This window comes from Myodes glareolus, chromosome 3 (assembly GCF_982192425.1).
Source record: "Myodes glareolus chromosome 3, mMyoGla1.1, whole genome shotgun sequence".
In the NCBI taxonomy this organism is placed as follows: Eukaryota; Metazoa; Chordata; class Mammalia; order Rodentia; family Cricetidae; genus Myodes; species Myodes glareolus.
In genome coordinates this window covers 83,882,736-84,025,007 of record NC_142028.1, presented here as the reverse complement: position 1 = coordinate 84,025,007, position 142,272 = coordinate 83,882,736, and the positions used below count along the sequence as shown (strand labels likewise).

At 48.3% G+C, this 142,272-nt stretch overlaps 4 protein-coding genes across 15 annotated transcripts in view; 3 read left to right on the top strand and 1 right to left on the bottom strand.

The window, feature by feature from the left end:
• Nucleotides 1–37,055: 37,055 nt before the first annotated feature.
• On the top strand, nt 37,056–105,488 carry Lrp8 (LDL receptor related protein 8). Of its 12 annotated transcripts, XM_085686368.2 has the most exons (21): nt 37,056–37,291; nt 37,996–38,115; nt 66,618–66,740; nt 74,922–75,050; nt 77,934–78,314; nt 79,101–79,226; nt 80,162–80,284; nt 82,092–82,130; nt 83,294–83,413; nt 83,486–83,611; nt 86,202–86,376; nt 88,248–88,475; nt 89,597–89,715; nt 89,941–90,080; nt 91,449–91,590; nt 92,526–92,678; nt 93,703–93,927; nt 96,347–96,415; nt 100,472–100,644; nt 101,607–101,783; nt 103,822–105,488. In XM_085686368.2, the coding sequence occupies exons 1-21, from the start codon at nt 37,183–37,185 to the stop codon at nt 103,858–103,860; spliced, it is 3,036 nt and encodes a 1,011-aa protein (XP_085542494.2). In that variant the 5' UTR covers nt 37,056–37,182; the 3' UTR covers nt 103,861–105,488. The 12 variants fall into 12 exon arrangements, with proteins under 12 accessions (XP_085542494.2, XP_085542496.2, XP_085542495.2 ...); XM_085686370.2 differs by lacking the exon at nt 80,162–80,284 and having other exon boundaries at nt 37,057–37,291; XM_085686369.2 differs by lacking the exon at nt 82,092–82,130 and having other exon boundaries at nt 37,057–37,291.
• A 5,222-nt stretch (nt 105,489–110,710) lies between these two features.
• On the top strand, nt 110,711–119,128 carry Magoh (mago homolog, exon junction complex subunit). The gene is made up of 5 exons (XM_048453309.3): nt 110,711–110,894; nt 113,998–114,056; nt 115,843–115,953; nt 117,553–117,635; nt 118,904–119,128. Exons 1-5 carry the CDS (start codon nt 110,807–110,809, stop codon nt 119,001–119,003), a joined length of 441 nt encoding a protein of 146 aa, XP_048309266.1. The 5' UTR covers nt 110,711–110,806; the 3' UTR covers nt 119,004–119,128.
• A 1,821-nt stretch (nt 119,129–120,949) lies between these two features.
• Czib (CXXC motif containing zinc binding protein) lies at nt 120,950–128,387 on the top strand. The gene is made up of 8 exons (XM_048453310.3): nt 120,950–121,072; nt 121,297–121,380; nt 122,700–122,756; nt 123,171–123,252; nt 123,419–123,450; nt 124,336–124,413; nt 126,365–126,430; nt 127,426–128,387. The coding sequence occupies exons 1-8, from the start codon at nt 121,067–121,069 to the stop codon at nt 127,501–127,503; spliced, it is 483 nt and encodes a 160-aa protein (XP_048309267.1). The 5' UTR covers nt 120,950–121,066; the 3' UTR covers nt 127,504–128,387.
• An 11,972-nt stretch (nt 128,388–140,359) lies between these two features.
• Cpt2 (carnitine palmitoyltransferase 2) overlaps nt 140,360–142,272 on the bottom strand; it is an 18,480-nt gene continuing 16,567 nt past the window's right edge. The window contains exon 5 of the mRNA XM_048453312.3: nt 140,360–140,958. Coding sequence (XP_048309269.2) covers nt 140,627–140,958 — 332 coding nt within the window. The 3' untranslated portion in view covers nt 140,360–140,626. The remainder of the gene's footprint in view (nt 140,959–142,272) is intronic.

The following is a 142,272-nucleotide window of genomic DNA, read 5'->3' as shown; positions in this document are numbered from 1 at the left end:
AACGGGGCTGTGTGGATGGCCCAAAGCTTTGCGTGTAACCCACTGACCTAGGAGTAGAAGTATTCTTATCCTAGCTCCCAAGAGGCTGATCACAGCCTGGAGTAAAGGTCCAAGCAGCTCGATCCAACATGGGAGAACAGACACACACAGGCAAGCTGCCAGACCTGCTGTTTCCCAGCCTCCCTCTGCTCCTTCTGCTTCCTCCCCACCTTCCATCTTCCCCCAGGCAGGATCTCTCATACAGACTCTCCATCCAAAGTCTGCTCCAGACAACCCCACCTGGGGCAGGCCCACTGACATTCCAGCCACACAGTCCTCCCAAGATGGTCCACATGAACAGATCCCCCTGACGTTAATACTCTGGACCCACCCCAAGGATGACAAGGCTCAACTCACAGGAAAGCAGCAGCCTGGGAGGCAAGCATGGAGGACCTTGAGAGCCAGGTGAATTGAGCACTATCACCAAAACCTCACGTCCACACCCAGGTCTCCAGAACCTAGAAACGCTATCTTCCTTGGTCTCTCGCTTATTTGACTGCTGCTGCTGCTGTTTTTGTAGTTGTTTGGTTTGCTTATTTGCCTTATACCTCAAAGCTGTTTTAAATTTCCAGAAAATTCAAGAAGGTAGTGTAGATGGTTTTCAACTTCAAATAGGCCCATGCCTTGATAAAGTCATCAATATACGGAGAACTGCTTGTGGGCCAAATCTCCTAACACATGGCCTGTGTTATGGTAGACACTGAGCGACTCCTGTAACTTAGGAAATACCAGGCTGCAGATGAATACCATACTGTACAGACACAGGGGACCCAAGTGGGTGTTTGTGGATGTGAGAAGATGCCAAAACATAGTACCCAAAAAGGGCTGGCCCCACTGCCTACCACACGGCACCAGGAGTTTCCCCTTCATCGTCTCTGGGCTGATTGTGGGGTACGGTTTTCTTTGGAGACACAGCATTAGCAGGGGTTACACTCCTGTCTCCAAAGGCAACATTGCACGATGCAGGACTTCTATCAGCTGTATTTCTGTCACCCCACTGTAAAGTGGAACAAACTGATGGAACAGCTCAGGAAGTCTGTGTCCCGCCCTCACCCTCCCGGCTTCCCTTCTCCATCTGACCTTGGCTTGGGGACATTTGCTACAACTAATGAACCAGTGTTGACACATTATTGACTGAAGTCAAAGCTTTATCCAAACTGTGTTAGTTTGTAGCCTAACGCCCTTCCTCTGGTATTCGGTCAGGGATGCTCTATGTTCTGTGGAGCCACAGCCTCTCTGGTTTTGACAACCTCTGGATCATCCCGGGTCACCTTCCCCCCACCCCCATGTCTATTGAATGTCCATTCACTGGGAAGCCACCTGCTGTCTCACGAGCAGTGTCAGGAAGGAAACCCCAGAGGCAAAGAGATTTTTAAAAAATTTATTTTTACTATTATTATTTATTTTTAGACAGGGCCTAGCTGTGTAGTCCTAGCTGACCTAAATTTCATTATCTAGACCAGGCTGGCCTCAAACTCACAGAGTTCCTCTGGCCTCTGCCCCCCGAGTGCTGGGATTAAAGGTGTGCACTGCCACACCAGGCAAGAGTCACTTGTGATAGCACTTTAGGTTTTCAGTGGTTGCCACCCTTTTGTGACAAGGGTGTCCTGTCACTATGACCTGTCACTGATCTTGATCCAGTGGTTGGGATGGCATGTGTTGAGCTTCTCTGGGGTCACGCTCTCTCCCATCTCACCCATCAAGCGGTGGGCACTTGAGGACAGGACACAATGTGGTCAACTCTTTGAACTGAAATACGCAGGGCAGGTCTTGTTTTCACCCAGTGCTAATAAGCAAGGCAGACACCCTTGTTTCCGCTGGTGGAGATGCAGAACCATATTGAGAGAAACAATCTGACACACCTGTCAGATGTTAATGCACGTGCCCTTTGACCCAGCAAGGCACTCCTGTAGAAGTGCCCACTCACAGCCTCAGGGACACCCCGGCAAGGAAGCCTTTGGTGACCCTGTGAGAAGTCTCCAGAAGTGTGAATTGACCAAACGTTGCTGTTGGTAGGACAGCAGGGTAGAAACAGTAGCAGATTCACATCACAAAGAGCTAGGGAGCCATCCCACTCCTGGGACTAAATCTGAGGGACACCAGCTTGGCATAACTCAGAGAAACCTACTCATCTGTGTTTAACGCGACACTGTCTGGTGTCAAAACCATGGAACCAGCTCAGGGGCCCACCAGTGGATGAGCAGATAAAGAAATGTGTCACACCCGTGCCCCCAGTGTGTGTGTGTGTGTGTGTGTGTGTGTGTGTGTGTGTGTGTGTGAAGACAGGGCTTCTCTATATATCTCTGGCTCTCCTGGAACTTGCTCTGTAGACCAGGCCTGCCTCTGTCTCCCACGTGCTGGGACTAAAGGCACACGGAAGAACAAATGTGATTGGAACACATTGCGTGTGGATATGAAAAGGCCATCACAGATTCCATTATTCTGTAACAATGATATATGCTAATTAGAATGGGAGACAAGCTGGGCGGTGGTGGTGCACGCCTTTAACCCTAGCACTTGGGAGGCAGAAACAGGTGAGTTCAAGGTCAGTGTGGTCTACCTAGTGAGTTCCAGAACAGTCAGGGTTACCCTGTCTTGGAAAATACAAACAGAATGAGCGACAAGGCTGTAAAAATATGTATACATGGACAGCTGAGCTTCTAAAAGTAGGGTACGAAGCGCTGATGGACTTCTTGATATGGCTGGAACATACACTCAAGTCCACATGCATGCACAGAAGGCGTGTGCCAGGACCCGCAGTAGCCATCACCCACCACGCTCTAAGATGGGAGCAGAGGAAGACAGTGATTTCCACTTTTCCCTTTACAGCTTTTGACATTTTGCACAATAAGCAAGTATTGCTTTTGTGTTGAACTGTTTTAAATATTCATGATGCCCGGAAGATCTGCATTTAAAGGCAGCTCTGTAGCTGCTGGAAAAGTGTGAGCTGGGAAACCAGAAATCCAGGTGAGACGTCAGTGTCCTGTAACAAACAGGGAATCAGGGCAGGGAGCTACTTTGGAGGTTGCATTGAAAGGGCTGGTGGCTTTTTGCCGGAAAGAAGCACGTGGCGTGGCCAATGTTGACATCGAGGAGAAGGACAAAGGAGCTGCTTACAAACACCTGACAGGCCGAGGGAAGCCAAAAAGAGACAGTCTGGCTGTGAGGCTCTCAGGCTAGTCATAACTGTCACTGTCCTAGTCCTAGAGACAGAGGTAAGTCAATTCCTGGACCCACTCAGAAGGACCAATCACCCCACATCCCAGTGGGGAAGGCCCTGGGCAGCCAATACCCACCCCCAGTGTTTCACTTCCCAAAGGTCAATCCTAGCTGGAAACCAAAGGACAGCTCATGCAGGGCAGCCTCCTGGGTGATAGGGTCTGAGGTTTGGGGGTTTGGAGAGAGACCTGCAGAGAGAGGAGCCTGTAGTTAGTGTCCAGATTTCTGGCTCCAGGGTCAGATGGGTGGAGTTTCCCTTGGTGAGGCGATCCCAAGCGGAGGAGAGAGTCTGTATGACAGCAAAGAATTCTTGAGGGTCTCCTTAAGGAAGCGGGTCACTTGCTTAACAGCCCTAAAGTCCTCTGGGAGTGGTGTCGGGACTGAGCTAGAGCTTAGAGAAGTAGTTCTCAACCTGTGGGTCGCGCCTATCCAATATTTACATTGTGATTCATAACAGCGGCAAAATTACAGTTATGAAGGAGCAATGAAATAATGATATGGTTCGGGGGTCGCAGCATTAAGAAGGTTGAGAACCACTGGCCTAGAGCCTTTGAAGAGCTTCCTTTCTGCGGGAAATCTGTGCAGGGTAAGGCACTGAGCAGGTCCTCGGCAAGATGCAGGCTCAGGACAATATGGGCAGACATGTGGAGAGGCAGCCTGACTGTACTAGCCACACTTATCATGGGATTCTACAAGCTCAGCTCCAGGGAAGCTCAGAAATCTGAGGAGGGAGGAAGAGGAACAAAGAATCAACCCCCCCCCCATGCCATCTAACTGCCCCCTTCACTGATCCAAGCGAAAACACACCCTTTGAGGGAGAAGGGACCCACCTAGGGCTACACTGTGCCAAGATAAACCTGGCTCCCTAAGCCTGCCCTGTGGGATGCTGGCTCCCCAGCCCTTGTGTGGGACCCCACCTCACCATGGACAAGTCCTGCATGATTTGCAGGAGGATTCATAGCAAAACAAAAATCACAGGATTCCTGTTTAGAACAGATTAGAAGGCTGGTAGTAGGATACCTCCCAAAGTAAAGGTGCTCACACTGAGCCCGGTCACTGAGTTCAATACCTGTGAGTCACATGATAGAAAGAAGAGAATCTACTCCCAAAAGTTATCTTCTAACCTGCATATACACACCATGGTGTGTGTCTAAATGCACACATACAAACAATCAATGCAATAAGCTAATTAGAGCTGGCGTGATGGTGCATGTCTACAGGTCTAGCTCTCGGGAAGTAGAGGCAGGAGAATCAGAGGGAGGAAGGGAGAGAAAGAGAGATAGATAGAGAGAGAGAGAAACAGAGAGCACTGACCCAGTAAAAAGAGCAATTAATGTGTAAGCTGGATGATTTGAGTTCAGATCCCAACACTCACCTGAAACACCCAGCAAGCCTGTGAATGTGTGGCACGGCTGTACATGCGTGGATGCACACATTCATGTGCCTGTCACCACAACTCTGCTGAGGGCAGAAGGTAGAAAAAAACAGGAGAGGCTCCCTGGCCAGCCAGCCTAGCTGAAAAAGCCTCAATGTTCAGTGAGAACCGCTATGTGAAGGGACCAAGGCACGAGACTGTGGAGGAAGACATCAAATGACTTCCTCTGGCCTCCACATCTGCAGCATGGGCACACACAAGCAAATAAACCACATGCCAAGAAGAGGAGGAGGAGCAGCTATCAACGTTAGGCTTCTTTTTTAAACTACAGCCCGGGTTTGTAAGATGACTCATCAGTTAAAGGGCACATGCTGCCAAGCCTGACAACCTACGTTTGATCCCCGCCATTCACATGGCAGAAGAACAGAAGAGACTCCTGAGAGATGGCCCCTGACCTCTACACACACATATGTCCTCACACAAACAAGCAAATGTAACACGAAAGGTTTTAAACCAGAGCCATAGTCGTTAGAGGCTAAGTTGTTTCTCCCGTTAGTTGAGGTCTAAGCATCTTTGCACCTAGAAGCAAAACACATCTCTTCCACCCACATTCCCTTGGCTAGAATCCTCTCATATGACTAACCAGCCTAGGACGTGTGGCCAGTCTGCATGCTGCGAGTCAAAGGCAATGAGCTGAAGCACTCTTTCTGTCGTGAGAAAACCGACAGCACTTGGCGCCCAACGTTCTCATGGAAAACATTCTCTATCCAGGGAAGGGCTGGGGAGATGCCTCAGTGGGTAACGCAAGAATGTAAGGTCGGATTCTACTACCCATGTAAATGCCTGGTGGGCACACTGACCTGTCAGCCATCCCGGTGCTTGGGGATCCTCGGGGCAATCTGTAATAACACAGCACATCACAGTCAACTGAGATTGCTTCAGAAGTACACGGTTAGCTTCACATTCAGTAATTAATGTAATTCCCTATTATAAACCATGGAGAAAACCAACGATTGCTTTCATAGATGCAGAAAAATCATCTGAGAAAATTAAAAATACATTCATGATAAAACTGTCCTGAAAGCTAGGCATCGATGGCGCCTTTCTCAGTGTAGTAGTGGACATCTGCAAATGGCCTGTAGCCGACGTTGTTCTATACAGTTCAGTAACCAGGCGAGGATGCCTGCTCTCCCCATTTCTATTGTATACGGAAATGGAAGTTCTAGTGCAATATTAGAAGACAAGAGAAATAATATAAACATAGGGGAAAAATAAGTTTAAATTCTGAAATTTACCAATGATATTCTGTTTCTGTAGAGAGCTCTGCAGAATCTACAAAGTATTCACTGGAATTAGTGAGTAAATTTAGTTACACAATATGAGGTGAGTTCATAAAAGCCCATTGTGCTTTGCTATGCTAGAAAAACAAATTTGAAAATGAAAATTTAAAATATCACACAGTTATCAGAAAACACAGAACACCTAAAATACGTCTAAGATGGTCCGTGTGTATCTAAACACTACGAAATATGGCTAGCAGGAAGTTAATGATCTATGCAATGTAGCCATACACAGCGTGTTGAAAGATGGTACCGTCGGGACTTCTTTGCCTCTCAAATGGCCTAGAGCTGCTTCAGCACAACCCCAGGCAAGCCTGAGCACCTGCACTTGGTCGCTGGAACCCCCCATGGTGGAAGGAAAGAACTCATATCCCCAGGTTGACTTCTGATGTCCGCATCCATGCCTTGGTGTGGGTCCCTACATACACACACACTAAATAAATAAATGTAAAATTAACAAGAAATCAATCCCAGCAGCCTTTTCTGAAGATGTAGACAAGAGGTAGGAGGACTGAGTTCAAGACCAGCCTGGGCTACATGAGGAGACTGTCTCAAAGACAAAAATAAAAAACCTCTACAATTTATGGGAACTTGAGAGTGTGTGGTAGCTAAAACCATCTTCTTGAAGAGCAAGAGGAACTGGCACTGACTGGCTAGACAAGGTGGTATCTAGGAAAGTGTAACAAACAAAGGCAAAGAACAGATTCTAACCAGAAAACCCACACATGGTCAGATGAATTCCCAAGACCTCTCATTGGGCGTGATTATTTTAGACATACACATTGAAACTTTTAGCTAACTAGCCCTTACCGCACTCCAAACATAGATGTTGAATTGGTAGAGATCATGAACCTAAATGAAAATCCATAATCATAAAGTGTTTATAAAATAATATGTGGTTAAAATATGTACCCACCACATATGTAGTTGGGCAGTGGTGGCACACGCCTTTAATCCTAGCACTCAGGAGGCAGAGGCAGGTGGAGCTCTGTGAGTTCGAGGCCAGCCTGGTCTAGAGAGTGAGTTCCAGGACAGGCTCTAAAGTTACAGAGTAACTCTGTCTCAAAAAACAACACAAAACAAACAAACAAACAAACAACTCTTTTCCTGGGGATGGGCATAAAAAATGTCTACCCCTCCATCTAAGGTCCCAATGACAAACTGAGGCACAAATCTACCAGAGTTCTCTCTGGGGAGCCAGTGAGACCACTGGATTTACTTCCAGAGCACAGGTAAAGGGTTACTCACAGGACTGTGGGTGTTCCTCCCCCCAAAATGGCCACACCAGAAGTCTTCACAGCAGTCGTGAGAGCTGTACCATGCTGCTTGGATACACAGATCATATCTCCCTCTAGTCTTCCTTGGCTTATATGTTCTAGCTCCCTCCCGCAGACTGTGTGCAATTAAGGCAGAGCTGTACAGTGCTAGGGACTGTCTGAAAATTCAGGTGAGGACCTTGTGACCCATTCCAATCTTTTGTGGGGTGATGTAAACAGACAGGATTATCTTCACAAGGGGTACAGCTGAACCCTCAAGATGCTGGCTGCTTGACTTAGGATAGTCACGTCCAACACAACATTTTGGGGACCTGGAGGTAAGGCTCTTTTGCACATGAAATAACCATGAAAGAGATGGCTGTCGCCTGAGATCCTCTGGTGATGGATTGGCTCCCCAGAGACACACCAATTTAAACAGCTATTCACACACCAAACAACCTTCCCAAGCCAGACGTAAAGTTTGGTCTGAGAAATTGAAGGCACTTTAGAGTTTATTGAGTTCAGCCTCCTGCTCAGAGCAGAAATGGCCAGGGTAATGACTTCGATAGTTTTCAGCTTGCTTCCGCTTCAACTCCTAAATTCTCTCGGGCATCTTGTGAGTTCCTGCCCTACCACCCCCAAAGATACAGAAAGTCATGTGATGAAGCCCAGATTGCTGATCAGATAGAAAAGATGGCCACCCTTTTCTTCCACCTGTACTGTGTGGGGGAACTTGTTTGAATTATCCAAGAATCATAGAATCTAGTAATAGAGACATCGAGTTTTGTTTGGGGGGTTAGTGGACTGTGGCAGGTGCAGAATACTGAAGGGAATGAGCGTGGTTTTCCAAATGACTGCACAACAGACCATCATAGATATTCCCAACATTTACTTAGATACTAATTTATTTGTGTGTACGTGTGTGTGTGAGTACGTGCATGCACACGTGTGTGTGTGTGTGTGTGTGTGTGTGTGTGTGTGTGTGTGCACGTGCTGGAACACATGTACCACGGTGTATGGTTCAGAGGATAACCTCAGCTGTTGGTCCTCACCTTCCACCTGAGATAGGATCTCTTTGCTTTGTGTTTGTAGGCCAGGCTGGCCAGTCGATGTCCAGAATGCTCCTCTCTGTGTCTCTCATTTCCTCAGAGGAGAATTGGGATCACAGTGACTTTTATATAAGCTCAGTCCTCATGGTAAGCATGACTACACACCGAGTCATCTCCCCAGCCCTGACAATTTTTTTTTTACTAAACCCTTTCAATATTTTAAGATTCCTTGCCTATAGATTAGAAAATGCAACCTGGGGGGCTGGAGAGATGACTCAACGGTTAGGAGCATCACCTGCTCTTCCAAAGGTCCTGAGTTCAATTTCCAACAACCACATGGTGGCTCACAACCATCTATAATGAGATCTGGTACCCTCTCTGGCCTGCAGGCATACACACACATAGAGAGAATATTGTATACATAATAAATAACTAAATAAATATTAAAAAAAAAAGAAAATGCAGCCTGTCACTGAAGGGTCATTCCCAGGAAGTGAGGGGAGGTGAGATCAAGATGCACTGTATATATATGTGTGTGAAAATTGTCAAAGAATAAAGAAAACACACCTTTTTTTTAAAGTAATTTTATTAAATTATAAAAGTTTCCATTTCCGCCCCTCTTCCCAACACCCTCCCACTCCCCCCACTCCCGAAAACACACCTTTTAAAACTGTCTCACCTGCTTCCTTTATAAAAACCATAGTCTCATGTGGCCCAGGTTGGCCTAGCAGTGTCTATGTAGCTCAGGACGACAATGAAGTGCTGATCCTCCCTCCTCCAGTCCCCAGTGCTGGGATTACAGGAGTGTGCCCCGTGCCTGGCTAACATTCGCACCTCTTCCAAGAAAAGCTGCCGGAGCAAAGCAGCAGCAGACCGCAGCAGTGACCGTTTGTGTAGGAGAAGCACTTGATAGTGCTATCTATTATTTTTATTGGCCTTATACAAATGAGAGTTAAGTTTTTTTAAATATCTCATTGAGAAAATTAACAGACAGACTCCAGATTAGTAGGAAATACTTGCAAATCATATCCATAGTATCTGAGACTTTAAGAACAATGCAATCCTACACTTTCCTAGAAAGATCATCTAACTTAAAACAGGCCACAGTTTTGAGCAGACGCTTGCCTGAGGAAGTGCACAAACGCCCAAAGAGCCGTGGAGTAGGTTCCCCACGCCTGCTGGGCCGTCATCTCGTCATCAGGAAGTCACATCCATGAGAACAATTAGAACGGACAGGACTGAAAATGCCAGCTATAGCCTGGGTGTGGTGGCATTGCCTTTGATCTCAGTGCTTGGGTGGCCAGGGCAGGAGGATCTCTTGAGTTTGAGCCTGGCCTACATAGTAAGTCCCAGGACGGTCAGAAACACTGTAGAGAGACCCTGTCTTTAGAAAAGAAAAAGAAAATACCAAATATTAGGAAGGCATATGAGCAACTGAGTTTCTTACAAAAATTTCAGAGGACTAGAAATTCATATAACTGTTTTCTGTTTTTGTTTTGTTTCGTTTTTGAGACAGGGTTTCTCTGTGTAGCCCTGGCTGTCCTGGAACTTGATTTGTGAATCAGACTGGCCTCAGATTCAGAGAGATCCGCCTCTGTCTCCCTAGGGCCGGGACTGTTTTTGTTTTTTATAGTCTAATGACTCTTGATTTTGTCTGTTTCTGGAGCATGGAATTGGACTCAGGGCCTTAGGATACATTAGTCAGGTGCTCTGCCACCGTGCTGGATCCCCAGTTTTGATAATCTCTTATCCAACTGACGTCCTCTGACCCCTAGACTAGCAATTTCACCCTTGAGAAAAGAAGAAACGAACATCTGTGGGAGGATTTGTATGTGAATGCTGCTAACTGTTTTATTCATTGCTGTGCTAAACGGAAACAGAATGTCTGCAGACAGAAGATGGGCTAGGCAAATTGTGGGCTGTGCTTACAGTGAAGCTCACAGCCATCGATAGGAATAAACTCCTGATACATGTAATGAAACGGGCAGAGCTTAATTAGAAGAGCAAAACAAGTGTACAAGGGAAAAAACCCTCAAGGCCGCTTCCTGTGGTACGGTAGAGTAGAGATGGCTGGGGAGAGGTGATGAGAAGGTTCTGTGTGCTGCATTTAGCAGCTTCAGAAACATACAATTGCCCAACTTTCTGCACCAAACACTGAGAAATATATGCATTTAGTATATACATTAATATAAATAAATAAAATAAATAGAAAAGGAATACCTAGAATGATGTCTAAAATTATGAATCCAAAATTAGACAGAAACACAGATGACAACGATTTTTATTGCAGATGATTTAATAACGATATTGAGATGGCTGACAAAGGCAAGTTGAGGACCTGTGAGTTGGCTTAGTGGGTAAAGGCGCTTGACTCCAGCCAGTGCCAATCCAACGACCTGAGTCGATTCTGAAATCTCATGGAAAGGTGGAAGGAGAAAACCAATTCCACAAAGTTGTCCTGTAGCTTCACACACACTGACACACCTATCACAAGCAAGTGTGCATGTGCACACACATGCACACATGTTTAAAAAGAATGCCACTTCTTGCACCAACATTAATTTTGGGCAGACCAAGGATTTAAAATACTAAATGAAGCTTCTCCGGTGCTGAGACAAACGTGGATAATTAATTTTGCTGCTCTAAGTTTGGGACAGAAAGGTTTTCCTCAAAATAATTTAAACCCAGCTGGCAAGATGGCTGCCAACCTGAGTGCCATCCCAGGACACAAGTAAAAGTGGAAAAAGAGAAGCAACTTGGTAAAGTTATTCTCTGGCTTCCACGTGAATGCTATGGTATGTGCATACTCCCTCACATGTGAATGCTATGGCATGTGCACGTTCCCTCACACTGTACATACACATAATCATTTTTAAAAATGATTCAAACCAGGAACCACAAAAGAAGAATATACGCACACTAAAATCAACCACATGTCATGTGTGTGAGGGGGTGGGGGCTGAATTAATAAAGGAAAGGGAACAAATTAGTATGTACAAAGACATGGCTTTTTTTTTTTCAAGATTAGTAACCCAAAGGAAGAGTGGACCCAGGATGTGGACAGATGGCTTACAGAAAAAACATGCAAATGGCTTGTAAACACACAGAAAGATGTCCATGCTCAATTACAGAAAGAAAAAGGCCAACAAGAACACGTTACTGTCCCCTGATTATATGGCTTTGATCTCAGTGCTTGGTCATCTCCCTTGCCAGGCAAGGCAGAATGCTCTCTCTCCTGCCTTGTTGATGGGAATATAAATTGATGGACTCTTGGAAGACAATCCAGCCATATCTATCAAATATAAAATTGCCCCCACCCTGTGACCCAGGCATTCAGTCTCTACGAATTAATTCAACAGATACACTTACACATGTCCAGAAAGACAAACGACAGAGGTACCCAGCATAGCCTTGTTCGAGGTGGCAGATAATGGCTGTCAAGAGGAAGCTGGTTAAATGAATGGTCCCATGTAAGAATAATGGGATTCCTCGAGATTGCCGGAAGTGCACTGAAGTGGTTCAGTGGGATCCCTGAGAACTCTCAGAACGCTCCGGAGTCAGATACCCGAGTCCTGTGCTGACTGTGGCCTTTGTGGCAGTCCTTGGCTTACTTTCTTCCATTATTACATCTCCCTAACGATACTAACAGCAAAAGCAACAGCAATAATTATAGTAATGCCACCAGCCTCGAGACTGTTGGTTTTTCAAGACAGGGTTTCTCTGTGTAGCTTTAGAGCCTATTCTGGAACTTGTTTTGTAGAGCAGGCGGGCCTCACAGATATTCACCTGCCTCTGCCTTCCTAGTGCTGGGATTAAAGGCATGCACCACCAACTGCCTGACTTAAATTTTTTTTTTTTGCAAAGTATATAGACTAGCTATTCCAAAATTTTAAAAAACACATTAGGGAAGGAAGCTCTTTGGGATGATGGAGTCATTCTGTGTCCTGATTATCATGTTAGTGACAGAAATTTAATTTTATACTTACTTGTTTGCATGTATATGTGTGCGGTATGTATGTGTGCATGCTTTCATGAGTGTGGATACATGGGTATAAGGATGTATGTATGTGCACATACATATGGAAACCAGAGATTGACACCAATCTCCACCTTATATATTTGGCAGGGTCTCTCCCTTGAACTCAGAGCTCCCTGAGTTTGTTAGTCTAGCTAATCAGCTTGATGAAGGATCTCCTGTCCCTACCTCCCATGTGCTGGGACGCAAAATGGCTGACACACGTGCTTCACATTTGCATAGGTTTCAGAGCAGCCCTAGGACAGGAGACCAGTGGGCAGGTGGCTGCAACAGGGGAAGGGAGGTATAAGAGGGGGTGCAGGAAAGGGAGGGAGGACCCAGTGAGGCATGGGGGATACAGGAGTGGGGTCCCAGAGCACAGTGGGGTGTATGTGAAGGAGGACTAGGCCTGGGGTGGAGATGCAAACATGGAGAATACTTGTGCAGCTTTCGTGTGGTGACTGTTTCCTGGCCCTGACCAGCTACTCTCGCCTCACAGCTCAGAAAATGGCAGATAGCATCACTGTGAATTTCCAAGAGAAAACAGTGGCTTGCCCGAAGTGTGTATGGTGGGACCTTTGAACAGGCCAAACCAGAGCTCCTCTGCTTCTTGGTACAAAAGACTCCTTTCCACCAACAAATTAGATCCAGAGCAGTCATGGCAGGCTGCAGAGAGCGGTGACATTTAACCAAGTGCCTCGGAGAGTTTGGGCTGCCTTCTGTCCTACACGGTTCCAAGCCGTGTCGTGTATGATGTGTGGCCTGTAACTGCAGCTCCTGCATTGTGCCCCGCAGAATCTGTGCAGCTGCGGAGAGCAGCTCCGAGTTCTTCCTGTTGCTAGAGTCTCTTCCTGGGGGAGATGTGAGCCTGAGGGCCCAACGACAAGCCAAGGCACGATTCCACCCAAGTTCACCCTGGGGAAGCAGTGAAGGTATTAGGTCTCCCCAGGGCGGTGAGAGGTTACTTACTGTGGTATGGGGACTGCGCCCCATTCAGCTGTACCTGGAAAACCACACCCAGCAGGGACAAGAGTTTTCCTGTGGCCGCACAGACAAGTGCCCTCTTTACTCTTCTCTGATTTACATAGACTCTAGCTGCTCCTGAGTTGCCAGTTGGCAGGGAGCAGTTGGAAACTGGGACTGGGGTGAGGATCGTAAAGCATCAACCAGCCTAGGTGGGATGGTCTTTTGTAAGTTGGGGGGGGGGCTGGGGACTTGACTCAGAAGGCGGTCACTCGCAATATTCACTGAGAGATGGGAAGATGGATCAGTGAAATCCCTGGTGTGCAACATTCCAAACCGCACAAGTTGATTTAACACAGTAGACACACAGGCCGGAAAGGCAGTTCTGGCCTCGGTGGGGTTTGCTCCTGCACCTGAGACAGCTGGTGAAGCCGTTGCAGAGAGATCAACCATCGTGGTTTACCTGGGACTGTCTCAGTTATTGTCCTGAAGGGCCAGTGTCCCAGGGAAGCCTTGCCTCGCGGGCAGGTGCAGAGCTGGCTGCCTTGGCCATCAAGGACAGCTGGGCTTCTCGCCACAGGGTTTCCAGCCTCCAGCAGCCTGGCCCAGGTCATTCCCAGCAGCCACACGGTGCCCCAGACTGCAGGCAGCTGCATGCGAGGCCTCTGAAGTGGGGCCTCATTCTGCATGGTCAGCCCAGATGAACGAGTAGAAATGGCCCCCTCCTGAGGAAGGGGGCTGGGGAGCCACATTGCAAGGGGCAGGCTGGGGGTGGGGGCTGGAGCCAGTTTTGTAATCCATCTGTCACCGAAGGGAAGTCTTGACTCAGCTGCAACAGACCCAGTGAGATCAGAATGCCTGCTGGCTTGTAAATGCTTATTGTCTTAAACCAACTGCCTTTATCGCACAGCAAAAGCTACAATCAGGGTGTGACAGGAAGCTCCATGTGGCTGGAGCCTGCCGGGGAGGGTGCTCTGTCATTTCTGCACTGGTGGGATGAGGAGAGGAGGTCCATGTTCCTTTACTTAGGAGAGAAAGACCTGTCACAGAGAGGCTAGGCAGGCACCCAAGGCCACACAGCCGGCCAGCATAGATTAGAGTTGGCATCAGGCATTTACTCTTGGGCTGAGGGAAGTCTTGGGAGGCAGGAGGGTCTGAAGGGCTTTTGTAGTCTCTGTCTTTGAGAACAAGAGGCATCAACTATCTGTCAAACAGTGAGAATGGGCAGGGAAGAGGTGAATGGGAGCTGAAATTATAGGACGTTGAAATGATTGGCCAGCACTTGTGCAGGGCTGTTTATTTCTTGGATTTGAATGATTGGGTTATTTTTTCCCCTCCGGTGCTCCCTTAGGGCTCCTCCTGTAGCTTAGGTAGCAAATAGATTTGCAGGTGTTTAATTAGGCTAGAAAATTAGACAAGCAGAGGCCTTGACCACGATTCTCCCGCCTCCCAGGAGGTTCCTCGGGCCTGGAAAAACAGGCCGTTTCCAGAGAAAAGGCCTCCTGCTTCATGTCCTGGCCAATTAACGTCCTCCTCGTCATTGCCACTGACCAGCCACTAAGTGGCGTGGCCTCGGACTAGTTTCTCCCCAGACCCCAGGCTCCTGTCCATTTCTTCTGACAGAGGTGGGACAGAATGGCAGGCTAAGGGGCCCAGCCCACCAGACAGAATAACTGCTTTCAGCAAACAAGTTGTGACAGGACCTAAAGGGTGCTGGGGACATCACTACCCTCCCAGTGTCTGAGTTAGGACAACAGAGTGAGGCTCCCACCCTAGGCAATAGGAGGTGGGAGTGGCTTTGCCCTCTCTTAGAAAGGGTAGAAGATAAGTTTGACCAGAAAGCTAGGGTGCTCGTCAGCCTTGCTTGATCTCTTTCGATTCTTTGTACTGAATGGAGTCAGAGGACAGATGAGGAAACTGAGACTCAAGAAGGGAGGTAGGCACTGTGCGGGGGGGGGGGGGGAGCACGTGGTTGTGTATTTTTGTGGAAGGGCCTCTGACTTCCAGGTTCTTTGCACCAATCTGCTGAGCTTCTACAGCAACCAGCTGCCCAGAGGCCTTGACCACGATTCTCCGCCTCCCTGGAGGCTCTCCTTTCATTTCCCCTGCAGACACACATGCCCTTAGGAGGGATGCAGCAGTGGGAACTGCAGAGGTTACTGGAGGCTGGAGAAGTGGGGTTATGGCATGTGGGGTTGGGGGAGGCTGTGGAGATGGTTAGGGGAAGCGATGAAGGTTATAGAAGGCTAGGGGCTAGGAAGACTAGGTGAGGCTGCGGGGGAGGCTGGAGGAGGAGGCCAGGGAGGCTGGGGTTGGGGAGCAGGAGGCCAGGGAGCCTGGGAGAGGCTGTGGAGGTTAGAGGAGGCTGCAAAGAGCTGTGGGCCTGATACCCACAATCCCTCCTCCCCTCCAGCCTGCTGAGGTGTTCTGTGAATCCCTGGTCAGCACTGGGAAGAAGCTGACCCAGCAACGCGGAATTCCCGCCCATCTGCCTGCTGGGCTCACCTCCAGAGCCAACTTTTGTGTGATACTTTCCCTTAATCAACTTGCTATTTTATAAAAGCTCCTTAAAGAAACAAAACAAAACAAAAACCCCTGGGCCTGCATTTTTAAAATAAACTTTCTACTTTAAAATTGTCTGAGGTTTACAGCAATATGATAACGACAATTCAGAGACGAACTTGCTTCTGCTTAATACGATATTTTATTGTCTTTGAGAATTTCATAGGATATATTTTGGTCATATTCACCTCCCCTCACTCCTTCCCATTTGGACTTGCTTCCTGGATTTTATCCTAAAAGGATGGCTCGTTATTTCTGCACTTGGGAAGCCATCATGATTCAGCTCAAATAGACTTTAAATGTTCTTAAAAATGAACACGGAAAACAAAGTGATGTTATTAAATGTTTTACACTGAGATAAAGAATTAACAGCTCAGTACCAGGAGTGATAAATCTGATTTACCAAAATGTGGTCAGCACAGAATAGGTTTGTGTGCTTGTGTGTGTGTGTGTGTGCGCGCGCGTGTGCGCACTCGCGTGTGTGTGTGTGTGTGTGTATGGTGTCCACATAAGTATATGTGCATAGGCAAAGGGGGAGGGAGTGAGCAGATGGCTCAGTAGCTAAAACGCTTACTGTGCAGGCACGAGGATCTAAGTTCAGATAATCAGCACCTTTGTTAAAAAGCTGGGCATAGAGCCAAGTGTGGTGACACACACCTTTAATCCCAGCACTGGGGAGGCAGAGACAGATAGATCTCTGTGTGTTCAAGGCCAGCCCGGTCTATAGTGAGTTCCAGGCCAGCCAAAGTAGTTAGTTAGACCCTATCTCAAACACCAACAAACTGCACACATCTGTAACAAGGATGTAGAGACAGGAAGATCCCTGGAATTCGCTACCCAACTGATCTTGCCAAATCGGTGAGCACCTGATTCAGCAAGAGACCCTGTCTCGAAAAATAAGGTGGAGGTTGATAAAGGAACCCATCCACTGATGGCCTCTATATGCACATGAATATGTACATGTGAACACATACAAACACATATTGAGCACACACTGATAAAGGTACACATACACCGTACACAATAATAATGATGATAACAAAAGATTTAAAAGAGGAGCCAGGAGACGGGCCCCTTCACCATGCAGGGCCACCTGCTGCTGCCCTGTGACCCTGACAGCTTTCTAAGGAAGGCACCAAACCTTAGTACAGCCATCATGCATTCAACTTCTGCCAGGGTAGCTGTCATTCCAACAACTCCTGCCCATCGCAGCCTCTGGCAGGTGAGGTAGTGAGTGCTGCTATTGTCTTCTGTTCAGAGGCAGGCATTAAGGCATGTTGAGGCAGTGGTTCAAAGCCACAGGCAGGAGCTAGAGTAAGGTAGGGGGCTCCAAAGTCTACACTCCTAGTTACTGTGCTCTCCTTCCAAGCAGAGAACAAAGGAGGGGCTGTTTTTAAAGACAGGAGTGTGGCGTGGCCCGGCAGCACGATGCTTACCAACTTGCACGAGGCCCTTCCTTCCTTCCCCCACACTGGACAATTTTATTTTCCCCAACCATGTTATGCTCTAAGTGACTTGATTATATAGAGGAGCTGACAGCCTTCTCCAATTACTGACATCGCCTATGAGTGTGAGCACGTTCAATTTCGAATTGAAGTAAACAAAGCCTTTTCCCCCAAGAGTCCTTGGCAGTAATACCAGGTTTGGTGTGCTAATAAATTCATTTTAAAATGAATATATCACCATGAAGATAAGATGCTTGTCCGCGCAAACCTTCTCAGTCCCCCCGTGCACCCCTGCTGGGTCCAGCACCCGACAGCGTGAAAGTCAGGTTCTAAGGCAGCGGTCCTCAACCTTCCTGATGCTGTGACCCCTTAACACAGTTCCTCGTGTTGTGGTGACCCCCAACCATAAAATTATTTTGTTGCTACTTCATAACTGTAGTTTTGCTACTGTTATGAATCATGATGTAAATACCTGATAGGCGGAATAGCTGATGGGAAACCCCAAAGGGGTCCCAGCCCATAGGTTAAGAATCGCTGTTCTAACACAAAGGGTGGGTATCTTCTGGTAGAGCCACAGCTGTTTTCAACAAGGCCTCAAATCACCCAGACCTATCTCAGGTGACAGGGCAGGGGCATCGAAGTAGGGAGATTCTGGGGATCAGCCTCCTAGGCGGGGCTGGAGGCTGTGGGGGCTGTTGCAGACACAGGCCTTTGCATTGGCCATTCCAAGCCTGGACGTCTTCCCTAGGAAGACAACGCTCGCCCTCACCCCCACTTCTTGCTTCATGCCCCTCAGGCCTCTGTACTGATCTCCCCTCTCAGAGGGTGCCCCCTTCTCTGCTTCAGTTTTATGCCAAGTCTTATAGTCTACATCAGTGCTTCTTGTTACCACCCACCCAGGGCCCAGAACCTGAAACCAGGGTGAGCTACATAAATGACAAAACAAGCAGGCGTCTGACTCCACGCTCAGACCTGGGCCTGCTACTAACCCCAGGGTCCTTCCCAGGGTCCTTTGCTTCATAGCCCCTGCCATAGGAAACTCAGTCGCTCCACTGCTGAGAGCTGACCACACATGAAGCTTTTTTCTTTTAATACGCAGATGTGATTTCTTAAAATGTTCCTCCTAAACTAGATACGCACTTATTTCAATCACTAATGTAACTCCCTGAGGAAACTGAGAGGTTTGGGTCCCTCGTGGGTATCTGTCAGAGACACAAGGATGACAAAGACCCTCTCTTCCCATATGCAAATTCCTAAGCAACGGGCCACTTTGACATCACATTCTGGGCCCCAGCATCTCCACGTGGGGACCAGGGAATAGGAGGCCTGCTTGTAGTCCTGGGAAGGGGTGATGCAGAGGGCTCCAGATGAGCCCTCAGCAGCTGTGTGACTAGGGGCCTCACCTTTTATACCTGCCAAATGGGGACAGTGGGCATTCATGGGCCCAGAGACAGGGAGCTATTCTGGGTCTGTAGCAGGTTTTCTTTGGGCCACTAATGAGTTCCCAAATCAGAACACTTAGATTTATTATTAGTTATGAACACTCAACTTTAGCTTATGCTTGTCTCACCAGCTCTTCTAACTTAACTGCTTCTTTTTATCTATGTTTTGCCTCGGGGCTTTTTACCTTTCTTTCATTCTGTATGTCCTACTCCATGTCTGCCTGGCGGCTGGCCTCGGGTGTGTTATGGAATATTAGTTTAAGATGTATTTGTTTATGCTGTGGAATATTTGTTTAATGGTAGAGAGATGTGTTGCATTCTTTTACGTTGCAAAGTTTACAGTTTGTTTAACTGTGAAGCTGTGATTCCTTGCCTGTCTAAAACACCTAGGTCTAATAAAGAACTGAATGGCCAATAGCTAGACAGGGGAGAATGGGTAGGCAGGGTTGGCAGACAGAAAGAATAAAAGGAGAAAGGGGAGGAGCAAGAAAAGGAGAAGATGAGGACACCAAGGGCCAGCCACCTAGCCACCCAACCCGCTACAGAGTAAAAAGTAAAGAAAGGTGTAGAGAATAGAGGTAAAAGCCCAGAGGCAAAAAGTAAACAGGATAATTTACGTTAAGAAAAGCTGGCTAGAAATAAGCTAAACTAAGTCTGGGCATTCGTAAGAAAAAATAAGTCTCCGTGTATTTATTTGGGAGTTGGGCGATGGGTCCCCAAAGAGCAAAGAGTTAAAAAAAACAAAACAAAACAAAAAAAACTACAAGTGCCTTAGGCAGGCAAGGAGAAAGAGCAACACATCTTTACATAATAATTAAATAATTAAACAAATGCAGCATAAACAAATGTAATATACCTTCACATAGTTAAAGTAATAATCCATAACATAGACAAACGTAACACAGCTTTACATAGTTAAGATAATATTCCACAACATGAATCAGACTCCCATCTTGGTGACCTGCAAGAACCAGCTGAACCATTCCATTCCCGGGGCCTCAGACAATTGGCGGTAAGAAGCGCTTCTCACATTTACCTAAGCACGATAGAAGAAACATGGTGGACCAGGCCAGGGGCTCACAACGGCCTGACCCCAGCTGTCAATGTGATGGATAGGACACATGAAATACAGAACTGGGGTCAGATGCACCGCAGAAACCTGGCTCCAGATCACATGCCTTGACGAGCGCTGGCTTGGAGTGGCTAGTGTGGGCAGCATGAATGATCCACAGCTCCCACGGCCCCCTTGGAAGGTCAGGCAATATCCTCATATTGTCAGATCCATCCATCCCCTAAGTTCTACCCATCTGTCTTTGCTTGGTCGTCTGAAGTGATCTCTCAAACTGGCTCTAGACTCAGAGACCCGGAGCCTACTGACTCAGAGAGTAAATAGTTCCTGTTCATGCTAGCTATGGTACTAGCACATGGGAGGCTGAAGAAGAAAAATCAGGAGTTTAAGGTCATCGTTAGCAATATAGCAAGTTTGAGGCTAGCCTAAGCTACCGGCGGCTCTCCTCTCCCCCAGAAAGAGCTCTTGGTGGTGAAGTACCTAGGCCAGGAGACTGGCGTCAAGGCCCAGCATGGCGGGGTAAGGCTGTCTCCTATGCACTGCTGCTTCCTGGTCTCTGATAGGTCAGGGATGATGGGATTGATGAATGGGGTTTCCAGTTTTCTTTTTCTTTTCTTTCTTTCTTTCTTTCTTTCTTTCTTTCTTTCTTTGTTTTGTTTTTTTTTTTTTTTTTTTTGAGTCAGTGTTTCTCTGTGTAACAGCCCTAGCTGTTCTGAAACTAACTCTTGTAGACAGGCTGGGTTGGTCTACAAATTCACAGAGATCCACCTATCTCTGCTTCCCAGGTGCTGGGATTAAAGGCTCGTATCACCTCTTCCTGGTCGGGTTTCCAGTTTCCATGGGGAACCCGACTGATGCTCCCACACTGTAAAGAGTAACAACCCATCAAAATCAGCCCTGGACTCAGGCCTTCACTCCGAAGCACACAAGCTTCCCAACTGTCCCAAAAGTTGGGCAAGTGGCTCATGTCTGTAATTCAGAACTTGAGAGACTGAGGCAGGAGGATCCCTCTAAGTTCAAAGCTAACCCTGCGCTACATAATAGGAACTATATAATTGAAAAAACAATAATTCTCCTTACAAGGGACTGAACCCAGGGCCCAGTACATTCAAAGGAGACTCTGCTACTGGTCCACACCTTCAGACTTACAATGGCCGCAGAACTTCCAGGCTCCATTCCCGGCTGTGTGTGAGGTCTTTAATGCCTTCTGACCCACTTTAATTTACTGATTTGTTTGTCTTCTGGTTTCCCCTCTGGAAATATTGCCTCATGAGGGGAATGCATGTTATGACTGCTTTCTTGTGTGTGTGTGTGTGTGTGTGTGTGTGTGTGTGTGTGTGTGTGTGTATGTGTGTGGGTTTGTGTGTGTGTGTGTGTGTGTGGTGTTGGGCCTTGCAGAAGTGGCCTCAGATAGCAAACACAGAAAGAAGAAAAGGAGAATATAGAGCAGGTGCAAAGGCTTTGGGGAGTGATAGAACATGGAATGAAAGACATGCAGCAAGAGCCTGGGTCTCAGTGCAGTCCTCAAGGGGGTTAAGGTTGGAGGAACACAGCAAGACCCAAACCGAGACAGGCCTAGAATGCCAAGCCAAGGCTTGGAGGATGATGGAAGCCAGGGCGTGTGTTAAAGGGGAGCAAGAAGGTGGTATCTAGGCTTAGGACACCCTGCCTGAGTGGGAGGGAAGACTTCAGGGGTCAGAGAAGAATCAGAGTGCAGCAGGTAAGTCAGGAGACAGTGTGGAAGGCAGGCATTCAGCTGCTGTCAGCATGAGCCTGGGACAGGGCCAAGGTGGACTCAGGGAGAGCAGGAGGCTGGATGGCCTCTGTCAGCAGTTTCTTCCTGAGACGCCCCGGCTGACCATCTGCTGGGAAAGCTTCACTTCAAGCAGCTGCCCTGGTCGCTTCAGGGCTGGAGGCCCAAGGCTGGCCCCATCTTACAAAGACACTGGGGTACAGGTACTCATTGTTTACGGCAGAAAGTGGGGGCAGCGTGTACCTATCACTGTCTGCCACACAAGGGTCAAAGTGCATTCATCCGATGGAGCAGTTCCCAACACCAAAGTTGGGCCTGGGAGGTTTAACCTCACAGAAGAAGGCAACTGCCACTAGTTGGCACCAACTGTATGCTACATAGACAGTGAGCTCTGTGTGTGTGTGTGTGTGTGTGTATGTGTAGGCAATTGGTCAATGTCAGGTGTCCTCTTGGTCACTCTCCGTCTTACTTTTTATACAAGGTCTCTCACTAAGCCTGGAGTTCACCAGCTTGGCCAGAATTACTGTCCAGCAGGTCTGGGAATCCTGACTCCACTTCCCAAGTGCTGAGCTAACATACTGGCCGTCCTGTCTTTTACGTAGGTACTGGGAATTGAACTCAGGACCGCAGATTTTCACAAGGACTTCACTCACCAACCCATCTTCTCAGCCCCAGCAACTGATTTATTTTATAGGCAATCAGAAAGATGAATATTTTTATCCCCAATTTCCCGGCCAAGCATAAGACACCCAGGCAGCAGAGCCACGGGAACCCAGGGGTCAGCACAAAGGGGGAGGCAAGTCGACCTACTGTCCTCCAGAGAGGCCTGACGATTCCCTGTCTTGTTCTGCAGGAAGGTCCTAACTGAGGGGCAGACTTGGGGCAGACTTGGCCCAGACCGCTTCTAGGAGCAGAACCTAGGTTTGTGTCTAGGCCTGCCACTGCAGAACCACAGGCTGCCACTTTACTCTTGAAGGGCGGGGTAACAGGTGGGTGACCATCAGCCCTGAAACACAGTTGGAAAAGCTGAGGTTCAGAGAAACAGACCAGCCCTGCCCTGGTAGCTGAAATCATCAGGCCGGTGCTGAGCACACACCCGGTGATCAGTGCTGCACAGGAAAGCAAGAATCCCTGCAGTCCCCCAAGGTGGAGCACAGGTGCGCCAGCAGGAAGTGTGGGCGGGGCACCTCATTTATGAGGCTGCTGGGGCAGAGTGAGGACCAGCTTCCTGAAGCCTAGTACCGCTGCCCGACCTTTGTAACACCTTTGAGTCTGTGTGCCTACGGAAGCAATTCCAATCCCACCGACAGCCAATGTGCCAGCTCTTGCACATCCTGGTTCTCGTGCCGTTCTCGGGAGCGGTAGCTCTGAATCCCGGCTCAGCCACTGACCAGCTTGAGCCAGGATGAGACCAACACAACAGTCAGGTTGTTTTAATCACGTTGGCTGCAGACCAACCAAAGGAAGAACCAGTCAGATTTCATACAAAAATCCAGACCGCCAACTATTTTTTTTTCAAAAACTAGATCTAATTTCATTGTTTTCCATTCCTGCCAGGGGAACATTCACCATGCAGGCTGGGTAGCCCCTGGCACCCAGTGGATTCCTTACCCACAGTCAAGCTAAGAGCCCCAGCCTCCTACTTCAGGGCCTGGGCTGAGAAGCGGATGGATGGTTGTGATAAAAATAATAAGAGTTAGTGCAAGGATCATGAGGGGGTCTTGGTGCTTTGTGAATGAACTGCAAAGGCTTATGTAGTACTTAACAGGTGGCTGGCCCTGATCTTCCCATTGTCTCATTTGTCCCTTATTATGACCCTAGGGACCTTCTCCATCTTTACCTGGCTGAGGAGGTGGTTAGCTTCGTTACAAGGGAAAGTGCGGAGGAGCCTCACACAGCAGTCGCTCAGCAGTAGGTGCTAGGTCATAGCCCTGGCAGGTGCTCCCACCCGCTGAGCTCACCTGGGGGTCAGATGGCCCCACCAGGTGTCATCTGAGAGGGACTGAGAGACAGGCCTAGGGTCACAGACACTGAGCAGAGAGCAAACACGGGCCACACTGGGGAAGCTTCAGGGAGGACTCCGATAAGGGACTGGCTCCAGGGAGAATCCCTGACCAGACTTGGTCATGGAAACGCCACTCCAATTTGCATGCCTCTGTCATTCTGCAGGCCACACACTTATTATGTCCTCTGTCCTGGGGGCCTACTCAGCAACCTTCCCAGTTCAGGGCTTTACAGGTGGGGAAGTCAGGGTGGGGGCAGGCAGCTGACGGACCCATTAGTTGGCTCTGAGACCCTGACTGAGCCTCCACTGTGCTGTCGTGAGTCATCAGTAGTCTCCGCTGGGCACAAGGAATGGGGCCAAGGGCCTTTCCACAAATTCCATCCATTCCTGACACCTTCATTTCTCAGACCTGAGATCAAACTCAGCAAGGGACAGGAATTCTCCCCAGGCCACACAGCGTGAGTGAGTGTGTCTGTCTGTGTGTGTGTGTGTGTGTGTGTGATGTGTGTGTGTGTGATGTATGTGTGTGTGTGATGTGTGTGTGTGTGTGTGTGTGTGTGTGTGTGTGTGTGAATTCAGACTCAGCCTGTAGATCCAGGTATGGGTGAGCCCAAAGCCTGTGCTCTTGAAATGGAAGCATTAAGTGAGCCACATACGGCGGCTGTGAGAATATAATTAGATAATAAACAACAAACCAGTAGCAGATGCTCTCACGGTTACTGTACCAAGTGCTGGTCTAAGCATCTTGAACATATTAGCTCACTTAATCAACACTATCAGCAGGCGCCGGTGCCACTGTTTTTGGACCCTGTTAGGAGTTGGGAAATGAGTTACAGAGAGGTGAGGGGTCTTGCCTGAAGTCTCGAACATCTGTGTGATAGAGTTTAATCCAGTCCAATCCTGGATCTGGAGTCCTTCTTCAACTACTGCCCCAGGGACACAGCACAGATGTGCTGAACCCTAAGCCCTACAGCGCAATGTCCCAGCGGTATCACACAGGGAGCAGATGAGCCATGAAGATGCGGGGCACAGGGATCCCTGTCCCAGGTGCCTTCCCAGAAAATCCCTCCTCCATATCCAACCTAGTGTCTGCTTGGGTCTGGCTAGGCACTCAGGTTGTGACCTCTGAGAGAGAGTTAGCGGCAGGACAGCACAGGAGCTGGACCATCTGTCTCCCTAGAAACAGGATGCTGAGCTGGACCAGGACATGCTGGGGGTCCTGTCTACCTCCTAGTCTCCATCCCTGCCAGAGCCTCCTTCTTACTTCCTGGGGCCTCGCAGGAGCCATAGACACATCTGCCCTCTCTTCTCACCTTCCACGTTGCCGGGCCTCATTTGGGAACATGTATGATGTGTCTGTAAGGTGCCTTTCCATCTTCCCTGTGTGTCAGGCCTTTCCCAACCCCTTGGACAAGACTTCTTTTTACTTGTTGCTCCCACCAAAACTCACACTGAAGTTTGGTTGCGGAGGAGGTAGAAGAAGACCTTTAAGAAGGATTCCTGCCTTTCTTGCAGAAGGCCGGGAGAGCAGGGCCTAGGAAACCAGGCTGCTCCCTCCCTCTGAAGAAAAGACACATGACACTCGTGTGTTAGGATCTTCCAGAGAGGGAGGGTATCCTGTGGTGATTTCGTCTCTCCCCTTGCTCCAGATTCCCTCTTACCCAGTTCCTGACCCAGGCTGTGTGACTATCATCTTTGCTCTTAGATAAGGAGACCTGCTTTCACTAGCAGGAGCCCAAGGGCCTCTGCTCACAGGCCTAATGGCCTGGACCCAGAGTCCACAGTCATCCCTCTTCGGGCTCATTATGTCATGGGACCCTCTTGGGGTCCCTCCGACAAGTAGGAATCATTCCACCTATTTTAAGGGTGGGAAAATGGAGGTCCAGAGAGATGAAAAAATTGCCTGGTGACCCGGTTGCTGAGGCAGTTGTGTTGAGAGGCGAACCTTTAAGGGGGTTTAATATTTTCCTTGCAGGCTTGGATTAGTTCCCGCAAGGATGGATTAGTGCTCACAAAAGCTGGTTGTTATAAATTGGGTCAACTCTTTTGTGCCCCCTTCCTTCCCACACCCCCAGTTACCCCTCTCACATGCACTTCGCCCTCTGTGATGCCATCCACCATGTCACGACAACGTTCCCAGTTTCAGCCACCAAATCTTGGGCTTCTCAGCCTCCAGCACTGTGATGAACAAACCTCCTTCTTTATAAACTACCCAGCCTCGGGTGTTCTGTTACAGGGTCATAAAATGGACTAACACATCAGGCAACTGACTCTGATGGAGGCGTGTGGGAGGAAGTGATGCCCAGCGTCCCAGGTCCAGCCTTCTCCACTCCCTCTAGAGTGACACTTCCCTGCCTCCCACATGACTGTTAGCCGAAGACAGTGGTCTTATAAGATGGAAGGAACTTGCACTGAGCATCGTGGGAAGCTGAGGTAGCTTCACTGCTGGTTCAGTGCCAGCTTGGGCTGTAGAAGCCCCTGACCCTGTCCCCTGCCCTCCAGGAAAAGAAGGAAATTGCGATACGCATTGACGTGCTCAGGAGACGCATTGACCTGCACTGTGTTTGTGCAAGCCAGAAACAAACCTTTCTCATCACTGCCCGGGGGCTTCAGGGTTGTTACCTTAGCAGAATTTTAACCACGGACTAATAAACTGCTCTTCTTTTCCCTCTAAGCCTTGCAGTTAGTAATGAAATCACAATATTCCAAAGTAGTTGTAGCAACTAACATTGCATTAAGAGTATGTAAGAATGTTTGGAGGGGGCTGGAGAGATGGCTGAGAGGGTAAGAGCACTGGTTGCTCTTCCAGAGGTTCTGAGCTTAATTCCCAGCAACCACATGGTGGCTCACAGCCATCTATAATGAGAGCTGGTGCCCCCTTCTGGCCTTCAGGCAGAACACTGTATACATAACAAGTCAATAAATCTTAAAGAGAAAAAAAGAATGTTTGGAGCTGGAGGAATGGCTCATCAGCAGAGAGCACTTGCTGCTCTTTGAGAGGACCCAAGTCAAGTTCCTAGCACCCATGTTGGGTGGCTCACATACCTATAACTCCAGCTCCCAGGGAATCTGACACCTTCTAGCCTCCAGGGGCACCCGAACACACGTGGCACACACTCAGACACAAAGGAAGGAGGAGGAGGAAGATGAAGATGTTGGCCAGATGTAATGGGGTACACATGTGATCTCCACCTGAGTTAGAAGGATGATAATTCTGCGGCAAGTGTGAACTAGGTGGTCAGATCCTGCCTTTAAAAGAGAAACGAGAAAGAAAAAAGAACATGTGCTGACTAACATATCAACCATGCATATCATCATCCGGCTCCTCTTTTGTAGAACTTTTTCTTTCCTTCTTTCTTTCTTTTTTTCTTTCTCCTTCTTCTTTTTTTTTTTTTTTAGACAGGGTTTGTCTTTTGTCTGTGTATCCCTAGTTGCCCTGGAACTTAAACTAGGTTTATTTTCCATTTCTATTTTGTTTGTTGTGAAATGGTTTGTTTATCTCTTCTGTTCTTTATAAATTGAGTTGATTGTCTTTGTAGTGATTTTTGGGAGGCCTTTACCTGTTCTGGGTGGTAAAGCTTTGTTCATTATTCACACCGTGATATAGTCTCCCAGGATGTGGCTGGAGTTTTCCGTAACAGAGTACACGCTAAGCGGGAAGAATCCGGGTAGGCATGGTGGGTAACACCTCGGCAGAAACAACGAAGCATTGCTAATGCATTTCTTCAGTGAAACAGGAGAAAGTATTGTATCCATGGGAAAAGAACAAGGTAATACAAAAAAGGAGCAGTCAGATCACAAAGTGCTCTTGGAAGTACAATAAAAGTGAAAATTTGATTCTGTAGAGTGTTGAGATTTTCCAAAAGAGAGAATAATTATAAACGGGTGAACAAAAGCAAGCAGCATGGGGGGTGGGGAGAGGCAATGCTTTAGTAATTAAATACCTCCAGAGAGAATAAAGTGTCTGTAGAATTAGTTCTAGAAAAAAAATCTCCAAATTAAAGCTAAAAGATCCCCAGAACAAGAGGACCCACTATGTGCCCAACACTATGATCAGAAGCAAACATGTTCCTAGACGCACTGAGTGAGAAAGAACGGGCTCTTTTGAGAGACTGGGAAACAAAATGTCGTTAGACTTTAGATTCTTTGACAGAAATGACAATGCATCAAGCCTTCAAAATCTAGAAAGAAAATGATTATTTTCAATTTAAAAGTCTGGACATGGCAAATTGCCAGGCAGGCACTTTTAGAAATGTAAGGTCCCCTGTTCTGCCCTGTTTTCTGTTGCTAATGCAGCACTGGGTAAGTTTTACTGCAAAGAAGTTTATTTTGGCTCTTGATTCTCATCCAGTACCTAAGGGCTGCACCAGGTGATGGCTTTCTTGCTGGCAGAATGCTTAGGCAACAAAGGGCATCCTGTGGTGAGTGTGCCCCTCTGGTCTCTCTCCTCATAAAACTACCAGGATTCAAGCATGGGAACCTCATCCTGGTCCCCTGTTTGAACTGTGTCACCAGCCCTGAGACCCCCACTTCCAAACAGCACAATCAGAGTGCCCTGCCCTGGCCTCACCACCAGAAATGGGTCCAGCATGCGTTTCAAAAGAGAACACAGGCCACTTTCCTCTGGAAAACTGGGGAGGTGGCCCCCCAAGAAAGATAGAACTGCACAGGAGAAGACTTTGGAAGTAGGAAATGAGGGATCACACCCAGGAGAGAAATCAGAAAAGCCGCAGATGACCTTGAAGGGAAACTCCCATGGGACATGAGAATGCAACCCCAAGACCAATCCGGGAAGGAACACAAGTGTCCAGCAGGGACTTCATGCAGGGGAGTGAGCTTCTAGCATACTTACTGTGTGTGACTGTATGGAGATTTATACAAATGAGGGATACTGGAGAGGGGTAAGGGTTGAACACAAAACTGAAATTTTTGAGCAAGAAATAAGATACTAAAGCAAAAATATCAATTATTAATTCTAAGTTAAACACAAGCTGTGTGAGAAAAATATTAATCATGGTGCACTGTGAATGTTATTTATTTGTTGTGATCACATAAAAAGCTTTGCAAAATGAAACAACAAAAGCACAGGCAACAAGAGAAAACGTAAATAAATCGGGCTACAACAAAATTTAAAAATAATGTTTAGCAAAGGACCGTCAACAGAGGGACAAAGGCCATCTTCAGAAGGGAGGAAGCATTTGCAACTGCAGACCTGACGAAGGGCTGACAGAAGAAATCCAGAAATCAGGGCTGGAGAGATGGCTTGGCGGGTAAGAAAGTGTATTTACTACACGAGCAGAGAACCTGAGTTTCATTCTGGGCACCTATGTCAGGCAACCCAGAACTGCCTGTAACTCTAGTTCCGGTAGCTCCAGGGCCCTCTTATGGATTCCAAGGGCACCTGCACTCACATGCATCTATCCCTACACAAACACCACACACACACACACACACACACACACACACACACACACACACACACACCACAAATAACCATAAAATCAGCCTTTAAGGAAAAACGAAGAAATCCAGGAATTCCCACCATAGCAGCAACCACTAAAATCACCCCATCTTGATTTAAAATTGGGCAAATGACTTGAATGTATCTAAACAAGATAAACAAATGGGCAATAAGCACATGAAATATGCTCATTATCACTGATCATTAGCAATGCAAATTCAAGCTACAATTAAAAGAATAACCTCACGCTCATTAGGATAGCTAATACATTTTCAAAACTCAACAAAACAAATAACAAAAATCCGTAAACTGGAAACTTTTGGCTGAGATGGGGAAAGCTGGAAAACTACGTACACTGAGGGCGGGAATAGGAAGCGGAAGGGCTGCTGTGGAAACAGCACAGTGGCTCCTCAGAAATGAAAACCACAGTCACAGCAAGGTTCAGCAGCCCGTGTCTGGACATATTCCAAAGCGCCGAAAGCAGGTCCGTGTGCATGTGCGCACTGCAGCATCACTTACGATGGACACACAGAACCAGTGCAAGGCCATATGGCTGGATGAATGTGGAACATACAAGGAATATCAGGAATCCTGGAACACGCTGTGACATGGATGAACCTTGAAGACACAAGATAAGTGAAACGGCCGGACCCCAAAGAAAAAATAACGTGTGCTTCTGCTTTCTCGAATAGTGGAACTGACTGAAACAGGAAATGGAGTGATGATTGCCAGGAGTTGGGGTGGGGATGGGATGGAAGCTACTGCTTGATGGGTGTGGGTGATGGTGATGGTTTCACAACCTTGTGAGCACATTTAATGCTGTTGTTCTAGTTTCGTTTCTGTTGCTGTGATAAAACTCTCTACCCTAGCATTTCTGAACCTACAGGTTGAGATGCCTTTGGGGGTCGGCTGACCCTTTCACAGAGGTCAACTAAGAAAACACAGATGTTCACATTATAATTCATAACAGTCATCAAAATTACAGTTATGTAGTAGCAATGAAAATAATGTTATGGGTGGGGGTTCCTAGCGCATGAGGAACTGTATTAAAGGGTTGTAGCATTAGAAAGATCGGGAACCACTGCTCTAAGCACCCAAAGTGACTTAGAGGAGAGAAGGGAGCTTACAATTCCACGTTACAGTTGCCACTGTGGGTGGTCAAGGCAGGAACTCAAAGCCTCGATTAACAATCAAGACGGAGAAAAATGAATGTGCCTAGGCTGCCTGTTTCCTCGCCAGGGAGATGACCTCAGTAAGGGTGTCTGCTGCCAAGCCTGACACCATGAGACTCACATGGTGGAAGAAGACAACCAGCTCCCACAAGCTGGCCTATGGAATCCACACGCACACCTTGGCACACATGTGTATGCACACACACACACACACACACACACACACACACACACTAAATAAATATGGAATTGAAAATAAAACGACAGAAAGAGTTGTACTATTTAATGATGTAGATACCTACCAAAGATACCTTCGATTCAGCCCAAAGTTAATATAGCAGTTGCCAATAGGAAGGAAGTGGGAACCCAGTGACTTAAGTTTTTCACAAACTGCATGCAAATACAACTTGGATTAAGGGCTGGAGAGATGGCTCAGAGGTTTTGAGCTCTGGCTGCTCTTTCAGAGAACCCGAATTTAGTTCCCAGCATCCATGTTAAGTGACTTAGAGTTGCCTGTAACTCCAGTTCCATGGGATCCTATGTCTTCTTCTGACCTCCACAGGCATCAGGCACGTCCATAGTACACAGACACACATGCAGGAGAAGCACTTATACACCTCAAAATAAACTAAATTTAAAACGTTGTTTAAAAGGTAATTAAGTAAACAGCAATCTGAATCAAAAACAAGCAAAAAATGGCCGACTGCTCCTCCAGAAGGCCCTGGGACATAGGTCATGGGTGCTGAGGACCTGGGCCACTTCCAAGATGCCTTGAGAAGCACCCTCTATGTGGGCAGAGTGGTCAGGCCTCTGATGCTCCACCCCCTTTTCTCAGAGCAAACGGAGTGCCTCAAAGCAACCGTGGACAAGGCGCTGTCATTTACTGCCATAGCCACACATTTCATGTTAATGGGTTTTGGAAATGCAATCTGCATATCAAACCTGTGATTTCATGGAGATTATTGCTTAGGATGAAGCCAAGTTTACTAAGTGAGATGAGTTAAGGAAGATACAGTGGGTGCTTCGTATGCATGAGTTTCAGTCCTCGGAGTCAACTGACTATGGACAGCAAAACACTGTATAAAAACAGTGTATCTACTGAACACATACAGATATTCCCCTTGTTGGTGTTCCTGAACAATACAACGGAACACCTACAGAGCGTTCACACTGTGTTAGATGTTCTAAACATGCTGCAGGTGGCTTAGCCGAGTGCTCCAGAAGATGTACTTAGGTTGTATGCAAACGTGGAGTCATTTTACGTATTTGTCTTTTTTTCTTTTGAGACAGGGTCTCTGTGTGTACTCCGGGCTGGCCTAGAACTCACTCTTCTCTGGCCCAGTTTCCCTGGTGCTGGGATTGTGCCACTTTGCCTGGCTATCCATTGACTTTGGTACTCCTGGGAAGAGTGTTCCTGGACCAACACACCCAGATCCTGAGAGATGACCTAGAAGGAAGATAGTTGAGGAGACTCCTGGAAACGGGAAATTTCATTTAATTGGGAAGGGTATGACAGAAGACACAGGAAACGCTCACCTAATCCAACTGCTAGGGCCCGGGACTGCAAGTCTGGAGAAAGAGAGGGATCTCCCCAGTATTGACAGAAGGCAATGGTGGAGGAGTGGTGTCCCCAGCTGTCTCCGCAGCGCTTGGCTGAGGAGCAAAAGATGGAAGCTAGGTTTGTCCTCCTCTTCTGCAGCTCTTGAACCACGGTCACCTCTCAGCTGCCGAGTGTCTTTCTTTCTACAAAAGGTCCTGCAGTCAAGGGCGATTGTGTACAAGGTGGTTGCTCAGGGTCCTTCTGAGCTGCATACTCTCTGTGTGGCAGGAGCAGTGACCACAGCAGTAATGAGAGCAATCACTCACGCCCTGTGTGCGTGGGCTAAAGTCCTCTGTGGAGCTTCAGCTATGTTAACCTGAGCTCACAAACCCTAGGAGCCTGCCTGCAAGACATTCCCTGGGCTCTTTGCCTCCTGGTGGCCAAATGCCTGTGCTCCCTCCCACATGAATAGGCTGACCTGGGTGTCGCAGCAATGATGGTGTGACGTCCACACTGAGGTCGGAAAAGACGCCGTGTTTGTGAGCACAGTTTTGTCTTCCACTCATCCGTGCAGGTATCTCGGCCGTGGGTAGAGTCGTGTTATGTGCACGAGCGTTATAAAGTTAAGCCAGGATAGATCTAGTCGTCTAGTTCTTTGGGAACTCTGCACACAGATCTCCATTCTCACCAGCAGTAAGGGCTCCTTTTCCCCAGACCCTCATCAGCTTGGTTGTTGTTTGTTTTCTTGTTGATTGCCATTCTGATGACGGTGAGAACCTCAAAGTAGTTTTAGTTCACATTTCCCTGGTGGCTCAAAATGTTGAATGTGCCTTAAAATATTGATTGAATATTTATACTTCTTCCTTTGAAAACTATCTGTTCAGTTCAGTGGCTCATTTATTGATTGATAGTTTGAAAATATGACAGATATACACATGGAATTTTATTCAGCTGCATAGGAAAGTGAAATCATGGGTCTGGGCAACTAGTTCAGTTGATAAAGTGCTTGCCTTGCAAACACAAGGCCCGAGTTTGCTCCCCAGAACCCATACACAAGCAGTCAGGTATGGTGTCGTGTGCTTGTATTCCCATGTGCTTGAGTCAGCTGAAATCTGAAATGGAGGATCTCTAGGGCTCGCTGGCCAGTCGGCCTAATTAGCAAGTTCCTAGCCGGGAAGAGACCCGTGTCAATATACATGGCATCTGAAGAACGTCTGTGGGAGGAGTCCTCTGGCCTCCACATGCATCTGCACACATGTGCGTGTGCATACACACACACACACTAGGAAAATGAAATTATGATTTTGCTGGGAGAAGAATGAGGCTGGGAGGCATTAAGTGAGGTACCCCAGAAAGACGGACGCCTCCTGCGCTCTCACACGTGGATCCTGGCTTCTGATCTGGACATATGTGCACATGTGCGCACACAAGTGTGGGCTCAGGTCAGGACCCAGAAAGGGGCCCATGAAGGGAAAGAGGGGAAGTTAAGGAAGTGGGTGAAAAAATATCAGAACACATATGATATGAAAGTGAAAGGGGGGTTGGTTGCTGGAGTTTAAATGGTACAAGTGGGGCCCAGACCACGGAGATGGGGAGACCAGCAAAGGGTGGGCAGGATAGACCAAAAATAAGCATGTGGGAAAATACCAGAATGAAGCCTGTTACTTTGTGTGCTAATTCAAGAGTAAATTGAATTTAGTTTAAAGAATACCGTGTCCCGGGATCTCAAGTGGATCAGTTGCCCTGGGAAGCCGACTGACATGTCATGAGGACATTCAAGCATTCCCAGGGAGACAAGTGTGAAAAACTGAATCTTCTAGCTGACCAGCAGCATGACCTCACCAGCCACACAGGAAGCCATCCTCCTGCCGCCAGCCCAGGGAAGCCTCAGAGGACCACGTAGCTTCCAACTAAGCTGCTCCCCAATCCCACCTCCAAACCCATATTGTCTTTTTGTTTTTTGACACAGGGTCTCTTTACATAGCCATTGGCTGTCCTAGAACTCACTCTGTAGACCAGGCTGGCCTCAAACTCACAGAGATCCGCCTGCCTCTGCTTCCCAAGTGCTGGGATTAAAGGTGTGTACCACCGCTGCCCAGCTAGTAGTAGTTCCTTTTTCACTTTTATTTTGATATAGGATCTTCCTATATCCCAGACTAGCCTCAGACTTGTGGTGACCCTCCTGCTTTGGCCTCCCAAGTGCTGAGAATTTAGGCATAAACCACATGACTGGCTCCATTCCTACTTTTACTTACTACTTAACTTATTTATCAAAATGTTCATTACTGTGTGTGTGTGTGTGTGTGTGTGTGTGTGTGTGTGTGTGTACCCACGTTGTTCCATGGCAAACATGTGGAAGTCAAAGGACAAGTCGAGGGAGCCATTTCTCTTGTTCGACCATGAGCCCCAGGAGTGAAAGGCAGGTGATGAGGCTGTGTCGAGCACCTGTACCCACTGAGCCACCTCCCACATGAGAACGTTAACACAGAGAGAGTTCCAGTAGCTTCCCTGAGCTCTCACAGAAACCGAATGATCTAACCTACGCGTTAACATGAATTAGAGCATTTCGTTTACAAGCCACTGGCAAGGAGAGGGCAGCAGGCTCACAGCACAGCAAGGGAGAATGGGCTACACGTCTCTAAAGCGAAGGAAAGGAACGGAGCAGCGGGAGAGCTCCATGCTCTGCAGCTCAACTGGCCCCTGGTCTCCAGCCTGGGTTGCGTGAGTGACATAGGACTGAGAAGTGGGGGTGGGAACTTGATGTCCACCAACAGCCTGCTCTATGGGGCACTTATCCTCTTGTGACATTGCTGTCTTTCCCTAGCTGTCTTGGTCCTTAGACCAGAGAGCCTCAGGGAAGGAATGGAGTCTTATCAGCTACGTCCTTCCCACTCTCCAGCCCAGAGCCAACCAGGACAGCAGGCTTTCTGGTCCTGAGGCAGACATCTGGGGCCACACCACCCTTGAATAAGCCACCAGGGCTGGCAAAGCAGGCATTGGGAATCCCTTCTGACCTGAGGTCTCTGGACAGAGTGAATCCAATGGCAGTTCAGAGCGGGGCAGCTCAGGAAGAGCAGAGAGAGAACAAACGCTTCCCCAGAGAAGGCTATGAGAGCAGAGGTCTGAGCATGGACAGTACCGGCAAAGGTGAATGTTTCAGGCAGAGGGTACAAAGTGGAAAAGGCCTGAAGCTGAGCTCTCGGGGGCAGAGTGAGGAACAGGAAGGTATGTAGAGCAGGAATCCGGCCTCTCAGGAGGTCTGCTGTGGAGGCATCTAGGACTGGCCCTGAACTCTGTACCCAGATAGGCCTTGAACTTGTGTTTCTCCTGCCTCAGCCTCCCAAGTGGCTCAAATTATAGGCTCCTACCAACTTAGCTATAGCTTCAGGCTGGGTCATTTATATTCTTTGAGGCTTGGGGAGCAATCAGAGGTGTTTGAGAAAGATGCTTGAAAATTCGTAGCACTGTCTAAAGTGCATTTGGCATCTGCTGTGTTCTGGGCGTGGCTCTTGCACAACCACATCTAATGGAAACCTCACTGCACCCTGTGCGGTGGGTCCTGCCCCTGCCCCATCTTGTACGTGAGGAGCCTGAACCACAGACATGGAGGCGCCTAAGTTCATATGGTCAGGGAGGGTCAGGGAGGAAAGGGGCAGGCTCAGGCCCAGCAGTCAGACCCAAGGCCAGTGCTCTTAGCCCTTTTACCTGCTGCCTCTCACCTTCATCTCGCGCAACAATCTCAGCAGCTTCCTGTCCTCTCACCCATGAGACTGAGCCCAATGATGGGACCGACTTTCCCAAGTGCAGGGTAAAAGGGAGGCTAGGCTGGGGGTGGGTGGATCTGGGCTGCAGGAGGGGCTCCATCCTAACTTCCAGGGGTGTCACAGATGGTTATCATTGTGCTTGGGACAAAATCCAAACTCGGCCAAAGCCACTCTGTGACTGGGCCTTGCTGACTCCCCCAAAGCCTCTCCTGCTGCACTCGCCTCTCCAGCTTAGCGGGACATTGCTCCATTGCTCTTCTCTCTGCCAAGAATGGCCTTCTGCTTGGCCTTCTTGTGGTCAGGCTCCTTGCTGTCAGTGAGATGTCACTTCCTCTGAAGTGACTGCCTTCTCTAAATTACCTCTGTGTTCTCACTGCTTATATTTTCACAGCAATTGTGCTGATCCGAAATAACCCGTTTTTGCCTCTGTATTTCTCTCTTATCTTCTGTTGATGAAGTCAACAGAAGGAACCTTATTGTGGCCAGAACTTCCAGATCCAGAATGGGGGCTGGACATGATCAAGGATGATGGCAGGAGCACTTTATGGTCTCCCAAGGTCTCTGTTCTTTTCTGGTGGGGTGGCCATAGCCATTGTCATGGGCTACCCTTTGTGGGAAAGACATAAAACTAAGAAGTCTGCTGACTCCGAGCCTTCCTGGCCTAGGCATCGCAGCTTCTACCCTTTTCTTCAAAAGAGGGGGCCGATTTAATACTGGGCCTTGACACCTCAGTGGTTTATCGCTAATGCCCAAGAATCTCACTCTCTGAAGGTTGGGCCAGGCTCACCAGCAGGTGGCTGAAATCTAGTCTATGCATTGCTCTGTAGGGGAGGTGGGGCTGTAGAACCTTCTTTGTGCAGAGGCTTGTGGGGCCCAAGCAGAGGACCTAGATGTTGTGCGGCCTCTGGTGGCAGGGATGACACAGCCTCTGGGGCTCCACAGCGTTACCTCGCCATGCCAGCAAGGCCCCTGACCTGCTTCTATGCCTGGGCCCGTGGAGAAGGCTGATTGTGGATAACAGTCTGGGCGTCAGACCCAAGACATCTGCCCAGGATCACACAGTGTGTTACAGTCACGGATGCACATGGCCAGAAAAAGCAACCGCTCGTCAGATCTGAAACCATGACAGGTCCTGCTTGGCACCCCTAGCTTCTCCCTGCCAATGCTTTTAGTCTTCCCCCGCTCTGTGGGTTCACTCCACTGGCCTGTGCGTCTGAAACATCATCTTTCCTGGAGCCCCAGCTCTCCTTCACATCCCTACTTCTCTCACCCTCTTGCCACCTCCGCGGGGAAACCAGGGGGCCAGGGCCTAGCCTGGCTCGTCCTGTGTCTGCAGCGCCCAACAGGAGCGCACCTAGAGCAGGGTCGTGGGGCTCTCGCCTAGAGAGGTGGAGACCAAGGACAGGCGTGGGGGGGGGGGAGGAAAAGAGGCGGCGGCAGGCGGAGCGTGGGGCGGAGAAGACGGCGAGAGGGAGCGCGCGCGCCGGCGGCGGCCGCCCAGGGCCGGGGCCGCGCGCCCAGCCTGAGCCCGCCCCGCCGCCAAGCGTCACCGAACCTGCTTGAAATGCAGCCGGGGAGCCGGGGCGGGCGGCAGCGGTGGTGGTGGCGGCGAAGGCAGCGGCAGCTCCGGCGCCGCGGCAAGCACTTGGCGGGCTGAGGCGCGGCGGCGGCGCGGGGGTCGCGGGGCACAGCGGCCGGAGCCCCGGGCCCGCCATGGGCCGCCCAGAGCTGGGCGCGCTCCGGCCGCTGGCGCTGTGGCTGCTGCTGCTGCTGCTGCAGCTCCAGCATCTCTCCGCAGCGGATCCACTGCCCGGCGACCAAGGTGCGTACGGCTCTTCCTGGCCGACTCTGAGCCGCCAACAAAGCGCTGCCGGGGGGAGGGGGCGCTGTGCGGCGAGGCCCGGCGAGAGAGACTCCGGGGGCTCCAGCTCCCTGGATTTGCCCTGAACCTCCGCTGGCCGCTCTGGGTACGGAAGCTCTGCCTCCGTTCCGAGCATCCTCTTGGGGGGATGGGCTCTAGGGTCCCCCTTGCCCGTGAACTTTGCGGGGGGTAGTCGTTCAGCGTCTCGGGTAAGCGGTTTGGTTTATTTGACACGCGCACTCCTCCACGATGATGAGCGAAGCAACCACAGCCTTTCCTTACAATGCCTTTTCAGGGACCCCTGCGGGCCGAGAAGAGTGACAGGTTGCTAGGGGACTGATCCCGTGCCCGGTGCGTGTGTAGCCAGTGTGCGGGGCTCCTCATAAGCTGGGTCTGCGTGAATCTGACTTGCGCTATGTGTGAGGATGAGTGTGTCTGAATGCAGAGTATATCCACGGGCTGTAAGCTTGGGTCGAGTCTCGCTGTGCCATCGGTCGGCCCTACAGCGGAGGAACCCGTGGCATCCTGTCCTCCCTCCGGATTAAGGTGCTTGGAGCCTCGGAGTTCACCGGTGTCTCCGTTTCCTATACCTGCTGGACTTGTCGGCCACCGGGGCTGCGCGGTGGGAAGCGGATGATCTGGCTCACAACCCCCTCCCCCCACAGGGCCGGTCAAGGAGTGCGAAGAGGACCAGTTTCGGTGTCGGAATGAGCGCTGCATCCCCTCGGTGTGGAGATGCGATGAAGACAACGACTGTTCAGACAACAGCGACGAGGACGACTGTCGTGAGTCGCGGCGATCCGGGAGGGGGAACCGTGGGGGCCGCCATGCTCCGCTGCGCACGTGGCTGCATCCGTCACGGGGCCACCTGCCCCAGCTTCACGGCCTTGTTGTGGGCCGGATGGTTCTTAGTTGTCGGCGGGAGCCGGGTGGCAGGCGTGTCCTGCTTAGGGTGGAGCCCAGCGCCGCGTGCTGGGGTTACGGGCCCGGTACTGTGGGCGGGGACGCGGCAGCGCAGCCCCTGCACACCGCTATCCTCTGGATCGGAACCTCAACCTGGGTCCAACTGGGCGCGCTCATTTCAAAGTTCCACGCAGTTCGGGTCGCGAGGGGCTCCTTCCCTGCTCGGTTTTATGAATGAATGGGCTCCCCGGGGCCCCTGATTGGCTGCGAAAGGACCACCCCATAGGCCTGTGGCCGGAACGGCCAATCGTGGGGCCGGCGGTGTGCTGTACGGGGCTCGGCTCTAGGCCCTGCTCTGGCCGCACCCCCGCGCGCGCACCCTCCTCGTGGTAGGCTCCGGTCCTGGTCACAACCCGCTGCCTTTCTGTCGAGTCACCCTTCAGACAGCGTTCTCTTGCCAGCCCAGGCTGGCTGTGAGTCATGGGGCCACCAGCTAGGAGGGGCCCAGGAGGAAGAGTGTGTTTCCTGGAAGCGACCTGAGCAACGGCAGGGTAGGCTGGCCCTGCGCGAGCCCCGCTGCTTTTGCTGAGTGTGGCCAGTGCACACCCTGAGCAACTGATGGAAGTTCCTTCTTGCGTGGGCGTGTATTCAGGTGGCTGTGGGGCCGCAACCGAATTAGCAGGCATTTGCTGCGGTAAAGGAATGGAGTTCCTGGTACTGAGAACCCAGACTCTTCTAGCCACATATACCAAAGAGGTCTTTCAGTTGACATTACTGAGTCCTGCTGTGTGCCTGCCTGTGTTGGGCATACGGGATCAGGTCAGGCCCCCCTCCGCCCTTCCCCCCCACACCGTAGGAGCATCCACAGTGTCAGAGCGGGGACGCCACCAGGTGTCACATGCCCAGCACTCAGGAAAGCTAGGCTGACTGACACTCCCACTTGGAAGCAGTCTGTTGAGGCCTTGAGGTGTTTTCTTATTTAACATTTTTGGGGGGATGGGTTGCATGCATAAAAGCATGTATGTGAAGATAAGAGTATAGCTTGTGGGAGTCGATGATCTCTTACTTTGTGGGTTCCCTGCCTCAGATTCAACCTCCTCAGGCTGCTAGCGAATGCCTTCACCTGCCTAGTCATATATATTACTGGCCTCTCTTGGAGTTCTTTTGATTGCCAGTCTGCCTGACAGCCTGCTCTGGACTAACCAATGACTTGGGCGTATTGAAACCCCAATACGACTGCCTCAGTTTCTCATATGACCTGTAACTGCTGCCTTGGTGAAGTCTTAGGACCGTTTTGAGGACTAGTACCAGCAATGCCACTGACATCAATGAGACCCCCAAGTGCTGCAGCCCGTGGGGTGCTAATACTTCACAGTGGTTTATGTTACAGATGAACACGGGTTCCTGGGGTTGAGTTACCTGCTCTATGGCTACTGAGTTGCCAAGCAGAACCCTAAATTCAAGCATCTTTTACTAGAGTTCTTAGCCTAAAAATGTTAGAGGGGCTCTCATGCCTGGGAGTTGTTCTGGTTTTCTTAGCAGGGCGCACAGAGGACAGGGCACAGAAATGGAAAACTTGTATCTTGTCCCCTTGGCTCTTTAAATCACTACACTCCTGAGTGTGGCTGTGGAGTTTTCCTGGTCATCTCATTTTACAGACAGAGATACTGGCTCAGAGACATGGAGTGATCTGCCCAAGGTCACACAGCACAGTGTGGCAGAATTTGATCGAGCTCTCTGCCTGCTCCGTCTGTTGGCTCAGGGTCTGAGTTGCTGTGGTCGAGAGTATGATGTGGACAGTGGGGCCTGTTACTTCTCACAAGGATGTGGGCATGATGAACAGGGGCGGCTGGTAATCTGAGACGGGACAAGAGAGCTCTGACGCCGGCTGGAAGCTGCTTTGGTTTGAGATGGGTGACGTGGAGTCCATGACGCCAGTGGTGCGGACTGGAAAGTGTGGTGGCTTCTAGTAGCAGCAGATATTGGTGGCACACAGCTTGACTTTACCGAGCTTGCTTTCTCGTGTGCCCACCAGAAAACCTCTCTCTCCGTCCTACGTTAGAACATGGGGAGTCTCATGGGGCTGGCAAGAAGGGGAGAGGAAGGTATTTAGAAATTCTTCGCCACAGAGCTGGAGAAACCGTCTAGCAGTAAGATACTTAGTGATTTTGCAGAGGACCAGAGTTCATTCCTAGCATCTACACCTGTCTCAACAACTCCAGCTCCAGGACACACACACACCAACAACTCCAGCTCCAGGACACACACACACACACACACACACACCAACAACTCCAGCTCCAGGACACACACACACCAACAACTCCAGCTCCAGGACACACACACACACACACACACCAACAACTCCAGCTCCAGGACACACACACACCAACAACTCCAGCTCCAGGACACACACACATACACACACACACACACACACACACACACCAACAACTCCAGCTTCAGGACACACACACACACACACACACACCAACAACTCCAGCTCCAGGACTCTGTCTCTGTCTCCGTCTCCGTCTCTCTCTCTCTCTCTCTCTCTCTCTCTCTCTCTCTCTCTCTCACACACACACACACACACACACACACACACACACACACACACACTGAGGATACCCTATTCCAGGACACCGGCCCAGACTCACTCCATCCTTGATACCTCCCTCTCTGCCCTATCTATCCACAAGGACCCTGGTTGCTCAGCCTCCAGTACCCTTCTAGGCTTCAAAATAGGGTGAGGGTAGTGGTTGTCATTTGTAAACATGGTCAGTGTAGGCACAGTGAGTCCAAACTTCTGGTATAGCTCATAGTACCAGGGGCTGAAGGGAAGGAGGGTGCAGAGACAAGTTTCCTTTAGAAGGCTACTTCTGAGCTCAGCTCTAGAAGAGTCCCTTGTCTCTTAAAATAAGCAGCACAGGGCTGGCTGGTCATGGTGGTTCATGCTTTTAGTCCCATCACTTGGGAGGCAGAGGCAGATTTCCATGAGTTCAAGACCAGTCTGGTCTACGTCGTGAGATCCAGTCTCAACAAACAAACACACATAAAAGGTGGCACAGATCCCATGCATGCTATAGAGGTCACCTATGCTTAAAGAGGTGACCTGACTCTTAAGTCATGCAGCTTGTCCTTGGCTCTGGAAATCACACTGAAGTCTTCTAAGTCTTGATGCTTATCTCCTGGGAAGGCTCTTGGCCCACAGCTGGTGGGCCAGGGAAGGGAAGCTTGCTGGGGCTTCAGTTCCCAAAGTGCCTTCAAAGCAGAGGAAAGGTCTGCCGCCCTAGGGCTCCAGCCAGGGGAAATTGGGTGGGACTCGTGACTGCGGACTCACGTAGGTCTAGGTTTCCTGTTGCTTCCTGGTGTCTGGGAGTAGAGGTGGAGATTCTGATCTCTGGCCAGGCCTTTGCTCCCAGACCTTCAAACACAGCACCTATTCATACTTGCCAAGAATTTGCCACCGAGGCCGTGTGCATCTTCTGGTGCTCCTCCAGTCTGTGAGATGCTTGACCCTGGGAGGCTTCTGAGTCATCCCTACCTTGTAGACGCTCGGAGGGGTAAGGAATGCTTGTGTTTAGGTGAAATTGCTTTGCCGTATGTTTAGGCATGCAACCATGGAGCCCGCCCAGCCTGCACGGCCTCCCCAAGCCTCCATTTCTCATCCTGACTGTCCGAGCTCCTGGAAGAGTGGGCTGCTTTATGGGAGATTGGGATGCACCCTTTCCGTACCCACCTGCCTTCCCCTTGTTCTAGCTAGCTGCCATTATCCATAGTCGGTGAAGAGCAGGTCCAGTCCAGCCTCCCAGGCTTCAGCCCACTAATTGGTCTGGGCCAGGCTTCAGGAATCCCAGAGCTTGCTTGGCGGTGGTCTCAGGAACGATGACAGCTTGGCTACAGGTCTTGGCTTGTAATGAAGTCCACATAGGGCCTGCAGGGTGCAGCCAAGATGAGACACCAGGCCCCACTTCACTCCGCCTTTGGATGGATGATCTTTATTGACAGAAATCTGTTCTTATCTGAACCTTGGTTTCCTCATCTGACCAAGCTGTTCTCCCACTCAGCACCCTGAGGATGAAGCTAGCACAGTGGCCTCTTTGTTGGCCTTCCTTGTCAGGCCCTGTGCCCACTGCCCTCCAGCCTCTTCCTGCCTCTTCCTCTGAACCTGGCCACCATCGCAGCTCAGTCACCTTCCTTCTGCTTCTCACCTTCAGGCCTCTGTGTGTGCTGTTTGCCCTCCAGGACCCTGTTCCCTTATATGTTCTATGCTTTTTGTTATCTCAGACAGTTCGGGGAAAGGGTCACCTCCTTGACGAAGCCTTCTCTGCCAGTCACTCAGGCTGAGATAAGGGATTTTGTGCGGGGGGTGGGACTGAAATCCCAAGTCTGTGTCACCCTGGATCATATAGCCTTAACCCCAGCTGTCCCCTCCTGGTTGAATGGCCCTGGTGACAATAGTCCCTCTTTTCCAGAGAGGTGGGGTTCAGTGAGATAATGTGTTTGGTGAGCAGGAGGCGGTTGAGAAGTGGCAGTGGGCAGCACGGTGGGAGAAACTGCAGAGAACCTCAAAGCCTGCTCACAGCAGGCCACCCAAGCCCTGCTCCAGGGCACAAAATTCTGAAGTCTACAGCAGAGGGTATGGGCTTCCGGCAGTGGGTGTGACTTCAGGCAGGAGATGTCCAGCCACAGGGGAGGTGGCTCCAAGATGACCTGGAGGTGGCAGAAAGTATCTAGAGAGGAGCTAGGGCAGAAATGAATCCGACAGACTGGGCTGCTCTCTGAATGTAGTCTGGGACTGGGAAGGGCAGTCCTAGGTGACCAGCCTCCTGTCTCTTTTCCTCCTAGCTGTGTCTGCTACCACTGCTGGAACTGCCAGCAAGCCCCAAGCCTGCCCTGCTGTACGCCCAGGTCTGGGCCACTAGACTGTCCCAGCAGGCCAAGGGAGTGCTGCTCAAGGCTCTCTCTTGGACCTTCGATGGGTCCACCTGGTTAGAGTCCCCTCAGTTTCTGAGGCTGCAGCTGGCCCATGACCGGTGGCTTCTTCCTCCCTCGCTGCCTACAGGCGGCTGACTTGACAGCTTTCCTCCTTGGGGAATGAGATCGCAGGTGAAGCCATGGAACCCCAGGGATTGAGGAAGAGAGACCCAGAGTGGAACAACCACCCTGCAGGGTGTTGTCAGGTGCACTCTCCTGGCCCAGGGCGAATGGTCCTGTCCCTAAGGCCCTCGGTGTTTCAGAAAGTCAGACTAGGCCCACACTTCTCCCAGGGGACCTTTCTTTACCCTATACACCTTTAGTCTCAGTTTCTGCCTCACTCTGCCAGGGTCTTGTTGGGCCCCAGGGACTCCAGAATAGATACTTCCCTTCGGAGAGCTCCGACAACAGAAACTGGCTAATAGCTCCAGGCTCAAGACCGTGTTGAACAGCTTATTTTCTTCAGCTCTTTTGGTCTGTTTTCTTCTTACCCCCATTTTAAAAGGACACAGAGGCTCAGATAGAAAAGGCGTGGCCTGTGCGCTGCAGGGACTGATGCTTCTGGATTGGAGCTCTGCCATCTAAAAGCTATGGCCTTGGCTCCTCCTTCTCCGCTCTCCCTCCCTCCCCCTTCTAGTCCTCCTTTTTATATTTTCCTCCCTTGAGACACGGTCTCACTCTGTAGACAAGGCTTATTTGGAACTCACAGTAATCCTCCTGCCTCAACCTCCTGGGCACTGTGACTACAAGTGCAAACCAGTCTCTGCCTCTGCTCTGTCCACCCTGATGGGGTCAAAGGGTACATTTCCCAGCAGTGTCTCCCTAGGATACAAGTTTTTGATCTGGGAAGTGGGACTGGGAGGAACCTTTTCTGGCGACCCCATGGAGACACAGCACAGGCCCCCTCCCCCAGCCTCATGGGCTTCTGTTAGCTGTGCTATTGAGAAAGGAGGACCTGAGTGCTCTGTTGATGGTGACCGAAGGGAATGTCAGACCACTGTCACTGCTTTACCTACACTCCTGGCTTGCAGACCCTGGTGTCATTAGGGGTCCATTCCTAGAAATATGGTGCTCAGCTCCTGAGTGGGACTCGGGGAAGAACACACATGCCCCCCCCCACTCTTACACACCCACCTGCCACACCTGTCTGTCTCTGCTGAGCTGGGAAAAGGCTGAGGGGCAGACACATGGCTGCTATACCTCAGAGCTTTGGGTTCTGGTACTGGGGACTGCAGGGATACGCTGTCCTGGCTGGGCCCTGCCAGGCCTCTCAGGACATCTGGCAAGCGTAGTAAAGTGATCGTTCTGTGTGCATGGTTTTCTGAGTGCTCTCTCTGTGGGGTCTTACTTAAGACTTCTAGCCAAGTCCTGACTGTGTGATGATTGTGCATCATAGAAGAAAAAGCCAAAGCCAGGCGGTGATGGTGCACGCCTTTAATCCCAGCACTCGGGAGGCAGAGGCAGGTGAATCTCTGTGAGTTTGAGGCCAGCCTGGTCTACAAGAGCTAGTTCCAGGACAGGCTCCAAAGCTACAGTGGAACCCTGTCTCAAAAAATAAAACAAAACAAAACAAAACAAAAAAACCACAAATGAACAAACGAAAGAAAGAAGGAAGGAAGGAAGGAAGGAAGGAAGGAAGGAAGGAAGGAAGGAAGAAAGAAAGAAAGAAAGAAAGAAAGAAAGAAAGAAAAGAAAAGAAAGAAAAGAAAGAAAAGGCCAAGATCCAAAGTCGCTTGCCCTAAGCCACCTGACTGGTCAGGGCTACGACTTGCTCGCGGCTGCAGGGTCTGTTGCAGCTGAAAGGAAGAGAGAGTTCTGTTCACACACATCAGCCACTCAGTGTGTCTGACTTACCGGTGTGCCACAGCCTCCCTTTCTGAGCAGTCTCCACATCTCTGCCAGTCATTCTCATAGTCTGTGCTGACTCCCTCCTGAGCACACTAGCCCTGGGATGCCCTTGGCTGTTAGCCACGCCCCCTGGTAGCACCTGTTTTAATCACCAGCCCCTAAGCTCTCCCTCCTGGTGCAAGCTGCTTTGGCATCCACTCTGGGACTGGAATGACCCAAGAAATTTGAGGGCTTCAGGGAAAACCTGCTAAGCACCGACTCCATGCTTCTCACCACCATACTGGTCTGGTCTCTGTTCATTGGGGGCCAGTCCAGGACTCACAGCTGGGAGATCTAGGCCCAGGCACCTTGGGAGTAGGGATTCTGGGGTCCGATCAGGCTTCTTGAATGTTCTGATGACTTAGTCACCCAGCACCATTCACCCAGTTCCCATGACCCAACTGCCTTTACCTACAACCTTCTGGATTTATTTTACATGTATGATTTGTTGCGTGTGTGTGTGTGTGTGTGTGTGTGTGTGTGTGTGTGTGTGTACCATGTGTGTATGTCTGGTATGGAGTCAGAAGAGGGTGTCATATCCCTTGGAATTGGAGTTATGAATGGTTGTGAGCCATCCATCATGTGGGCTCTGGAAATCAAACCTGGGTTCTTTGCAAGAATAACACTTTCTCTTAACTGCTGAGCCATCTCTCTAGCCCCAGACACTGCCTTCTAGAACACAGCAGGACAAGCAGGCCAGAGCCTTCCTGGCACAGTGCATCTGTGAAAGCCTCGGTAGTGGTCCTGTGGCACTACCCTACCAGGGGCACTGGCCTCCATCCCCAATGCTCTGTCAGTCTCTGGCCACCGGCTCGTCACACCCACTGTGGCCCCACAGACGTGCACCTGGGAGGCAGACGATGGCAGTAAATAAGCCCCAATGTCCTGAAGAGAGATTTCAGACACGGGGGCCCCTCAGGACTTGATCTGTTACTGTAAATTCTGGAAGTAAAACTTAAGTTGGTTCTATTTATATATTTATCTTTCCTCATGGAAATAACTTTTTCTGACTATATGAAAGTAATTTTCTAAAACAAAAATGAGGTCCTATTATTCAGGTTGTTTTTCTCCTTATAGCATAGAGTCTTCCATGCCAGTAGCATAGATGTGCATTGCTTTAAAGGACTGGATTGTATTATATTGTGAGGGTGGTCCATAATGTGGTGACCTGTTCTTCTGTGGATGGTGGTGTCTGTAACCCCAGCACTTGGGAGGCTGAGGCAAGAGGATCTTTTTTCAGGTCAGTCTGGTCTTTATAGCTAGACTCTAACTAAAGACAAAAAACAAAACAAGATACATGAAACTGAAACAAAGAAGATGAAGTCTTGGGAAGGACTTGGCTAGCAGGAGCATTTTTTATCATGTACCTTCCCATCTTAGCAACACCCATGCATGCCCTAATGGCCCAGGGTCCAGCCCGGAGGACCTCTCTATACCCTAAACACAGGGCCACTGTGTCCCAGTTTTGTGACACAGACAAAGTAGCCATATCTAGGCTACGCAGAGCAGAAATAAAGGACAACTATGCTCTGGCCCAAGGACACTTACCCATCAAAAAACCCACAACGGAACCAAACTATCGCTTCGTTTTTCTTGACGCATTAGCATTGCGGTGATTATTCTGCCTCTGTCCCAAATTCTGGCTGTGTGACTTGGGCAGGCAGCTTCCCTGTTGGAACTTCTTTTCCCTCTTCACTCACTGGTTCTTGCTTTATTTGCACTGCTGGGTCCTCTGAGCATCAAGCTCCTGCCTGGGTCTGGGCTCAGGGCTGGAGCTGTCTTGGGGAATGGGAGACTACCCTGAACAATATTTTGGCCTGAGCCTGTAGAGACAGCAGCTGAGCAGAGGATCTAAAACTCAGTCCAAAGGTCCAGGTTCCTTAGACTGTGTCCCATCCTGCGTAAGATCCTGGTTGGGTTGGATAAAGTACGGTTGTGGAGGGAAGAAAACAGATGAGACTCAGCAGCCCCTCAAACCATCCTGAAGCAGCCACAGCATGGAGGTGTGAAGACCAGCAGGTGAACATTCCCAGCCCCTCCCTAGGCATGACTCCCACATGCACGCACGTACGCATGCACGCACGTGGGAACTCACTATCACTATCAGGACTGTCCTCCGCCAAGGGCACAGCAGGAGGGCAGCTGCTGGGAGAGCGGCAGGAGAGGCAGAGGTCATCTGCCAGGAGGGAAGGAGCTGCCTGGACTACGTCAGTGCCTCCCCATCCTGACTGCAGTGGGGCCCAGGGCAGCTGCTTCTAGGTGTACCCAGGAACTGGCTCACCAGGAGCCTTGGTTCCCAGTGGGTCCCCAGTGACATGAGGGACATGGCAGCTGATAAGAGGCAGGAAGGTCCCACCAGGCCCAGGTTAAGCCGCCTGGCTAAATAGCTGGAGGCAGCGTGGGCTTTCCTGATGGCCTGAATCCAAAGGCATTCAAGCCAGCCCTCCTCCATCCCCTTCCTAGACCTCGATCTGCCATCTGCTGCCCATCACCCCTAAAGCCCAGTTTTGTTTCTTGAGAGAGAGAGAGAGAGAGAGAGAGAGAGAGAGAGAGAGAGAGAGAGAACATGAAGTTGGGTAAGTAGGGAGTCGAGGAGGATCTGGGAGGATTTGGGGGAGGGGAAAGAATATGATCAAAATATAGTGTATAAAATTTAATTTAAAAAAAAAGTCCCTTCTTCTTTTGGCCATGGCCTACGGTGTGTGCCTGAGGGCAGGAGTAATCAAGAGGGAAGTGACCATTCAGGACAAACCAAGGTGATACTCTTCTTCCTACCTCTGCCACGGTGGCTCAAACCAAGAAACCCTCTCCAGGCTGTTGTGGCTGGGATTTCTTTGTCACTGGAGAGGTGCCAGCAGTCTCTGTTCCCAGCCTGTGATGTGCTGTCCGGCTCTCCCTGAGGACTGAGGCAGTTATCAATAGCTGGGGGCAAGGCTACAGGCCCATCTTGCCAAGTGGCCATTTGGCGGATCATTGAACCTCTTGCAGGGTGTGGGTATCTCTACTCTTTGGAAGTGGGGACCTCTAGGCTCTTCTCAGCCCGAATCCTCTAGGATTCTGTTGTTTCCCCCCTGAAATTCAGCGTGTTCATAGAAGCTGGAGTTCATCGTGGTTAGGTCCTGAGTGTGAGGGCTCCAAGGAGATTCAGGAGGCCCAAGCCCAGAGGCTGAAGCAGGAGCTGTGAGGGCCAACAGTATGGGCCCTAACCCTGAGGGACATGGTCTGAACTGTACACAAAAAGAGGAAATCATCTTCAAAAGTGTAGCGTGTGTGTGTGTGGTGGGTATGTGCATGTGTATATGTGTTGTGTGTGTATGTGTGACAGGTGGGAGTGGAGCTGGGGGGTGTTCATGCAGAGGTCAAAGGTGGATATTGGTTGTCTTCCTCTGTTGCTCTTCTTGCCTTGAGCCTGGTTCTCTCAGTGAACCTGATATTCACTGTTTCAGTGAGGCTGGCTGGCTAGCTCCTGGATCTGTCTGTCTCTGCCCCTAAGGCTGGGTTTCCAGGAATGTGCTGCCTGGCCAGCTTTTACAAGGGCGTTGGGTTCCAACCAGGTCTTCTTGCTGGCACAGGAAATGGTCTTACCTACTAAGCCATCTCCTCCATCGTACTTGGAGCTTTTTATGCCTGTTTACTTTTGCTGAGTTGCTGTGGGTGGCTTTTTAGTGCTTGTGAGCTAGCCAGAGCAGACTTTATATTGGCCGCCTGGGAAAGGCTGTGTGTCTCCTCCTGCCGCCTGCCTCGCCTGCGTTCTCCCCTGGTAGGGACTGTGCAAACGGGTACTAGTGACATCGTCCCTTGTACAGTTTCAGCTAGTCCCAGCCTCAGCCTGGGGTAAGTCCCTTCAACACGAACCCTAGACTGTCCAGTAATAGGATTAAGTAATTTCCCTCTCATGGAAAGCACCAGAAACAGTGTGTACTGTAAGTCAGTCTTATTTCTATACCATCGGTGGAGGACTTGCCTTTCCTTCCCTCTCCCTGGCCTGGGGTCTTTCCTGCCCCCACAGTTCTGTGCTGAGCATGCTCTCTTTCTTGCTCCCTACCCCCTGCACCCTCTTCCCCCAGAAAGCCACACTTTGTTGTGACTTTTTGCAGGACCTGGGCAAAGCTGTGGCTTTACCCAGGGGAGGGTTTTGTAGAGCAGTATTTGAGCCACTGTGGGCAGCATTTGAACTTCAGCCTCAGCTCCTTCCCAGGCCTGCCTAGCCATCTCTGCTAAGCTCATGGCTAGTTGGGAGCCCAGATGTGAAAATCCTCCTGAGGGCTTCACCTCACCAGCGAGGCCAAGTCCAACCCTCAACAGCTGAGCAACTCTGGGCAGGTTACCTGACCTCTCTGTGTACTAAGCCATCACAAGCTACCTCCAGGTGACAGTGGGGTTTTACAGAAGCAGTAGGGACAGGAATGATCCTTAACATCCTCTAACCCTGTCTTCAACCTGTCCCTGACTGTCGAATGGGGTGGGAGGAGCCAGGGAGCCCCCAGAACGATTCTTCAGTGCACCTCATCCTGTGGCCCCAGGATGGAACTTACTGGCCCAGTTTAATTAGAGTCCTTCCAGGAACCTTGTCAAGAAATGAGCGCAGAGCCTCAGGGACCGGTGGGGTGGTGTGCAGAGGAGCTTACATATCTGGTCCTGCCCCTAGATGTGCCCAGGAAGGGAAGGACACTGGGCCCTTTAGAGAGGACACAGTCCTGTGTCAGATAGGGCTGAAGAGCTGCCTCAACTCCATCCTCTGTCCCCTGCCATGCCCAAGTAGTCTACCTTTGGGGATGGGGAAGGCTGAAGGGAGAGGCTTAAATTGTTCTCTTCTGTGCACCACTGGAGACCTCTGTGTCTGCCTTTATAGAGATGTCCCATGAAAGTCCCAAGGCGCTGCATGAGCAAGCTGCCCTTGGGTAGTGAAGTAGCCTCTGGTCAACGTGTATAGGGATCTCTCAGCTGCCAGCATCTAACACCTGGGACAGGGGGCTCCCGACTGCCCACTACTCTCTGTGTCAAGACAGAGTTTTGTATGATACCTCCTCAGGAGGTCCAGCTGGCCTGCCTTCTGGTTCCAGCTGGTTTAGAAACCTCTGCTTACAGAGGCTGTTCCGACCTCACTCGGGGCTGCTCTGGATTCCTTCCTCTGCCATGGCCCCAGTACAGAGAGGCCCATCCTCCTTGGGGGTCTCTGTCTCTCTGACATCAGTGTGGGGACCACAGGCTGCACATTCTCAGGGAAAGGTAGGAACTGGAGGGTGACCCTGGGCCTGGTGTGCCGTCTACCTCTCGCAGCATGCCAGCTCCCTTGGCGCCTGCGGTGGGATTTCTGAGAGTCCCAGGGGAGCATGGAGGAGACTGGAGCCCTGGATTCCTCCCTCCAATGACCCCCTAGGTTGGTTATGTGCCCTGGGCCCTACCACGGGATCACTGGCCCATTTCTGTGTTTTCAATGAGTCTTAACTTCTGCCACTATGAAGGGGGGGGGGGGAAGAACTATGACACTCCACCTGTATGTTGTGGCTGGGGTCAAACCAGAGCTCCCCCTACACAGGGACTTTCACAGGTGATACCCGCAGGGGGCTTGCTTTTCCAGTGACAGTTCTGTTTCCTTATTGACTGTCACTGCCAAATGCCACCCTGCATGAGGATGACTCAACTTGTTCTGGTCTGCTCAGAGTCGTCCCAGGGTTAAAAGTAAAAGTCTCACATCTCAGGAACCCTTCGTTCCCCTGGACCCTGCACCAGCCTTTCTGTACCCCACAAGCCCAGACTGCTGCTCCCCACCCCCTGCAGCAGGACCTCCCCAGATACTTGGGGAGCCAGCGGGACATGGCTTCCCTTGGAAACAAAAATGCTGGGTCTCTACTCCACATTTCAGAGAATGCAGAGAGAACCAGAGCCAGGGCTGAGCATCCCGGGTGCTCTGAGGAGCACAGGGCACTGGCCACTGATCTGCCTCCAGCACAGCATCCCAGGTGCTCTGAGGAGCACAGGACACTGGCCACGGATCTGCCTCCAGCACAGTATATGATAGCTTTTTGGTTTCCCACCCTCGCCCTGCTCACCTCTCACAATTATGGGTCCTCTGTGATCCTGTTTCTATTGGTACTCTGCAGGACATTTATCCATCTAAGTCCTGCTGTGACTTCATATCTCCCTGAGGAAGGCACTGAAACCCTAGAAAATGTCAAAGACACTGGCCATCTATCTCCTGTGAGGCTTCACCAGACCAAGGCTTTCCATGTGGTCTTGAAGCTCATGGTAGCCCTTGGGAGGTGGTCTGGAAAGAAATTACTATACCCATCACACAGATGGGAACACTGAGCTCTCAATCCCATCATCCCTTGATGGGTGGGGAGAAAGGAAGATGTCATGGTGGCTGTAAGAGGTGTTTCTGGGTAACCTGTCCTCATCCTCTCTGTATGCCCACTCTGTCAATGTCCTCATCTGTAGGAACCATGGAGACAGATGGAGGAAGAGGGGGGACACATGGGAGGGGTAGAGAGGGTACAGGAGTATTAGGAAGGCAGGGCGAGGGGAGGGGGTCCATGCAGCATTGCTACTTCCTCTTTGGTTCTCACAGTTTGTCTGCACTGATTCCTGACAGATGGAGGGAGGGGAGAGTTGGTGCCAAGAGGCTGTCACCGCAGGCGGGCAGAGCTGGGGGAGGGTGCTTTGTGTCCATGGTTTGTGTAGGGAGGGAAGCAGCTGGTGGTCTGGCTGCCTGGCCTCCTCGGAGCCTATTCCCCAGAAACTTGGGGGTGGGTTCCACGTGGATGTTGTGGGGCAGGAAAGCGGGCAAGGGGTGAGCCTGCCACCTGCCTGGCTGGCTGTGCCCTGGCCCCTACACACCAAGGACAGATGCTGCTCCCTTTCACTGGGTGTTGGCGGTGGGCAGGGACTCTGGGGGCTGGGACTGAGCTGTGGTCAAGGAAGGAGCTGGGGATCACAGAGAGCATTGAGGGCTCAAGCAGGGTGCCTTCTGGGCCAGAGCTTAACACCAGTGTGCACTGTGGTGGGTTTGCTTGATCTGCCTTCATGGCTGGAGGCCCCTTGCATTTCTTATAGACCCCAGCAAAGAGTGGACCGTCCTGACCTAGAATTGATCTGATCCCTTTGGAGTATCTTGTTTCTTTAGGCTGGTTTCAGCAGGCAAGAATGGCTCTCCCCTCTCTCCCAACCCCCAGTGGCCACACAAGGTCCAGAGTACACTTACTGGTTGGATGTGTAGGTGGGTGGGTGGATGGATAGATGGATGGATTCTTGGCTTGCATAGCTCCTGAAATAATAATGCAATTCTCCGCTCTCAGAAAGTTCCTCCTGTTTGTCCTGAGGCCTCAGGGGTCCCAGCTTTTCACAGGGTCCACGGGGGCCTTTGACTGATCTTGTTTACTTAGAGCATTTCCGTGAATCTAGAGACTCCCTCGAGCCGGCCCAGTTTCTTAGTGACCCGTGGAAGGGTTGGGTCCCCAGTTTGTTGGATCCCCAGTTGCTGGCAGAGATCTCTACTGCGCCCTCACCCTGCGTTCTGTCCTCACGTGTGCCTTGTGGAGCATGCTCTGCCTTTACTCCTTCTTCACAGAGGTGATGCGTGAGGTGAGAAGTGATGAGTGGCTTCCTGGGGTGTGCATGGAGAGGGGGGGTCGCTCCCCAGCAGGGTGAGGTGCGCTGGGGCTTGTTGAGGGCCTCTGGCCTAACAAGGGCTCCCGGTGCTCTTGTGGAGGTAGAATCTGTTCAAGCCCCAGCCCGTTCCCAGGCAGATGTTTGGCATCAAGTTCTGGCTGGGTAGTTCCTCACTGAGAACTGAAGACCTTAGGGCCCAGGGCTCCTCCTGTCTCTGGAGCCAAAGTGGAGTCCAACTTGGGGGTCCAACTTGAACATAAGGCCCTTAAACTACAAAGTAACCCAAGATGTGTGCAGGGCTAAGGCCCTGGGCCTCTTTCGTGGGCATGGACATCTTCTCATTAATATTAATAATGAGTCATTAATGATAAATTACAGTGTGTCTCCCTCATGCCAGGTATCTGCTGGCGTCCTGAGGACAACCAGAAGGAATGGAAGATGGTGTCAGTCTTGAGAGCAAGGGATTCCCACCACTGCGGTCCCTTCCCCAGAGCCCGACTCTGGTTGGGTACCTGGGATGGTGAGACAGCCTAGTTAAGCCTCAGTGGCTGGAAGACAGGCTCCTGGACCACTCTGGTTGGATACCCCCACTCACTGTCAAGAGCTCCTTCTCCCTTCGCATGTCATTTACAGAGTCGCCCCACAGACACTGTGGCCAGGCCCAGGCTCAACCCAGGGTAGCCCAGGGCCTAACTTTTCCCCACAATCTTCGGCTCTTTGGATTCCTCAAGGGGCTCTTTTCAGTGAATGTAATGGATGGCAGGGATCCCTCCCTCCACCCACACTGTGACCCACTCTACTACAGCCATGGGGCACAGGAGCTGGGCGGGTCACCTTCCCTTGTAGTGTCAAGGTGTCCTGTCTGCACAGTAGGGCCTTGGTGGTCCCCACTTCAGAGAACTGATGGGCACAGTGGACCGTGGTTACTTAGTGGCCTTACTCTGTGAGGCAAAAGAAAGGGTGGGGAAACTTACCAAGGCATATGCCATGATGAGTTGGGGGATTCTGAGCCTGGGGTCTGGCTCTCAGAGGGCAGTGTGAGCACTCTATTGGAAATGGATATTTGAGGCTTCTGGCATCCTAAACCCCTTTCTGTCTCTTCAAGACCCCAACCCATCCCCCTCCCCAATCTTGTGTTAGGGATAGTCCCCATTTTGTCCCTCAGGATCCCCGAGAGCCCATTCTGAGTCTCTCACCTCCCACATGAGCAGGAGTGTGCAGGCAGGGGCTTGGGTACAGGATATGGGGGGTTTCCCCACTCAGGTTGAGATGTGTCACAACATTAACGTTAATTAAGGCTTGTTAATTCAGCCCCGCGCTTACGCAGAGCTCCTGACGGCAGATTACTCATAAGTGAGGCGGTAAATTTACTAAGCGTTTTTCCAAAATGCTCAGAAGCAAAAACCATATTGGGAAAGGCCTGGAGGGCGAAGGATGCTCAGTTCTTCCTTGCCTGCACCCGTCCCCATCCTCATGGCCTGGGCAGTGGTGTGGGTACAGGGTGAGGGGTAGCCCCTTGGAAGATCTAGGTTAGTAGACTGCTTCCAGTCAGCTGCCACACTGGAGTATATAGCAGCTCAGGGCAGGGGGCTTAGCGGTCCCTCAGCTTTGCCTCAGTCCTGTCCACAGCAGACTACTGAGACGCGAAGACATTCCCGTCAGTGTCTTCTACACAAGTGGTCGCAGCAAAGACAGCTTTGAATCTGTCTGTAAGCTTCCAGTTCACCTTAGTGTTGGCAAACACCTTCACATTGTAGTGCAGTCTGAGGGTCCTGCCCCCCCCACCACGCACCTACTCCTGCAAAAAAAGGAATGCCATGTATGGGGATATCACAATGGAGTCCTTCCCTGTCCTGAGTTGTAGGGGCAGATGGCCCCTGCCCTCTTATTAGCAAGGTGAGGGGTGGGGCCTCTGCTAGGTACAGTGTGCCCCCTCCCCCTAAGCCCTGCTATCTTCCTTGGCCTCTGGCTGGGCCATGCCTGAGACATTTGGAACAAATCCAGGCCTTGGATACCTAGATTTTTTTTTAATTAATTAGAGCATTAAATGGTAGCCCAGTGGGAGAATCCTACCATCTGGCTGTCACAGGAGAGGCAGGCAAATCTCGGCGTATTTTCTGCAGTGTGTGAGCATCATAGGAAGCCACCTGTGTGTGTGTGTGTGTGTGTGGGTATGTGGGTATGTGGCCTGTGTGCTGCAGCATGTGCCCAGTGTGGCATGTGTGTCTCTGTATGTTTGGTATTTGGGGTACATGAGTACACATGTGGCTGAGTATCTCTGTACATTCATGTTTGTGTGCTATGTGCCATGCCTGAGGACCTGCATGTCCATTTTAACATACCTCCCTGTGTGTGGTCTAGCCTCAGGCCTGGCTTGTGGACAGAGTGAAACAGGCCAGGCTATTTGCCTAGTGGGCCGCTTGGGCCTTCCTGGCAGAGGTGGTGGTCACAGACTGTTTGGGCAGAAGGCAGGATGGAGATAGGGTTGGCAGGTATACACTGGCATCGGGAAGGGGGCAGGAATCCTTGTGCTTTGTTTGACAGATGGGGCAAGTCAGGCCTGTCCATGCGCAGAGCCAGGGCAGAGGAACAGGACTTCCCTGGGCTCCCTGTGTGGTGCTTTTTCCGCTCTAATAGGCTATTGCCCTGGCCAGAAATGTGTGCCTTAGGCATCTTTTATGCTGTCAGATTTTCATGGTGGCTCGGAGAGATTCCTGAAAGAGTACCACTCTTACTTCTCAGGACTGACCAGGGTCACGTTCAGAACTCCCACTGCAGCTCCTGTGTTCTTATTCCATAAAGGGGGCACCTTGAACTGCTGGAGAACACCGGACCTAGTAGGTCCATTCATTCGCTGTGTGATAGTTGTAAGAATTAAGTAAGGACTGGCAAGGTGGCCCAGTCAGAAAAGTGTTGCCTAGTGCACACAAGGCCCAGGGTCCAATCCCCAGCATTGCATAAGCCTGTCATAATGGAGGTAGGAGGATTGGAAGTTCAAGATAATTCTTGGCTACATTAAGTTAAGGCCAGCCTGAGCAACAAAGTGACCTATAACCCTGTCTCCAAAATAATTAAATAATAAATAAATAATGTCACTCAGTGGTAGAGTACTTACCTAGCATGCAAGAGGCTTTAGGTTCGATTCTCAGCACCAAACTAAGTGAGGAACTGTATGTAATAGGCTCTGTACACCTTAAGGAGCAATGAGGTAGCCATCACTCCATAGTCAGGACCAAGTCTCAGCCCATGTTCCTCATCTAATTCACATATACCAGGCCAAGTGACCTGCCAGAGGTCGCACAGCCAGTAAGGGACAGAGACAGGATTTAAGCCCTGCGTCCTTTAACTTGCTCCTGGCAGGAGGTTAACCACAGCAGGCAATAGACTAGACTCTCAGACTTCTGTGCCAGGAGGAACTGAAGGGCAAGACCAAGGGGAATGAACTTGCTCTGAAGCAGACAATGCTTGCAGGATAGGCGTCTTCACTTCCATGCGAGATACAACGGGCTATTTTCCTGGGGAATATGCTGGCCCGAGGCAGTTGGTATCTTTACCTTTCATAAGGAGCACAGAGAAAGGGTAGCATAGCCGATGTGTGGGCCAAAGGTCTGTGAGTAGGGAGACTGTGCTGGACATCTGGCTCTATTCCGAGCCTGTGTCTTGCTCGGCGCTTGCTGAGCCCTGTGCTATAGCAGCCCCTGCTCCCTAACTTTACCTCTGCTGCTTGCCCTCTGGCTGGACCAGTGCTCTGAGACAGACGCCCCACCCCAGTCTTCCCTAACTGTGGGGTTCATCAGTACCTGGCCGATGCCTGACTCATAGTAAGTGTCCCTCCTCCCCTCCAGATTCTTTGACTTCCAGCTGTAGAGATCTGTGACTCTCCTGTTGACCCAGGATTTGAATGAAGCTGGCCCTCCCGGATGCTTCACCTGGGAAAGTGAGTACCATAGAGGAGAGGACAAAGGGAGGCCATGGCAGTCTCTGCACCCAGCTCTCCTGGAGGGAACCTGGGGATTCCTTCTGTCATTAGCACTTGTCAGGCAGACCAGTGGCTGCACATGGGCCTGCCTTCCCCCCTATCCTGTTTTGGCAAAACGGTCTCCCAGGTAACGGGGAATTTTCCCTCATTCCCATCATTAGGGTTCCAGGGCAAACAAACAGCCTAATCCAGATGAGCCTTGGGCCACAATCACACTCGTTTGGGGTTTTCTTTTTATTCCTAACAAATTTGAGACGCTTGAAGTAATTGGTATTCCACACAGGTTAACAGAGCCACTGCCTCCTCAGTATTATGCCTTAATTTTCTTTATCGCATAGCAAGTTGGAATGAATCGCCCGCTCCTGCCTTTTTCCCACCGAAACCTATTACCGGCCTGTCTGCTGGTTAAAGTCATTTCGTGGCAGCTCTTGGCTCCTTGCCACTTCCCTGAGAATCTTTCTGACCAGAGCCAAAGAACAAGGAGGGTGAAGAATCCATTTGTACAAAGTGGGGGTCTCCTGTTGAGAACTTATTCCCTCCCTGTTCAGGAGGGACAGCATTCAGCCTCTGGCCTGCACAGATTGGCCATATGTCAGTGGTGGGATTCCTGTGCCTGTGGTGGGGGAGGGGCGGCTATGCCTGCTGCTCCTGGCACCTGTGTTAGATCCCATGACAGGAGTTTCTGGGGTTTTGCAGTTTGTCAGTGAGTGTCTCTGATGGCTACACTGGAAACTTTCTGTGACCAGTGCCCATTTTCTGGCTCAGTGGGTCCGAGTAGTGTAATTTTGTGTGTTTTGTAGTACTGTTGTGTCTTGGGATATGGAGAGCTGGATCTGTGGTTATGTGACTCGTATGTGTGTGTGTGTGTGTGAGAGAGAGAGAGACAAAGAGAGAGAGAGAGACGATAGAGGCAGAGGGAGTGTGCAGGTGCAGTGCAAAGCATCTCTCACCTGATGGCACTGAACCCAGAGTTCACTATTTGACTAGACTGGCTGGCCAGTGAGCTCTGGGATTCTACCCGTCTCTCCTCACCCTCTCCCAGAGTTCTGACTTTGTTTTAAATATGGGTGCTCGGGGGTACAAAGTCAAGTCCTCACGCTTGCACGCAGGAGCTTTATCAGCTGAGTCCTCTCCCACACTCGCCCCTCCCTCTTCAGCTGCAGTTACTTCTGTCCTGTCAGGGCTTGTGAAAGAGAAATTGCTTTGCTAAGTTTGTGCTGGGGGTGTCACCTGAGTGTCACCTCAGGCTGGTCCCAGCGTCTCTGGCATCATTTTCATGTTTACAAAGTTGAGAATTGAGCCAGGTAGCCTCCAAGGCCCAAGTTCCGCTAGAGTGTCTCATGTGGCCTGGTCTCCACCTAGCACCTCATAGGACCTGGGCATCTCCATCTAGCACCTCATAGGACCTAAGCTGCGTGTGTGTCTGTCCATCTGAGCCTTCAGCCTCCGAACAGTCCCTTGACCATCTTCTGAGGAAGATAAGAGTTGGCAGGACAGGGAAAGAAAGTCTTTCTGATTAGGAGGAACCTTGACCTTGGTTTCTACATGTCTCCCAACATTTTGAGCCAAAGCAGTGCAGACAGTGAGGCCCTGGGTACCAAGCCATGGTTTCTTCTCTCTGCCTGCCTTGCCCTGGGCCTGGCAATGGGGAACACTGCATCTAAAAGTTAAGGAGTGTGAAGCTTGTTTTGTCCAGTCCATCACACCACTGACGGGGAGATCAAGGCACGGAGACAGCCAAGGCTCCAGAGCACAGCCAGCATCCTGCAGGCTGGGGCTAGAGATACCCAAGGTTAATTTAACCCTATCCTCAGTAGAATATAAGCCAGTAGGAACCAGCAAGAAAACTCAGGGAGAGTACTTTGCCATCTAGCCTAATGATCTGAGTTCAATCCCCAGGACCCATAGGGTACATGGAAAGAATGGACTCGTGTAAGTTGTCCTCAGATCTCCATACATGTCTGGTGACATGAACACACACACCCACTAAGCCTGCAGGCATCCCTGCCACAGGGCCCAACAATTTCTCAGAGCCGTACCTTAAACTGGACGCACAGATGAACAGAGGTCCCTTACATGGCTAGTGTGATCAGGGGTTGACAGGCTCCTGGATCCTGTCTGCTCCACGCTTGCTAACAAGAATGAGAACCCAGCATAGAGGTACACTCACAGAGGCAGCAGGCCCAGCACGAGGAAGCAGATTCCCCAGGAACACATGTTGCTGTTGAATGGTCCTCTGGGCTCACAGGAATGCTTCACCTACCGGCCTAATGGGTGAAGAGTGTATCTTCTACACGGCCAGAGCCTCTTCCCAGCAGGAGCAGCCACTACCTAGGGGTGACCTCCTGTGGGAAGAGGTTAGTCACTCCTTTCCATTGGGGATCTTTGGGCTCCTGTAGCCTGGCTTCCTTGGCACTGGCTGCCGAGTTCTGCTCTGGGATCTCTGGACTTTCCCTTGGCAGCTGGTAGGGCCTTGATCCTAAAGAAGCCTGCTCAAGGGTCCCTCAGCAGATTGACAGATTGGCAGAGTAAGGCTAGAATGCAATCTAGAACCTCTGAACTGCAGAAGAGCTACCCCTCCTCCTACCAGGAGGCCTATGGCTGGAAGAATAGGTACCCAAATGAAAGGGACCTTGTGTGTGTGTGTGTGTGTGTGTCTTAGAGAGGCTTCAGGTGGCTTATCTAGGCTTAGGTAGAAAGGTTCCTGGCCAGAAGAGGTTGAGATAAGTCAGGTATCCTCTGTCCCAGTGAGGATGGTGCAGTTGGAGCCAGGCAAGACCCTGGTCTAAAAGGATTTCCCAACCTTGCCTCCTGTTCTCTGGAAGCTTCTACTTCGAGGATGCCTTGAGTTTTCTTCTGTTTCCCTGGGACCTAGAATCCTAGTGCCAAGTCCACATTCAAGGATGAGGCTGTATCTGCTCCTTAGGAGATGGTGTTCCTGAGGTGTACACCTGTGCCTCCAAGCAGGATGCAGACATTGGGTTTGGGTCCTTGGCAGGCATCAGCCCAAGACCCCTGCTGATCCCAGCCTATCCACTTCTCTCCTGCAAACCCTTCCCCCACCCCCAGCTGTCACTGGCCCAGTGCTGCCCGCTTCTACAAATCACTGGGACAGGAAGATGCCTTTGTTGTCTATCCCTCAGCGCTGCTCATCTTTCCTGTGGCGACTGGGAGTCCCACATACTCCAGAGAGAGCTTGAACCTCCCTTGGTGACAGCCAGACCGAGTGTCCGAGAGCAGCGGGGATGTGGTGGATCTGAAAGGAGGAGCTGGCTGTGGGAAGCTCTGGGTGACCCTTTGGAGGACCTCGGTGCACACCAAAGATCACGACCTCTATTTGTCTTGAAGTCACCCCTAAAGGCTGATCCAGATGAGGACACTAAGACCCAGAGTGGAAGAGCCACCTTGCTAGTTAGGGATGTGGGGCTAGAGAGTCTCTGAGGGAGTTCCTAGGCTGAGGATACTAAGGAGAGAGCCTGTATCAAGGAGAGAGGTATGGGCTTATGTTTTGACTCAAACCCTGCTGTGATGTTTTGTTCAAGTCTTTCTCTAGAACTCTCTCCTGCCTCCTGTGATGGATGGTTCCTTCCTCTAAGGTCCCCAGCAAAAGATGGCAGGAAGATCTATTTCTTCATTGGGAGACAGTGGTACCAGATGCTCACGCAGTAACATTGATGTCTGCCACAGTCATGGATCACCAGGTGATCCTGACATTCCAGGCCCGATTCCACTACTTCCACGAGAGTATCTCTGCAGGTATCTCCTACATGATCTCTCCTTCTGGCCTCCTGGCCCCTCCCTCCCTCATTTTATTGCCTCTGTGTTGGGGACATTGTGTTTGACTCCTGTTGTGCTCTGGAGAGAATGTGTAACCTGTAGTGAGCTGGGCAGGAGAGGAGACAACTGGAAAGACTCGGGACACTCTTACCAACTTAACAGCAAAGAGGACTTCACGTAAGTGATCCCCACCATGAGAGGATCTCTGTACTTGTCTCTGGCTTCCTCAGCAACTCTGGGGTCTTCCTCATTCTCCCCAGGTGGGAGGAGAAAGGACCCAGATGTCTTGAATGTCACCTGCTGATGGACAGTGGTGGCCTAAGTCTTGTAGCCAGCTTGGCAGCATAGAGCAGGGGCTTGAGCCTACATGCCACGCTTGATGTGTGTCAGGCCTCTAGGAAGTCTGCAGTACCACTGAGAGCCTGGAGTTGTGGGCTGTCAGAATGTGGCTGCCTGGACCCAGGGAAACAGGGATGTAGGTGATGCCATCCGCTGTTTGCTCATGTCTCTGACGGGCAGTGACTGTTAGTCCTAGGAGCTTAGGGTAGGAAGCATGAAGACTAGGAATCCTTAGAGAGTTAGAGCCTGAGACACAGGGAAGCTGTTTTAAATGTCAGACCCAGGGGACCCAGGGCTTATGGGAACATCCCGTGCCTGGGGAGGGGTAAGAGTCTGAACCACAAAGCAGCTCCCCAGCCCAGAGTTTCCGGAAGGTTCCTGCAGAACTGCTGCGGAAACAGCAGGTGGGGTTCCTCACTTCCTGCCCTGTTTCCACATGGCAGCTCCATATTCATCGATTTTCTGTGTTGGAGTTTCACTTGGGAAAAGGGTTTTTCTGCTTAAGTGTGAAGAATAACATTTGCCAGGGCTTGCACTGTGTGGCAGCTCCATGCCAGGACCCACCCTAGCCCGAGAGGTTGTTTCTGGCAGTGGGTGGACAAGCCTGCAGGCCAGGGCCTCCTGGAAGGGGGTGCAGGCTGCTCCAGGCCACTGTCTCCTCCCCCTCTCGCCCCTGCTGTGTTGTTGCCCCATCCAGAGAACACTCTTAGTCTGTCGTCCTGTTGACTGGGGTGACAGTTTAATAGTAGCTTCCTGGGCTGTCATTTAAATCTGCCTGCCAGGTTAGTAGGCCAGGGGCGGGCTGGCACGCCCCCTGCCCCCACCCCGGATCTTCATTCTGCTGGCAGCAGTCGCCTTGGCAACCCCAGGGCCTGGCAAGCTCTGCAGAAGGGTAACTGTGTGGGGAGCAGCCCTTTCATCTCCCCGAACAGGGTACAAGTGGCCCAGCTGCCTTAGGGCTGGCTGCAGGCAGAGCCAGGCCACCCGGTGCTGGCCTGGGCCTGAGAGAGGAAGTGGAAGCAGCTGAGACCCTCTGGGCAGGCTCTGAGGTGAAAGCTTTAAGTCTTTGGCTTCTTCTTCCTTCCATGGGTAGGGACCCATCCCAGGTCACTCCCCTGAGTGCTGAGCTAGACTCCACCTTTCTTACTGGGCTCTGCTCTGCCTCTCTCTGAAGCTCAGGAGACCAGAGGGAAGACAGAATCTGCAGCCCTGATGTCTCCCGCCTCCCTGGTCCAGGTGGCTGGACTCAGTCCCTGATTTGAGGACTTATGTTCCCCCAGTGAGAACCCTTGAGCTCATCTGGGCTGCTCTTTGAACATCTGTTATCCATGGTCTAATAGGAGAGGCCCACAGTGAGGTGACTGAGTACTGTTCTCTCTTGGTGCAGAGATCAAGAGCTTGGATCACATAGTGTTTCCCAGATACGGCTCACTAGACTTACTTTTCTTGGCACATTAATAGACGTAGCATCCAGAAAGGGGAAATCTCTTCATTAAACAAAATGAGAAGTACTGGAAGAAACAGCCCATCGGGTATCTGCTGCAGACTTTTGTGGGGGCTTCTCCGTGGGGAAGACATGGGCATGGCTGCCAGGCTCTTTGCCTGTATCCTGACTCTCTTCCTCTGCTAGGGGCCATTGGTCCATGTCGCATAGCCTTACTGAATGGCAAAGCAGACAGAGCCATGGGTCTCCCTGGCTGCCGAATAAGCAGTTCTGTGCTTAACCAGACCCTGAGTGGGTCCCTGGGTGAGCTCAAGGAAAGCAAGGTCAAACTGAGCCTCCAAAGGGCAGTTTTGATGCCAGGCAGAGCAAGCTGGCTGCTAGCACGGTAGAACTCGCAGGCTTCATGATACTTGCTGTCCACCCAGTCCCCTACAGACTGTGCTGTTTCCTCCAGTCCAGGCCTATTAGACCTTCCCAGAACACCCTTCACCACCAGCCCCATCCTCAATAGGCACCTCCTTCCTTGGGCACAGTCTTCCTCCAGTGGCCTAGGAAGGTCTCTCAGGCTTCCTGGCTGCACAGTTGGTCCAGCTCAAGTGTAGCCTCCCACAGGTACATGCTGTGATCTTGAGCTGTCACTCATCTGGGAACTCTGGCTTGGTAGGACATTCCCTTGGCCGTGATGAGCAGTTGGAGTATCGGAAGTTACATCTCTGCGCAGGAGTGCGTGGCTGGGATCCTCAGTTTGAGGCTATGCGTTGTCTGGGGAAGGATGCCTCTGGGGGTGGTAAGTGGGAGTGGTGAGAGATCATAATACTTGGCAAGATCACCCAGGGGCTGAGAGCTGCTGAAGGACCAATCAGCACCACGCCTCCGTCTCCTGAGGAGGAGCACACCCACATGTGTTGACTGACAACCAGCGTCACAGACCGTTTAGCTGGGGCCGGGGCTGTGACTGTACCCTCCTCAACCATGTCTCCTTTTGTGTCTCAGTTCACAGATCCCCAGCGCCACCCCATCCCATTTGTCCCTCATAGCAACCCTGTGTTTTGTGGGGCTCAGAGAAGTAGTATATCTTGAATAAGGTCACACAGCCACAGAGGGCAGAAGAGTCCCTTTGACCGTGAACTGTCTGATGCTTTCTTTTGCTCGTGTTATTATAAATAGCAGTGGCTCTCACTTCCTTTGTCCTGAATTTCCCACTGTCCTCTGTTCTTCCCTGGGGTAGGCCCCTCCTCGCCACCCTGTGGAATCCCAAGTCCTTTGTAGCAGTCCATCTGTTGCCATGGCGCCAGATTATGATGTCGCAGACCCTGGATGACTGTGTATCACTCCTGCAGTGTGGAGTACAGGGACTCACAGAGGTGGGCATTGTACAAGGGGCAGACTGGCACAGAGGGACATAAATCCCTGGAAACAGGGAACCACAGCCTGGAGCCCAGCTGGGGAATTGCCCTGGGAACCAAAGCCAAGGCCAGGAGAGTAGGGTCTGGCATGGCTTGCAATGATGGCCCTGACCGACTGCTTGGCCTCTTCTGTGGCAGGCCTGAACTAGCCTGGTTACACTGGAGAGACCTGAGGATGCCGAGCTTATTCTTTGAGCTCTTTTGCCTTTTGTCCTGGGGCAGTACTACACAAGATAGCCACCTCCCTACTGACTTAGAGACAGAAGGGACTTGCTGTTGGTCACCTAGGGAAGAGGCGGACATGCCAGAATTCATCTTAAGCTCCTATGCCAGATCTTCCTATGTGATTTCAGAGGTCCAAAAGAGCGCCTCTCACACCTGAAAGTGACCGTGCTGCCTCCATTTCTCCAGGGTAGTACATTACCCAAGCCCAGGTCACCGTAGGCCAGGTTTCTGCTATACACTTTTGGGCACATGGCAAGGGTATATATACCTTTGGGGAAAGAGCCTCTGTGCTGCTTGGTTGCCTTGCCACAAGGTCCCCGAGGTTTGAGGGGCATCTGTCTCAGGAATCTTTGCTGTTTACCTGCCAATACCCTGATGACTGCAAGTCTTAGTGGAAAGGGATTTACTTGCCTTTGGTAGCTGTCACACAGACCCCTTGCAGTCCTCCTACCGCCGCCTACCCACTCACCTCTGAGCCTCAGTTTCCTCTGTGAAAGGATTAATTGCAGCCACCAGGGTAGCTGTGAGGGGTTCCTAGGATTTGGAGTGAAAATGACCCAAGATACTGGAACACTCTGTTCCTAAGTCTGCCATGGGCTGGTCGGCCCTGAAACTGTCATTTCTAACACTTGACTGCTATGGCTTCCATGCCCAATGTCTGTCACGTCTTAGCATACAGGGAAAGACTAAGCTCTCCGCTGCATTCCCAGAATGCTCAGAAAGAATGCTGTTGGGATGTTATCTGGCTGGCTGAGTCCCTGCATCGCCTCGTGCGAGCTGTCTCGTTCCTTGGCAAGCAAAGTCCCAGGCAAGCCCCCTTATTTGAGCATCTTGGACTTGGTGTCCAGTTCTCTGTATTCCCAGGGCAGAGGCTTATTGGATACTGGGTCTGTCACTGACTCCTCAACTTATTTGGGGGCTTTTCTGACACATGTGCCACCGTTTAGGGATTGTGCTGGTTGAAAGAGCAGGTTTTTGACTTGACAGGTTCAGATCTGCTCTCACGTAACATGTCATCTTGGGCATATAACTTAACAGCTTTGCCTGGGACTTTGCTTATGTCAAGTGGGGAAAATATCAGGCTGCTTGTCCTAGGGTTTCCTGAGTAAAACATCCAACAGAGACTGAGGGAACTGGAAAAATAAAAAAGAGGCATCTATCTTAGGAAGACATGAAGAAAATTCTTCAGAATACAGATGCACCATAAGGATGCCACGGAAAAGCAAAGCAGACATGGAGTGGAGCCAGAGAAGCCAGTCAGTTCCCCCAAAACCCTGCTATGTAACTGGAGGATCACAAGATGGAAAAACCAAAACCAAAACAAAACAAAAAATCCTTAGGTCATGGAATGTGCTTCCCAAGGGGAAGGAGCCCTGCCCTGGATGTGTAAGAGTAGAGAGGCCAGACATGGGCTTGGTGTCCTCCTAGGGTCTGCCCTGGGTCCTCTGTGGAATCTGACATGGTACCTGTTGTGGAGGGACAGGAAAAAAGCAAGCCACCCCAGACCATAGAATCAGCGAGGACACAGAGCAGAGGGCATCAGATTTAAGGGCACAGGCCAAAACCAGCCTGTGGTTAGACTTTGAAAACAAAATTGTATGGAAACACAGCCCTGTTCACCCACCTCTTTCTGCTGGGGCTCTGCTCACAATAGCAAAACTGAGGTGCAGGACAGAGCCTGTGCAGCCTAGAGCCCCAAACAGCTACCATCTGTACCAAGCTTACCAGGCTATAGAGGACCACTTAGAGAGAGGGTTTTCATATGACAGCCTGGGCGGAATGCGATGGTATTCATAGTGTGTAGGGACCCAGGGTGATGCCAATTGAGAAGTTGGAGAGGGAAGAAAAAGGAGGAAGACTTACTAGCCCCTAGAAAGGGGCAGTGTCCAGATGGCCCTAACATCATATTTAGTGCCTCTGTCATTCAGGGAGAGGACTCCCAGGCTCCATAAGGACACTATCCCTGCCAGTTCTAGGACCTCTTGACCTGTGACTACTTACTATGTGCAAAAGATTGTGTCTTGAGGGCTGGAGAGATGGCTCAGCAGCTAAGAGCAGTAGCTGCTCTTCCAGAGGACCCAAGTACAATTCCCAGCACCCACATGGCAGTTCACAACTGTCTGTAACTCCAGTTCCAGGGGATCTGACACCCTCACACAGACATACATGGAAGCAAAACACCAGTGCATGTAAAAGTTAAATAAATAAATAAATAAAGATTGTGTCTTAACCAAATCCCCTTCCCTTTCCTTACAAAGAAGCCAAAGGCGGAGAAGGGAAAGTATCTTACTTGAGAGTACTTGGCAAAGCAGAACAGCCAAGACACAAACTCAGGCCTGCTGGCCCCTGTGCAGAGCGCTCCTTTCCTGACACCACTCCTGGACCCCCAACCCAAGCCTGGGCAGAGCTCCTAGAAGCTGAATGCAGGCTATGTTGACAAGTCTGACTTTTAGGGTTCGTGATCATGAGCTGCCTGGCGCTTTTCCAAGGGGCCTGGTTATGTGGTGGGCTAGGCAGATGAACTGCCTGCAGGGAGGAGTTGAGAAGTCGGGTGGTGGGAAGCGGTGGTGCCAGCCTTGCTGGACTTGAGCTCCCTACTTACGGACCCTGTGGGAGGTTTGGGGTGTCCCTTTTAGGCTGAGCACAGCCAGTTACCCATCTGCCTCCTGATACTGTCTTAGAGAAGCATTCTATGCTCAGCAGACCCTTACGCTGTCTCGTGTCCTTGTCCCACAGCCAAGAGGACCTGTGCAGACAGCGACTTTACCTGTGACAACGGCCACTGCATCCCGGAGCGCTGGAAGTGTGATGGCGAAGAGGAATGTCCTGACGGGTCTGACGAATCGAAGGCCACTTGTTGTGAGTCTTGCCCTGGACCTCAGTTTCCTCACCAGCATTCTCGTGCTGGCAAGTTGTTGGGCTCACATGAGATGGTCAGAGGATACTCTGTGCCGGGCCCTCTGGGGAGTGGGAGGCTCCTGGTAAGCAGTCATTTAGTAGATCACCAGTCGCCTGTGTCCGGGCTTTCTTCTCAGCACGCTTAGGAGTTAGAATCAGCCCCCAAATGCTGCTCAGAAGCAGCCGTGGCTCATCTTCCCGGCCCCCTGCTCTCCTCCTTGAGGATCTCAATTGTAATTCCAGTGGCACTAAGGGCAGCTGGTGCTTGTTAATCATTTACTGTGTGCCACACCTCGCTAAGCCCTTTGTACGCCGTAGTCCCTTTATCTTCAGAGCAGCCTCTAGAGACAGGAGCTACTACTTTCTGCATTTTCAAAAGGGGCACGCTGAAGCTCAGAGAGTTGGCCTGATTTGTCCATGGCCACCCAGCCAGGACTTGAGGGCCCAGCTCTTCCCTCTGTGTTGGGTGAGCTGAGTACAGGAGGCCTGTTCTTCATGGCTAGCTAGATGGTGACAGGAGGAACCAGGGCTGAGGTGGCATAGCTGGTGCTCCAGGACTGCCTTCCACACTCAGAGCTTTGTCTCTCCGGGATTTCTTTTCTAGGCTCTAATCCTCAAAGCAAACTTAGACCTGGCAGGTCATTCCCTGACATTTGTTAAATTAAAAAGGAGATGAGGAGGGGGAGGGGGAGGACCCAGCGGTCCAGAGGCAGAGCGTCTGTAGCGCCAGCCTGAGACAAAAGGCAGGGGGGGGGGGGGAAGCACGTGGAGATGGTGGGACTAGGGGGGATCCAGGAGCCCCTCTCTGGGGCTAACATTTGCCCCAGAGGTAAAGACAGGGACAATGGAGGCCAGAGTCCCATCTAAGGCTGCCGCTAATGATAGCTGGGTTTCCTTGTCTCCTAGCAACAGGGCTACCAGTTTCCAAGACAGAAAGAGAAAGGGAGAGCAAGAGAGACCCCCAACCCCAGACAAAGGGCCCCTCATTTCCTAGGCAGCTGCCAAGCCCTCCCCAGTTTTACTGCAGGCCCCATCCTTTCCTTACCATACCAAATGCCACTCCATGCTGTTGTGGAGGCGTGCGGGCAGAGGGAAGCCCACCGCTTTCTCCTGCCCTTCCAAAGGAACAAAGCCTCACCACACTTGCCTGTGACTGTCATCCTCATGCCAGCCTAGAGAGAGGGTGGTGGATTCCCCATAGGGAAAGAAACTGAGACTGGACCAGGTGTGGCCAGTTGGCCATGACTGCTCAGCTGAGAAGGGACAGAGTCGTGTGCCTCTTCGAGAGTTTCTGGGGGTGGTTTGCAGCTCCCTACCCTAACGGTCAGCCTGTTCTGCCTCCATCCAGGGTGTGGGTAGGGGCTTTGCGGACATTATTGGGGGACGAGGGCTGTCTTGCTCTCCTTCTCTCCACATCTCTGTCTCGTGATAGTGCTTCCTCCTTGCCCTCTTGGGGCCTGCTCACCTATCCCCCTCCCTCTCGTGAGCTCCCTCCCTTCCTGTTCATGCTTCCTGCCTGCAGCCTCCCTCCTGCTACCCCTCTCTCCCATCCTGCCTATTTCTCTGTCTTTCTTCCTCAAAACGCCAGTGCTCACTGCCTTCCTACCTCACCGTCTGTGCTGGACCCACACTGCCCACTCCTCCTGACTCCTAGGCCTCCTGATATTTAACAGCGGAACAGCTAGAGCCTGAAAACTTGACAGACCTACCTCACAAACACACAAACAGCCTGTTTGTGGCAAGCACCTCTCCAGTGACAAAAGACAGGATTTTCAGGCTTTCTGAGATTCATGGGAGCAGCAGCTGGGATTGAAGAGGCCTCGCTCCCTGTGGATTACTCAGGCAGTTGCTGTGAGAACCTGTCTCCACTGCATGCCCCCCAGTATGGGTCCCAACCTAGAATCCCATAGATGTTCCCGTTTTCAGATTCCTAAATTTTTAGTAGTCCAAGCCCCACTTTCTGCCCTTGTCCAGGGGGGTACGACGTCTGGGATCCCTACTCCCTGAACCATTGCATTGGTCAGAAGCAATGGCCACAGGTTCTGTCACTAGGGAGGGCTGCCTGGAAGAATCAGCCAGAGAAGACCTTGAAGACCAGGCAGAATCTGGGGCGGCAGGACTGGTAGCAGGCTTACTCACAGCTTCCCAACTGAATGAAAACCCAGCAGCCAACCCGTTGTCCATTTAATTGGTGTTGCCATAGCAACCTCCATAGCCTACCAGGTTTCTGGGACTGTGCCAGCTCCCAGGATAGAGCCTTACTCCTCACCCCTAACAGAAAAGATTATAGATAGAAGAGTGTAGTAGGTTTGGGATCTGATTCAGTTGGGTCAGGTCTTTGCCTTGAAACCTCATATAAGTTGTCCAGTCTTCCTGAGCCTCAGTTTCTCCTTTTGTAAAATGATATGGTGATATTTACCTTATAATGGGTGTATGGCTCCGCTGAGAAAATACAAGAATTGGAGTAAGTGCCAGTGCTGTTTATTATTGTTCATGGACCGCAGCATCTCTGCCCCCAACATTACAGTTTATTAGGATATTGGGACACTAGCTTTGTACTATTAAAATACTATCGGCTGGGGGTGTGAGAAGCAGAGGGACCTGGGATAGGTACTCATCAGATACAGCCAGAGTCACAATGGGAAAGCCCAGAACATTTGCCTAATGAAAGTATCATTTGGGCTCTAATTATAGCTCTCTTGATTGGAGCAGTCTCTGACCCACCTTGAGGCGTCTGTGGGGAGGGTGCAGGCAGGCAGGGAGAAAAGAGAGTGGTTCAAGGGGATGAGCTACAGATCTGGGTGCTACCTGCTGCATGCGAATTTTCCCCTTGCATCTTAGCAGCTAGAAGGGGCCCTGACTGCTCACTCCTGCTCACCTGCTTCTTATAGATGAAGGAGTATAGGCCTGGAGATCTGAGATCACCTATTTTGCCTGCTGCTGGGTGAGGGAACCTAGTGTAACTCTGCTCCTTCAGGATGACAGGGTGCTTCCTAATGCAGGGGCCCAGTCCAGTGACACTGGTGGTTGCTATGGTCCAAGTCTCCAGTCCACTTGGAGCAAGTAATCCCCATTTGTCCCTAAAACTCAAGTCTCTAAAACTACAGACCAGTGAGTAGCCACTCGGTACTATCAACAAGCATTTTCCTTGTTTCTTTATGTATTAACTTGTGAGTTGGCAAAAGTACCTGTGGGTTTGGATTTCTGGGACAGGATTCTCAGGAAATTAATAAATGCCTTCAGTTGCTTCAGGGTGGAGTTTTAAGCCCCCTTACCAGTGTTGTGAGGGGGCAGTGCAGTGATGATTATTGCTTCTGCCTGGGACACTTGGACAGCAAGCCAAAAGTGTCCCTTGGGAGCATCTGTCCCAGGGAGAAAGGCTGTACTGGGATGGGAACCACAGCGTGATGAGACACAGGAGCTCCTGCGCACTCCCATGGGGTGATACCGGCCTCCCCACCAGTCATTTACCTTTTCATCGCATGAGATAAGAGCAATTGTGTCCTGAGCTCCAGTGTATTCCAGGCTTTTGAGAACAGGCATTTCCACACTGCCTCGTACAAACCCCTTACCAACCCCATTGGCAGCAGAGGAGACCCAGGAAGCACAGACGTTAAATGCCTTGCCTAAGAACTTTAGTGTTAGTAAATGAGATCTAGACCTAAGTTTATTGACTTTAAAACCCAGGTTCCTTCACCTATACCAACTTGCCTATGGTCCTGGGAGTAGCCATCAGATGGCCATGTCGCTCAGCCTAGCTGAGCAAAGAAAGGCTAGCTGAGCACCTCACTGACCTCTCCAGCTGTGCTGGGAAAGCAGCGGTGTCCTCCTGTGCAGTGGCTGTACATGAGGGCGGGGATGGAGGTCCAGCTCGTCTCTCTCCGTAAGATTATCAGCCTGCAACTTCCACTCTCCAGGCTTTCCTCTCTGCCTGGGAGATGCCCATCAGCAGTTCCTGCAGCTGCGCAGTGAAGAGGCCTGACCTGGAGCCTGGAGCCCCAGCTTTGGGGAAGAGCTGTACCACAAGAGAGGCACAGTGTGGTTTCAGGAGAGACAGGCATTTGACACACCTACCTCTCTCTGGGCCCTGGAATACCACTCCAGGAGACGCCTGTCAACTTGGTCTTCTTGGCCTCTTTTGTCCTGGCATTCTAAGAGCTTTGGCTCTTTAGGGGTGAAGGAACCAGTAGTAGGCACTGCTGGGTCCTTGAGAGCCTGTAATTAGAACTGTCTATTTAGGGACACAGCAAATGCCTTATTAATTATAAAGAAAGGAAGCAGACAGATTGTTTAATCATTGTCCTTGTTGAAAGGTTATGCTGTTAACTGTATAAATATTCATTAAAAGTTCAATCGGCTGCCTGCTGCAGGACCAGGCCTCCGGAGGTGGCGCATCTGGCCAAAGGCTGTTTCAGTCACCTAGGCATGGGGAAAGAGAATTTGGGGCTGTGTCTCTGCCATGCATGGTTTGATGGAAGGACAGGGCTTTTGTCAGAGGCACCCAGATTCTTTCTTTAATGTGCTGTGCACGTTTGGGTGAGCTACTTGATGTCTCTGAACCTTAGGACCACTACCCTGCCCAGTCTAGGAAACACTGCTGCCACAGTCCCTTTGAGAGTGGTGCCCCTGGAATCTGTACTCACAGCCTTCTTCCTTCCAGGGTTAGGGTGAGGGGCATGCTGGGTATTTTGGTTGGTTCTGGTTAAATGCCACAGACTGGCCTGGGTAAACTGTACATAACAGAAATCTAGTGCATGCAGTTCCATTACATGTACAGGGCACCAACAGACTGACTGGTGTCTGGTGAGGTCCACTCCTCACAGAACTGCCTTCTCACCCAGATCTTCACAACAGAGGGCATGGAGGCTACCTCGAGCATTTATATTATATATAATTTTCATTGTGTATATTCATGTACATGGTACTGTGTTCCATAAGGACACTTTCATACAAATACATATCGTGATAAGCATATCCTTCTTCCCTCCCCTCTCCTGTTAGCTCCTTCATTCCTCTAGATAATTTTGTTTCTATTTTAATGTCGTATACACACACTTAATTTTATATATTCATATAAAATTAGAACCACAAATGAGAGAAGACATGCAATATTTGTCTTTCTGAGTCTAGCTTAATTTGCTTAATGTGATTATCTCCAATTGCATTCACTTTGGCGTAACTTTGTTCTTTATGGCTAAAAAAAAAATCTCATTGTGTATATATACCACATTTTATTGGTATCCATTCCTTCTATAAGAGGGCACTGACCCCACTGGTGAGGGTGCTGCTCTTATGACTTAATTGTCTCCTAAAGGTGAAGTGGAGTAGGGAACCAACTCCTCGGCCTGGAGCAGTCTGACCCACTTAGGTGCTTGTAACCGTGGCCCTTTCAACTCCCTGTGAGGCCTAGTTCTCCGAGCACTCCCTCTGGGTTAGTGCTTAGTGGTTGCCTTGTCCTTCCACTCTGCTGCTCTCTCAGGGCTTGCAAACATTTGGACACCTGAATCACTGCTAGGGAGCCATGGTATTACAGAGAGATGCGGTGTGCCGTATGTTTTCTGTGTGCAGATTTTTAACTCGGGCTCTCACCTAGAAGTGCTTACGTTGAGAGAACTTACTAAATGCAGGTTTCAGGGTCTGGAACGTGGCTCAGCCATTAAGAGTGCTCTCTGCTTTTCCAGAAGGCCTGGGTTTGGGTCCCAGCACCCAGGTATCTTTTCTTCCTCCTACCAGCACCTCCACACACATAGCAGATAAACATTCACACAAAGAAAAATATAAAAAATTTAAAAATGCAAATTCCTTGGCTTTCGACATCTAGATTCAGCCAATATGACTTGAGGCCCAGTCACTCGAGCTTCTGCCTCTTGGTTAGAGTACGTTCTGGGAGTCAGCTGGTCAGCTCCAGCTGCTTCATGGTCTAAAGCATCAAGAAGTGTTCAGGGTTCTCCAGTGTTGGTGACAGAAGAGCCATCTCCAGATGCCCATCCCCCTTCATCACTCCAGATGATACCCAAAGTGACTTTTTTGTGGGGGGGGGGGCGTTTGGAGACAGGGATTTTCTCTGTGTAGTCCTGGCTGTGTTAGAACTGGCTCTGTAGACCAAGCTGACCTCCAACTCAGAGAGCCACCTACCTCTGCCTCCCAAGTGCCGGGACTGAAGGTGTGCTCCACCACCTCCCAGCAAAAGTGACCATTTCATGTATGTATGTATGTATGTATGTATGAGTCCTCAGTCTGCGTTTCTGCAGGGCGGAAGAAGGCATCAGATCCTACTATAGATGGTTGTGAGCCACCATGTGGTTGCTGGGAATTGAACTCAGGACCTCTGGAGGAGCAGCCAGTGCTTTTAACCACTGAGCCATCTCTCCAGCCCCCACTCCCCACACTGCCAAGTGGAATTTTAAGAGCTCACTGAATGTCGGTGCTTTCCAGAGCCCCACCCGAGAGCTACTTCATGTAGAGTGAATATATGAATTCCATGTTCCCAATTGGCTGCCCTATTCATGACAAGTGTTCCAGACCTGTCCACATTTGTGGTCTACGTGGGACTGAAGGTACTCTTCCTCAATCCATAGTATGTATCTTCTGGGGACCTTGATTTAGACACCTGCCCCAACCCACTTTCCCGTGCCTTTTCTTGTCTCGGCCCATTTTTATTCATCTCTGTGGCCTCTCACCACCAGCCACAGAAATGAGATGAGAGGACACAGATCAGAGTGAGACATGAGTTACCATTCCTCTGAACGTACGAAACTGTTCCCAGCTCTGATATCAGACACATCTGCCATATCTTCATGTCACTCTGTGTGTGTGTGTGTGTGTGAGAGAGAGAGAGAGAGAGACAGAGACAGAGACAGAGACAGACAGAGGGAGCAATGCTCAATCTTACCCACTGAATGGATAAACAAGACTGAGTCTCACCCAGTGTATGTGGATGATAATAATGGGGAACTAGGATGGATGCACTTCTAAACATTTTTACAGACATTAATCTGGTCATTACAACCATCCTATGCAGTGGCTCATAGCGTCATCTACACTTGGTTGAAACAAAGAGAAATATTTTAGGCCGAGGTCACGTGACCAGTGAATGACTGAGCTCTGATTCAAACCGAGGCAGCCAGCCTTCAGAGCCCACATCCTCACTTTTCATGCTGGAAGCCAAAGCATAATCCTCCCCCTGCTGGGTTATTATGAAGATGAAATGGAAATGCCTAGCACTGTGCCTGGCCCAATCCAGACGTGAAGCCGGGACTCCTGCACCCTGGAGAAGGCAGCGGGGAGCCAACCAGAAAGGTCGCATATTCGTCTGCCCCAGCTGTCATGTGGAGTAGGGAGAGCTCAGAGTAAGAGCTGCCCCCGGTCCTGAATAGGATTCTTATTCTTCCAAATTGAGAATCAACCCTGGGGCTCTAGGCCCCTGATTGAGTCAGCCTCTGATTGCGGCTGCAGTAATTATAGCTGTGCAGTCCCGCTGGGCCCTGCACGTGGAGGTTGCTCTCAGCGGTGGGCTCGGCACCATCTCACAGAGACTTAAGATTGTTGCTGCTAGGGTTCTGGTGAGTCCTCCAAACCACGGGTTCAAATCATGGAGCTGCTGGTCTGGAAGGTAAACTGAGGTCTGTTAGCATACCTTACCCAAAGGCACACAGTGGGAACACAGCAAGGGTGTGGCAGCTCCATATTGTGAAATCTTAAAGGGAAGATGTGTAGGGCCCTTGGATCAAGAAACACTTGAAGCTGGGTACTGGTGGTACACACCTTTAACCCCAGCACTTGGGAGGCAGAAGCAGATGGATCTCTGTGAGTTCGAGGCCAGCCTGGTCTACAGAGTGAGTTCCAGGACAGCCAGAGCTGTTACACAGAGAAACCCTATCTTGAAAAACCAAAAGAGTAAAAAGAAAAAAGGAAAAGACTTGAATGTCTTGGGCTAGGAGAGCATGAGAGAGTGTTAGGTGAGGCAGTGTGGGGTGGGGTCAGAATTAGGACTTAGGACGCCTTTAGAGAAGATTGGCTTCCAATGAAAAGACACGGAGCAGGACAGCCCTAGTGGACTGCTAGGGACTTACGCCAAGCAGCAGGACTGGTTGGTGCTGTGTTCCTTAGCTAAGCCATGAACACCGGATGTCTGTCTTGCAGCCAGGGAAGAGTGTCCCGATGAGAAGCTGAGCTGTGGACCCAGCAGCCACAAGTGTGTGCCTGCCTCGTGGCGTTGCGACGGAGAGAAGGACTGTGAGGGCGGAGCGGACGAAGCCGGCTGTCCTACCTGTGAGTCCAGAACCCCATTGTCTGCCAAGCAGTTGGGCACCCTCAGCAGTGGGGACCCTTCTTGAAAGGGCCCTGTTTCTCTGTGGGGCCTGGTAGGAGGGGAGGGAGGATAATGACGAGAATGTTAGAAACGGCTGGGCCCCTAGACATGTTCCTCTTTCATCCTCACGACCACCTCATGAAGAGCCATTACCATCCCCATTTCACGGGTGAGGAAACTGAGGCTCAGACAGGGAGGAAACGTGCCCAAGACTGAGAGTTGGAACTGAGATTCAAAGTCAGGTCTAACACACAGCTTTCTGCCATGTCTGACATCTGCTCATCCATTCTACAAGTCAACTGATCTCCAAGCAAGAGCAGGGGAACGAAAGGCTGGGCTGTGTGAAGGTGGAGTCTGGTGCAAGGGCTCTGGAGGCACTGGGAATGGGGCGTGTGCTGACAGATGCCTAGGGTGTGAAGGATGGCTGCTGCTCACGGCTCAGACTGGGGCACGCATCCCACACAGAGAAGATACCCCCGTCAGCCTCAGCAGGGACAGATGGACGTGGTCATTGGGACAGTTCCACATGGCTGAACTTCAAACACAGGATTATCTCCTTCTCAGAGAGCAGGCCAGCAAGGTTGGGGCGGGGGGGGGGAATGGTCTGGCTTGTGTTGCTTCCCTGGTTATCCTGGGTACCTGCTATGTGCCAGGTCTGGAGTAAGGTTCTGAAGGGGGCGATTAGGCGATTCTATAATCTTCCCCTGGGGACTACAGACTGGCCTGGGCTGAAATTCAGGAGTGTTCATGTCAGGCACTTGTCCACCACTGCCTCTCAGAGGATCTCCTCACCCCACCCAGTCTCTCCTGGCCATCCCTCCTGGTCCAGGAGCAAGGCCATCTCCTCCTGAGGCTTCTGAGATTCCAAATGTGAGGGCTGAGGGGTCTGAAGAAATGTATGGATGGGGCAGGGGTCCTGGCGAGTGTCTGCACTCTGAAGCCTCAGTGCTGGCACTGGCTTCATCTGTGATAGTTTTATGAGAACTTCCCGCCCATGCCAGTCACCCTTTCCTCTCACCACCCCAGCCTTATAATCAAATGATGCTTCCAGTATAAAACTAGCAGCCACCATTGCAAGGAGTGGTGGGGGGCCACCTGACCAGGGCATGTTGGGACAGGGACATCTCCTGTTAATTACAGGAGCCAAAGGTATTAGAAAGGATTATCAGGCTCTCTGTAGCCTGGGCAGAAAAGGAACCTTCCCTTCTTCCCTTCTCTGAGCCCCTTCTATTTGTGAATGTGGAGAGTGAGGTCCCTGGGCCTTAGTAGTGGGATCTTCCTGTGACTGTCGGCTTCAGAACCTTGTTGAGAATCCAGTGTTATGAAGCACTTCCTGTCAGGACTCTCAGGAGACAGACTATTCTCTCCCTGGGTATGTAAAGTGTCTGTCTAGACAGGCAGGAGAATGTCAGCAGCAGCATCTTGGGGAATGTGGCACCAGAGAACGCATGCTTTTTCCCTCTGATAGCCCCACATCCCCAAAACCCAGAAGGGGGAAAATGCAGCTGTCAGAAACTTAGTAGAGCTGTCAGGAGAACATGACAAGGTCTGCCTACATTGTAACACCAAAGACATCACTTTATTTTATGTTCAGTAAATGAAAATTGACATCTTGGCACCGGAAAATAGAAACATGGACCCTGGGCGCCCCCATATGGAGAGATATGGAACTGCCACCACGATGTTTGTGGATATAGCCACAGCATTTCTGACCCATATGAGTCTCGAGGCCAAAGGCTGAAGACATGAAAGAGGGGAGAAGGCTTGATGGAGGAGGGAATGGATGCTTAAAAGCAGCTGACACTCCAGAAAGTGAGGGAAAACAAACAACAGGAAAGCTGAAAGAGGTCAGAGTAGGAAGGAAATACCCCAAACCTGAGTTCTGGGTCTTTTGTTACAATGTGACCCTGAGCAAGGTGCTCCCCTCTCTGAGCCTCAGTTTTCTTACCTGTAAACTAGCACCTGGGCTGGCTGGGCTCTAAGGCCTTTTCTGTGGACTCCAGACCAGCCTACCAGAGAGAGGAAGCCCAGAACCCAGATAGGGCAGGACCTGTTCTTTAATGACTTCATCCACGCCCACATCCTGCAGGGGGCTCTGCCAGTCCTTAGAATAATGGGGTGTGAAGGACCTGGAACCCAGACGTGGGGTGACTGAAAGGCACTAGACAGGCTGGGGCAGGAGATTTCCTAAGCAAGGAAACAAGCAGCCTGGGTTGGATGAAGGTGGAATTTGGACCCGGGCACAGGAAGAAGGCTGACTGAGAACTAAAAGGAACAGTGGGTAGCAGTGGGTTCCCAGGAGATGCCGCAACTTGAACAAAACCTTGGAGGGGAACTGTATGCTCTGGGCCTAGTAAATCATCAAGGTGTCCATAGCTGGGTGTGTTCAGGAGTGAAGTGTGGGGACCAGGGTAGTAGATGCCAGGCTGGAGACTTTGTAGTCTCGGCAAGCTATATATACAACTCTGCCACAGTGGGCAAACCCTTGCCCTCTCATCTGGTGTCAGTCATGTTACAGATGATTTCCTATCCTGCACAACGGTAGGGCTCTGCTGCATTACAGCCTCTCGCAGTCCCACCACGCTGCTGGTTACAGGGCAGAAATTCTGTATATTTGCTGAAGCTCAGGGAAGGCAAGTGTGGTTCAAGGTCAGTTAGCAATGACTGAGGCCCCTGCTTTCAAGTGGCGGTCTCTCATACCGTGCTCCCCCTTCAAGTCCCCAGCAGGACCTACTCCAGCCTATAGGCCAGGGTCAGAACACCCTGTCACCCCTGTAGCAGGAGCTGGGCTGGGTAATGGGGAATGGGATCTGGCCGGCCGACCGGCTCTCTGTCCTGCGCAGTGTGCGCCCCGCATGAGTTCCAGTGCAGCAACCGTTCCTGCCTGGCCTCTGTGTTCGTGTGTGATGGCGATGATGACTGCGGTGATGGCAGTGATGAGCGCGGCTGCTCGGACCCGGCCTGCCCGCCCCGCGAGTTCCGATGTGGAGGAGGTGGTACCTGCATCCCTGAGCGCTGGGTCTGCGATGGCCAGTTTGACTGCGAGGACCGCTCGGATGAGGCTGCCGAGCTTTGCGGGCGAGCGGGCCAGGAGACCACAGTCACGCCTGCAGCCTGCGCCCCCACGGCCCAGTTCACCTGCCGCAGTGGCGAGTGCATACACCTGGGCTGGCGCTGCGATGGCGACCGCGACTGCAAGGACAAGTCTGACGAGGCCAACTGCTGTAAGCCCCCTCCACGCTCCCAGTCCCACCCAGAGCCTGCTGATATGGCCCTCCTACCGGGAGTACATACCCTGCTTTAACAGAGACTTACACTGGGAGAATGAAGTGACTTGCGGGAGGTCACATGGCTGCTAAGGAATGGAGCTCAGATCTGACCCCAGAAGCCAGGCACCTGTTGTCTCTGCTATGAGCACCTGTTGCTGCCCGTCCCTGTTATAGGGAGTCTGGCACTGGTCCCCTGCCCAGAGACCTCTGTCCTAGGAGTGCCTACATGCTGGGCCGGTCAGATTCTGACTGTCCCAGCTGAGTGGGTCCGTTGCAGGACTTTGGCAGACCCTGCTGCCCTCTCCTACAGGCACAACTCACTGTGGTATTTTCTTCTGTGCATTTCTCACCTCTGCACCTGAGCTTCCAGAAAGTGGCTCTTAGTCTCCGGGCTCCCCACCAACACCCAGCACAGTGCCAGGTTCAGGAAAGGTTGACTGAGTGGACCAAATCACTAAGTCATGAGCGCCAGGACTCAATGGAAAACCACACGTCTGTGCTGAGGTGGTGGTGGACAGGGAAACAGGAAACTGCAATGCTGTGTGACCTTTGGCAAGGCCTTCCCCCTCTCTGAGCTTCAGTCTCCCCATGTGTACACTAGAGATGCTTTGGCTAAGTGTCCTCCGGGGCCTCCTGAGCTCGGTCGCTGTTCCATTCTTTCTGGGGTGGATATGGCATGAGGCTGTGGGGACAGCTTTCCCAGCACCACCCTGGTCCTGACCTGCTCTTGCCCTGTTTCAGCACCACCGGGACCCTGCAATGAGAATGAGTTCCAGTGTGGGGATGGGACGTGTGTCCTTGCGATCAAGCGCTGCAACCAGGAACACGACTGCCCAGACGGGAGTGATGAAGCTGGCTGCCTGCAGGGTGCGTTGCTCAAGAAGGTTGGCACCCTCTTGAGGATGGAAGCTCAGCCTGAGGAAAGGCCCTGTGGCCCTCCCTGGCCTGGAGAGAGCAGGAATGGGGGCGTTCTTTCCTTGGTCTCTGAGATGTATTTACCCTTTCAGCGTCAGTTACTTGCCCATTATCACTATAATTCCTTCCCATGGGGTTCTGGGGCACAAGAACTGGACTTTTTTTTTTTAAGATTTATTCTATATATGAGTGCTCTATTGTCACATAAACCTTTATGCCAGAAGAGGGCATCAGATACTACTATAGATGGTTGTGAGCCACAATGTGGTTGCTGGGAATTGAACTCAGGACCTCTGGAAGAGCAGCCAGTGCTCTTAACTGCTGAGCCATCGCCAGCCCAAGAAGTGGACTTTTAATTAAGGACTTTGTAAAAGCTGAAAGAGGGCTAAGGGGACATGAGAATGCACTGCAGGGAATTTAGCCTCCCCGCTGTTTGTCTGCACCCAAGGCTTTCCTTACTAGCTCTCAGACTGAGCGGATGCTGAATCCTGTCCTCCAAAGAGTCCCACTTGTCCTACCGAAATAGAGGCCCTACCCACTAGCCATGGGGAGTTAATTAGAGAGGGCAGCGAGGCAATGTGGGCAAACGCTCCCCCTGAGAGATGGTCAGCCCAGACTCAGTCCTTCTAGAGCTGCTGCACGGTCTTCCCAGGAGCCTAATACTCCCAGAACAGACAAAGACCCCTGTGTGGGTGAATGAGGCTCTGTCCTGTGGGAAGAGCCCCTATAGGCCCTGGTTCCACTGTCTGTCCTAAGGTCCCCTAAGAGAGTTAGGGCTGGCGCTTGAACTCTGTTCATTTTCTGTAGGCCTTGGCTGACCCTGCCCGGCCCTGCCCTCCCACCCACTGTCTCACAGGCACTGTCCACTCTCTTGTCTGGCCCGACAGAGTCAACCTGTGAGGGTCCCCGCAGATTTCAGTGTAAGAGTGGCGAGTGCGTGGACGGCGGGAAAGTGTGTGATGGTCAGAGGGACTGCCGGGACTGGTCGGATGAGCCTCAGAAAGAGTGTGGTATGCTACCTATCTACACCTAACAGCTGGACTAATGTGCTCACTGTGTTCCCTCCTGGCGTCCAGGATAGAGGCCCTAATACCTCTTCTGACCCTCTAGACCAAGTGCAATCTGTCCTGTAGCCTCGCATCAGGCCATTTGCCACGAGGATCTCTAGCTGCAAAGCTCTAAGGGGCTTTCCCTTGAAGTCTAGATGCTCAAAGGTTAGGCTGCTTCTCATAAAATTGACCTCTTCGCTTCTGTCATTCACAGACCATATAAACTGAGTGTGTGCCCTCTGCAAGTTTCTCTCTTTCTCTATGTCCCTGCCCTGATGATCTAGCCATGGCCTTGGTCCTTGAGCTCTTCCAGCCCTTGGTAGGACGCCTTGCAAAGTCAAAGGTTGGAAGAAGCAAGGAAGCCCGTTAGAAGTGTATCCCAGCCAGCATCACTGCCAGGCCAGGCCTGAATGGGAGCAGGGTCCTCCCAGCAGCAGGCAGTGTTACCATTCTGAACTCTGAGAGGCTGGAACCTGGGCGAGGGCGAGGGCTGATGTGCAGTTTAAGCTAGAGGGAAGCAGGGAGGGCCGGCTAGCCTGTGACTAGCAAGCGCAGAAGAGATGTGAGTCATCTCTGCTTATGTCAGGACAGAATTCCAGAGAACTGGACAAAGGAGGCCCCTGAAAACAGAGTCTAGGCTGGCCCCTCCTTGTCCTCTCTCCAGGAAGACTGCCCAACACCTCCCCTACTGGGTACTCAGAGGAACATCATGTCCCAGAGCTCCCCAGGAGCAGCCTCTTTGCTCTCCTTCTGAAGATTTCAAATGAAACCAGACTGACTGAAAGGAAGAGCAGCTAAGGAAAGCTTGCTGAGCCTCCACCTGGGCTTGCAGGAGACCCACACTCTATCCAGAAGGGTCTCGTGGAAAGGGAGGCAGGGAAACAGGAGCAGCTAGCTGAACCGAGCTTCCCTACACTCGGAGCTGCCGTTACCCAGGGACTACTAACCTACCAAACTCTCTTCTGCATGACATGCTCATCAGAAATATGTGCTCGTTTGTGTCTGTGTGTTCTTTTTGTCCGTGCTGGTGAAGAGACCAGCGTCTGTATCCAAGTTTCTGAACTATTGCATTCATGCATCTCTGCCTGCATTTCCATGTCTGCAGAGCCTGCAGACCTGTCTATGCCTCTGCATAAGCTAGTATGGGTATGTGTGTGTGCGCATGAAGGTGTGTGCATGCAAGTGTGTACTGTGCTGGGGAAAGTGACGTCAAATGCTATTCAGGCCTCTAGACCACTCTACCTCTTCCTTCCTCTCCCAGCTCTGCCTACAGGTTACACAGAATTGGGGAGGAACAGAGCCTCTCTTCAGGCCTTCTAAAGAAGGTGGTCAGGGATATTGGGGCCTCCTAGCTTTTCTCCCCTCTCAACCTTTGTTAGCCTTGGGGTACTCTGTACCTTCTTTCATCAAAAAGCCACAGTCATTTCGAGCTCTTCCTGAGCAGCACCACCCTATAGATTCCATTTGGCTAAGTGTCCAGTAAGCACAACTGTGGAGTTGCTACCACCTACAGAAAGAGCGGAAGGAAGTGGGTGGGTGCTTTACTGAGGCAGCGCGTGAATGGGAGAACAAACGGATGGATGGAGCTCAAGACAGGTGACAGGGTGTGCACGACAGAATAATTCCCAGCGGGAGATCTCCCAGCGACTACTCTGAAGCTCCTGTGGCTCAGACACCTCCAGAAGCCTGGGGCTTCCCAGGGATGGGCCCGACAGAGCCACTTCCAGTCCCCCAAAGTCATGGGATTGCTGTGGTCTTGTTCTTTCAGTTGCACCAACATTCCAGGGAAACAGGAGGAGGCCCAGGGGTAATGGGGACATTCCCTAAGCATGGCTCCAGCTGGAGGCGGGGACACCCACAGCTGTGCATGGCCTGGGGTGGGCAGCTCAAACCAGCTGTATGCATGGCCACAGCTGGCTCCACTCAGCGCTGCTTCGCTTGGCTGGAGTGCAGTTCAGTGCATGAACCTGGTGGGCGGAAGGGCAGTGTGGCACTTTCACCTGGCTTGTGGAATTAACTTTCTGTGATTCTAAGCCCAGGAGATGCTGTGAGAACTTGCTAAACCTTGGTTTTGGCCTCCCCTAGAACCCTCCAGAAGTTGGTGAGGGAGTGGAGAATGAGGGAACCAGATCCAGGTGACTTCTTGACATCCCTTCACTCTATGCAGCACGTGGTAATTCTGGTCTAGGCTTGTGGCGAGGTAGATGAATGGTCAGGTCAAAGAGGAGTGGACATTGTGTAAATTCTGGTAGGAGAATCCTGATTTGTCCACAGGCACGTGTGAAAGAGAGTCTGGCCTAAGACTCAGCTGTAGCAAGTAAGGGTATTCTGCATTATTCCTCCTGACCGACAGACTAACTCTGGGCTATGCACATGGTAGGAGACCAGCAGTAAGCACTTGGCAGAGAGCTGAGGGAGCCCCTGCACGGCAGCCAGCCCCATGGTGCACAGATGGGAGGAGGAGAGAGTTACAGAAGGCAGCTCCTGTGAGGAAAAGGTTTCTAAGGGCAGCACCATTCCAGAGTGGCATCACCTGCCTTGGAGTGAAGCAGGCTCCTTAAGCTGAGGATGGATGTACAGAAGCCTTCAGAAAGCATTCCTGAGGTCTTTCGAGGGGCGAACATTACACATGCAAGCTTTAAGCTTAAAGGTTAGAAGGAACTGTTTTTAAAAAGTGTTTGTAAAAGACCCCAGAGCTCCAGGAAAGGCCTAGCTACCTCTAGTCTGGCAGTGGATGGAGCTCTGGCTAGGAGGACAAGACCTGTGTGCTCCTTGTCCACTGGCCCGTCTTTTCTAATCAGGGGCCTGCCATCTGATCCTCCTCCTTCCCATTCACCTGGCTAAAGAGGTAAAGGTTCAGCGCAGCTTCCTGTTTTCCTGGTTCTATGGGAGTCTGCTGCCCCAAGGCTTTGCTTTGCTCTGTGCCATTTCCCTGCCTGTCAGAGTTCAGCAGCTTGTGTCCCTTCCCAGGGCTGAACGAGTGTCTGCACAATAATGGCGGTTGTTCCCATATCTGCACTGACCTCAAGATTGGCTTTGAGTGCACATGCCCAACAGGCTTCCAGCTCTTGGACCAGAAGACCTGTGGCGGTGAGCCTTCCCCAATCTGCCCAAGCAGATACAGATCCTCCTGCCGGTTCTGACTTCTGGTCTTTCCCACAGACATTGATGAATGCCAGGACCCAGATGCCTGCAGCCAAATCTGTGTGAATTACAAGGGCTACTTTAAGTGTGAATGCCACCCTGGCTATGAGATGGATACACTGACCAAGAACTGCAAAGCTGTAGGTATGGACTTCCTAAGGAAAAGGGAACAACTCTGGAGGGTCTATGAAGCACCCGACTGCCACATATGTGAGGAGTGGTTAAACACACACTCCCACAGTGCTCAAAATACAAGTGAACATCACATGCACAGTGCACTGCACGCTAACACCCACAGGCATGGTTAGAGCCATCCATGATAGCCTGGGGACTCCATTTGTTCAGCACAACGTATAGGCACAGGTGTGGACCACACAACCGGCATAGACAGCTCACATGAAGTGCATGACTTGTGTAGATCTATATATTGATCTATTCAGTCAACTGAATTATTAATTCTTTATATTAAGTGCAATAACATCGCTGTAGGCACTAGAGATTCAGTCAGCACAAGACACCTTGTTAATGAGTAAGACAGACAAAACATATGATGGATAAATAAAATACAGTGTATGGCAGGTGGCAAGTAAGGGGAAATAAAGTAGGAAGTGATGGAAAAGTCTTGGAGAGAGGTGGGTTATGGTTTTAAACAATAGTCAGGGAAGCCCTCACTAAATAAAAAGGGCATTTGCGTGAGGACCTAAAACAGGAGGTGAAAGGATGAGCCCAACAGTTATCTACAGGAATGGCATTCCAGGCTGAAGGGAAAGAAAGTGCCAAAGCCTGGGGAAAGGAGTGTGACTGAATGTTGAAGATGCAACCAGGAAGAAGGTGAAAGGTGAAGTCAGAGGTGACGTGGCATTCCCCAAAGCCTTCCAGACGGTTGTAAAGACTCCTGAATCTGAGGGAAGCCCTCAGAGGGTTCTGAGTGGAAAGGAAATGTAACGTGGAAACTCCTCTGGCTTCACGCTGAGAACAGCCTGCAGAAGGCCGGAGGGAGACCACATGTTATCGCAGTGCTCCAGAGAAAGGCATGGAGCAGGATGGCTGCTGCGGTAATAGCAAGAAGGGAACAGATGTGTGTATATTTTGAAGGCCAGCTAGCTGGATTTGCTTATAAATTACAGTGGGATCCTAGAGAAAAATGAGCCAGAAGATTTCAGGAACAAATAATTTAAAAAATGAATTACTATTTCAGCATATGAGAAAGGGTGAAAGGCATGTTTGGGAAGAATGTAGACTGTGTTGGACATGTTGAGTATAAGGTAGCTCTCCACATGGGCACATTACACAAACAGTTCAGTAGAAGTCTGGAGTTTCACATAAATACTTCATAGAACACATGGATTATAACACAGTAGCTACAATTCTTGACATCAGATCCATAAATCCTAAAATATACCACCCACACCACACATTATATAATGCACATACATACATCACATGTAACCTGTCTGATCTTCTGTATGGGACATGATGAATAATGTGGTCCATATATGTGCAGTAGAAATAACGTACTAGATATACATACTAGATCCATACATGTGAATATCTAAGGTGCAGTTATAAAAAAGACCCTCAGATCATAAACACACAGGTCCCTGTTGCTGACACAGTTCTCATTACAATTCACAAGCCGCCTCTAACCCAGCTGGTCACTTCAGAGGGGTAAAGTCGTGACTGTTATTTGGAGCGAGAGAAGTTCTGGTTCATTGGGGACAGAGTAGGCCTAGAACCTAGCTTTCCATCTGATACTTCCTGTACTTTTAGCCCCATTTCCCCTGCCATCTGTATCATCACTTTCCTCGTGCCCCTCTGCCTTGAAATAGTTTCCATCCTCACACTGTATGTTTGTGTGTACACGGTACAGCCCCAATTACTACATGGCTCTATACTGGGCCCATCCTGTCCCCATAAACCTGGCACAAATGCACAGACAGGGACCAGGTGGCTGACAAATGTGTAGTGGGAACCATGGGAACTGCTCCTGAGAATTGCCTGATACATCTCAAAGCCACCTGAGGTGGGCAGTGCAAGGTCCTTAAAGACCTCTGGGACAGCAACCTTCCAGTTGAAAGTCACAAATATCTAGGTCCCACGTGATCTTCTAAGTCTAACTCTAGAATCTAAATATAAGCTTGATATATACGTGACCAGTTGTATGTTCTGTACAGTGCATGTGTGTGATCTTGTCAGATGCCACATATATCCTGTCTCTGTAGATGGCTCAACAAACTTAACCCAGCCTGCTGGGCTATCTTTCTAGGACCTTTATTTGGTCATGCGGGTCATTCTTGCAGGATGACAGGTGGATCCCCAAGCAGAAACAGTAGTGATTGCTGCCAAGAACACACTCTGGACAAGGGAGAGACTTGAAAAGGGCCTGGGGCAGTGAAAGGGCTGGGGAAAAACAGAATGCAGGTAGCTGTGCTGGAATCCAGGATGGGAAAAAAAAGCTGATAAGCTAGACAGACAGCAGGGCTATACTGCACAAGGCCTCTGTGCAGACCTGAGGACGTTAGGAGTCGTGGACTTGGGAGCTTGGATCTAGTGGAGAAGAGAGCGTCTGCTGTGTGCTGGTACTCATTATTTCATCTGCCCTTCTAGCCTGTGAGGTAGGACCATCATCCCTACTTCATAGGAAAACGAGGCCTCCTCCAGCAAACTAGTGGCAGAAACTTGGTCTCTATGGACTCCCTGCTTCCTCCATTGACACTGCTTCCTTGCATGGCAGTTGGCAAGAGCCCATCCCTAATCTTCACCAACCGACACGAGGTACGAAGAATAGACCTGGTGAAGCGGGACTACTCGCGTCTCATCCCCACGCTCAAGAATGTCGTGTCACTGGACGTGGAAGTAGCTACCAATCGAATATACTGGTGTGACCTTTCCTACCGCAAGATCTACAGGTAAGTGGCCTGCCCCCTGCAGCTAAGCCCTGAGACTTGAGGGAGGGGCTATTTACTCGGAAGAGGAAGCATGGCCCCAAGAGGAGTTGGGCTTGAGAAGGGATACAGAATCACAGTGGCAGTAGAAGTACCAGGACTTTGAGCCCACATCCTAGACTGTGTCTGACCCCTGGTGGCCTAACAGTGAAGTACAGGACAGAGGAAAAGGGAAAATGCTCTCCATGGAGAACTACAAATCTGGCTTAGATCTATATTCTGGATCCCGAGGATTCAAGATGACTAAGATCTGATCTCTGCCGGGAGGATCCCACATATAACTAGTGAGCCACCTTTTTGCAGTCATGAGATGAAGGTAGAAAGAAGACCTTGACCCAATTTGGTAGTTGGGAAAACTTCCTGGGTGGTAGTACCTCATTTGTCACTGGGGTACTCCGATCACTGGCTGTGACTTCAGGAGTGGACTCTGGCACTTGGGAAAAATCACCGGACACTTGAGAAAGTTCTCTCTTAGATCTGTCTCAGATGCCATATCTCCTTGCATATCTTGGCCCCTTTTCACAGTTTATGTCCTTATTTTACCTTTGAGATCTACTTGGCAAGACTGATGATAACCAGGCATTGGGTAGACACCGAGTCATCGTAGAAAGAAAGATAGGATGGGTGGGTGGGTAGATGAGAAGACAAAAACAAACTGCCGAGTGTGACGTACTGACAACTAGATTCCTGCCTCCCACAGCGCACATACACATACTGAGTTCACGCCTTACATACATACAAGCAGCTAGAGCCTATCCAACAAATGTGACTGGCAAGCAGGATTTGATGAGAGACTGGGTCTGGGGCTGAATGAGGCATTACCCAGACTAACTCATGGGTTAATTTGGGGAGTCTCAGGAATCTGGCTTGGGGTTTTTATCAGCTGTGCTGCTCTTTTATTGGGGGACACACGGGAGATCAGAGATTGGGGGTTGGGCAGTCTGTGGTTGAGGGACAGGAATGAGGATGAGCAGTTTGGAACGCATTGCGTAAAGGTGTCTCTGGGCTATCTAAGGGTGCTTCTCGGTCTGATATGAAGAGAATGTCAGAATTATGGATGGCAGTGATAACATGGAGAGAAATGTCGGGGGTGAGGGAGGGAACGACCTGTAGGCACAGCATTTGGGAAGCAAAGTCCGGTTACTGATGCCCGTGTGTTTATGCAGTCGGTTCTCTGCACCACACAACTTATCTCACCTCTGCATGTCATAACCTCCCCCCATCTCTTTCCCTTCCTTCATTCTTTTCCTTTCAAACCTGCCCATTGCACGGGTGCCACAGAGATCTGACATTCCTAGCTATACCACTCTTGCTCCAGTATAAACTCTAATTAGCAGCACACTCACCTATGAGGATGTGGTTCTTGCCTGCACTTACTTTCAGTTTTACATCCCATAAGCCAGCTCCACCACACCAAACACTGCGTCGTTCCAGAACGTGCTTGCTTCTAGACTTGTATACACTGGTCCCTTTGTGTCCGGCTTTATCTTTTGCGCCCCTGGTAATCTAGTCCTTCAGAACTCAACCACAAGGCTTCTCCCACTCTGCAGGAAGATGCAGTCTCCATTCCCTGCTGCTGTAGCTTCCACACTGCATTGTATCTGCCTGCACACTTCTTCCCCCACTAACTGAGCTCCACCAGGCTAGAAACTGGCTGATTCGGCCTGTGCCCCTTTCCTGGTTCAAGGGATGTGTTGTGTGGAGCTTAGTCAAGTTCCTCTAAAACCCACTGCCATGGCGCAGAGAAAAGACAAAATGGGGAGGGTTGCAAAGGCAGCTCCACATGGGCCCATGGGTGGAGCATCTGCCCATGGCCAGCCCTGCTTTCTCCTAAGTGCCCCCATGGACAAGGCCAGTATCCTGGACGAGCAGGTGGTCCTCATTGATGAGCAGCTGCACTCTCCAGAGGGCTTGGCGGTGGACTGGGTCCATAAGCACATCTACTGGACAGACTCAGGAAACAAGACCATCTCAGTGGCCACACTTGATGGCCGCCGCCGATGTACTCTCTTCAGTCGTGAACTCAGTGAGCCCCGAGCCATTGCCGTTGACCCCCTGCGAGGGTGAGTATCCTCACTCAGACTTTCCATTTCACCAGCACACGTGTTGTTCTCATGTGTCTAAGAACTGTCAAGGGTTCAAGAAGCCTGTGGCTCAGTCAGAGACACAGGGAAAGAAATCCAAATGGCCCTCATCCCACTTGTCTCCAGCTCAGGCATTGGCCACTAGTCACAGACAGCTCCCTGGACTCTTGGCTCATTCACTGAAATGGCACATCTTGGAGCACTGCAGTACTAGAGATTCTTGAGAGTAGCTCTTGGGGTAGTGGCCCTGCAGGCTTTTGTTGGTGGGTATCTGGCAGCTGCTTAACCTTCTTCAGGGACAGAGAACTCATTACTCTTCATGAAGTCTATTTCATTGTGAGACACCACCTACCCATTATACAGTGGAGTTTTTCCTTGTAATCCTGAATCTCTCCCTATGGCTTTTCCCAGTGGGAGTTACATAAAACCATGCATTCAGCACAATCAATGTGATTTGAAGATTAAGGTCACTGGGGTTGATCTGTTCCTAACTCCTCACCTCTCTCCACCCTTGTTGCTCAATATGTGGGCTCCTTACCACCTATGCTGCTTTATTCTGTCCACACCTGGGTGGGGGCTTAGGAATCATGAACAAAACAATACCTTGTTCCTTCCTCAGTGGAAGTGTTCCTTCTTCCTTGTCTTCGGTTGTTAAGAAGGAATAAGAAACCCTCTTAAATTGAGGTCAGCTACTGAAAGCATTCTCATGAAAGCGTAAATCTGTACCAGTAGGCTACTATGGTCTCCAGTAGGAACGAGGGTCTAGGAGCAGGGACCTGAGTTAGGATGGTCATTTAACCTCTTCTCTGTAAATCAGGAGAGGTTTGCAGGGACGCTTTCCACACAGGTGCTCTAGGGCTGGGCTTACAGGCTATGCAGCTGAGACTGGGTAGTTTAGAGGTGAGCCGAGCTTCCCCAGGCTCTCACTAGATGAAGGTTAAAGTACCTGTCAGTTCTGACAGAGATAGTTCCAAAGGATTTCGGAGGTTTCCCATTAAATATAACCCCCAACTATTCAGTGGATCCCCTATCCTTTGTGACTCAGACCACCCCAACTGTCCCAAACAAGAAGCTAAATGTGGGCTCTTCTTGTCTTTCAGGTTCATGTACTGGTCTGACTGGGGATTCCAAGCAAAGATTGAGAAATCTGGGCTCAATGGTGCATACCGGCAAACACTGGTTTCAGACAATATTGAATGGCCCAATGGAATCACTCTGGGTGAGCCCTGCCTATTTACCTGAGTTGGGAGCCTGTACTAGAACTGATCCTGATAACTGTTAGGGGTCCCATTAGTCTTCTTTCTGTCCCCTCATGGAGGCCAGGTGTCTTTGTTCCCTCAGGCTAAGTTCAGTGTAAGGCCTGGGAATGTGGGTGGAGAAGAGTTCAGTGGGGCAGAGATGCAGCTGTAGTAACTGGTGTCTGACCTGATCCCTCCTCCCCAAGACTTGCTGAGCCAGCGTTTGTACTGGGTGGACTCCAAGCTGCACCAGCTGTCCAGCATTGACTTCAATGGAGGCAACAGAAAGATGCTGATTTTCTCCCCTGACTTCCTGAGTCACCCTTTTGGGATAGCTGTATTTGAGGTAAGCCCTAAGAGGGTGGGTATGACCCTTCTGGGAATATGAAACCTAGAAAGGGCTTGTTCAAATACGATGCTTCCCTGAGACTTGTCCAAAGGGAAACAAAAGAATAGGGAAGCCAACTGACATGTTTGTATATATTCTGAGAGCCACCTATACAGAGGCTTTGCAGCCCAGCCTGCCTGACAGTCTTTCCTGTGTTCTCTCTCCCCAAGAGCCTCGTTCAGAGAATGTCACAGATAAATTACTCAGCACAGACGCTTCTTCTCCATGTCCTTAGCACCTAGCACTATATCTCATATGAAGAAGGCTCCTAACAAAAGGAGGAAGGGGAAAGGAATATGTGTTTCCTTAGAATCATTTCATATAGGTCATGTCCTGAGAGATGCTATGCAGGTCAGCTCATTTCTGTGCTGACCTTTGTTGAATCATGGGGTCACAGAAGTAAATCAGACACCATCCAAGCTTTCAAAAAGAGAGGATCAAGAAGCCCTGACCCTGACTTCCTTTCTTCTTGGGAAATAAGGAAGCCAGAAGCTACCAGAATTTCTTATACTCTCCCAGCTCTTCCCAAAACTAACCCTGCCATCAAGGGAAGGCATAATTAGGAGGCAATGGCAGTATTTTCTTAGAGCAGCTCCATTCAGTACTGATTGAACTCGTAGGCAAAAGTATCTCCTCCAAATGCAGCCCTGCTTCAGTTCAAGTGTACTGGACATGCATGTGTACTTGAGCATCTCCCTGACACACGTAAAGAATGTGTATGTGCATGTATGTACATAAATGCACCAAAGTAAAAGTGTATGTTCCTGTGTGTGTAGTTTTATGTGTATGCATACTAACAGAGGAACTTCATGAGTGTGTCTTTGTGAGGACAGATGGACCTGTGGGGTATATCTGGATCTGTAGACAAGATGCATGGTTGCACCTGTAATTGTGAATTTGCCTACAGATGCATATCCAAGCTTCTATGGAATAACCATATAAACTTGTGTGTATCCTCCCAGGAGGCCCGATAGCAGCTGGCCCTCAGGAACTCACGCATTCCTTCTGACTTAGTTCCAAGCCACAGGAATGGTACTAGCTATAGAGATCCAACCTTGGTTTTCTGTTGGCTCCAGGAAGTAAGCCTAGCTCAGCTATAGAGTAGGTTTGGTCCTCTGGTCAAATGTCCTCTAAGACAGAAGGAAGTTAGGTGAGTTTGCATCATCATCAGAGGCAAAGAATCCTCTGAGAACCTGTGGGCAGGGTAGGTCGCTCTGGAAAGCTGTCAGGTCAGTTCTTCCCATCACTGATTTGGGGCTAGGTCCTAAGACTGGGATCATGAGTTAGGATCCTGGGCTCCCTACCCTTTACATCTGTATTCCACAGGACAGGGTATTCTGGACAGATCTGGAGAATGAGGCCATTTTCAGTGCAAATCGGCTCAATGGCTTAGAAATCTCCATCCTGGCTGAGAACCTCAATAACCCTCATGACATTGTAATCTTCCATGAGCTGAAGCAGCCAACGGGTAAGTAAACCTTTCCTGGCCCTTGGGTGCCTGCCTGTGTCCTCTCCTGCCATTTGGCAGGCTGCTTCCTCCCATTCATGCCATGACTCAGCATCTCCAGGAATACAATAATTCCTCTTGTAAAGCATGTTGCCATATTTTGTCTCATTTTGCTTCAGCCTCTGTGTGAAGCAAGGCTAGGAAGAAATGAACACATAAGTTTCCTAGTTTTACTAATACTGTAACAGGTGCTTATTATTTTTCCTCATTCAATTATCGAAGAAACTGAAGCTTAGAGAGATAAAACAATGTTAGCAGGTAGAAGAACAAAAATATACATTCAGATCCACCTGATGGCAAAGTTCCTTCTGTTGGGACACATAGCTTCTTGTTCACTTCTCACACCCATTTTGCAGCAATATAAAATAATGTGTCTTGAGGCCTTACAGCAAGGCAGGTGGCTCAGTGGGAACAGATCTAGTCATCTTACTGCTAGGTTGTCTCCTCCTCAATCACCACTAACTGTAACAGGTACTGGCTGCCGGAGTGAGAGGAACAGCAAAGAAGAGCAAGGAGATAACTGTGGTGCCTGATTCTAGTTCTAGGAATTTAAAGAAGAAAGATATGACATGAGACTTAGAGGAGGAAAAATCAAGACAAAAGCCGTAAGGGTGGGGTAGGTTTAGTTTGGGAATCAGTATACTGCAATTTAAAGTCTGCCTCTAAAATTCCTTGAGTTGTAATTTGTACATTTGTTCTCTGAGCATGGGCCCATCTGTCAGAACTGTAAGAACTGAATGAGAGTAGGAATAAAGTACCAAGTACTGTGCTGGTGGGTGCCCAGATAAAAGGAGAGCAAGTCCAGTGGTGGGATCTCATTATTGGAAGACAAGAGGACCTGGCATGGCCTGTCAGTGGCCCAACATTTTGTCTGTCTGCCCCTCCCCTGCCATCAGCTGCAGATGCCTGTGAACTGAGCGCCCAGCCCAATGGTGGGTGTGAATACCTGTGCCTTCCTGCTCCTCAGATCTCCAGCCACTCCCCCAAGTACACATGTGCCTGTCCTGACACAATGTGGCTGGGCCCAGACATGAAGAGATGCTACCGAGGTTAGTGACATTGCCCTTGGCTTCTAGGACACAGTGTGCTCCTGGTTCTCCTCTGTCTGCCCTGTTTGCTTGTCACATTTGCATATTCCTCTTTTTTAACCTTCCTTGAATGCATGCGCCCCTGGGGGTCTCCTACGGCTCTCCCATCTCCCAGAAAAATGCACATATACATAAAGTATTTTAAATTCAACTTTCAGGAAGTTTCTGGACTCCCTTGAAAACATCAAGTTAATGAGGCTGGAGATGGCTCAGTGGTTGCAAGCCCTTGTTGCTCTTGCAGAGGACCGGGGTTCAGTTCCTAGCATCCATATGGTGGCTTATGTCCATCCTTAACTCCAGTTTCAGGGGATCCAATCCTGATGCCTTCTTCTGACCTCTTAGGGCACCAGGCCAGCACATGGTGCACAAGCAAAATACCCATAAATATAAACTAAAACCTTGAGTTAAGAGCCTTCAATCTCCCCATCTCCACTGACTGTTTCTATAAGACGACTGTGCTTGCCTGTTTCTTAGCGAGACCAGCACATCGCACAGAAGCCCTTGCAGTACAATTGTAACTAATGGTGGGGTACCACTTCATCCTCATAAACAGGGTTGATTCCCATCTGCATGTACATCCAAGGCCTTTGGCTTGAACATTAAGTCTGTTGCATCATTTATAATGTTCAGGTTCAATTGTTTAAGGTGAAGAATTAACGTTAACGATCTAACTATATATTGGATAAAATGCTTGTAGAGTTGTATGATTTCTGCTCCCTCTAGTCTTTTGCAGAGGCCTCTTCCACACTTACTTCTGCAGCACTGTTTCACTGACTCATCAAATCAAAGTGAAGTGCTAGGATTCAGGATTCAGCTAAAGAGAAGATGATGGCCCATTCAGGGGGATGAGGGAAAGTTTCACAAAAGTGGTATCTGAGCTAAACCCAGAGGATGAGTCCCTCCATATAACATACAGCAGCAATAATTTGGGCACTAAAGCAACAAACTGCTCTGTCTAAGTGACCTCCTGGTCTTTCCCCTCCAGCACCTCAGACTACCTCAACTACAACGTTAGCCTCTGCCATGACAAGGACAGTACCCACCACTACCAGAGCCCCTGGGACAACCATCCAAGACCCTACCTACCAGAACCACAGTACGGAGACACCAAGCCGGACAACTGCTGTCCCAAACTCAGTTAGTGTTCCCAGGGCTCCCAGCATCAGCCTGTCTACCCTAAGCCCTGCAACCAGCAACCACTCCCAGCACTGTAAGGAAATTACCTCTCTGTTTTTTTCATGACTTGGGGGAGTCCTATGGAAGCCAAGATGAAGGTTGGGGGTGGCTGGGAAGGGAGCTCTTCCCAGAACTAACTAATGACTGCCTCTTAGAAGGAAGCAATGATGGGAAAGGGCCATTTTGGGACTGAGGAAACTTGGGTATCCGTAACTTTTCAAGGGCCTGGAGGCAGACTATTAATTCCATCTCTTAGCCTCAGAGTCTTCCCCTAAAAGGAGCAAATAATAAGCTACCCCCCACTCGCTTCTCAAGATGGTCAGAAAAGGCAAAGGAGCCTGGTATGGTGGTACGTATCTTTAATTTCATTACACAGGAGGCAGAGGCAGATACATCTCTGTGAATTTTAGGCCAGCCTGCTCTACATAGAGAGTTGCAGGCCAGCCAAGGCTGGGGCAAAAGAGGCATTACCAATGGAAGTGCCTGCTGCCTAGGTGTATGTCAGTTTTTGTGAGTTCCTGAGGTGAGAGTCATCAAGTTTGGAAAGCTCTAATCTGAGCTCCCAGTAGCCATGGTGAGCTGCCTAGACAGTAACATCCATAACTGTGATCTGCTTGTGCCTGTTTCCAAACACTGGGATAAAATAATTAAGCTCACCACTCCTTAAATCATTGGAAGCAATTATTGTCTCTGTTGGAACTGCTCTATCTCATTAACCAGAAAATACCTTTGTAATTACTAGGGGGAGTTCATTTTAACGGCTAAAGCATCCCTCACATTTTTTTTTCCCATACATGGCTGGCCCAGAAACCAGGCAACCTGGTGACACCCTCCAGATCAGGTGTGTTTTGCCAGCAGAAGCTGGATTCTAAGAATAGAGTACTCATCCTGGAGTTTGCAGAGGAGATGGAATTCCATTTCCTCTCATCTGGGGCAGAGCTCTAAGCAGTCCTCATGGGCCCCAGGAAGTTCTAGCACATCACAGCAAGAGGTCAGCAGCGCTTTCAGTCAGCTTCTTCCCACCCCACCCGTGTGTGCATGAGTGGTCCATGTAGAGGCCATAGGTCAACCTCGAGAGTCTTCTCAATAGTTCTCCATCTTCATTCTTGAGGCAGTCAACCTGGAGCTCACTGGCTGAGCCAAACTGGCTGGCAGCAAGCTTCAGGTTTCTTCCCGTCTCTGCCTTCTCAGTGCTGGCACCGTGGGCACATGCTGCCATGCCTGGCTTTCCACGTACTGGGGAGCAGAATCCAGATCTTCCTTCTCACATGGCAAGCACCTAACAAGTGAGCCGTCTCTGCAGCCCTCCACTTAGTGTGCCAGCAGCACAGCCCTCTGATCAGTCAGATTTGCCGGAGGTGACTTGGAGAAATAGATTGAGGGGATGAGTCTGGGGACATTGCCAGGGAGCACTCACACCTGATGTGGAGAAAATGTGGCTAGATGTTCCTCTTCACACCTCAGAGGGCTCTCATGGGACCCCAGGGCCAATGCGGTACAGATGTCACAGGGAAGATGGCTGTGAGTTAGCAAAGGAAATGTATTTAAAATATAGTATATATTCCAAGCACTCTTCGGTTTAAGAATGTGCTTTTACGTGCCTTTAACAGCAATAACAACAAGAACCGCCCCCCCCCCCCGAGAGAGGGGGTCTCACTATGTAGCCCAGGCTAGTCTGAACGTGAGGTCTTCTTTCCTCACCATCCTGGGTGGTGGGTTATATGCATGTACCACCATGCCTGGCTAGCATACCTTTTAACAACTCCTACCTCTCACTACCCTCTTGAATTAGGCAAGGCCAGCTAGATTGTGTTAAGTATCTTACATAAATTATCTCATTTAATCCTTACATGCATTATGTATTTTAACATAAAGAAATATAATGCATTATGTGTCTAATATTAACTTTCACAGTGTCACACAGGTAATGAGTAAGAGACATAGAATCTGCACCCAGGAAGCCTGACCCAGAATCCTATGCTTCTGATTACACTCTACTACACTCTAGTGTATCTTATTTTAACCTCTTAGGAAAACAAGCTGGTAACCCATATAACAGGCAGACCACCAAAAAGAGTGGAGACAATATATTGGATTTTGTTTGAAAAAGACAGCTGATCCTGTCATCAACAAGGAGATCTAAGCAATCACCTGCCATGCACAGCTCCCAGCCTTCTACTGTCCTGAGACTATGGAAAGAGTATAGGGCGTGGGGTGTGCGTCCCGAGTTCAAGTCCTACTCTGCATTTATCAAAATTTAGTTTGCCATTATATGAAATGGAAATAACCTCTGTTGAGGAATTTTGATGAAATTTAGTAAGACTGGATTATTACATACTCATCATTTTAGAGTGAGAACAAGAAGAGGCTGGATGGTTCTTACAGCTTGAGGCTAGTAAGGGCTGGGACTCACAGTGATAGAGCATCATTCTTTAAATGCTGGTGTTTTACAGATGGGAATGAAGGCAGCCAGATGGGCTCAACAGTCACTGCTGCTGTCATTGGGATCATCGTGCCCATAGGTGAGTGTGGCCCCAGTCAGTGGCGGTAAAAGGATTCTTCCCAAACTTTGGGAAAGACACAGGAGGGATAAAGAACGTTGCATGCTGCCTGGTTCAGTTTGGGTTATTGCATGGCACACAGTGCTCTCCAGCTTCTGGCCCTATGTGAACATCCAGGTGCCATCTCCCTGCCCACCCCCTTCACACTCGCACCGTGTGAAGACCTAATGAATACTCCCTGGGACCGAAGCTGGTGTCTCTTGCTCACCACTCTCCCAAGCTCCTAGCAATGGCTGGTGTAGTGAGGAAAGCAGTGGGCTGTGTCCCGCCATCTGGCTAGCTTAGCCCCAAAATAATTACATGGAAATTGTATTAATTAAATTACTGCCTGGCCCACTAGCTCTAGCCTCTTATTGGCTAACTCTCATATCTTGATTCAACCCATTTCTAATAATCTGTATGTCACCACGAGGTTGTGGCTTACAGGGAAAGATTCAGCATGTCTGACTCAGGCGACTCCATGGCGGTTCTCCCTGCCTGCCTTCTTTCTCCCAGTATCCAGTTCTGTCTTTCCTGCCTACCTAAGTTTCTGCTCTATCAAAAGACCAAGGCAGTCTCTTTATTCAACCAATGAAAGCAACACATCCTACACAAGCTGGTACATGACAGGGAATTATATGTCTGCTAAAGATAAGCCAAACTGCTTGTCATTTCATAAATAAATAATCCTGTCTTGTTTTCTTTCTCTTTGATTTTCAACAAACATTTATCAAGCAGCTACTATGTGCAAACTCTACTAAGGAAAGGCAAAGCAGTGAAAGGACATTAGGACATGGCCCTGCCCTGTGAGTCAGTGGGGAAAGCTCTTGCCACCAAAGCTGACTTCCCGGGTTCTATCCCTGGAAGTCACATGGCGGAAGAAGTTGGTTCCTGAAGTTTGTTCTCTGATCTCCACATACCCTTCCTTGTAGCATGCACTGCCCACCCCACCCCCAAATAGATAAGTGTAATATTAAAAGCAGCATTCTTATCCAAGGGACACAAATCGCTAAGAGTAAAGCTATGTTACTGAGTTGGGTGGGAATGCCAAGGAATCACTTGGTCTCAAAGGGAAGAGAACAGGCAAGGTTTCCCACTAGAAATAGCCCTTGAGCTGGGTTGGCCAAATGAAGAATCAAGAGCAGCCCAGGCAGTACAGACAGCATGAGCAAAGCCAGGAGTGGGCAAGGCATGGAGAGAGTTAGGGTTCAACACAGAAGATGGTGGAGAGACTACTATTCTAGCTTGTTTTGAGTGACCCTGTTCCTGCCATCTATGTGTGCTTTCTGGTTGCTATAACCCTCCTGAAAGAATCAATATTTAAATGTTTACTAATTTAAATATTGGGAAAGCAATATTTAATTCAAAATATTGAAGGGGAAAGATGAGTATTATTTCTACAAGAAGGTTCCCATAAGCTTCCTGGCCATTTATTTGCATTTTACTCTGTACAAATTGCCCACTCAGCCTCATTATTTTTGTTATCTTATTTGTAGAAATACATAATAAATATTAAAAACATAATGATGTATAAACAAATATTTTCTCCCAGTCTGATACTTGATTTTAAATTAGCTCATAGTATCTTTTATCATTCATAAATTTACATTTTTAAAATGTCAGATCTGTTAATCTTTTGTTTTGTGAGTTCTGGATTTTCTGTCTTGCTTAGAAAGACCCACTTAATTCTGAATTTTTAAAATGTCTCCTGTATTTTCTTTCTCTAATTTAAATTCTTTTCAGAAATTGGATATTTATTATTTTAAAATATGGCATGATGTAGAGATTTAACTCTGTTTTCTTTTCTAATTGATATACCAGTTCTAATTCATAACTATTTTTTTAATATATGTGTATAGAGTCTCCAAAACCATTGTATTTAGGGATCCATCATTTCCTTCTGATGTAGTGATCATCTTTATTGTAAACTCATGCCTATATGTGCTAGCCTGTGTAATCTCTTCACTTACTATCTGTCTAGTTCCGTAGACTAGAAATACTTTATGAAATATGATTCTTGTAAACATTTTCTTAAATGTTTTTATCTGGCTTCTCTTCTAAATTATTCTTTAAAATAATTGTGCCATTTTGTAAAATTTATGATAGATTTTCATTGAACATGCTTTGGATATATACATTTATATAAGGATAATTTACATTTTTTCTGTATCAAATTTTTCCATCTAGGACCTGACATCTCTATTTAAGCCTTCACTTATGTCCTTTAGCAGAACTTGATAGATCATATCACATTTGCTTACTTCTTGTTAGGTGATTTCAGGTATTTTGTAAATTTTACTGGGCCATTACGAATGTACTTATTATTTCATGACATTTGGGGTTTTTTTGTTTTTTGCTTGTTTTTTTTTTTTTTTTTTTTTTTTTTTGAGACAGGGTTTCTCTGTGTAGTCCTGACTGTCCTGGAATTCACTCTGCAGACCAGGCTGGCCTCAAATTCACTAAGATCCACTTGCTCCTGCCTCCCAAGTGTTGGGATTAAAGGCGTGTGCCACCACTGTACAGCTTTTTCATGACTTTAACTAGTTATTTATTTCGGGGAATTTTGTTTGTTTGGGTGGGTGGGTGGGTGGGTGTTTTTTTGTGGCAGAGTTGCAAACACTCTGTAAGGCAGACTTCCCTGAGCTCACTATGTAGTCCAGACTGTCCTCAAATTCATGATAATTTTCCTGCCTCAGTCTTCCGAGTGCTAGAATTACAGATGTGAGCTACCACCCTTGGCATTCTAATGTGTTACTGTTTATTAAAAAGAAAACTATTGATTTTTAAATATTGACTCTTGATTAGGTACATTATTTCTAATAGTCTTTTTGCCAGCTTCTCTAACATTCTAAATTTTCCTCATTGCTATCTTTAATTATGGTATTCTTTCTCAAACAGAAGCTCCTCTACAACACCCTAAATAGTTTCCACTGATATGCTCAGGACCACTACTTACTTTGGTGGGCACAGTCTTGGAAGCTCCCTTCCTGTAGGCCACCCTGGGTTACCTCTGCAGTTCCCACATGGCCATTGAGTTCTTGCTCATTCCCATCATCTTGATCTAACTCTTTGATTGCACTCCCACCAGTTCTAGAAGGACCTGTCCCTCAAGCTGGAATAGAGCATGGGTTCCTTCCTAGGCCTTGGCCCAGAGCTTCTAGGATGCCTTTTCCCTTCTTTATTCTCTATGGTGATGGGACTTGACTTCCCCATCTGTCCAACAAGGACTTAATGCTTAGTATTTTTACCTAGCTCTAAAGCCTTCAACTCAAACCTATGCTGGCCTTCTTCATCCCCTTCTAGAGACACTCTTCGTCTGATGGAGCCTTAGCTTTGGGAAGACATGTAGTTTTTGAGGGACAGTGACTTTCTTAAGAGTTCCAGAGAAGCGGCAGCATTAGGGTACAGGTCTGAGCAAACATTTCTCAGCCATTTAGCGTGTGTCACTGAGAACCTTTTCAGTGCTAGACATGGTACAGAGAGAGATAAAAAAGCACAGCCTAGGCTGGAGAGATGGCTCAGTGTTAGGAGTGTTCACTGCTCTTGTAAAAGAGTGGAGTTTATTTCCTACCATCCATGTCATATAGCTCACAACCAACTGTAACACCAGTTCCAGGAGATCAGAAGTCTTTTCCTGGTCTTCACAGGTACCTGCACACACATGTGCACATGTATACACTCTCACAGACACACAGAAATAAAATGATTTAAAAAATAATTTTTTTAAGTTAGCCCAGCCCTCAAAGACTCATTCCAGTTGGGAGAACAGATGTTTAAAAATAAGAATATACCTAAGAGAACAGCAGAGTCTTTCCAGAGAGCAGTTGGGAAAGACTTCACATTTGAGCTGGATCTCAAAAGATGAAGAATTAACGAAGGAAAACATTGGTTCTCGAGAGGACTTTCAAGCAGGAGAAAATGAGCATAAAGAAACAGTGCTGGGGAGCAAAAGGCAGCAAAGTTGGATAGATGGCAAAATCTGTTTTGATGCTGGGCCAGAGATCCCAGTTGTTTAATGTGATATGTCCTTCCTTCCAGTGGTGATAGCCTTGCTGTGTACCAGTGGGTACCTGATCTGGAGAAACTGGAAGCGGAAGAACACCAAGAGCATGAACTTTGACAACCCAGTGTACAGAAAGACAACAGAAGAAGAAGATGAAGATGAGCTTCACATAGGGAGGACTGCTCAGATTGGCCATGTCTACCCTGCAGTAAGTACTCCTCAGGAGGAGAGCTCCTTCCCTCCCTTCTGTCCTCTCACCCTGTCCCTCCCTCCTTGCCTGCCTGCCTGCCTGCCTTCCTTCCTTCCTTCCCTCCTTCCTTCCTTCCTTCCTCCTTCCTTTAACCTTATCAAAAACCTGCCACATATCAGCACCATTCTGGCTCTGGGAGAACACAGACATACTAAAGCAGGTGATGGGGGTATGAGAATATCAGGACCACCTTTCACCTAGAGGCTCTTCATGGCAGTTAAGAAGCCAAATATCTTTCTGCAGAAAGGTAACTGGCTATTTATCTATACATATATGAATTCCAACAAACTCTGAATGCCAGTTAAATGCCAAACACCACATTAGACATCAAATATTCAGAATTAATAAAGAACTGCATTACTTCCCAAGTAGCTGGTGGGGGAGTTAGAGATGCTAAGTGTCATGGGTGGAAGTTGAAAGAGCTACCCTTCTAGGAAGCCTTCCTAGGCTTGCTTTTTTCCTACACTCTCCTGACTGGGCCTCTCCATCCACAATCCACTTAGCTTTTGCTTAGTGGTTAACCTCCTAGACCCTGAGGTCTCTGAGGGCAGGTCTGATGTGGTCAGTCTCTTTTCCTGAGCTTAGCATAGTCCAGATGGCTTTTAACAAATACTGAATGAATGGATGGTATGGAAGCACAGACAGGGAGCTACTAATTCTGTCTGGGGAACAGGGATACATAATGACTCACAGTAACAGATGAACTATCTTTAAAAATAGTAGTTTTTAGGTAAGGAAGAATGGAAAGAATGGAAATGACATTCTAGACAGAAACATGTGCAAAGGCTTAGAGGCACAAAAGAGCATGGTCTTTTGGGAAACAAGGATTATGGAGTGGTTAGAACAGGTGTCATTGTTATACAGCAGAGTCAGGGGGCTGAGTATGACCTCAAAGGTCATCCAGTCCATCCCCCTGTCAGGCAATCAGCAGCTTTGATCGCCCACTGTGGGCAGAGCCCTGTCTTGGGGAGACCAGAGACCTGGAAGACCCAGCCCCTGCCCTCAAGGAGCTTTTTGTCTTGCCGGGGGAACCAAGGTCACAGCTGCACCAACTCCCGAAGAACCCTCTTTCCGAGCTGCCTGGCGTCAAGTGCAAGGTAGGGCAGTGCCACTCTGAGCCTAAGGGGCTGGTGAGTGAGGGCCTTAAACCTAGGCAGACAGAGCCAATCCTGGAAGGCTTTTTGGTTTTGAAAGGCTACAACTGTGAGCTTGATATGGGGCAGAGGAAGAATGGGCTTGCCCTAGACAGAAGAAATGGCATGTGGAATGTACTGAATGTGTGGTAGACAAACTGCTGTTGGAGCAAACTGTTGGTAAAGGAGAGATGTATGAAACAGAGCTGATCAGTGCTGTGAGGGTTGGCAGGTGACCTTAAGGCTCCTATACTGAGAACAGTGCAGACCAACAGGTTTTTAGAGCTCGGAGAAGGCACAGAGACGATGAGTCTCAGTCCCACTGTTTCATAGCCCTGGGTCTTGTCTACTTATCTTTACTAATGTAATAATGAGAGGGACAATCCGCTCTCTCTGCCTCCTGAGACTAAAAAGTTAAAAGCACTTTGTAAATTATAATCAGCCTACACTAAATTTCCAGCCATAGAGAAACAGAGAAATGGAGTAAGCAAAGTGGGATTGAGCAAGCATCTCCTAAGTGTCATACACTGCTCTCAGTGTTTCACACATCTTTTTCTCATTTAATCTTCAGTTACCTTTGGAGGTGATATTATTAGCTTCATTTACAGTTGAGAAAACTGAGAAACATAGAATTTTAATAACTTCCCTGAGATCATGGTCAGAAAGTGGCAGAACCAAGATTAAATTCCAGGCAGTGTGCACAGAGGCCCATGTTCTTTCCACTCTGTCATTGGCTACATGTCCTTGAAGCTCTGAAAATAAGAATTCTCCAACACCTGTCTTCTTCCCTTTTCTCCTATATCTCTGCCATCACTATCAGGGCTGTCTTTGGCCTAGAGATAGGGTGGGCGAGAATCAAGAGGGTGGCTTGACAATATCACTGTTAGTTAAAGCATGACCAAGTATACATGGAGAAATTAAATAGAACCAAAAATTAACTTGAAAGGCAATGGGGGTTTTTTTTTCTTTTTTTCATATGTGGTGTATCCATGGAAAATGGAAAATGCTTATTTTACTCTGGTTAGGTTTGACTAGACTACTTCAGATGTCATACTTGCTAGGTAGCATGTAAAAACCCTAAAAATGTTATCTCATTTGGTTTCTCACCAGTCCTATGAAGTAGATCCTAACCTCACAAACAGTTGATAAAACTAAGGCTTAGATAAGTGAAGGAAGGCTATCCCCAAATAGCTTGAGAAAAGTAATGAAACTGGGATCTATCCAAGGAGGTGCCCAGGAAATGAGAAAAGTGGCAGTCAAGGTTCTGTGAGTATGTTACAGAATGTTAGATGTATATCCTAGAAAAGAAAGCAGAAAGAGAGAAAAGGGATTCACTTACTCAAAAATAATTTTAGGAACTTTCCTGTCCAGAACTCTGAGACTATATAGAACTGTAATCATTGGAAGATATAAATCAACAGCTTTTACATTAGTATAGGAAAGAATTTTAACCCTGAAGGGAACAGAGCCATTGGTCAGCCATTTGAGGCAGAAGAAAACTGAACATCCAATGGGAACTAGATATAATTACTTACATTGCTTTCCAATGCTCTTTTATCACTTAAGAGGGGTGCAACATGGTACCCACTTCATTGTGATTTGTATTCTGGAGACAGGTGGCTAACTGGCCAATATTTAACATTTGACAGTTAACCCTCTTAAGTTCACTCAATTTAAAATATTATAAGGAACCTAAGTTTAGATCTTTGCTACCCTTCTTTCTGGAAGGAGAGAACAAATGATGGGAAGAAGCTACACTTCTAGTTCTGCACAAACATGCGATCAAACTTTAGTTCAGCCATTTTCTGTGTGATTCAGAGTGGTATAATTGAGCCTCAGTTTTCTCATCTCTGAAATAAGTGTGATAAATCTTGTCACTGGCAGTTTGAAGATTATGTGAGCTAATCTCTATAAAGTAATACTGTGTCTGATACTTTTGTTGATATTCAGTAAAGATTACCTCTTATAGATCTAATGATGATTTCTTGCTCTATTTCCCCAGCGAGTGGCATTAAGTATTGAAGATGATGGACTGCCCTGAGGATGGGACCACCCACTTCGTGCCTCATGGAATTCAGTCCTATGCACTACTCTCTTTGGATGGATGGTGTGTGACTGGATGAATGTCATTTCTATATATGGGTCTGTGTGAGTGTGTATGAATGTGTGCGTGTAACTTTTTTTAAATTTATGTTGCAAAAAGGTAACCACAAAGTTATGATGAACTGCAAACATCCAAAGGATGTGAAAGTTTTTATATGTATAATGTTTTATACACTTTTTAACTGGTTGCACTACCCATGAGGAATTCATGGGACAGCTACTGCTGAGTGACTAACATGATGTATATAACCAAACGGGGGCCAATGGTACAAACTTTACTCATCATTTGAATACTATATTTACAGAGGATGTTTGATTTGAGGGCTTTTTTAGGTTTGAGGGACTTGGGTTTTTTTTGTAAATAAAATTATGCTTTGTGGCTATCCATCAACATAAGTATAAAAAGAACACTTCAACTCCCTTCCTCATTTAGATTATTTATTAACATATTTCAAAAGTAAGGTTAGCTCTATAAATAATTTAGAGACGTGAAAGTATTTATTTTTGGTATGACTGGCCCACTGCACAGACTCTGTGTTTATGTGTGTATGTTTGTATGAGCGGAAGAAAAAGATCTGTAGAGAAGAGGCACACTTATGACTATTGTTCAAATACATAAAAACAAAGTTGTTTTAAAACAGTCCACGAGAGGGGTATCTAGTTTTCAGAGACACCGTCAGAAACTTCATTCAGAAAATAGATGCCACAGTTCACACAGACATGTGGCAGGAAAGGTAGATCTTTTCACCTCTGGCTACTCCTGAGGCCTTGGTGAGCCAGTAAGAAGCTTTTCAGCTCGTCCATGGCTGCCATGACACCCACCTAGGCTTTCTGATATACATGCCACTGATACACAGTGCCAGAAGCCCTCATGAGCTCAAAATAGCAGAACTCAGCGAGTCCTCTTAAAGTTCAGCTCTCAGTGAGGACTCAGGCTGACTTTCCTCTGAAGCTCCTGAAGGCTGAGCCTCTAGAGCAGCAGTTCTCAACCCATGGGTCACGACCCCTTTATGGGTCAAATGGCCCTTTCACAGGGTCACCTAAGACTACTGAAAAACACAGATATTTACATTACGATTTATAACAGTAGCAAAATTACAGGTATGAAGTAACAACAAAAATAATTTTATAGTTGGGGGTCACCACTACATGAGGAACTGTATTCAAGGATCGCAGCATTAGGAAGATTGAGAAGCACTGCTCTAGAGCTAAGGGAAAACATTTCTAGGATTCCAAAGTTGACTGTAAGAACTGGCTCAGGCACTGAACCTATGACTTGCTGTGGATGAGGACAAAGATTTTGGAATAGGTTTGATTACATCTCTATTTCTCCATCCCCTTGCTTTCTACCATTTTCTTAAGTAGGGGAAATATTTTAAAATAATAAACATGTTTCTTACCGTCAAATGTTCACATGGATAAAACTAAGTCCAAAAATGTGACCACATCCAAAGTTATATTTGGGGGGAGGAAATACCATGGGAGATATTATAGCATATTGGGCATGTGTCCACACAAGGATTTGTTTTACTGCTTTATAAATAAAAGGAAAACTCTGGGTATTTATATAGATCTTTCTTCATTGTGAACACCACCTTTACTTTTTATGAGCCTTGGGGGTGGGGTGGAGAGAAATGCCATTTTCTGTACGTGGGATCTACTGTTGAAAACATAAGCCCATAATCCCAAAAGAAATTCAGTCCCCACTAGCTTTCCCTTCCAAAGTATGGTCTTTCCGTGATGTTGTTGTTCTGCCAATTCACTCCAGCTAAATGACCAGATCAAGTGCAACATGGAAGTATTTGGCTTAGGTGGGAGCAGAGAATATGTATCTACCTTTGACATGCCTGGAACTTGACAGTTAAAATGTCTCCTGTTCTCACCCTCCGGCTTCCCCCAAACCAGTGAAGCTTGAATGTCTCCCGAACTTGACAGCCTCTGAATTTCAGGCAGATCATCTGAAGTCCTGCCATCCTGTTCCTAGGAGCTTACTTTATGTCACTCGTATATTTTCTAACCTTTAAAAAAAATGCTGTGTTCTAAGTATGGCTGTTATGTCTGATGACGTCTTTCTGGTATACACGTGCTGATGGTCCTGAGACAGTCATTGGATAAATGCAGTTGACTTCGGAACCACTGCAAACAGTCTCACAAGCAGGTGACCAACTCCTATGGAGCTTACTCACTATATTCATTCAAGGATGGAAAGGAAAGTCAATTTTAACCGAAGAAAAATGGTGAAAGGGAAAGCATCAAAATTTTACATACAATAAGCAGCTCTTTTAAAAATCTGCTTCCAAAGAAACTGAAATAACTAACAGTAGTTAATACATAGTTTTCTAACTTTCAGTCAGACCCTTGACTTTAAAATAAGGTTGAAACACACCGTCTAGGACCTCCAAAAGATGATTAAATTCACAACTCGTAAATGCCATCTTCCCTGAATACGCTTCAACCACAGTCTGAAAACAGAGGCTATAGACACAACCTACAACAAACAGACAAGTACATGGATAGCAGCAGATCAGAAGCAGTCTGAGGAGATCCACTTCCTCCTATCATTGAAGACTTTCTGAGCCTCCTTCTGAGGTATTTTTCAAATTCTATGTTGCCTTTTGCCACTGTGCATCTGTGGCCACAGCCAACAACATCCAGAAGGATGCTTAGTGATGAATCAAAAGGGCAGAAAACTCAACAAACCACTTATTAAAAAGAAGCCAGGCAAGTCCTTTTGTTCTCCCTTCTCCAGAAGACAACTCTGGGCTGCCTGAACAAGCTATCAAACCTGCTCCCTCTCCCATGACTATCTGTCCAATGGACTGAGAAAGGTCTACCAGAAATGGCCTTTCTGCAACAAGAAACTAAAACTTGGCTTACTCTTCAGAATGTGTGTATGTGTACACAGAGGGAGACTGAAATGGTTTCTGACTTCAAGGAATAAAAACAATGAGATGGGATTTAAATTGATGGCAGTTAATACTGTTAAGCCCTTCAGTTAATCTTATGTATTCACAACCTACTTATCTCTAAAACTACCCACTAGGTGCTGTGTGTGCTAGGCCTTGCAAACATCAAAGGTCAATTAAATGTCTTTCACCCTTTCAGAGCTCACTGCAGTGGAAGATACATATGGATACAAAAAAAAAGAAGTAGACTTCACTTAGAATACTGCCATGGCACAACAAAAAAGATGGGTCATTTTATCTGAAAAGATGAAAACCTGGGTCTTCACAGATGTGGCCCAAAGCCAAGTCTTAATTAAAGAGCGGTGTTGAGGCTGCTTCTGGTGGCAGAGACAGCTAAGACTGAGGCAGGGGTCGGCAGCGGGGCTTTAGGGACAGCTTGTGGTCCATTATACCTGGAACACAGAGCTCCAGGAGAGGTGACAAGAAGTGGAACTGCTTGGAAAGACAAGTTCAGCATGAGCACTTTATCAAGTAATTTCTGATTAAATGAAGCAGACCTTTCTTTCGTTGTTTACCGTGTACAAGGGATCATGGGAAACTTTGAAGCGTGACATTTTTCCACCTCAGGCTTTTCAGTGGCCACAGGGAATGCTGGCTGCTTTTTATTTATTTGAGTCAGAGATTCTTGAAATGGTCAGTGAAAACTAATGTCTTAACAGTGGGATTTTCAACAGAAGCATGCCATGTTGTCGAGCACCTTCTAGATTTTTCTGAGCTGTGAGAAAGAAGACAAGATGATAGAGATACAGAATCTGGAGAGAATATCGCCCAGTCACAGTAGTGAGGTGCTACTGGGTGCAGGAGAAAAGAGATCTAATCCCACAGGAATGCAAAGACCACTCCCATCCCACCACACACTCCCCATTTCACAGAACATCATTAGCAGCTTCTAAATACGTAGTTTTCTTCTCCATAAATGCATGAAGATAGTGTCAGAGTCTCCTTACACGGTATTTTTAGGGTATTTGGGAGTTTTCAGGCTATGAAGAATTTAGAAGGTGGAGGAAATTAAAGTTCCAGAGTTTCGGTTAAAGGACGCTTCACTCAGACTGTGCACCATGTGTACAGTCTTAAGAACTTCATTTGCAAACATTTTGTGCTGTCAAAACTAATTTTAAAAAAGCTACCTGTATACCTATATATACATATATATTTAAAGACAAGGGTTTTGATACTTTTTTTTTTTACAAAAACTACAAGAGAAGACTGTACAAACCACCAACTTTTAAAATGACATTTTGTTCTATACAAACTGTGAACGTGAGGGGTAGAGTACCAGTTTGCAAACTCACACCCTCCATATCACCACATTTGGTATGATAGTAGGCATGTAAAACGCTGGGTCGCACTAACCATTTCTGCTCTTGTGTCATTCTGAGTTCCACTAGCTTCTGTACGCAGACCCTTGGCAGTCCAGCTTCATCTAGAGGCCGAGGGACTGAAGGAGGTGTGCTCCATTTCACTAGCTGTACTGACATCGTCTTGGTGAACTGAAAACCAAATGTGGACATTTGTAAAATCAGCACATTGTTTCTAGAGAGATTAAATTCATTTTTAAAAAATCTGTTTTGTTTCATCGTGGTGCTTTAATGGGGGGGAGGTGTGAGCTATCACTTAATGTATACTAACTGGTTTGCACAAATCACCTCAATCTTAGCGATGATCCTGTAAAATAGTATCTTCAGTATTATCCACTCCTATTTTATAAAGAAATGGGTAAAGTACAGGGCTTTTTAGTAGTCCTAGAACAATAGCAGGTGTAGCGGGCTCTGCCTAGGATCTCCTACTCCTTATTAAGTACTAAAATAGGTTTCTCCCCTCCAGGAAGCAGCCTCACATCAGTCGGGATAGATAACTCCACATCTCCATTATTATTTTTTCCTACCTGCTGCCCAATATTTCTGAGCTGCCACGTATTCTCCTGCCATTGAGGTGACCTTCTCAGGGCCTCCCTTATTTGAAATCTTGTAGACACCTCCAGTCCTTTTCTCCTCCTTGACCTAGGAGTGGTATTTAACACGAGGCCACGCTTCTTGGAATACTCTTATTTTAGTGTAAACACCACCCTATTTCCGGTTTTCTCCTAACAGCTTTGGACACAACTTAGTCCCCTTGGCCTACCCTTTGCATTACGTTATTTCATTTCAAATCCACTCACTTTTTAATCTGCATTGTTATTACCTGAACGGGGGTCATCATTGCATTACTACTACCCTCATGGATACTTTAACAACTACCTATCGTAAAGGTATTATACTTCCCGGCTTTCGATTTTCCAGTCTAGCGTACATGACAGCCAAAGGGGTCTTTCTAAAATGCAGTAGGAGCTACACATAGCGATGGCACATGCCTCTAATACCAGTACTCCAGAGGCAAAGGTGGGTGAATATCTGTGCTCAAGCCCAGTCTTGCCTACACAGTGACTTCCAGGCCAGCTAGGGCTATACAGTGAGACTCTGTCTCAACCAAACAAAACAATGGTAGGTGAGGGAATGGTGAAATAGTCTGTTTGGTAAAGATGTGTGTCAGTCTTCTATAATTAGAGTTTTTATTATTTTTGACCTATTCAACTTAAAATTCTCAGTCTGAAAACTTTCACTGAGGTCAACTTTGACTCTTAAAAATGACCTCTTGGTTAGTGGTTCCCATGTTTGACTCACCTACTTTTTTTGTTTTGTTTTATGAGAGAGTTTCACTTTGTAGTCCTGGCTGGCTTGGAACTACTATGCAGACCAGGCTGGGTTTAAACTCACAGAGATCTGCCCCACTCTGCCTCTGAAGTCCTGGGACTAAAGGCGTGGGCCACCATGCCTAATCCTGGCCTGGGTATTTTTGGAGGCGTCAATGTGGGATTCCATCAGTACGCAGCCAGGGCTGAGGATCACTGCTGGGTAAGGCTACTAAGAGCGGGAATCCGACATCCATTTTAACATCCACCCACAACACCTATCCTAGACGTTAGCCTGGAAGACAGAAGAGATGAAAGGCAACTTGTGAAACTTGTGCGTGAGTGGTGACACTCTGGAAGATAAGGTAGCAGGGTTACAAGTCTCAGGTCAGTCTGGACCATGTAGCAGTACCCTGCCTACATGTAAAATAAATGACAGAAAGGAACGTTGGCAGTGCAGGCAATTAGGTGCAGGCAACGTTGTGGATTCGGGAAGGAGTCATTGAAAACTTTTCTTAAGACAGTTAAGTAAGTCAAGCGGTGGTGACACAAGTCTTTAATCTCAGCACTTGGGAGGCAGAGCAAGCGGATCTGTGTGCGTTCAAGTTCAGCCTGATCTACAGAGCGAGTTCCAGGACAGCCAGAGCTGTAAAACAGAGAAACCCTGTCTCAAAAAACAATTAACAAAAACAAAAGTAAAACGAACTTTTTCTAAACAGGGTCTTAGCAAGCAGATTCTAGCCTCAAACTCGTGCCCCTCTGTATTAAGCTTTTGAGCACTAGACCATCGCTATTCGCTACTACATTCGCCCTCAAAGCCCACTCCTGACTCAGACACTGGGGGCGGGGAAGGGCGCAGCGAGCTCAAAGGGCGGGGAACCATTTTGTCCCTTTTTACGGAGGTTCAGAGTGTGACTAGCCCCGTCTTTAAATTGCGGTTGAAGCAGGCTGGACCCGAGCGCGCAGGGTTGGGTCTAAACCCTAAAGGTAAAAGTCTCCTGACGCACTTGTGAAGGAACACGCCCTCACGGAAGCCCAGCCCCTAGCAGAACACTGGACTTCCGGCCAGGGGAAGCGGTAATCTTGATCTCGCCTCTGGACGAGGGGGCGTGGCGATCTCGTTCCCGCCTCTCGGAGCAAAAAACTGTTCGCGTCGCGGTGGTTTAACGTCATTTCCGAGCGCCAGCAGGGCGCCGATCGTAGTAGTGTGATCTGTTCCTAAAGTTCGGTCTTGATTTCCCTTGTGAACTATGGAGAGTGACTTTTACCTGCGTTACTACGTGGGTCATAAAGGCAAGTTCGGTCATGAGTTCCTGGAGTTTGAATTCCGACCTGACGGTAAGAGCGACCCCGCGCCTGCCAGGAGAGGGACCAGACCTGGGGGAGGGCGGAGAAGCGGGGCTCCGGAATGTGGCGAAGTGAAGGAAGGGGCTGAGACCGGTGCTGTTGGGTTATGAAAGGCGCATTCTTTTTTCGGCTTCACTGGTTCTTTCTGTCCATACACTGGGGCTTCTCCTTAGTAACTTTTTAAAAAGCCGGTTTGCTTACATTTCAACCAAGATTGATTGAATGTCCATCTTACACTGGGCTGTGTTCCACACTGGGGATAGAGCAACGAAGATAAATTTCCCCTTTCGTGGAAAATGTGTTTTAGTACTGGGAGAAACTATAAACAGTTATTTCCTATAGTGAGAAGTGATCAGAAAATAGGGTCGAGCCGGGCAGTGGTGGCTCACGCCTTAATCCCAGCACTTGGGACACAGGCAGGCGGATCTCTGTGAGTTCGAGGCCAGCCTGGTCTACAAGAGCCAGTTTCAGCTAGGACCTGTCTCGAAACCCTGTCTCGGAAAAACAAAAGAAAGAACGAAAGGAAGAGAAGAGAAAAGAAAGGAAAAAAGTTAGGGTCTCTTTTAGAGAGCACTCTGAAGAGTGGGTATTTGAATTGAACCGTAATTGAAAGGGATCAGTTCGTGACTCTCATGAAAAAAAGCATTCTCTAGGAGTATCAAGTGAAAAGGTCATAGGGCAGCAAAGAACCAGGCATGTTTTAGGGGGCCATTGTGATGACTGAAGGATAATAGCGAGTTCTAGGGAGAATAGTAGGATTTAGTGGCATTTCATTTGTATTTTAATAAAGATTGAAGATCAGAGAGTACAACAGTCCCACTTACAGATCGGGCAATGGTAACACCTTTAATTCCAGTAGCCACCCTAGTTGCCATAGAAACCGGCGGTGCTTCCCTTTAATCCCAGCCCTAGAAAGGATTATAAAACAGGAGGAAGCCAGGCAGTGGTGGCGCTCGCCTTTAATCTCAGCACTCAGGAGGCAGAGGTAGGCGGATCTCTGTGAGTTCGAGGCCAGCCCAGTCTACAGAGCAAGTTCCAGGACAGGCTCCATAGCTACTAAGGATCCCTGTCTCAAAAAAAGTGGGGGGCGGGGCGCAGAGACTGCTTTCAGTCTCTTCTGAGATTCTTGAAGGCAGGATCACCTGAGGTAGAGGAAAGAGCCAGTGGTTTGCTGTTTTGCTTTTCTGACCTTTGGGTTGAACCCTAGTTTCTCTCTATGAGTTTTTATTGTTCGTGCATCAGCAGGAGACAGTGTTAGGTAGGAGCCTTACTATGTAGGTGCTTAAAGGCCATGGCAGGAAACAACTTGAAACTCTTAAGAGAAAAGGTGTGATCTGTTCTTCAAAAAGGATCCTAGCTCTTGGACACAGAGTAGGCAAGAGTGATGGTGGTTGTCGGGTCATGAGAGATGATGGTCAGAACTAGGACAACTAGGGCTATAGATGTGAAGAAGATTTAGGATACTGTTGGCAACAATTAGAATGTATCTGTTTGGTAACATTTGGGAAGGTTGCAATGTGGTGAAGCAGCAAGGACAATTCTGTTCAAATCTTTTCCTTTTCATTCTCTATAAGATGGACAAGAAAATGTAGCGGCAGGCCTGTGTAATTAGATTATTGTAGGTCTCGGATACTATCAATAGCTGCTCTCTTCCTTCCTGATAAATTCAAAGCCCTTACCATGGCATACAGACACACACACTGAGTTCCTGCCTGCTTACCAGCCTCAGCCCTACAAATACTCATCCCACACTACTTCGTTTCTGTCTGCAACATCCCAAGCACTTTTTAATTTTCAGTCTCTTTGATGTGAATTCTGTTCAGGACATCATCTTGTCTTTTCTTGGTCCCTTAACCCACACCTACGCCTTACTGTACATTCTTCCCACATCCCACCCACCCGAAGTCATTTTATGCCTGAAACCTGTTCAGACCTTCAGCCTAAACTGGATGCTTCTTCTCTCCAAAGTTTCCTGGTTTTGGTTTTTGTTTTTTTTTCCTGCTACAATACATATGGTTCTTTTGCTTTTGTTTTGTTTTTTTGAGATAGGGTCTTACTGTGTAGCCTTGTCTGTTCCAAAATTTCCACGCAAACCAGATTAGTCTCAAATTCACAGAGATTCACCAGCCTCTGCCTCCTGAGTGCTGGGATTAAAGGTGTATGCTCAGGTGATTTTGCAATTTTTAATCTTCTTTATCTCCACTATATGCCCAAATTGGCCTGATGGTTGTACACATGCAGAAAAGGCCTTAGGAACCATATGTGCTCAGTTTAAAAGTATGCAGAAATTGGTCAGCATCACGAAACCGCATGGGTGCGTATGTGTGTGTATTCGTGTATCCGGCTTCCTACAGTTTTCAAAATGCTTCACAGCCCAGTTGTGCCTCCCCATGTTCTCTGTATGGGTAAGTTAGCAATTACAATTCCTGTTTACAGCTGAGGTCATTTTTTTAAAATATTTATTTATTTATTATGTATACAATATTCTGTCTGTGTGTATGCCTGCAGGCCAGAAGAGGGCACCAGACCCCATTACAGATGATTGTGAGCCACCATGTGGTTGCTGGGAATTGAACTCAGGACCTTTGGAAGAGCAGGCAATGCTCTTAACCTCTGAGCCACCTCTCCAGCCCCCAGCTGAGGTCATTGACCTGCAAAAAGCTATTTGCCAGAGTAGTTAAAGAACCTGCCTGTGGGGGGCTGGAGAGATGGCTCAGTAGTTAAGAGCTCTGCCTGTTCTTTCAAAGGTCCTGAGTTCAATATAGTGGTGCACAGCCATCTGTAATGAGTCTTGGTACCCTCTTCTGGCCTGCACTGTATACATAATCAATAAATAAATATTTTTTTTTTAAAAAAAAAGAACCTGCCTGTGTTCTTTTGCCACGTCGTAGTAGCTTTTGCCTGAACTCTAGTTCAATGTCAGGTGCATCTTCAGTGGGTTGGTAGTTTCCAGTGGAATACTGAAAAGATAGCTGTGAAGCGGGTTGAACTTGGGTATAATTTAGGCAAAGTTAATATTGTTAGTAGGCTTCTGGTGCTTTCTTTGGTTGTGTTTTGTTGTACATTGCATTCATTTTTTTTTTTGCCCCCACAGGAAAACTGCGATATGCCAACAACAGCAATTACAAAAATGATGTCATGATCAGAAAGGAGGTATGATACTTCCCTTCACTGCAAGAGCCTTTTGTTGTACAGTGTGTGTGCTCTCTCTGGTAATGATGAAAAATGAAGAGTAGGGAAACAAGTACTTAGTTCTTTTTTTCTTTTCTCTTTTGTTTGCTGTTGTCTGGTTCTCTTTTTTGTTTTGGGTTTTTTTTATTACTATTCTGTTTTGGTTTTTTTTTTTATTACTATTCTGTTTTGGGTATTTGTTTGTTTTTAGATAGAGTTTCTCTGTGTAGCCCTGACTGCCCTGGAACTCCCTCTATAGACCAAGCTAGCCTCAAACTCAGATATTCACCTGCCTCTGCCTCCCCTGGAAATAAGACATACGCATACTACCTGGCATACCTGAATGTTCTTTTTTTTAAGATTTATTTATTTATTATGTATACAGTATTCTGTCTACATGTATGCCTGCACACCAGAAGAGGACCCCGAATCTCATTACAGATGGCTGTGAGCCACCATGTGGGTACTGGGAATTGAACTCAGGACCTCTGGAAGAGCAGTCAGTGCTCTTAACCTCTGAGCCATCTCCAGCCCATACATGAATGTTCTTTAAGCCCTGATCGTAAATGCCCATGTGACTGTGTAGTCTTCCATATTTATATACAGGAAATTAAAAGCCCAGATACTATATCTGAGGCTTGTTCTAAGTTATTCTTGATGTAGATGGGCTTTCTGTCTATGTGTTATTTTCATTGGTTGATAAAGAGACTGCCTTGGCCCTTGGTAGTACAGAAAATTAGGTAGGCAGAGTAAACAGAACAGAATGCTGGGAAGAGGGCTATGAGGCAGATGCCATGGAGCCAGCCACCAGGTCAGACATGCTGAATCTTTCCCGGTAAGCCACCAACTCGTGGTGCTACACAGATTATTAGAAATGGGTTAATCAAGATGTGAGAGTTAGCCAGTAACTAACTCTCTAGAGATAATGGGCCAGGCAGTGTTTAAACGAATACAATTTGTGTGTTGTTATTTCCAGGGCTAGGCTAGCTGTGTGGGAGCCGGGCGGGATGAAAAGCAGGCCTGCCTGCAGCTCCTCACTACATATTCTTGCTTGTAAGAGATAATGGCCAAAATTTAGGTACACTCATCTCTCAGTAAGCTCATGTGTTCCGTTCTGCAGTGAGTTCTACCGTAACATTAAGGCTGCTTCAAAACTGCCGTTTCCTTTAACCACTCTGTCACACGTGAAAATAGAAGTCAGGAAATCATCGTAACATTTAGCGTTAATTTTATGCCAAGTCAGCATCATATCTTTTCTGTTTTTCTGCATGAGCTAGTAAACTGAGTAAAGATGTCTCTCTTAAAACACACCTTCTCTAATTAAGAATGGCTAGGATAGAGCTGAGGATGGAGCTCAGCTGGTAGACTGCTGGGTTTCATGAGGCCCTGGGTTTGGTCCTTAGTACCACAGGAACTGGTCATGGTGGTCCATGTCTGTAATCAGGCTATTGAAGAATTGTTGCCAGGAATGAAGATACGTGTTTGCAATCCCAGGGCTTCGTGGGTGAGGCAGGAGCATTAGAATTTCAAGTTCATATCAAGTTTGAAACCAGGCTGAGCTAAATAAGATCCTGTCTCAAAAACAAAGAAGAGATTGTTTAGCTCATCATTCTGGAAGTTCAAAATCCAAACACTGTGCAGTAGTAGGAGGGTGTGTGTGGCCATGCAGTGACCTCTCAAAACAGAGCAGTGAAGAAGAGGCAGACATTGGGACCCAAAGTCTCTGATGATGTGCTGCAGTGCTCATGCATCTTAACCCTGCTTTTAGGCTTATGTACATAAAAGTGTGATGGAGGAACTGAAGAGAATCATTGACGACAGTGAGATCACCAAGGAAGACGATGCTCTGTGGCCCCCTCCTGACCGAGTAGGCCGGCAGGTGAGTGCTCTGCTGACTGCTTGTACTTCTTACCAAGAAGATGCAGACCACTGCTCTGTGGGACACTGGGGCAGGAGGGAGAATCGGTAGTCCCATGTGGTTGCTGGGAATGGAGCCCAGGTGCTCTGGAAGAGCAACTAGTGCTCTTAACCACCGAGCCAGATTTCCAGCCCCATGTTACTGTTTTAATAACTAAAAAATAAAAGATAATTCTACCCCGACTGCTACTACTATACTCCATTCTCCTGCCTTGTATGGCCCCGTGTTTCTACCCTACAGCCAGGGGGTTCTTTGACAACGTAAATTGTGCTGAGCATGTTGGCACATGCCTCTAGTCTCAGCATGTGGGAAACAGGCTGGCAGGCCTCTGTGAGTTCTAGACCAGCCAAAGGTACATAGTGAGACCCATCTCAAAAAACAAAGACAGCTTTCTCTTCCTTGAAGGAAAAGATTTGTAAATTTTAAACTTAAAACTTGTTTTACAGAAGACATCTAAATAAAGTTGAAAAGAGCCACAGACTGGATGAAGATACTTAGAAAATATATCTAACAAGGAGTGTCCCTACAGAATATATAAAGAACTATAAAGCAATAAAAAGATAACCCGAGGCGGGGGCCAAAAATGTTAACAACGGTTATAAATAGACAGTCTATAGACTCAAATAGTAGCCAGTAAACATTGAACAGATTTACAAGTGCATCTTTAACATGCAAAAATTAGGACATCACATTTTCTAAAGCTTCACCCAGGTCTTCAAAAGAATAGAAAGAATTCATACACTGATGGCAGAAAAAAAAAAAAGTACCAGTGTGGCCATATTAGGAAGCCATTTGGATAGGAGCTGGCAGAGCAGAAAATACTTAGTTTTGGTGGAGCTGGGGGCCCAACTCCAGGACTAGCACAGATGTTTACTGTGACCTCAGCCCCAAGATAGAAAATGTTCTTGTCACGTCATGTCTAGTAACACAAGTTGGGAACTTAAGTCTGCTTCAGTAAGGAAATGGAATGTTCAGCTCATTTAAATTGTTGAGTAGCTCAACATGGATAAATCTTAGAAAAAACATGGAATGAAAAAAAATGTGTGTGTGTATCGAGTATGGCCATTTATTTTAAAAGCACGCTGCTAAATCTGGAAAAGCATGTAGCAGGAATATACACCAGTTTTAGGGTATGCCAAGGAATAGAGTGGGATCCAGGTATAACTTGTGCTTCTTTTAATAAAGTGGGGAGTATCATGATGGACCAGTGGATAAAGGCTCTTGTTTTGTTGCCACACCTGGCAGCGTGAGTTCATTCTCCATGACCCACATAAAGGTGTAAGGAGAGAATGCCCATAAGCTGTCCTCTAACCTCCAGAATGTGCCCTGAGATTTGTGCCTACATGCATACATCACACACACACACACACACACACACACACACACACACACACATACACACACACATACACCAATAAGTAAATAATTTAAAAGAAGAAAAGGACCAGAGAGATGGCTTGGTAGATGCAAGCATGAAGATCAGAGTTTGGATGAGCCTTGTCCTGTGTGCTTGATTAATGACCCAGTGCTGTCTTTTTTTTTTTTTTTTAATGTTTCTAGGAGCTTGAAATCGTCATTGGCGATGAACACATTTCTTTTACAACATCAAAAATTGGTTCCCTTATTGATGTCAACCAGTCCAAGTAAGTATATATGACATTTATATCCAGTAGTATGTGTTGTTAGAGAGTAAAAAGAAAGTGTCAGCTGGGTGGTGGTGGCACACGCCTTAATTCCAGCACTTGGGAGGCAGAGACAGGTGGATCTCTCTGAGTTTGAGACCAGCCTGGTCTACAAGATAGCTCCAGGACAGGCTCCAAAGCTACAGAGAAACCCTGTCTCAAAAAACAAAAATAGGACAGAAAGAAAGAAAATGTCAGTCAAATGGGGCCAGCATAGAGAGATGTGGTGCAGATACAAGACAAAATCAGCATGGTCCTCCTCATTCTTAGGGCTCGGGTTACAGTTGTCTTTCAGTATCGTGGAGGGGTTGGTTCCAGGAATTTTGGTACCAGAATCTTTGAATGCTCAATTCCTTTAGTTAAAATAATGTCATATTTTCACAGAACCTGTGTACTTCCCATATACTTTAAATCATCTTTATAAAGCCAAATTCTGTGTAAATATCACACAGAATTTGTATCATTCTAAATTGCATCATTTAGGAAATAACAGCAATGAAAACCATCTGAACATGTATATGATAGTTGGGAACTTCATGAACATGTCTTCATTCATGGCTGACCCAAAAATGCACAGCTTATGGATTCAGGCCAATTGTGTTTTCAAAGGCTGCTTCTTTTACTTGTGGTGGTTCATTCAGTTACTGCTTCTCCATGACACTGAGGAATGCATAGTAGCAACCAGAAGAGAAAATTTAGGCCAAACAAATGTTGGTCACCGAGTGAGCGTTTTCTCAGTGTTGACTGTTTAGTCTCGCCCATCTTAGTCTTGGTGGAGTTTGAAATCTCGTATCTAAATTTTAAGATTCATGTTGCCAGTGGTGTGAATTACAACATGGAATGGGAATCTATTTTTTACAAAAAAAATCTGGGGATGGGGGCTGTTTGTTTGTTTGCGGTACTGGGAATTGAACATGGTTAGAGCCTTGCATGTTAGGCAAGCGCTCCACCACTGACCTAGATTTCAAACTTTTTTAAAAAGCATAAGACAGAATCTGTTTTAGAAATCATGGTTTCCCCCTTGGTTTTATGATTTTCACAGTAAAAACAGCACGCTTTACTCCATTTTAATAAGTGACCCTTTTATTCTTAATGGACATGTGCTTCCTCGGGGTTTTATTACTGTAAATACCTTCATAAGGAACATTTTTGTGGTAATCAGAGTTATTAATTTTATTTGCCATTTTTTCTCTGCTTCTTAAACATTTTTATGTTCTTTTGTATTTTAGGGATCCAGAAGGCTTACGAGTATTTTATTATCTTGTCCAGGACCTGAAGTGTTTAGTCTTCAGCCTTATTGGATTACATTTCAAGATTAAACCAATCTAGATTGGATATTGTGGACATGAGGGGGTGGGAATTTTTAGTTACCGTAATTAGGAATTTTTTTCTGTATATTGGGGCAATTTTTATAAACAATAAATGATGGTCTTTAATAAATGTGATAACATCTACTTTTTGTTATTTTTTCTAAACACCTAATGTGTGAATTATTTCTCATGTAAAATACAAACATTCAATGAGGCCAGGGAGATGGTTCTACCTTAGCTGCATAAGCCTGCATAAGCTTTAGCTGCATAAGCCTGACATGACAACCACCATCTACATCCCTGAGACCTGCATGGGCCAGCCAGCCTGGACTAAGCACCCAGCAGCAGCAGAAACAGGGACCCTGCTTCAACAAGGTGGAAGGCAAGAAATGACGAAATTTTTATACCTGTATGTAAAATTTATACATAAATTTTTATGTAGCATGGGCACATGCTGGTGCACACACATATACTAAATAATTTTTTTTAATATAACAAGAGCAACAAGAGTTGGGAATCTCAGCAATATTGAAAGGAGATTCCTGGACAAGTTTGTTTTAACAGAGAGCCTCCCTTTGTTTTGCTGCCCAGGATAGCTTAGAACTTGGGATCAGTCTCCCAAGTACTGGGGTTGCAGGCAGGTGCCATCACACCCAGTTCAGTTTGGATTCTTAAATTCCATGGGAAAAGGAACCTAGATATTTACCAGACAAATCAACTACTGTAAGTGCACTAGGTAAGTGCCTGCATAGCATTCCTGAGGTCTTGGATTTTATCTCCACCAAGGCAGACAAAATAATACAATGTTTGACCCTAACTGGGTCATGATGAAAATAAAAAACAAAAAAAACTAAAGTTGACACCATTAAAGAAATTATGTGAATATTGGCTGTTGGGTTTACATACAGTGTGTGTAAGACTGGATTTTGTACATACTAAGCAAGTGTTCCACCACTAAGCTACACTTCACAGCCAGGTAGTGTTAGCTTCTTGGGCATGACACTGCATTGTAGTCAGGCTTCATTTCTTTTACAGATCCTCTATTTCAGTGTGGAGGGAAACTTCAGCGGGTGGATTGATAGTTTTCTCTTGCTGTTACATAAATTTCATGGCTTTAGGCAAGTAGCTGGGTAGATTGCACGAGGAGAGATGGGACTTGTAGGTTTTGTGTGTCTGAAGGGACATACATGATGGGCTTAAACACACATTCATCCTTAGAAACATTCCAGCCATAGACAAGGTCCCACGAGCGTCCTCAGACTTAATGATTCACTCTGCCTGCTGTTTCAAGTTAGGGATATCATTTATGTCTGACAAGGCAGGATGCCAGACTATTGAGATGAAAAAGACTTTTTTTTTTTAAATGACACAAGTGGGGAGATGGCTCAACGGTTTAGAGTATTTATTGCTCTTGCAGAGTACCCCAATCCAGTTCCTAGCATTCATAAGGTTAACCGTTACTGGGGGATCCGGTGCCCTCTTCTGGCCTCGGCGGGAGCCGCATGCATATGTGGTGCACACATAAGCAAAAAACACGCAAACACATAAAAATTAAAACAAAGACGAGGTTATAAAAGTTTTCGAATGTTGACGCCAACGGGCTCCTGCAGTGTGGGTAAAGATATGACAGAGTAAGACCGTAGGGGTGAACCAGCTGACCACGAGGACGTGGACACAGTGTAGCCCTGTGGGAAAGATCACAGCATCAGGTCCAGCAGGTAGACCGAGTGAGTACAGCGGAAGGCCACTACGCCAAGGCTGCAACCTAAGACGACTCAGGACCACAGGATAGTAAGGAGGCAGAAAGAAAACCGAGGGGCTAGAGCGGTCTAGCAGAGGTTTCGAGCCAGAATGCCCTGCCTGCTTGGTGACGGCACAAACTGAGAAGCAGGAACTGCCTCTGGCATTAGCCAGCGCTAATGGGTCCCAGCGTACCCACCGAGAAAAGCTCTCGCCGGCGGATTACACGGCTCGCCAACGCCTGATTCCCGCCCACCCGCACTGAGGCTGCGCGGCGGTGCCAGCCTTTTACGACGGGCCGGAAAGCAGAGGTCGCAGCGGCATAACGTGGACCAGGCAGCTATGGGGGTAAGGGGAGGGGATTCGCCACCGGAGCGTCCGGTAGCCGAGTCAGAGGTGGGGTGAAGGCAGCGAGGACCCAACAGTCAAGAGCTCTACCAAAAGGGGATGAAGGGAGTGAGATCGCGTTGAGGCCCGGGAGGCCGGGTTTGAGCTGGGAGGGGCGAGGCGGGGCGGGGCACGCGGCTGCGCAAGCGCGACCGTGCATTTAGCCTGGCCCGCCCTCTTCTCAGAAAATCGCGCTGCAGCTCAAAGCCACGCTGGAGAACGTCACCAACCTTCGGCCAGTGGGTGAGGACTTCCGGTGGTATCTGAAGGTGCGGCGGAAAGCGGATCCCTCCTGGGAAAGGGAGGAGCATCGGGAGGCAGTGGGCGTTTTAGGGCTCAGTTCAAGCCGTGATCTCAGTATTGAACTGGGAACGTTTCTGTCCAGCTGGGTCCCGAGGTAGTTAGCCAGGCATATAAGTGGGTTTTTCAGGCTGGAATTTTAGATTTTATTTTTATTGATTATATTAGTCTCATGTACTATAGGCTAGCCTTGAACTCTTTATATAGCGGAGGATAACTGATTTTGGCTTTCCCTTCCGTGTACTGGGATTACAGATGGGCGTCCTCTTCCCACAGTGGGGCTTGGTCTTTTTTTTCCCCCTCTGCAGTCCTGGGCATATATTCGAATCTAGGGCCGCACATTAGCATTCTCCGACTGTGTAATCTCCCCGGCTCTTGATGTGTAAACAGACACTGAACAAAATGTTATTTGCGGGGACCTTGTGATTACTTAAAAAGGTGAATAAAACACACCTTGTTTTATTTTCTGGCTTATCTTATCGTGGAAGTTGACCACCCTTCGTCCCTACACAGTACTAGCAAACCCAGTAGAACCCAGTAGGTGCCCTGTCTGATTGCTCTATAGAGCTCCAAACAGTGAGGCTCATAACGTTCCAGATTCTGCGTTATTTTCCTAGTCTATCTCAGCGACTCACATACACATCCAAAGCCTTGCCTTTCAGGAAGTCATAACTGATACCTTTTATTCCCATTTAACCCCCTTGGTACTAGACAAATGCTCTACCTCTGCATCCACAGCTCCTGTTTCCAAGTGTTTTAGAGCATGAGTTCCAGGGCTCAGTTGCAAAATGAACTTCTTTAACTTGAAGGAATAATAGAATTAAAAAGGAGGCAGAAAAGGGTAACAAAAGGATGAGAACTTAACCCCAGCAGTCTTAGGACTCTAAAGGCAAAGCTCCTAGCTAGGCACGGTTGCTGTGACTTGGATTTCCCAGCCAAATGATAGGTATTTTAGAAGAGGGTAAGGATGACGGTGTCAGAAACAACTTGTTCCTTGACTGGAGATAAGTCTGCTCGTTCCTCCTTGGGGTTGGTTGTAGGATGTGGTAAGAATCGCCTAGAAAATAGGCTGTATTAGACATAGTGGCACTCACTTGGAATCCCAGTACTCCGAAAACAGAGGCAGGAAGATCTCGGGGTCAAAAACAGTTGGGGCTACATAGCGAGAGCCTAGGTAGAAGGCTGTGGTAGGTTAGGAGCCTACTTTACACCATACTATCCTTACCCTTCCCGTGGTGTCTTTGTAACTAAGCCAGCTGCTCAACTAATATTCTTTTTCTACCCCAAGATGAAATGTGGCAACTGTGGTGAGATTTCAGAGAAGTGGCAATATATCCGACTGATGGTAATAGTCCCTATCGCACATACCCCTGGGCAAAGTTGGGGTTGGTTGGTTGGTTGGTTGGTTGGATTGGTTTGGTGACTTCCAAGAGCAAGCACCAATGTGGTCAGCATGGGAACAACAGGCATCTTTGGAATATGAGGCAAAGTTCAAAATCAAGGGGGACCTTTTTTCTCAATCACAGAAAGACTCCTTAGGGTGCTGCCCCACCCCAGGTGTGCTGAGGGATTGAATCCAGGGCTCTGTGCATCCTAAACAGGCTCTACCACTGAGCTACCCCAACCCTCTTTGTCATCTGTCAGCAAGCGACTCACTTCTGTGGGTCTTGGTCTCTTCCACTGGAAAACAGGGATGCAATTTCTGGGACCATTGCATCTAGCTGGTACATAACTAGAAGTTATGTTTGTTTCTTGTCAGGACAGTGTGGCGTTGAAAGGTGGCCGTGGCAGTGCCTCCATGGTCCAGAAGTGCAAACTGTGTGCACGGGAAAACTCCATTGGTAGGTCAGGCGACGATAGCCAGGTTCTTCCAGGCTTACTAGAAGCAGACTTGTGTTGTCCGGGGTAGACACGGGGCTGAAGTGCTAAAACCTGGACAGCTCGCTCCTTTTCCTTGACTGGAGCGTGGGTATAGATTCAAGTCAACTTTTCCTTTCTGTATTTCAGAAATTTTGAGCAGCACCATCAAGTCTTACAATGTAAGTCCCCTGCTGTAGCAACAGGGGTGGTGGGATTAAATCTGAACTGATAGTTAGGAGGAGTAGGTTCAAGAGCAGCTGCATCCGAGTGACCAACCGCTGGTCATTGTCCCATGTACTTAACTCTTTTGTTGTTGTTTGAGACTAGGTCTCACTAGGTAGTTCAGGCTTGGCTCAACCTCAGTCTACTCCTGTTTCAGCCTCCTGAATGCTGAGATGACAGGCACTTGTCACCATGCCTTCTTGCAGGGAGCATGCTCTTTAATGTACTTAGTTGTTCATTGGCTCAGTCCATCTTTTGTTCACCATACACTGGGTGGTATTCCTGAAAGTACAGTGGGTTGAAAATTTGGGCATGGTCTTGGGTAGTAGTCACTGAGCCCATGGGTGAAGTAGGCAAGGGTGTCTTGGTCACCCACCTCCTAAGAGGTGCCCTCTTCAGTCGCCCAGCCCTTGTCTGCATGGCATAATAGATGGTTAGCAAAAGGCCATGGTATGCCTATTGCACCATACGGATGGTCTGGAGCCTTTGGAACATGACATTCTTGTTTGTCTTCTGGGTGCTGATCATTTACCATTCACGGAACTGTGATCGGCTCTTCCTATGTGGTTCAGATCTCACAATAAACATGTAGGTTTTCCTCAGCTCTGTAGACATGCAGGAAGGCTGTCCCAAGGACCCTTACTCTTCTACAGAAACTGTACCTACAGAAGGTCCTCCTGGGAGCGGTGCCCAAGTCAGGCTTCTTTTAAAAAGGGCTAAGTTGTTCTGGGTCCTATTCTGGGCTCATGGGTCCAGTAAGGATCCACATAGCAGAAAGGACAGGGGGCATGGGTCTCCTGGGGACCCATTGGGCCTGCCTCCTCAATATGCTTCCTTTCTAGGCTGAAGACAATGAGAAGTTCAAGACAATAGTAGAGTTTGAGTGTCGTGGCCTTGAACCTATTGACTTCCAGCCCCAGGTATGTATTTTTAAGAGGACTCTTGAGAGAGGGAATATAGTAACAGAACTTTGCTTCTTACAGAAACTGTAAAATAGGAGTTCTCCATCTTGCTCTTCTCTTCAATGTTCTAGCACTAAGCTATAACACAAACCAGGAATTCTATGAATAGTAATTTTCAGTTATTAAATGCCTGCTGTATGCTGTGCTCCATGCCTGTTTCCTTTCCATGTTACTTCATTTCATCCTTACTGTAACCCTGGGGAGTCATTCATCTTAATTTCATACAAAGGAATGTCAGAGATTGTGCATGTCTTAGGATTTTATTGCTGGGAAGAGACACTATGGCCACAGCAGCCCTTATAAAGGATAACATTTCATTGGGGCTGGTTTAGGGTTTCAGAGGTTTAGTCTATTGTCTTCATGGTGGGGAACATGGTGACACGCAGGCAGATGTGCTAGAGGATCTGAGAGCCCTACATTTTGCAGGCACAGGAAGTCTAACTGACACACTGTGTGGTATCCTAAACATAAGAAACCTCAAAATCTGTCCCCACAGTGACACTCTTCCTCTAGCAAGGCCATACTCACTCCAACAAAGCCACACCTAATAGTGCCATTCCCCATGATATTCTGGGGGCCAAATACATTCAAACTACCACAGTGCAGATTGCCAGGGTCCTACAGTTAGTAGGCAGGGGGCTGTAAATGGAACCCAGATCTGTCTGACTCTTGCAGTCAGTCCTCATCCACAGTAACTCTGGAGTAAGTTAGAAAAGATGACGGGGCAGTGGAGGCGCACACCTTTAATTCCAGCACTCAGGAGGCAGAGGCAGGTGGATCTGTGTGAGTTCAAGGCCAGCCTGGCTCCAAAGCTACACAGAGAAATCCTGTCTCAAAAAACCAAAAAGAAAAGATGATATTGGCATCCCCGTTTCATAAACAAAAACAAGCAAACAAAATCCTCAGCCACACAGCAAGTTTAAGGCCAGCCCAGGATCCATGAGACCGTGTCTCACAAACAAACAAAAACTTAAGTTCAGAACCAGTTATAGTGGTGCCCACCTTTAATCCCAGCACTCAGGAGACTGAGGCAGGTGGATCTCTGTGAGTTTGACAATAACCTGGTCTACATAGGGAGTTCTAGAACAGCCAGAGCTGTGTAGAGAGACCCCATCTCAGAAAAATAAAACAAGACAAAAACCAAAAACTAAGGTTCAGTCAGAGAAGAGTGGAGTGTGTACCCAGGTCCTTCAACAGACAAGGGTGATGGAGAATTTACCCCACTTCTGCCTTTTTTTTCTGGGCTAGTTTTTATTAACATAAATCAGAATCACCAGAGTAGGGAGCCTCAACTGAAGAACTGTCCTGATTGCCAGTTGAGGTGAGCCCGGGATATATAAGGAAGATAGCTGAGGCTAGGCGCGGCCACACGTCTTTAGTCCCAGCACTTGAAGGGCAGAGGCAGATGGATCTTTGTGAGCTCAAAACCAGCCTTGTTTTCACAGTAAGTTCCAGGTCAACCAGAGCTCCATGGTGAGACCAGTCTCAAAAAAGAATGAATGAAGGGAAAGGAAGGAGAAAAGGGGGGGGAAAGAGAAGAGAAAGGAAAGTAGGCAAGCAGGCCAGAAGCAGTCTTCCTAGATGGCCTCTGCTGGTTCCTGTCTCCAGGGTCCTGCCTCGGCTTCCCTGGGCCATGGACTACAGTAGTAAACCCTTCCTCCCCAAGCTGCCTTTGGATCATGGTGCTTATTGCAGCAATAGAAGGAAGCCATGCAGTTTTCTAGGCCAGGGCTGTAACTTAGATACACCGCGGCAGTGCCGAGTCACCGGGAGCTCAGGTTTGTCAGGAGCAGCTGTTTACGCTGCGGTTGCTTTCATCGTGAAGGCTTTGCTAGCAAGCCCAGCCCTGAGCTGGGCTTCACAGGCGCTGTCTTTCCCCAACCTCACTCTGTTTTCCTGGCCCCTGCAGGCCGGGTTTGCCGCCGAAGGTGTGGAGTCAGGGACAGTCTTCAGTGACATCAATCTGCAAGAGAAGGTGAGACTTGGGGATCCAGCAAGGTGCTGTAAGGTACCTGGTGGGAATTATTTTTTTGGTGAACAGGGCTTATCACTGGAGAGCTAGCTCTGAATTCGGGTGCTTTTTGTTAGTGAAGCTGCTCTTTAAATGGCTCTATGTACAGTGCTGGAGTGCAGTCCCGTGTGTGTACATGCAGGAAGGCTGAACGTGCCTGATACGGAAAGTTCACAGTAGATAAGCTTCATTCAGGCCTGAGTTACAGTGCTGGTGGCCGTGAGCTATGTAGGAAATATGCTGCTCTTAAATACATAAAACAGGGGAATTTACTTTACCCGTTGGTGAAAACCTGGGACAGATGCTCATGGGAGGCTAACCTGTCTCCCCTGGGAGCAGTAGTTGAAATACTTGTGGTGATCACCTATAGTATTGTTTCAACCCTACAGATAGATAAGTCTTTGTCCCAGCTGTGAAGGAAGGACACCAGTTCTATTAGCATGGCTCCTTGTAACTGCAGAAGGTAGCATTCTGTGGCCCCCGCCCCATGCTGGTTTCTGTGCTAAGCGTCTTTCTGTGTTTTATTTCATTCTTTCAGCATTCACTCTCAAGTCTCTTTTCTCCCTTTTTAAATAAAGGGCAGAACTCAAAAGCCTGGTGCTGGTAACACAAGCCTTTAATCCAGGCACTTGGGAGGCAGAGGCAGGTGGATCTCTGAGTTGAGGCCAGCCTGGTCTATGGAGCAAGTTCCAGGACAGCCAGGGATACACAGGGAAACCTTGCTTGAAAAGCCAATCAATCCATCAAGGGCTAAACTTAGGTTTGGGGAAGTGACATGAAAACTTGCCTGGCTATAGGACTGGGAGACAGAGTTCAGGCCTGAGTTGTCTGTTCTGTCAAGAGTTTCCTGTGTTCGTGACCTGCTGAGTCAGAGCCTGCATTGGGCTTTGGCATCCTGGTTCTTCACTGTCCACACTGTCTGTTCTGCCTTGAGAGGCTAATGCTGCCTTATTTCACAGGACTGGACAGACTATGACGAGAAGGCTCAGGAGTCTGTGGGGATCTTCGAGGTCAGTCATCAGTTTGTGAAGTGCTGAACTGTGTTCCTACAAACTTGCCCGAAAGAACTGAGAGGAGGAAAAGGGCCCTGAGCAGCAAATCCCATGGAGGTTTCTCATCGCGATCTCCTAACACCTGTACCAGCCCTCACAGTCTGCATGCTGGGCTTTGTCACGGTTCTGAGTCCCACCAATAAAGCCCCACTGGTGTGTGAGGGTAGTGTGTGCAATACTCCCTCCACAAATAAGAGTGAACTCTGGATGTCTCTGCTTTCTCATGCCTACTCTGCACCTGAGCCAGTTTGCAAAATACACAGGAGCACACAGCTCTTGGGAAATAGGCAGGTCCACCTACAAGATTAAAGGCTTGAAGGCCAAGTGGCACCAAGGGCAGAGAAGCCTATGGAATGATGCTGTGAGCCCAGCAGCTCCAAACTAAAACACGCCCTGATCATCATGGCTCTCAAGTAAACCCAGGCATCTGTTAGCTGCTCACTTCACCCCAGACCTCACTCCTGGCATGTATCCTTCCACTCCACATTCCTGGCTGATGGCTAGCCTGCCTCTTCATTTGCTGTGATAGAGCCCTTCCTGTCAGAGTCAACCTGGAAGTTCTTCCTCGTGTGGAATCAGCCTCTGTGATCCCTGAAGCACCTCTCGCTGGTCCTGGCTTATCCCTGTGGCCCATAACTGTATGTTCTGCTTCCAGACAACTCTTTGGAATGAAGACAGCATCATGGCCTGCTGAGTCTCTTGGAACCAGAGATTCCCCACACAGCAGAGTTGGTCAGTGTAGTACTAGGCCATGAGGATACTGTGCCTTCATACGTGGGAACCCACCATTTGGAAAACCTGTTACACAGACTATATTTCTCCAATAGTCTACTGGAGCAGAAACAAAGATTTTACTTTTTAATTTTGTATACTTGTTTGTATTTATGTGTAGGTGTGTGGGTTTGAGTACAGATGCTTTCAGAGACCAGAAGAGGGTATCGTATCCCCTGTGCTGGAGTTATAGGCTATTGTGACCCACCCAGTGTGGGTTCTAGGCACCAAACTAAGGTCTTCTGCAAGAGCGGCGTGTGCTCTTAACTGCTGAGCCATCTCATCTCTCTAGTCCGTGTTCTTCCACTTCTGAGAGTAGAAAAAGGCATGCCATCCCCAGGCTGGTTGAGAGGGTCTAACCAAGGGAGCTGGCAAAACTGGCCATATCTGAGCATGGTAGGGAGTTGCTGACCCTGCTTCCTTTCAAGTCTGGCAACTATCTTGTGTTTACTAAGCCCCTGTGTTTTTTTTTTTTTTTTTTTTTGAGCACTTCTGCACCTGACAGAGCAGGGCTTCCATCCTCCCCCAAGTCATAGTCTACCCTAGAAGCAAGCTGTAGCCCTGTACTGGGAAAAACCTTTCTTGTTTGTCGTCTCTATATTAAGTTCATACATTAAATATTAAAGGGATCTCTTGGTTCTAGAAGGTGAGGAAACCTAAGTAGTCATTAAGAAGTAAAGGAAAAATAAAACAGATGGTGTCAAACAGGTAACATTCAATACCCATTTAACAGAAACAGCAACAAAGAAACCCTTAACTAACTAAAACTCAGGAGAACACCAAGAGCAAGTGTTGTATTTAGTAAGTGCTGAGATGCTCAAGTGCTCCCCTCGGGGTCAGGGTGGAGTGAGGACTCCCCCATCACTGCTTCTGTTCCCACCAGGTGTGCTGGCGTGCTGGGCCCCACCAGGGTAATGAAAGAGCAAAGAACTTAGTACAAAGTCCAAAAGAGTTGACGGGTGCTAGATTTAAGATCTATGCAGAAATCAATGGCGTTTCCATACATTAATAAGCAAAACATAATTCAAGAAAAGATGCCTTTTCTAATAGCAGCCTAGGGTAGGCTGTCTTTGGGGACTGAGTACTTGCACAGTATGCATGAATCCCTGGGTGCACTCTCCAGTACCACAAAGAAATAGCAAGTAATAGCAAGAAAATACATTCCTTCCTCAGAGTCATTAGGATTTAATCTTAAAGGAATTTACAACAATGGAGAATAGCATTAAGTGTCACTGAAAGACATTAAAGACCTATGTTATGATGACAAATAGGAAGACTTGATGTTCAGACACTCGATTTTAAAAAAATTATAAATTTAAATAAAATTGCAATTATTGTTTAGTGGAACAAAACTTGAGTCAATTCTGAAATCCCTGAGTTACTGACTATGTACCACATGGCACAGTGTACAGAGCAGTGGCAGTTAAGCCAGTATGGTATTAGCTCTGTGGTAGCCAAATAGATCAATAAACAGGTTAAACAGATCCATTGATGTGAAAAAGAAGTTGGCAGATGGTGTTGCAAATGAACATGTTAATTATTAGCTCAGTGTGTGCAGGGACAAATGTTCAGTGAGGTGAGGTTGGAGCCCTGCTTCACTTCCCCTGCAGAGATACTCCTCCCGAGGCTTGTCAGCTATGGTGTCTGATGCCAAGGGGTGTGGGAGGAGTGGATCACTGGCTTCAGCATCGGCTTCACTGCAGATCCTGAGCAAGTGCCTCCTGTCTTGGGACCTTATTTTCTTCATATGAAAAATGAGGACAGTTTCAACTGTGGATTGTGTTACTGATGAGATTAGCCCAAAGGGCGTGTCTGAGTCCCGCGTGTTACCAGGCCTGCACACTGTGCTAGCTGTAATAAAAGGCAGTTTCCTGAGTCTGAGGCGATGAAGGTGCGGGCAGACTGGAGGTCAGAGAACACTTCGCAGGAGTTGCTCTCTGGTTCCACTGTGGGTTCCAGCGATCCAGTTCAGGTCATCATTTTTAAAGTCCAGTTCAGGTCCATTTTTAAAGTCTGTATATGGGAGGGGACACGTGTACCATGATGCATGTATAGAGAACAAAAGATGTTTGTAATTGTGTGTTTTCTTTCTCCCATGTGGGCTCCTGGGAGTCAAAATCAGGTTAGTGACAAGCACATTTATTCACTGAGCTATCTCGCTGCTCCCCACTACTGGCTTTTGTTTGGACATTAAGTAAAAGTGCTCGGTCTGCCCTTAAATTACCCCTGAGCAGCTCTTTAAGTACCATCTTTAAACGTAGTTTTTTGTGACTGACAGTGTGAAGGTTGTGGTATGCTGGGCTGCCTGCTTTGTGTACAGCGGCCTCTGCTGCTTCTCTGTGTGAGGAGAAACACCCGGGGCTGTGCTTGGCCGACTGTGGCAATCATACACAGTCTGAGTTCTTCAATAAGCCAGGCGTCAGTGGGCGAGCCCTAGGATGGGTCCAGGTGGTGTCCTTGTGGGTCCCTGGGGATGAAGGAAGGAGGGTGGCTCTCAATCCAGCCCTCCAGAAAGCTGCAGGGCTCTTGGCACTGGATTGTTGTTGTTTGTTTGTTTGTTTCCTGGCACCTTTTGTGCATCTACACATTCCCTTGGCATTGTTCCCCAAGGGCTTCTCTAAATGCTTAGAATGGATGTTACACTGGAGCTCACACATTTGGGAACAAAGTGTGTGGGGGGAGCATAAGCCATTAGCTGCAGTGCCTCTTCAAGCAGTCTTCCCCACTGAGAAAATTGCTGAAAACACAAGTTTCCCGGCTTCACTGCATGCCCAGCAGACGTGCCTCTCCCGGGTTAGAGCCTGAGATTGCCTAGCAGAAGCATTCCCAGAGGAATGGGCTGCATCGTCACAGCAGGAGGTGCTGTGGGGCTGCCACAAGGAGGGACCCGATGCTGACCATATGATCAGCATGGGGTCAGCCTCAGTACACGGAAGCAACAGGAAACAGCAGTGATATAATCAGTGTGCTGCCTGGCGGTAGGGCTCATGCCTGTAATCCCAGCACTCGGGAAGCACACACAGGTGGATCTCTGAGTTCAAGGCCAGCCTGGTCTACAGAGTGAGTTCCAGGACAGCCAGAGCTACACAGAGAAAGTCTGTCTTAAAATACAAAACAAACAAAAAAGGATGAGGAGGAGGAGGGGAAGAGGAGAAGAAGAAGAAAGCAAACAGGCTACACTATTCTCTAGTGACCCAGTACCTACTTGGAACCAGCCCAGAGCCCCAGCTGTCAGTGCCCTGCAGTCTCCAAATGGAGCCAGGCTGACTCAGACCTGTCAGCCCTCCTTGGCATCAAGTCCAAACTTATGCCTGCCACCAGCTGCTTCTGACATGCTAGAAGAATCTGGCTGTTTTCAGATGTAAAGATAAAACCTTTTCCTAGCAGTTGCCTCTTGTTACTCCCTAAAGTGGGAAACAACAGAAAAGGAACTTGGCCTGTGTTCCTTAGAGAAAGGTTGCAAGAGCAGATTCTGGGCCCACTACCTTCCAGTTAGGGAAAAATTGTTTGGAACAGAAAGAAAATCTAACACAAGGAGAAAGCCATAGATGCGGATTAAATTTAGAGCCAGTTAGGAATGATTCACAACATTTCATTTAGGAAAGATCCGCGGCCTCCAGTGAATCAAAGTGCCTGGGAATCAGAAGTGATCTCAGGCCACAATAAAAAACAACAGTGACAAGACCAGGGAGTTCTTTTAGTTACTTTTCTGTTGCTGTGCTAAAACACCATGACCAAGGCAACTTACGGAAGACTTTATGACGGCTTATGGTTCCAGAGGGATAAGAGTCCAACAGGGCAGGAAGCATAGCACTGAGTGGCAAAAACTGGATACTGAGAACTCACATCTTGGACTGTAAGCATGGAGCAAAGAGAAAACTAGAAGTATGCAGAAACTTTTCCCTCAAAGCTGGTCCTCAGAAAGACCATACCTCCTAAATGTCCATGAACATTGCTACCAATTGGATACTGACAGCAGCCGGTACTAGGGACTGGGTTATTGCTGTGATAGGCCTATGTGTTTGTTTGGAGGAATTTAGACTTTGGTACTTTGGATTTGGAAAGCAGTGGAATGCTTTAAGCACTGTTTAAAGGGCCATACTAGTAGGAGCATGGAAGTCAGCGGTGCTAAGAGTTATTTGAACTATGTAGGGCTCAAGAGGTTTCAGAGGGAAAGAATTTTAGTATGTTGCCTGGAGGTCATTAATGTGATATTCTGGTAAAGTTTGCCCTTTTCCAAAGAGTTTGCCTGAGGCTAAAGTGAAGAGTTTTGGATTAATATGTTGGCAGAAGAAATCTCAAAACAGCCTCGTATAGACTCTGTCATGTGGATATTAGTGGTAACGCTAATGAAGGTTTATAATGAAAAGGAGAAAGCTGAGCAGGGTAATTACAAAAAGTAAATTTTGAGGAGAAAAAGAGCACCAGGAAGTGGAATGGAGCTAAATCCTATGTCCAAGGAGATAAACAGATTAATAAATGGAGTAAAAGGGAGTGGTGACTTAAGGGCAAGATCCCACCCAGCTAAATTTCCAACGTATAGAAAGAAACTAAAGAAAAACTTAGATCCAAGTGGGGAGGGACATGCTTTTAATCCCAGCACTTGAGAGGCAGAGGCTGGTGGATCTCTGAGTTTGAGGCCAGCCTGGTCTACAGAGCGAGTCCAAGGACAGCCAAGCTTAGTTAGTGAAAGACAAAAAGCTGGTGAAGATGTAATTGCATTGGGGGAGGGGGGCAGGGTACGTTCCAACTCCAGCAAGCAGCAGAATTTAGCTTTGGCCACGTGATTCTGGGTTTAGAGTTAAGGGTAGAAGAGAGGAGCTATGGAATAAGGCTGCTGAGGCCAGGCATGTGTCAGGGGTGTTCCTGAATGGAGGTCTAGTAGAGAGGCCATGTGTGAAGCTGTGAAGTTGAAGCCTGGATTGCCTTGGAGATCACAAATGTTAGAGATGCCAGAGTCCTGGGATACCTGCCAAGGAGAGCTGCTAATAGGGAGTGGAACCATAACAAGAGAAAGAAGTGTGCTGCAGTCAGCAAAGCTGAATGGAGCTGGAGATCTGAATAGCGTTTTGACATCAGACATGGAGATGCAGTTTGGAGTTTGCCCAGATGGTTTTTGGTCTTGCTTTGGTCCAGTATTTCCTTGCTATGCTCCTGTCCCTACATTTTGGAATGGTAATGTAAACCCTGTACTATTATATGTTGAAAGTGTGTGATCTGCTTTTTGACTTTGATTTTTACAGGAGATTACAATTAAAGAGATTGCATGAATCTCAGAAGTGACTTTGAACTTTAGAACAGTGTTCAGCTTGTGATAGACTTTTGGGACTTTTGAAGTTGGACTAAATGAATTTTGCATTATGATATTGTTATAAACTTATGGGGGCCAGAGAGTGGATGTTTTAGTTTTAATGTAATGGACCCCATAATCTCATAGGGAACCACATTATTAGATGTGGCTTTGTTGGAGTAGGTATGGCCTTTTGGAGGAAGTGTGTCACTGTGGGGGCAGGCTTTGAGGTTTCATATGCTTAGGAACCACCCAGTGTTATCAGTTGACTTCCTGCTGCTTTCTGGTCAAGATGTAGCACTCTCAGCTCCAGCACCACATCTGCCTGCACACCGCCATGCTCCCTGTCATGATGATAATGGACGGAACCTCTGAGACTGTAAGCAGGCCACCCCATTTAAAAGTTTTCTTTATAAGAATTGCCATGGTCATAGTATCTCTTCACAGAAATAGTAGCCCTAACTAGGACAGGAACCAAATATTCAAATGCCAGAGACTAAAGGGGGATATTTTCCATTCAAACCAGAGTGGGAACAGACTAGGTAATGTGTGCTGTGTGTAAAAGGCCGTGATGCCAAGTACTCTAATGAAGTTCGACACAACACTCACTAGGGTCTGGAGATCACCCTGTAAGATGCAGTTGTGCAAAAAGTAGGGATTTAACCAGGGGAGAGACACTAGGGAGGTGAGGAAAAGGGGCAGGCATGATCACCTTTATAGAGCAGAGGAGACAGCCCAACTCCATCTAAATCAGCACATCCATGCTGGGTACAGTAGCATAGATAGGCGACACTAAGCTTTTCATAACCCTTAGTCATTCTCTCTGAATCGCTCCACGTTGGTGTGGGACAATGGTCTATATTCTGTCAATTATATTTTAAGTAAACGCTGATTGGCCAGTAGCCAGGCAGGAAGTATAGGTGGGACAACCAGACAGGAAGTAGAGGTGGGTCAATGAGAACAAGAGAATTCTGGGAAGAGGAGTCAGTCCTGACCCAATCACAGAAGAAGCAAGATGTGACTGCCTCAACAAGAGGCATGGCTAACATAGACAAGCATAATGGGCTAATATAAGTTATAAGAGTTAATAAGAAGCCTGAGCTAATGGTTCAATCAGTTTATAACTAACGTAGACTCTGTGTGATTTCTTTGGGACTTAACAACTGCAGGAACCGGGAAGAACAGAAACTCAAACAACGCCATGTCCATACTGTGCTGGACAGTTTTGTGTCAACTTGACACAAGCTATAGTCAACTGAGAGGAGGAAACCTCAATTAAAAAAAATTCTTTCAGCTGGGCAGTGATAGTGCAGGCCTTTAATTCTAGCACTGGCAGAGGCAGGCAGATCTTTGTGAGTTTGAGGCCAGCCTGGTCTATAGAGTGAATTCTGGGACATCTGGGTCTACACAGAGAAAGTCTTAAAAAAAAAAAAACAAAAAGAAAATGCTTCCATAAGATGGGGCTGTAGGTAAGCCTATGGGCATTTCTTGGTAAGTGATTGATGGAGGAGGGCCCATGTTTATAAATGTTCTTTTACATTTAAAGGGGGATATGATATAGATATAAATAATTTCATTGGTATGGATTTTAAGGTCAATTTTGTTATATGTATATATATTTCTGATCTTGATTGATGTATTGTGATTGTATAGTTCATTTAAAAATGCAATGTATAATTAAAAATATAGGTTGTTAATGGATAATCATCGATAATAGTCAAGCTTGTAGTAATGTTAGTTTGATTTTCTAGATATGCATAGATGTACATAGACTATAGAACATGGCATTTAATGTTTTAATAACTTAGGACAATGAGACACGTCTGCTCCTGGCAGCACTAATCTACTTCAAGAGGAAGATGGGCATCAAAGAGGCTCCTTATGGAGTTGGTTAGCCATTTGGGCAAGAAACTGCTCTTGCCTGGACTGTTGTATAAACTGGACACAGAGAACCCACAGAGAGCGGACTGCTAAACTTGCCTAAAGATGAGATGATCTTTCGGGGTTCTTGATTCATAAAAGAGTCTGCGAGACATTCTACAGGACACAACAGATAGTGACTAAACTGCCTTTAAAATTTCCTGCTTCATGAAAATGTCTCTGGATATTATGGGCCTAAAGGCCAAAGATGGGTGCCCCAACGATACAGAGGAACTTTGGGTGACTGTCCAGGCAGCGAGATGTCTCTGTCATTTCTAGAGTTTTGGAAGTTGTTACTTCTTGTTTACTTAGGTAATATATCCTTCTGGAGTCTTTGATGGAGTTAAAGAATGGATAGTCATAGTTCTAATTTTCCATTATTATAATAAAGATATAATTATAAATATCATAACTATAATTCTTGCTTGATAACTATTTTGTTATATGTAATTTTACTATGTTAAAATAAAAGCCTTTCTTTTTTGTTTAAACAGAAAAAGGGGAAATGATAGAGGAGGGTTATCTGTCTATTGTGTTATTTTCATTGGTCCATAAAGAGACTGCCTTGGCCCTTTGATAGGACAGAAAATTAGGTAGGCGGAATAAACAGAACAAAATGCTGGGAAGAGGGCTATGAGGCAAAAACCATGGAGCCAGCCACCAGGTCAGACATGCTGAATCTCTCCCGGTAAGCCACACCTCATGGTGTGATACAGATTATTAAAAATGGGTTAATCAAGATGTGAGAGTTAGCCAATAACTAACTCTCTAGAGATAATGGGTCAGGCAGTGCTTAAATAAATACAATTTGTGTGTTGTTATTTCTGGGGCTAAGCTAGCCATACAGGAGCCGGATGAGACAAAAAGCAGGCCTACCCACAACTCCTCACTACACATCTGGGTCTACACAGAGAAACAGTCTTAAAAAAAAAAACAAAAAGAAAATGCTTCCATAAGATGGGGCTGTAGGTAAGCCTATGGGCATTTCTTGGTAAGTGATTGATGGAGGAGGGCCCAGGCCATTGTGGGTGGTGCCATCCCTGGATTGACAACCCTGGGTTCTATTAGAAAGCAGACTAAAAAAAGCCATGGAGAACAAGTGAGTAAGCAGCACCCCTCCATGGGGTCTGCATCAGCTCCTGCCTCCAGGTCCCTGCCTGGTTGAGTTCCTGTCCTGACTTCCTTCAGTGATGCACTACACTGTGGAAGCAGAAGTTAAATAAACACTTTCCTCCCCAGCTTGCTTTTTGGTCATGGTGCTTCATCCAGACAATAGAAACCCTAACTAGGACACATACCCCGAGCTCTTCCATGAAGCCTCCTTGCATTTCCCTGCACCATGAGCTTGGTGAGGCTGGCTCATACCGCTCAGGCCTGCTCAGAGCTAATGGTACTCCACCTTAGCAAACGCTTGCAGGAGAGAATGATCTCCTACTTAGTCTAGAGGGATAATTGCCCACCCTTTGGACAGGCGATCTTCCTCACTTGTACTGTTTTATTATGGAGGCCTTCTGTGAACTGCTCCTCAGGTTTCAAAGCCTTCAGAAGTTCATTAGCACAGACGTTGGCTGTTTTAGGAGGAGAGCTTGACACAAGTCTTGCCACGTTAGCCTTCAGGTAACCCAGACAGACCTCATTCTCTGCTCTGTCTCTCTCACCACAGGCTGCTCTCCTACTTCACACTCTTTCTTCCACCTCATACAGACCCCACCCCACCACAGGCTCAGTGGAGCTGCTGAGCTCTATACCAATCTCAGACTCTGGATGAGGCCGGTTCTTCCTGAGGTCTCTGGGGCACAGAGTCTATCGGCACCCTTCAACTGGGCATCATACACTGTTTTCCTTATACCTGGTTCCCTTAATAGAGCCTGGCCTTCCTCTGTTGTCCTCTGGCCCTTGATATCCATGGAGACCTTCACTGGTGATGACTGAACATCTCTAATGGTTCTTAGGAACCCAGTCCGTCAGAGACTGATTCCCTTGTACTGCCTCATGCCATGCAGCTTGTCGCAGGACTGACGTGTGCTTCTGCTGCTCAGTTTCTCTGCTTCTGCAGCACTCGGACTGATCTTCACCGGCTCCCACAAGCCAGCTGCTAGAGGTTCTTTTATTGCCTGTTTAAAGCCATTCCCAATTCTAGCAGTTCCAGTGTGGAACAACCTTTGATTATCAGGTCTTTTACACCAGCCACTGTTTAGACCCCTGTCTGCATGCTGGATAACAGATTGTTTCCTTCTCAAAGGTCAGACTCGTGGAGTATCTTTGGTTGCTTTGGGTCACTCCCCTCCTTATTGTGACTATATTCCTTCCAGGGGTCCAGGTTTGGGGGTTCCAGGAGGGGCTCTGTTTACTAGACCTCTTCCTCTTTTGGTTCCTTAGCCATAGAAAACATTCAGTCAAAGCCTCCATTTTCCTATCTGTTTCATCCAATATTCCTGCTGAGTCAGAAATGCTAATGTCAAAGCCATGAGACTCATGTCCCTTTCTTACTGTCACCATGCACCCCCCACATCCCCAGTCTCCCGCTGGACTGTCCTTGCCCTGCCTCGCATAGATCTTTTATTACCATAGCAACTGCTTGCTGATACCTCCATCCCTAGTGTGCTACTCCCAGGGCTTGCAATGCCTGTTGTAGACCTTTGGCATCTCTATACTTCCAGCCAAGACCCGGCCCGTCAGGCAGGCCCAGCACTCCGTACCGCCTGGAGGAAGCCTGACATCCTGGGATTTCCTGCACTGACAGCTCCTGCCCTGCTGGCCACACCTTAGTTACACATCTCGCTAATTTTTGCACTGCCCATGCCTGGACCACTCTTCCCACAAAGCCCAATAGGAAAACACCACCATGTCAAAAAGTCCTCCACAAAATACCCTGTTTTAGTTAGGGTTTTTATTACTGTGAAGAGACACCGTGGCCACAGCAACTCTTATAAAACATTTAATTGAGGTGGTGGCTTACAGTTTAGAGGTTCAGTCCATTATCATCATGGTGGGGAGCAAGGCAGCGTGCAGGCAGACATGGCGGTGACTTGATCGGAAGGGAACAGGAAGTGAACTGTAACACGGAGTGAAGTTAAACAAGGGACCTAGAAGCCTGCCCCCTCAGTGACACACTTCCTTTAACAAGGCCATACCTCCCAATAGTGCCATTCTCTATGAGTTATGGTGGCCAATTATATTCCAACTACCATATACTCCCACCCCAATCACACAACTCCACTTCATCTGCTGGTCTCCTCACATCAGGGACACCATTACTCTTCCCAAAATCACCCAATGTTGTTGTATCCTACTGACTATACCAAGTGTTGCTAAAATGTACTCCCAGGGGAACTGTAAGCCACCCTACCTAACCGCTTCTCCTAAGATCCCAAAGGCAAACTGAAGCACAATTCCATCAAAATGCACTCTGAGGAACTAATGAGTTTATTAGGCTTCCTTATAGCACATAGATGAGGGGTTACTTACAGGAATGGGCACTTCTCCCCTAACTGGTCACAGCTGGAAAGCTCTACCCGACAGAGATCGGAGCACCACCCCACTCTACCCCTGGCCTATACAGTTCAATCTCAACTTCTGGCCCATCCCCCTGCGACCACATAACCAGCAGCTGCCCTCACCAGGATGGACTATAACCTCTCAATCTGAGGGCCAAAATAAATCTTTGCTCAAGTTGCTTTTTATCACAATGATAAGAAGAACTCACCCAAGCCACCATTTTATCCTGAGTCTAAGATAAGAAGAAAGGCTCGGGAGAGTGACAAGGACACTGGGCACTGATATCAGCATGCACCAAGGTGTCCTGCAATGCCATCCCCCTGAACCGAAGTGTTAAGTATAATTTTTCAGCCTTCCACGATTCAGTGGTGCATCAGTCTTAGCCAGCGATGCTACAGGAAACTAGGTATTCAAATGCAGTTAGAAGCTCCCCAGAAAACAGATAAGAACTGGCAAACATCCCAGCAGACCATGCAGAGCACCCACGTGCCAGGAACTTCACCCAAGGTACAGCTAATCCTGATACAAATCTCTCACTATAGAAACTAGAAAAGGATTAAGTGAGGGAATGAATAAGAAGTGATTCATGAGGGACCTATATCAGAATTCCAATCTCAGCTGTGCCAAGAACTCACTCAGTAGGATGCCACTGGAGACAGTAAGATTTTATACAGACTAAAAGACACACACATACACACAAACATGGCAAATTTCCCCTTTCATGTTACAGCAACATCCTAACAAATAGGAGTGAAAAAAAAATTGGTGCTCATTCCCTTAAGTGGATAGGTTCTCATATACATGTGTTGCTACCTAAATTAGCACACAGTCTTCCGCCAGTGAAACACATGCCTATTGGAACTGGAATTCCTCGGATGAAGAGATGGCTCTGAGGTTAAGAACAAATGTTGTTCTTCCAGAGGACCCAAGTTCAGTTCCTAGCACCCATATCAGACAGTTCGCTATCACTTGTAATTCCAGGCTCAAGGGGTCCGGCGCCTCTGCCTCTGTGAGCACCACACTCATGTGCACACAGCCACACGCAGACTCTCATTTAAAACAAATAAAAATAATTAAAAAAAAAAAACCTGGAACGTCTCATCTGGCTAGAAAAGAATAGAATCAAGTAGTCTCCCAAGCCACGTGAAGAGCTGTCGCAGCTGGCCTGCCAGGAGCAGCAGGTTAGTCCACGCCTCAGGAAGCAGTGCGTTCAAACACTGCGCCCCAGAGACTGGAGCGAGCTTACAGACAGACAGGACCCATGCCACCCCAAGGCTGGGGTCCCAAGGCCACTGATCATGCTGCTGGAAAGTTCTTTGAGGAATTAGGAAACAAGGTGGGGGAGAAAAAAGGAATCGTATCTCCAAGCAACAACTGAGTTAGTTTTATTTCTGTTTAAACAATAAATACACATGAGTTAGTTTTCCAAACCCTATCTCCTGAACAAAGGGCTTTAAGTGGCAATAATCTCTCATGATCTTCAGCTGGAATCTTTCAGCTCCTATCTGCAGCACTGACTGTTCAAGCACCTTGGGACTAGCTTTGTTAGGCACAAAATAGTACCTACCGGCTACATGGACACCCATGTTCATGATGAGGAAGAATGGAGGCTTTTCACCCACTGGAAAGCTAAGTTTTGATGGCCTTGCCTTCTAAGGTGTCGAACATGTCTTCTAAGCACTGCTGGACACAGTGGAGGAACTCCCGGGCATTGCGTCCTGAGTAGGAGGAGACATTGCAGCCCATCCAGTCATCATGAACAAGATATGCAATGCCAAAGCCATCAGGGACCACAGGGGCGAAGCCACCCATGCTCACTGACGGGCTGTTCAGAGTGCTCGTGGACAGGATGTTGTGGTTTATCCGCCCGTATGCAGGATCCAGGTACAAATCGGGTAAGGTGATCCCTCTGGCTGTTGCCAGATACCGTAGAGCAAACAAGTGTCGGTCAAAGCCCTGGCCTGTTGGAGACAAAATGGAAAGCCAAAGCCTTAGACTTCCCAGGGAAGAGGACAGAAGCAAAGCCCCCAACACGGTAGGAACCATTCTCACACAAAAGTGGGACAAGGGTCTTTTCTACCCCTGCACACATGCCTCTAGCTCAACATAGGGCAGGTCACTCAGAATGCCTAAAAACTATATTCTCAGCTGTCAATGGATAGGCTAAACATGAGCCTAAGGTGAAAGCATGATGCTAAAACACTAATTTGTTACATGCCTGTAAGCCCAGAACATGGGAAGCTGAGGTAGGAGGATTGCAAGTTCAAGGGTGGCATGAACAACAGGGCAAAAACCATGTTTTAAAAACAAACAAAAGGCCATGCGTGGTGGCACACACCTTTAATATCCCAACATTCCGGAGACAAAGGCAGGAAGATCTCTGTGAGTTCAAGGCCAGCCTGTTATACATAGTAAGTTCCAGGACAGCCAGGACTACATAGAGAGGCCCTGTCTCAAAAAAACAAACAAACAAGGGCTGGAGAGTTGGCCCAGTTGAGAATTTGTTGTTCTTGCAGAGGACTGAGGTTCAAGTCTCAGAACGCACATGGTGGCTCTTAACTGCCTGTAACTCCAGTTCCAAGAGATATGGTGCTCTGACCTCCACAGACATCAGGAATGTGCATGGTGCACATGCATACATGCAAGCAAAACACTCACACATATAAAGTAATAAATCTAAGAAAATAAAAGATTGAATCAGCCAATCAGAGTCAAGATGGTAGGAGAGCTGTGAAGAGAACAACGGATTTCACAACTGAACCAAAGCTTAATGGGTAAGGCCCTAGGTTCGTTCCTCAACAACACACATACACACATATACACATACACATGCATACACAATACACTCACATACACACACACATACACAATACACCCATGTTGGGAGCTGTGAACCCCCCAGATCCTGAATTTCTGGTAAACAACTTATAATGCTTGCAGCTGCTCTGAGCACGAGACCCTCAGGAGTTCCTGATGGCAGGAGAGTGGTTTCTGGTGGCAAGATAGGGCGTGGCTATCAGTTAAGGATCTCTATATAAGCAGCTCTGGTGCACAATAAAGGGGGCATTCCTGTTTCGAGGATGCCCCGTGTCTCTCTCTGTTTGTGAGTCTTTGTGCATTTCAATATCCAGCCCTTTGTCCGGTTCACGAACTGTATGGTAGCGCATAGAGCACAGACAGGCATGGGGCGCTACATACACATACACAATACACCCATAGACACAATACACAAACACATATATGCATACATGTAGCATGAGGGCCGGCTTGTTGGG

Excerpts from the sequence above, each read along its gene's own strand:
- Magoh (XM_048453309.3), top strand. The coding sequence starts at position 110,807 with ATGGAGAGTGACTTTTACCTGCGTTACTACGTGGGTCATAAAGGCAAG. Across the intron at positions 115,954-117,552 it reads CTGACCGAGTAGGCCGGCAG|GAGCTTGAAATCGTCATTGG; the intron begins GTGAGTGCTCTG and ends TAATGTTTCTAG. Across the intron at positions 117,636-118,903 it reads ATTGATGTCAACCAGTCCAA|GGATCCAGAAGGCTTACGAG; the intron begins GTAAGTATATAT and ends TTTGTATTTTAG.
- Czib (XM_048453310.3), top strand. Across the intron at positions 123,253-123,418 it reads TGCACGGGAAAACTCCATTG|AAATTTTGAGCAGCACCATC; the intron begins GTAGGTCAGGCG and ends TCTGTATTTCAG. Across the intron at positions 126,431-127,425 it reads ACATCAATCTGCAAGAGAAG|GACTGGACAGACTATGACGA; the intron begins GTGAGACTTGGG and ends CTTATTTCACAG.
- Lrp8 (XM_085686368.2), top strand. The coding sequence starts at position 37,183 with ATGGGCCGCCCAGAGCTGGGCGCGCTCCGGCCGCTGGCGCTGTGGCTG. Across the intron at positions 88,476-89,596 it reads GCCGTTGACCCCCTGCGAGG|GTTCATGTACTGGTCTGACT; the intron begins GTGAGTATCCTC and ends CTTGTCTTTCAG. Across the intron at positions 92,679-93,702 it reads CATGAAGAGATGCTACCGAG|CACCTCAGACTACCTCAACT; the intron begins GTTAGTGACATT and ends TTTCCCCTCCAG.